This window comes from Trachurus japonicus, chromosome 10 (genome assembly GCF_045865225.1).
Source record: "Trachurus japonicus isolate A0001 chromosome 10, Traja_1.0".
NCBI lineage: Eukaryota > Metazoa > Chordata > Actinopteri > Carangiformes > Carangidae > Trachurus > Trachurus japonicus.
Window position 1 is genome coordinate 8,385,416 of NC_140916.1, and position 130,214 is coordinate 8,515,629.

At 40.2% G+C, this 130,214-nt stretch overlaps 2 protein-coding genes and 1 long non-coding RNA gene across 10 annotated transcripts; all 3 read left to right on the forward strand.

Moving 5' to 3' along the window:
- Window positions 1-387: 387 nt before the first annotated feature.
- ldb2a (LIM domain binding 2a) lies at window positions 388-97,197 on the forward strand. Of its 7 annotated transcripts, none has more exons than XM_085789150.1 (9): window positions 388-681; window positions 25,957-26,059; window positions 62,346-62,518; window positions 73,009-73,131; window positions 78,571-78,654; window positions 83,940-84,063; window positions 86,188-86,241; window positions 87,091-87,227; window positions 95,085-97,197. In XM_085789150.1, the coding sequence occupies exons 1-9, from the start codon at window positions 550-552 to the stop codon at window positions 95,313-95,315; spliced, it is 1,161 nt and encodes a 386-aa protein (XP_085645276.1). In that variant the 5' UTR covers window positions 388-549; the 3' UTR covers window positions 95,316-97,197. The 7 variants fall into 7 exon arrangements, with proteins under 7 accessions (XP_085645276.1, XP_085645277.1, XP_085645272.1 ...); XM_085789151.1 differs by having other exon boundaries at window positions 87,091-87,221; XM_085789146.1 differs by having other exon boundaries at window positions 86,188-86,240; window positions 87,075-87,227.
- On the forward strand, window positions 92,425-93,692 carry LOC146979348 (uncharacterized). The gene is made up of 2 exons (XR_015036865.1): window positions 92,425-93,377; window positions 93,426-93,692. It is a non-coding gene; the product is annotated as an uncharacterized LOC146979348 (long non-coding RNA).
- Window positions 97,198-99,733: 2,536 nt separating the features above from the next.
- tapt1a (transmembrane anterior posterior transformation 1a) lies at window positions 99,734-124,755 on the forward strand. 2 transcript variants are annotated; one of them, XM_085789155.1, is made up of 15 exons: window positions 99,740-99,982; window positions 103,319-103,449; window positions 105,168-105,286; window positions 106,325-106,357; window positions 109,373-109,535; window positions 109,876-110,011; window positions 110,578-110,675; window positions 110,947-111,016; window positions 112,342-112,422; window positions 114,658-114,767; window positions 114,920-114,979; window positions 115,103-115,171; window positions 115,367-115,443; window positions 117,115-117,284; window positions 124,150-124,755. In XM_085789155.1, exons 1-15 carry the CDS (start codon window positions 99,775-99,777, stop codon window positions 124,509-124,511), a joined length of 1,887 nt encoding a protein of 628 aa, XP_085645281.1. In that variant the 5' UTR covers window positions 99,740-99,774; the 3' UTR covers window positions 124,512-124,755. The 2 variants fall into 2 exon arrangements, with proteins under 2 accessions (XP_085645282.1, XP_085645281.1); XM_085789156.1 differs by lacking the exon at window positions 106,325-106,357 and having other exon boundaries at window positions 99,734-99,982.
- The last annotated feature ends 5,459 nt before the right edge of the window (window positions 124,756-130,214 follow it).

Sequence of the window (130,214 nt, forward strand, 5' to 3'; positions counted from 1 at the left end):
TGTGAACAGATTCTTTCTTTCTTTTTTCCCCCCACATGTGATAAAATAGAAGTGAAAACTGAACATGAAAACAAATAAAGGGGTTCTTTGTGGTCACAGCATCAGTGCATGTAAATTAAAACAATGCATCACTTCAGACTGTATAGGAGACACGCAACGACACACACACGCACATGCACACAGAGATCTTACTTGAACTTTGCAAGAATGCAAAACTGAGTGTAGGTCTTGAGGGAACAGGAAACGACTTCCCTCCCTCCCCCCTCAATACCCCCCCCACCCCCCTCTTCATCTCCCCTCCTCCTCCCGTTCCTCCCTCCCTCCCTCCCTCCCCTCGCTTCCTCCCCCTCCCACCCTCCCTCCCTCCTCCTCCTCCTCCTCCAGCTCCACGCTATAGCAGCGAACTAGGCAGGCCAACTTGCAGAGTGCAGCTCAGCCTCGACAGCGGCTGCTTCCCACTGGGGGTCTTCGGAGAGCATCGCACTCCCATGTGCGCTGCTGTGCCCGCTGGATGTTGAAATCGCGCCGTGCGCCTCGCCAGGAGCCACCATGTCCAACCCAACCCACGACCCGTTCTACTCGTCTCCTTTCGGACCCTTCTACAGGAGACACTCGCCCTACATGGTCCAGCCCGAGTATCGGATCTACGAGATGAACAAGCGGCTGCAGGCGCGCACAGAGGTGAGGAGATAACCCGCCCGCACGGTCCCGTTTAGGTCGCGGTACCGGTAGAGCAGCAGGGGAACGCGCTGTATGGAGGTCCGGTCCGGTCCGGTCCGGTGCCGGGAAGGGAAGAGAAGAGAAGGGGAAGGGGAAGGGATGTAAGAGCCGGACAGAGAGAGGCAGACACGGGGATCGGGTCGGCGTGAAGGTCCGTCAGTCAGGAGATGTGGATGTGGATGCCAAAGTGCCAAACATTCCTGAGGTGAAAGTAAACAGGGCTTCGCTCCGGTGTGCGTGTGCGTGTGTGTGTAGACAACACGCCGCGAGACATCAAGCTCTGAAGTGACCTGTTGTAGAGACGACACTGAATTTCACTTTGAAATCTGGTGGTTTGTGGGTAAAGATGCGTTCACGTGGCCAATTAACTTGTTTGAAATTCAGGGAGCTAAGTGTCACCTACTCTGATTGGAGCTGAGTGATCCACCTGGAGTGGGCATCACTTCTCAATCAACTCAAACTGTGCTGGAAACAGTTAAAAAATAATCTGTTTACAGGTTTTAATGAAGTCAAATTTAGATTTAGACTATTTTTTCAGTGCAACATTTAAACATCACTAAGAAGAAGAGTGTTGAATTTAAAAAAAAAAAAAAAAAAGCTGCAGGAAAGTGTATGTAAGTCTGTTCGTGAGATTATATATTTTAAGTCCAGCCAGGCTGTGCAGACTGAGGCAAAGTGCATTTAATGTATTTGCATACATTTACATATTGCCTGGTTATTTTACATATTTGCATACCGGAGTCTGGTCGGTTGAAAACTGCTACAGCTCAAACCAAACGAGCTCAACAAGAATGTCCAGAGAGTTTGTCCTCAGTGCTGAAGAGTTTCATGTTTCACTGTGAAGGCTTCACATCCTGTGATCTCTGATTCATCATCTCTCTTTCCCTCTGTGTCTGGATGAAATTTTCTCAATGACAGTGAGAAAACTGCATATTAAGATGGTCATATAATAATTATAATACATGAGAAGGAGGGGGGGGGAATTAACTTCATGTCAGTTTCTCCTGATGCCTCAATGAGTTTGGCGCCAAACGAGCGTGGTGCACAGCGTCACTCAACTCAGTCTGAACCTTTGCTGATCCCACTGTGAATTATATAGCAAGCATCTGTTTTCAGCATCTGCTCTGTGATCTCGAAATGTGTAAATCTGCAGATAAAAAGTTCATTTGACATGTCAAGTTGTGAGGCATCCGCAGGAAGAGACGGTATCAACAACCAGAAACAAGCAGCTTTTTAACTAAAAATGCACTTGAGGAGTGTTTCTACTATTGATTAATCTGTCACGATTAATTGGTTAATCAATGGATCTATAGGATTCAGCAAATAGCCAGTTGCAAGCTCAGAGGGTTCACAGTGGCCTCTTAAAACGCCTTTATTTGTTGTAACCTACATTCACAGGACTAAAGATTCAGTTTATTGTCAGCTGAATAGGAAAAACAGGAAACACACATTATAGTGAAGCTGGAACCAGTATTTTTTTTTTCTTATTTTATAATAAAAAACAGTCACTGATGAATCTGGTGATTGTTTCAGCTCTAGTAAATAGCCAATATCTTAAGTAATCTTACCTCTGGTTGCTGTTGGAGGCTTTTAGGAATATGATTCCAGCTGAGACATTAAAAATTAAGAAGATTTGAATGAATATGTCCGTTAAATGACTTTAATGAGCAATTTTTGGAATCATTTTGGAAATCTTGTGTTGGTGCGAGGCTACCACCGGCTGTGTTACTGCAGCATCTTGCAGAATGCTGCTGACTTTCCCTAAAGAGGAACTTGCAACTTTAAGCAGACCACAGCAATGTTGCTGAGATGCAACGGCCCAGTGTGATGCATTATTCATGCGGAGTGGTCCAAGCCCCAGTGGACCTCAACTCCCGTACCACACATACCCAGACACCAAGTGCAATCACCACGCACACACTCTCTTACACACACACACACACATGCACACACCCAAATGCAGCAGCTACACGCATGCACAACACACAGGCATGTGCGTTAACTAACCCGGCCATATGTGTTTGTGTGTTTGCAGCACAGACAAAACCTACCATTTATAATGAGTTGCATGCTTCAAGCCCACAGACACGAAACATCAGTTTAAACCATTACCATCATCTCCTCAGACTAAATTATATAATTGCATAATAATATAATTAGTTTTTGTTCCTGTTGGTGTTCATATCTTCATCTTCCTCCTTGTCCTGCTTGTTCTGCCTTTCTCCGGCGTTAAGAGTGTAGAACATGTCGACTCTTTAGCGACGTGGTTACTGTTTGATTAAAATGCAGGTGGTGAATTATGACGAGGAAGAAAGTAGTGTCTTACGGAGGGTAAATAAATACCTCCAGTTTTGCTGTTTGTTTGCATCCAGATGTTCCATACAACAGCTCACATCAGGCTTTTAACAAAATTATATAGTAATTATACTCACGGATGCAAAAAAACCCAAAAAACTGTGGCCATTAATTCACACAGACCTACTGCATGGAAAAGAACATTTAGAGCAGCACAGGAAGAGAAATCTCCTTCATATGTAAAGTCTGTTGAGCTTCACTCAGACGTGCACACTCCTCATGAAGCTGTTTACTTCCTGTAAAGTGAGCTTAGCCGTTGGTCCCTTAATGATGATGTGTGCCTGAGGGGTCATTCTCCTGCTTAGCTGCTGCTAAGTCCATCTCCTGTTTTATACTGTGTGTCTGTAACAGTCAGCTCACAGACACTGCCTTTAATATTTCATCAAGGTTTTGCTGATTGCAGGAGCAGCAGGTCCAGGTCCTCTTTTTGTGTGTGTGTGTGTTTGTTAGCTTTATTTATATCCTTGAATGTTTGGGAGCCCAAACAATTGCATCTAAATTCAAATTTTATTTTCTGCAGCATCGAAACTTGAAATGTAGGTATTGAGCTAATTCTCTGCTGAAGGAAACAAAATATAGAAATTAAAAGATTTTGTAATGTTAAATTAGACATGAATGAAAATGTACTTCTACATGTACATTATGTCATCCTGCGTCATGATGTTAGTCTTGTTTGAGGTCAGTGAGACCCCAGAGACAACACAACTCTGTGTTACATCACTTAATAACAAATAAGAGACTCACCTGGGATTCAGGAGGGATTGTGCTGAACATTACTGTCAGCACCAGTTACAGATCTGGATCATATGAACATCTACTGTATTTGCAGCTGAGCTCTCCTAAAGGTCCTAAAGAGAAGTTATGTGTTAATTTCTGTATTTAAAATCACACTCATAAGAAGTTTTCATCCAGTTAGAAACTAAAGTACAGAGAGGATGACGAATCAAGATCCCCACTGTCTTATCCTTTTGATCTCATGCACTCAGAGGAGGAGACAGAAAGTGTGTTAAACAAATCCAGAGAACATATGGGCTAATGTGACTGTGACTGTGTTGGATGTCACTGTGAAGAGATACGCTGTATTAAAAGCCCGGTTTTGTCGCTATATTTTGTTGATCCAGTCAGAAAGATTTCAAGCTCACAAAAAACAGCCGTCTTGTCAGAATTATCACCCGGCTAAAGATGCTTAATATCGTGAAAGGGGGGCTGCCATTGTTGAGGATAAGAATAGCTCGGAGCTCGTACTTAACATGGTGCTCGCTGGCAGGCCATCGAAGCAAAAATGACTCACCATAGTTTGCATTCCCGTGGTTGTGAGTAGTTTTTTTTTTTTTTTTTTTTAAACGGGGGGAACTGACTAAGCCTCAGTATGACACCATCTTTGAGAAAAAGTGTTGAAGGAGTCGACTGAAGTCACTGCTCTGTTAGAAATTCTTCCATTTGTCTTATTCATGAGTGTGCTTTTGAATTTGCTTGGCTGGTGGTGCAACTGCCTCTCGCACTGGCAGGCACAGGACTCAAGGACCTGACACTTTGGAGGAGACTTACTTACCCCAGAGGAGAGTATAGTGCATGTGTGAGTGTAAGTGACGTCTATAGCATGAGCTGGATGCCTGCTAATCCTCTGGGAGTGAAATAACCAGTTGTCAGAATTAGAGCCACGTTCTGTTTTTTTTTTCACTCTTCGATTTAAAATCCTACGCACACGGCGGTTGTATCGACTGGAACCGTAAGTGCACGGCGTTTGCAACATCTCTCATCTCTTGAATCATTTCAAAAAGCCAGAGAAATTAACTTTACCAGGAAAAATACACCCTCAGATGCTTTTGTGCCATTATATATGGTTAAGAGTAAATTCTCGTGATGCTCGGTGCATTAGAGAGGCTGTTTTGTAATGTTTTGTAATTTACTTTTGGCTGCAGACGTTCTCTCATCTGTACGTCTGCTGGCAGCAGACCACCACCCGGAGAATCATGTGAAAAGCTCAGAGATGAACCTGTAGGACAGATCTGCAGTGTAGTATAGAGCTGCAATTAATGATTATTCTCATTATTGATTGAATTATTGGTTAATCTGTGAATAATTTTATCTGTAAAGTCACAGAAACAATGGAATTGTGCATCATGTGTCTTCAAAGGTCTTGTGTTTGTGCATCTGGTTTTTCACCAACAGTCTATGAATCAAATATTCAATTTATGATTAATTAAAAACAGAGAAAAGCTGCAGATGCTTACCTAAGCTAAGCTGCAACAAGAGAATGGTTGACTCAACGCTACTGGTAATCATTCATTTTCGTAATATTCCTTAATCTCTTTAATAAATCATTTAATCTGTGAAAAGAAAGACACAGTAAAAACATAATTTTTCACAATCACAACTTCCTGCAGCTTAATTTACGTTTCACAAATGTCTTGTTTTGTCTGACAAACAATCCAAAGGATTCAGTTCCCAATGATATAAACAGAAACACATTGAGTCCTCACTCAGAGGTTGTTGCTTTAAAAAAAAAAGACAAACAATGGATCAGTTATAAAAATAGTTGCTGATTTGTTAGGATGGATTAATCGTTTAATCCCTTCAATTGGACTGTGGAGTTGGTGAAATTATTTTCATTATCTGTTAATCTGCCTGTTATTTTGAATCAGTGAGTCGTTTGGTCCAAAAACATACAGTCTCCTAAAGCCCAATGTGACGTCTTACAATCAATAATACAACAACAATGAGTCCATTCAGTTCAGTCAGTACGGTATAAAATAAAGAAAAGTCACAAAACCTCACAGCTGAGGAGCAGGAAAAATGTTATGATCAGTTAATCGGTTATTAAAATTGCTGCCTGAAGATTGACTAACTGATTTCTATCAGCTCTACTACAGGAACAGAGCTTCTGTTGCTGATACTGATGATTATTTTCACCATCAATTATTAATCTGCAGATCATTTTTTAGGAATAACTGATGAATTTCCAACAATCACAGTTCTCCAAAAGTCTTTTTTTGTCTTTAAACCACTTGTTTCATCTGATTAAGATGTAAAATGCAAAGAAAATCAGTCAGAAAATGTCACAGTGGAGAGTTCTGATCAATTATCCAAATCGTATTTTTCTAATTGATCTCACTGATTAGTGTTACAGTGTAACCGGAGTGATTATGACACATTAGGAATGGAGTGCACTTTGATCGGAAATGTTCATATTGATGACTCGTTGCTTCACTTTTTCTTTGTAGATGGAAATATCTCAGTATGATCAGCTGTTGTCTGCATTCGGCCCGATAGCAAAAAGTACTTTTTGTTTTTAGGTGAGACTTTTTTCTTCTTCTTCTTCTTCTCTTTCAACCTCTGATGCTGAGGGAGTGTTTTTTTGTTTGCTCTCAGTAACAAGCCTCTCACCTGCCATGCCCCCTGAAGTACACATGGAAATAAGGAGGAATAAAAACGCAGCCACACAACAAGTCCTGTGTGTTTGTCTGGGATCAGCGCTCACCTTTGAACTGATAACTGTGCTGCAGCTTAAACAGCCCTGCTCCTGTGATGACTCGGGGTCTGTTTCTATCCCAACCTTATTACCTGCTCCATTCATACTTATTACCTGCGTGGCTGTATTTCTGCACCAGGCTGACTGCTATCCCATTACCTTCATTTTACACAACGTGAACCCGCTGTGACCTGGCAATCTAAACAGGCTTTGATGTGGATTTGATGCTATGCATACGGTGTGACCACATTGTTTCTGTGCTGTCGCTCGGGGGGGCACCGGCCTCGGCGTACAGAGGCAGCTGCGATGATTTGTGGGGGAATTTGACACTTAAGCGTATGCAAATGAGGCGGCGGATTAACATTCAGAGGAGGAGCTTGGTCGACCTCAGCCGGTGTAAGGCCATTAGCATAGAAGACATTAATATTCAGCGGCAGAGAGCGGGGGACACAGAATAACACTGTAAGTAAAACTACAACACAGAGGGTTGAAACAGAAGGAAAACAAAAGCATTTTAATGGAGGCACCATAATAATACCCACAGGGCTACATTCAAAAACCTCTCCTCTGCTGCTGCCACTGCTGACAGTGGGTCTAATGGTCACACTCTTCCTCCACAGATAGACATGCAGTCAGTAACGGTGATTGGCAGGCCATTCATTTTATTCTTGTGTCTATTGCACGTAGTTAGTCTCATTCTCATTATTCAAATGGGCCCACAGACCTGACTCATTGGCTCGACTGTGCAACTGGAGGAACTGGAGTGTTCATTATGGCAAATTCCCTTGTTCCTGTCAGGGGCAAAGTGGATCTGTTCCCATCAGCACTACATGTCAGATTGACATGAATAGGCTTATGATGTAGAGGTCAAGTTGGCACTGAGCTGTAAGGTTCACAGAGAGGGATTAAAGATGAGCCACCAAAGCACCAAGAACACACCAGGAGATTTCTTTTAGTTAGAATCTGTGTTTAACTTCACAGGCATGAAAATGGCAAATAACGAGTGTTTCATCATCAATTAAACTGAAGATTATATCTCATTTGTTTGGTCTGTAAATGGTCAGAAAATTGGGATAAACGTGTGCAATTTCTCACAGACTCAAATTGTTTCTTTTGTCCAACAACGGTGATGAAGAAAAGCAGCAAATCTTTGCGTTTTGGAGGCAACAACCAACCGTGTTTTATGTTTTAATGCCAGAGTTTAAATCAACGATTCATAAAAACTGCCGCCCGACTAATCGGCTAATCAACTTATTGTTCCAACTCTACAGGGCGTCCTTTTTTTTTTTCCAGCAAACTCAGGCCGTATTCAGTGTTTGAAATAACAAAAGCAGAGATTTCATGTAAAAACACACCTGTTTGTCAGATTAAATGACAAAGTGTGGCTGCAGGAGAGACGAGCGCCTTGTCCCCTCCATTTTAATGATGTCGTTTTGTGTGGAGAGTGATTTCCAAACTGGAGCTGAAAACATCAGCAGCTGATCGACAGAGAAATAATTGGCAACTGTTTTCGTAATCAATTAATTGTTTAAGTGTGAGATGTGTCGAGTTGCTCCGTGAGAAAGTAAACTGAATATCTCTGTGTTTTCCTCTGGGTCACATGATGAAACACACACACGTTGGGCTTTAGAAAACATTTATTGTCAAACCTTATGTAAAAACCAAGCAAGTATTCAATGAATCTGGAAAATAATTTGCAGCTTAATTGATAATCAAAGTAATTAACCATTAAAAGTTAATGTGCAGATGTGGTTAAGTCCAGCTGTGTGTGTAAGTGTGAGCATGCTGTGTGCAGATTACTGTATCTCCTCAAACACAACAATTTGACAGAGATTCATGTTTTCTGACAGTTCACCATTTCCTTGAAACACATAAAGCAGAACCTCTGTGAGGCGCATGTAGCATGGGCATTTCCGTGTGTGTGTATGTGTGTGCGTGTGTATGTGTGTGTGTGGCTGAGGGTAATTACCAGAAAGGTGTTGGACATCACGGTGCCCTTATCTGAACCATTACTGTTGGATTTATCTGCCATCAGGGAAAAACAGGCCACTGTAGGAATGGTAGGAAAGGCTTCGGATGATGTCACAACTGGGGTGTAATCACTTTTTTTTTTAATGAGGGCAACCGATCGAAAGGTTTTCAGATCAATTATCAGGAATATATTAAGCATACTGTGGTCACAGGGCAGTGTTTCTGCTTGTGTTGTTGTTGAGATGTTTTTTTTTTGCCATTAAAACCAGCCTCTTTAATGCTGGAGATTTTTGTACTTAATTTATTAATTAGTTGATATTAAAGTACTAGTTGATTGGAAAAGATGTGGGTTTTATTACTGCCCATTAAATGATCAAATATGTTTGAAATTACAGATCATTTTCAGTCATATAAACACCAGTTACAGTCCTCTGCATTTCTGCTCCCCTCCCACACATTACACAACAAAACAATGGAGAATAAGTCTTAAATAAGTCAACAACATTTGGTATTTACTTGGCTCACAGAGTAAACAGCATTATTATTTATTTCTCTAGTCTCTAATATGTGTTGTTATTATGATTCACAGCCTTATTGACAATGAAAAGACATCTGCTTTTGTGGACTCGTAAAACATTGCTCGGAGCTCTTACATTGAAAACAAAAACATTTTATATTTTCATAATGCTGCCAGTCAGTGAAAGGACTGAATCACATTAGCTTCTGCTTCCCTTAGTTAATTCCCTGCCAACCTCCCCCATGCTAAATTAAAGAATAATACAGCTAAAAGGTGAGCGGACAGGCTGATAGTTTTGAAAAGAAAAGGGAAAAGTAACCTTATCCCCAGAAAAGTGTAGTCAGAGCTTCTTTTTTTCACCTGTTTATCATTTCATTCCTTAGAAAGCAGCTCTTTGGTGTAAAAAGCACTGAATAGACTCGGGCATTAAACACACCTTTTTCTATTTGGAGGGAAATGGGGTTTCAGGAAACCTGCATGTGCACAAGTTAAGATACAACAGTGTCCTGTCTCACTGCAAGTTGCACAAGTGACAGTGATGGATATTGAGCGGAAAAAAAACTTTATTATAACACCACATGGGAAACTAATTAGGTCTTCCATCCATAGTTAGTGATGGAAGTCATTAAGGTCACAGGAAACAACATAGGAAAAGCACGCTGGGTGTACAACCATAGTAACACCGATATACTGTAGACACGTTCTAAGAGCACATTAGTGTTGCCAAGAGACTCACCAGGCTACTAAATAAAAAGGAAAAAACAAAACAATGTCTGTAAGGTGGTAAATTGATAATTTTAGGGAAACAATATATCAAATGACAGTGTGTCGGTTTGAGAGGGGCTGTTTGCAGTGATGAACCTACAGAGAATCATCATCTCAATCTGCGGCTCCACTCGGCTGCACACAGCTTTGCTGTATTGTTTCAGCTCGTTATCTGAGCCACTTCTTTATTTTATATTTTATTTTATTTTACTGCCTTCATCGAGCTGTTTTCAGATCCAGAGGCGACCGTGCACTGGAAAATCTCTCACTGTAACCCAACAACCTGAGAGCAGACAGACACTGTCAAAGACGAGCTTGTGAACAATCAGCAGCTAAATATCCAGATATTTTACTGGTGGAGACCAAAAACAGAGTTAAAAGAGGAGTGGGTGATAGAATAAATCTGTTAACGATTAAAAAACTGATCATTGGTGATACCTGGAAACAAGCCCAATTAGCCACAACCCATCTCTGCTCAATCGTTCATAACACAGTATAACAAAATTCAGGGGTCCTTCACAATAATGTGAACTTTTCCTCTGGTTCCTTTCCAGCTCCAATTAATCAAACCTACAGTAGAATCAATTAGAACCACAGATGATTATTGATCTATTTCAGATAAAACACTAAGCTGTGTCGGAACAAGAGATATGGTACATGTAGGTTAATATGCAAATCAGCGCTGCAGGATGCAATAATAATAATAATAATAATAAAAATAATGTGATAATACAGGCAGATATTTTGATTTCAGTTTGAATGCTTTTCAATTTCACATAAAGATATAAAGTTAATAGTGTTATTTTTGTTCTGTACCAAACAAACATGTCCTTATACAGTATGTCCCTATATATCCCTAGAATATGATGTTGTTCAGGGCATTTCACTTATGAAACAATTTTGTGACACATTTTTACCTTACCAAAAAGAAATATATATTGCACCTTGATATTTTGCTGTATTGCAATTTTGATTACAGTAATATTAATTGTGCTGCCCCACTATACTGTATGTATGTATATGTATAGGGCAAATTCTAGTTGAGATTTTTTTATTCCTATACACCCCTAGATTAAGATTTGATATGATAGACCTTGCTGACTGGCAGCTTTATAGTATTCACCTCTTAACGTAATAGACTGTTACTGTTCAGAAACGAAAAAAGTGCCTTCCCTGGAAATCATCTTTCTTTCATCATATCTGATCCATCATCTAAGATGGCATAGGTATCGAAGGTTTTGTCCTTCTCAAACGAAATCTGGTGTTTGTTTCGCGCGCTCACTTTTTTCACACTCCCTTGCTTGCCCTCGTATCGATCTGCTTAGACTTGACAAAAACAGACGCGCGAACACCCTGAAAATGAAACACTATAATTCCTGTGACAACTGGCCAAGGTAGTCCAGGTCAGTCCCACGTGTCAATCACAGGCTACAGAGGTTCAGGGAAACGTGTAGGCACGTGAATAACTGTAATATTATCATTGATGACGTAGCACACGCATTGCCAGGAAAGATCCGATCTGTCTGTTTAGACTGCAGACGTATTGGCAGATATCCTATTTGTATCTGATTTATTTCCACATATAACGGGGGCCTGAACCTGATCTGACAATTTCCGATTCCATGCGTATTTGTCCTGTTTACACGTTCATGTTACAGATCCGATCTGAGCCACTTGAGAGGAAGAAATCGGAATTGGGCCACTTGAATCGTGCATTGTAAAGACAGCCTTACTTGTGCCACTTCCAGCCTCAGTAGGACAGATTCAGGAGGCTGTGATATACAGGTGCTGCTCTGGCCTGTGATTGTTGGGGAGCCCTGCCATAAAGTTAAGTCTGTAGATATCTTGGAGACATTCTCTCCCACTGTGGCCTTTCCCCTTGCTCTCTCCCATTATGTTGCTGAACGGGTCATGGGTCCATCTTCCAGCAAAGTACCATGAAAAAACGTTGATGTGTGATGTCCAAAAAGAGTGTTAAATGACTTTTAATGTGTTATTGGCCGTCTGTGTTCTTTTTGGAATTAATGACAATCTGCCTACAGTATATGGGAAAACAACAAAATGCAAAAAAAAAATATATAAAAAGCTGCTCCTATGAAAAGGCTACCATATTTTAATTTACTTATATTGACCCTAAAAACAATTTAGTATAGGTAAGGTTTTGCCCACTCAAGTGATACCGGTATCTGGTCTGGCCCAAGGACTACAGGTCAGATTCAATCCTGGGTGACTGTGGTTAGGAGAAGGTCTTACTGGTGCATGCTGAACACCTAAAATCAAATATACTTTAACATGTTGCTTTCCAATAAAAATATCCAGGGACAATAGCTTAAACAAAAAAAATTATGTAGTATAAAAGCAATAATCACAGAATGACAATTATTCTACTGTACTGGAGCAACATTAAAAACACAGGTCTGGACATGATCTCCTGTTTATACACACACCAGGCTTGATGTCACTGTGTTGGTCCAGTAACGTGGTTCTGTACATGAGATGCTGTGAGAGGATGTTCCCAGAAAATCATATGAAAAAGAGAGAGAGAGAGAGAGAGAGAGAGAGAGAGAGAGAGAGAGAGAGAGAGAGAGAGAGAGAGAGAGAGAGAGAGAGAGAGAGAGAGAGAGAGAGAGAGAGAGAGAGAGAGAGAGAGAGAGAGAGAGAGACCTCTGGTCAAACAATGAGCGTCAGTCATATCCAGCAGGATGCTCGGACAATAGACCCACCTTTTTCCTGGCCCTTTCCCATGGTTCCTTCCAGGCTGCACTGTCGCTCAGATAACAGAGAAGACAGACGGGCCTGTATTCTGTCTGTGTCCTGTTGTTCTCCGTCCCTCATGTGGTAACCGACTTCTGTCCCGAAACACAGAGGTCACAGGTTGGGTTCTCGCATCCTAACAACTTTGTTAAGGTCTTAACAGTGGGACGACGCTGCCTGTGGGATTGCCTGCACTAATTCAATACTAGTTGTGTGTCTGTAGATATAAAACACTATACATAAAACTGCAGTTTAATAACAGCCACTACATTCCCGAAATTTTACTGCAGCCTTGTGTGGCAGAGCATTTTATTGTTCTCTTCTGCTTACAAGACCATTTCTAAGTGTTTTTTTTTTTTGTCTTTTTTTTAAGCATTCTTCTCTTCTGGCCCAGATTGGACATGATGAATCCATTTAGCTATTGTCAGCCATTCGTCATCTTCTTTGGGAAGTGTCTTTGGTTGGGTATATAATCCCAGTGTTTATACTTATGTTTTGGATCAGGCCATAAACAACACTAAGACTCTATGACCATGCTGCTTTGAGCTTTGAGGATGCTAACAGTTAACAGTGCTGACGTGTTCCTGTTTATCTGGTCTGACGTTTAGCCTTTAGCTACTAAATGCTAAGAGTTGTTAACTGGTCCCAAACAAAAGCCACGTCTGAGGCTAAATGTATTCATTTGGGAATGACATTGGTTTTGCAGTGTTTGGTCATAAATAAACGTATTTATCTGACAATAGCACAAGATTAAAAAAAAAGTTCAAAGATCAACATAATTCCTGCAACTCAGCCCAAAAGGGGACATGAAATTCTTCAATAAATTTCATTACAATCTTTTCTATATCTGTTGTGGATATTTTGCATAAAGCCTCACAACAATCCATTTAGTAATAGTTGTTTGGGCTAAAAGATAAACCACTAATGTATATTTATAGGTTTTCTTATGTATCAGACAAGAAGAGGTCGTTCTTTTCCCTACCTTGACATGTTTCTTCTTCAGAAGCATCACAAGGTGTTGGTGTGAGCTGATGATGTTATGTACTGTAGGCGTGATCACCCCGCCAAATTTCGACAGGATGACCACGCCTACTGCTGTCAGTTCGCTCCTTCAAGACGGTGCTCTCGGTGTGTGACAGCAAGTGTGCACCTTCGTCCCCGTTCATCGTCTTGTGGGCCCGCTTCTTAATTTCGATCACCTCCATGATCCGGCCTGTTGCTTTCCATACGGATGATTTTGGCCTTTACCCAGTCCATGATGTGGTTTTTCTCTACTGCAGCTGTCCTTGATGGCTGATTTTGAATTTTCTCTGTTGTGCCTTGTCTTTTGTTGCTTACTAACGGGCTTTTTTTTTGCTAGAAAATCATCGACTTTTCTACTTCCATTGCAGATTATACTGTAGAAAGCAGTGTCACCCTCACTGTAAACTTAACAGAAAAATATTCAGGCTTATAATATTTCATCATAAGGCAGACAAAAAAAAAAGGTTCAGCAGCATAACAGTGGATACGGCAGCAGCAGATACAGTGAATGAGGTGGTGGAGACACACTGTACTTGAGGTTGGAGCCTCTTCTCTGTGCTGGTTACCGGGTGTTTCGTCATCTTAGTGATCAGCTGTTTGACTGTAGTTTACTGTTTTTCCTGTGAGATGGACTTGAATTAACTATTCTGAAAAGAGTGGAGTGCAGGATGTCGGACTGTTTTCATTTATTTATTTCTAATGTAAATTCAGTCGTCACATACTTTCTGAGCAGTCACGCTCTATCCTGTGTGTTAGCATATATCCTGCAGGCATTAATATGCACTGACGATGCTGCAGTCACTCACAGGCTCTTCTCAGAAACATCCTACATGGAGCTAAGCATCCACCCTTCTGAAGTGCCATTGAGCAGGACACTGAATGATCCCAGCTCTGTGAGGCACAGTGTTGGCCCTGACCTCTGTGCTCCACCACTCTAACTCTGGCACATCGAGATGTGGATTTATAGTACAGTAGGTTTTTTTTTTTTTATAACAGATTGTGCTCCCATTCACTGAACGTCACACTAATTCATTGACTTCACACTCACAGCCACTCTCAGTTTGTACAGTAGTACAGTACAATATGACATGAGCTCAGTTTGACACATAAGGTTAGCTCTTTTTCCAGGAAAAAGCCCAGTGGGGAACAGTCCTTCAGCAATATAGACAGTCATAATGTCAATTTTCTAAAGATATTTAGTCGTTAGAAATATGTAATTTTAGTACAATTTTTGTACATTTTCATAAGCTCCTCAAACATTTTAACAATTAAAATGCAGTGACTGTAGAAATCTGAAGCCATCAGAAGATTATAAAAGGTTATCAGATGAGTCTAAAATATAATTTAATACATGATTCATGTGCACCGCTTGTGTCGGCGTGGCTGAATTCATCAGCCTATAACGAGCAACAGGTCGAGTTAACGCAGTCATGTAACGTTACGACAGGGCACATTCACTTACGCTGAACAATATCAGCGGATCTGATGAAATCCTGTATTGATCGAGCTTCTTGTTAAGCTGTGGGAGGAAGTGTGCCATGTGTTTATTGTTTATTGGTCTAATTAGCTCAGCGGTGGGGAATAGAGGCCACACTGGTGGAATATGTGTTAGTGTGTCCAAGTCGGAGCCTGAATCCTCAGTTTCCTTTTTGGTTGTAATTTCTCATGGGTGGAGTAAATAATTGTATTCCCTGCTTTGCCATTCATGCATTTTGTTGTTGCTTTAGTATTTTCCATCTTATTGATATTTGTTGACACTTAACATGGTGCCCTGGTCTTCTGTCTTCCATGGTGATATTGACTCATTTCCATTTGTTTCTATTGAGCTGAGACACTTTTTTGAGGCAGTTAAGGTGTTTACTGAACCTGTGCTCGTTTTTTTTTTTTCCCACCCCCATTTTTATTAATTATATTTATGATAACCTGACTCTCGGTGTGAGGTTGTGTGATATTTATTTGATAATTTGTTTAATCATTAAAACTAAAAACAAAAATGTCAGAGCAAGTTCCCAGATCTTAAAGTGGCATCTTCAAACAGACTTTTTCTGCTCCTAAACCCATAGATATTCAATATTTTATGACATTATTAATAGAGAAAAGCAGCAAAATCCTTATCATCGGCCAGGATCAAAGATAAATCTGATTGGTCGCAACAAATTGGAATATAACCACAACATATTTTCTGCATTATGAAATGTTATGAAATGTATGTTTGCTATCTTGTTATTTTTGGATAGTTTTGCCTCTCCAGGTCCAAAATTTAAAAAAAAGTCTTTCAAGTGCAGCTTAAAGCAGATAACAGCGGCACGGCCGTTTCGGCTAATGCTGCGTTCAAGGCAGGCTTTTGAAACCGTAAGTTACAGCTTCAAGTCACAACTACGACTTGGTAGCGTTCCAGGTAACCCGTAGCTCGTGTTTTTACCGTCCTGTTGTCTGTGAAAGTCACTATAACGGCCACTCGTAACTTCCGACCCGTGAACTCGTACCAGATCGAACTGGTATGACTTCACAGGAAGGAAAAACACAAAGTACGAGTTTCCTTGAACGCACCATGAGTTAGCAGCCCCCGCCCTTGTCAGGCATCAGTTGGTCCTCGTGCTACGTCACCACATTCACGCGCATCCCTTGGCTGCACACACAGCCCTTCATGCCGTTCTCTCCCCTCATTGGATAACACTTGTATCCCACAAGGAAAATTTTCTCCTCGGGTTACAGCAGAGCAGAGTGACGGAGAGACTCGTGTTTAGGCTGAAATACTTCATGTAAGTGATTGCTGACGGAAAATAGGACTATTTAGGACTTATATTAACAAAAACATTCCACTGATATCTGCTTTAAGTGTTCACATGTCATAGAAATAACTTTAAATTTCCAATGTGTTCATTTAGTTCAGGAGTTAAGGTGGAGAACCAGCACTTTAAACTTTGAAACAGGTTCACAGGTCGCTTGATAAATGACTTAATTTATCACGAGCTATAAAAATAGTCTTTGATTAATCCTCTGTTGATTAATATGTTTAATTATTTGAGTCTCACTTGTCAGTCAGTCGACGTGTTTCTTGATCAAGGGCACTTCAGCAGCACAGTGGTGTTGAGATCAGTCCTTCAGAGACCTTCAGTCACTGACACAGCTTCTTTCTTCTTGCATGTTTGTCGCATTTAAACAGAAGACGACGAACGACTTCTGTGTATTAACCTTGACCCTAAGTCTATACTGTAGCACAAACAGTGGTCTCTGTTTGCTGCTTGTGACCTTTGACACTGAGAGAAAAGAGAGAGAGAGAGAGAGAGGGGGAGAGAGAATGGGAGGAGTGCCTAAGTAAACTGGCAGACATGTAATCTAATGTGGGAACTTCTTCACAGACTTCATTTATAGGGAGAAAGTTAATTCCTGGTGAATGTGCAGTGGCTGCTGAAGGGCAATGACTTTCTTTTTTTTTTCACCCGCTGCATTCATTTCTCTTCATTTGCATAATGCTTGGCTGGTGGATGTAAGGTGGCCAAATACAGCAACATGTTCAAGTCTGCATTATATAAAAACACTTAAGACCCAGGAGGATAAAGCTGCGCTGCTACCAAACATTAGTGTGCACTGACTCTGACATGATTAAAGTGGTGTTGTCTGTGTAGTCTAAAGGAGTGGTTCTTGTACTTTGTCATCCTAAGGACCCTTTAATAGATACAGTAGCTACCTGTGTGGTAAAGTTTGACCTTAGCGAGCACATTTTATTTATTTTGAAAGAATTCACCTTAAAATCCACAAGAAGTCGTGTTTTTTCACATTCTGCTCTTTTATGGAGCTGTAACAATTATGATAATTATTGTTTTATCTAGTGATTATTTTGTAACATAACTTGTTTATTTGTTTGATTTGTTAATTAAGTAAAAAAAAAATAAATAAAAATGACCCTGGAAACTCATAGAGCTTAAAATTATCATCATAAAATTGCTTGTTTTGTTAAATCAAGTATCCAAAGACCAAAGATATTCAACTGGTAGCAAGTGATCTCATGAAAAACTGAACCTGCAACTGATTTTTTTTTAATCTGCTAAATAACTGATATGATTGATATTCAATCATATCATTGCACTGAATTGTTTATTTGAACAACAGCCTAATATTTTAGCCCTAATCTAATGACTTAAAAAGCAAAACATGTCTCAATATTCTTTCATATTAAATACATGTGTTGGTTGAAGCGTGTCCTCTGTTCAACTGCTGCCACAGAGCCACTTTAATAATCTAGCTAATTGAAATGTTTCTGTTTTTTGTTTTTATCAGTGGCCTTCAATATTCAGCCACCTTGCTAAAGATCCTTCCCAAACATCTAGAGAGTCTTTTCTTCTGTTAAGTTGTTATGCTCCCCAATAACCTGAAGCTGTTTGAATCTTTGACAACAGTCAAACTTCCTTGGCCCACCAGTCAGCCGGGCTACGTGCTATTCAGGAGCTGAATGGGGTTTCAGACATTGGTAATTCTCCAAGGTCAGGCCCCAGACACGCCTACACTCTTGGAGGCTTTTCTCCCACAAGAGGCTGGAAGCAACGGCAAAAAAAATACAGGCTAACAAAAGCTTTGCTGGGAAAATGGTTCATGTTAAACATGGAGACATTAGTGGTTTATGGACTGTTAGAAAGATGAGGCTAGGAAGGGGAGGCTGTGTGGACTTCTTTTATGTGGCCGTGTTGTGTGTGAATGCGCACAGTTTCTAAACAGCGAATAAATGGTTGCACTCGCACATAAAGCACGATTGTTAACGTGCAGTGTACAGCGGTGTTTTGTGTGCAGTTTTATACACAGTAAAACTTCTTCTCTTTGTGTTTCTGTTCCCACACTGTGTCATCTGCCCATCCATCCTGTATGGACATTTCTATATGCAAGGATTTAACCCTCAGCTCTGTTGCTATTTACTGAGGATCCTCCCTATGCTGTCCCTCCAATCCTCTGGATTTCCTGTAAATCCCTGGGGCCTGGCCAGCGCTGGTGATTTGTGGTTGGCTAGTGGGCAATTGACACATTGATAAATCCCCCTCAGATGGGGTGCGATCCGTTTGAATCAATAGAGCCTTATCAGCTGACGGCCGTCACGGCTGCGACCATGTCGGTTCACCTCGGGTCCCTCAGACTCGGCCTGATTTGTAGCTTTTGACAACAAACATCGTCACGCCACGTGATTCGTCAGAGACTCCGCTGGGCGTAATTGAAGGCAGGACGTTGTCTGTCAGTGAACAGCAATGAGAGAGAATAGGGGAGACAGACAGAGACAGAGGGGAGGTGGATGTAAAGGGAGACAGGCAGAGATAAAACAAAGAAAGGATATTAGACCGCGGGCCAGTGCTGGCTTTCTTTTTTCTTTATAGTAAATATGTGTCATTTGCAATGTTATAACCTGATATCAATGACAGCATAAAAGTAAAGCTCCCAACATTTCCTGCTGTAGTTGAGGGATTGAAATTGAAGACAACATTTATAGCTCCATGAGCCTCCAGTGTACTGTATGTGTATGTGTGTGTGTGCGTGTGTGTAGGGGGGGGTAGAGGGGGTTCAACTCCAGCCAGAGGATTCATATGGCTTGTATCCACTGGCCAGGCTTTAGCAGTTCTGCAGCCCGCCTGGCTCTGATCCAGCTTCTCCTCTGTCTTTAGATCCGAGCCAAACCTGGTCTGGTCTGTCCGTGGCTCAACCAGCCGCGTTTCACAACTTGGCGCGGCGCTTGCCCGAATGCTCCAGTTTGGAGGATTAATGGTTACTGACTCTGAATGGAACTTTCCCTGGTTATAATGGAAAAGTTTTGAGCAACATATATATATCGTGTTATTAGTTAGTGCCCCTAAATGTGCATTAAAATTTACAAAATAAGTGATTTGGAGGAGCGCAATGAAACTGCCATGTGCCGTTTGTTTTATTGTTGTGCATGCCGAAACTAAATGCTTTTTCATGTCGCATGAAATGTGCTTGTTATTTTCAGATTCCTCTGTTGTCTGGGTGGGAGGCTTTTCAGCAGAGACAGAAACTAAACCATATCATCTATGGTTGAACCCTGCTGGGCTGAGCAGAGCTAATGGAGACAAGACAATAGACACACCGCTGTCAGCTCTGCTCTTTGTGAAATACTCTTTATTGTTTTGGGTGGTTTTAGGCCTGAGCCAAATATCAGTAAAATGCCAAAATTAACTATATTGAGTAAGAGTAGAAATATTATTTTGTAAAAAAAAAATAAAAAATTGCTCAGTTTAAGGGAAATGCTTGAACATCAGTTGGGAAGGGCACAGAGCGAAATAATTTGAATGTAATAGTAAAAGTGAGTATAACAAAGATGCCATGGTGGAAAGCAGAAGCGAAGTCAATGTGAGTGAAACAGTGTTTAAATCAGACTGAGAGGGAGGTTAACTAACCCTCTTCTGTTAAAAGTGAATAAGGGGGATTTTAAGGAAGACAGTATTCTGTAAAACAGAGGAGTGGGGGGCTTAAGTAAAACACTTTTCATTAAAACAGTAAGAGGAAGCTTAATGAATACCGGAGTCTATAAAACAGAGTGATGGGAGCCCTCAGGATGACAGCACTCGAAAAATTTATCTCCAGCACTAAATCCAGGCAGTTTGTGTCAAAATGGGGATCACACTTATTCATGAAATCCTCCAACTTGTTTTAGCAGCAGGGAAAGTTCAACAGAGTCGTTCTGGTGAAGTAGTGCTTTGTCTTTGCCACCACCAAACGTGTAGCCTGTTGCTGAAATTAAAGAATAAGGCTTGGTGATATTTTGTGCTTTGTCAATGGCAACAAATCCCATAAGAACCCAAAATCAATAACTAACTTGTATTGCCTGTGTTGTCATTGCCGGATAAAGCTTATAGACAACTTAAAGTAGAAATACTGATCAAATACGTAAGTAGAGGTGAAAAAATAGTAGATGCATAATGTAGTAAAACTAATATAGAGTCTTCATGAGTCAGTGGGTGACTCATACGTAGGCTACAAAGTATGCGTCAGTGGTTCCTGTCAGACTGTAGCCTAATAGTATAATTTTTGATTGTTAATACTGATGCATTGCTATGTAAACTAGATTTTAATGTTGTAGCTACTGGGACTGAATGCAATTTAAATATTAATTTTTACCATATTGAAGAGTTTAGGCCTAATCTGTAACAATGCATCATAGTTGAGAAGCTGATCTTATTGTGTGAAGTATAAAAAGTGAAATGTCTTCTGCTGCTGATCATCAGGAGCCCCAAAACAGCCCCATATATTGGAAAATTGCACCACTTATGTCCAGCAGGTCTACTAACATTTTCTCATCATCTGTCCTCTTATGAAAACCATTAAAAGCATATCGTGCTATATTTGTCCATCATATTGAGAGAATTGGTTATTTTTATACTGATTCATAGATATTTTTTTCTTAAAGGGAAACTATGCAAGTCTGGTCGCTTTTCCACTGTTTTGCTAACCCTCCTCCTGGCCATGTGCATTTGTTTTTAATGCAGCTGATGAGAATGCGATCCATGAAGCATGTGTTGACATGTTTATTTGTGTAGTTTTATCTGTTCTAAACAAAAAAATTAGGGGTTACGGGGTGTGTTTGTGTCACCAACAAGAGCTGGGACACCAGGTCAGAGGCGCTGATCTTCGGCCAAGAGACGATAGGTGGAAGGCAGAGAGCCTCCATTCTCCCTCAAGTTACAAGTCATTTATTCATCACAATTACTCCTCCCTAAACCCTTTAATTAAAGGTATAAAAAAAAAAAAAGAGCATAGGTAAAAATCCTGCATAGTTCCTTCTCTAAGTTTCTTTTATGGTGTGTTATTTGATCAATATGTTGAAATTTCTTTATTTGGATAAACCCATAGACTGTAAAAAGAAGGATAAACCCCTTGAGATGTAGGCTATCATCATGTTTTCGAGGGGGGAAGTTTTGCAGTTGGGCTTTTATTTTGAAAGCGTAATGGCAGAAAGAGACTTGAACGGCAGGTGAGCAGCAGGAGACTGTGAAGGAAAATATGTCCGGTTTTGTGTTTAAAAATACCATGTTTTGGATTTGTTTGGCTCCTGGATGATAGGAGCACAAGGTTAGTCGGCAACTCATCTTTTAATATCAACGGAATTAAGTGATGTGATAGTGTTTTTCGTAGTTTTAATGCATTTGTAAGCTAACGTTACATAGCAAGATGGCTGTGTTAGCTTCTTGGTGCATCGCGATTTCTGTTGTGTGTAAGGTTGGATCTAGTATCCATGGTAACGCGGTCAGTTAACGGTTCCCTGGTCAAACTAGCTTTACTAATGATGCTGTACATCGTAATGTAGTAAATATCACTCATTTTACTGTTTCACTTGGAGTTAATGCAATGCAATTTGAATGGTTGATATGACTTTTAAACAGAAAAAGTACCAGCTAATACGCTAATTTGATGAGGCTGATTGAACATCAAAGATATGATTCCTACTTTTCTAAAGTTGCGTTTGCGTTTCCCCAAGTTTTCTCAAAACCATAAGCTGTTTTTATCTTTTGACAAACAATTCAATTAATTGTTAATTGCAAATAAAGTGTATGGGAATAGGCTACTGAAACGCAGCACAGCTTTTTGATAATAAAAGCATCAAAATGTCACATTTTACAAGCCAGATCCCATGAATATTTGGCATTTTGATTATCAAATTAGCTGAAAACCTACTGACAACTCGACTAATCTCTTTGTCTCAGGAATTATACTGATCTCCAAATTATATAATTTTCTGTTTCATTCAAAAATAGTTTTAGCATAGAAACTGTGTACAACAGGTTACACAGCGAGAGAGCTGCTGCTGCTGTGTGTGTGTGTGTGTGTGTGTGTGTGTGTGTGTGTGTGTGTGTGTGTGTGAAGAGTGTCTTGTTCACCCTTCACTTGACTGTCAATCCCCAGAGTCCCCGCCCCTGAATGGTACTGGATTATGGCTTGAACTGAATCTGAATGCTGAGTAGGACCCGAGTCAGTCTCTTTCTCTCTCTCCCTCTCTCTCTCTGTTTTGTCCTGGTGTGTCACTCGTCTCCGTCTTTCTGAAATAGATGTATTCACATGAAACAGACACCACACACATGCTGGCTGTTCACACCTGCTGATTCTCACAGTATGACACAGTCAGTCAAACACACACACACACACACACACATACACTCACGACACGCTAGCTTATGCAGTTCATTCCCAGTGGACAGCTGGTCAGTAGTGTGTGTTTGACTGTCATATTTCTGTTTCAAATAAAGATTTTGAGCCAAGGATTGTTCTGTTTCGATACGATACTACCACCTTGGCTGGCAGCTCGTTCTCGCCATGTCTGGCATGAACATGTAAAACACACAGACATACACACACAAACACACACGTGCATAGCCTACTCTTATATCCATCACCGTATACCCCAGAGATGTACACATACACAGAAAGTCATCTGACAAATGTCCATATATCTATATTTTACAGTTAGGCTGGCTGAGTGATGTGGTTTAGCACTGGTCTGGGATTTAAAGTTATAAACTGACAGACCTAATGGGAGCGCTTTAATTATAAGTCAGCATTTTTAAGTCAAACGTGATGTTTCTGACACATTTGGTCCAAAACTTCCATTGCTTCAGTGCTGAGGTTGTGAAAATTTGGTTTAAAAAAAAACGATGGTTGTTGGTTGTTGGTTGTTGGAGTTGTTGCTGCTTCGGTCTGTTTTACATCATTGTAATATTTGCTGTTGTACAGAAATACATTTGGACTGTTGGTCGGACAAAACAAGCAATTTGTAGATGACTTGGACTCGGACAAATTTGCGATTGCCAATCAAAAAGATAATCAAACATGGGGCTCCAACTAACCTTTGTTTCCCCTCTATCAGTGAATCTGCTAATTATTTTCTCAGTAAATCGATTAATGATTTAAAATGTAAGAAAATATCGATAAAGTCTATAGTCCCAGTTTCTCATAGTCCAAGGTCTTTTGTATTGTCCCGCCCTTTAAACACAAAAATATCTATGATAAAGGAACAGACAGCGAAAAGTAGGTGTTGTAGCCTAAAAAATGACTTACATGTAACTTGCCAATTTTTTTTTTTATAATGAGTTAATCAATTAATCAACTTATCATTGTGGCTCTAATTGAGGGGTTAATTGATAATCAGTCACAGCCTGTCTTGCAAGAAAGATGTGTCATATTACAGTTTGTATTACCATCTGCGGGAGGCTGACGTTTATTTGAGTGAAGTGGATGCTTTTCTTTTTTTTTTTTTGAGGAAAATACTGAATGATTAAAATTACGTACTTATGTGTTTTCCAACAGAGACACAGTTAGTGGTGTAAAATCTGAATCTTTTAGTTTTGGGAGTCAAAAAGATTAGATTTGGATGAAAATTTAAAAATGCGGTCTGAAAAATTCAACCTCAGTTGATCTTTCCTCAAGCAGCTGAACCTCAGCCTGCTAAAGTGTTTTAGTACAAAGAACAGAACATTTAAAAAAAAATGAAAGCCTGGCTTCAGTGTGTAGCCCATAGTTCAGCTGACTGGTGGCCAGCCAAAAGACCTCCTCTCTAACTCATGATCACCTATTGATTGGCCGACCGGGTGAAGGACCGGGTTCAGGTCCTCGTCCTCCACCACATCTTTTCCTTCTTGCTTCGCACTCATTGTGTTGGAGACACGTTGACCTGTGGGGCGCCCCAGTCGCTGCTCATTGGGCTTTGACACTGCTTGATGGTGACAACGCTAATTGTCAACATCTGGGAAGTGCTTGCCATCCCTCAGCCCGGCGCAGACTGAAACGTGGTGGTATGTCATAACGTGTCAGAGGAAATTAGCATCAGTTGAACATTGTTAGGTGGAGGGGGGAGGGCAGGGAGAGGGCAGGGGGGAGCAGCCCGACATTATCAGGGGTTCGAGTGAGGTGGGGGAGGAGGGTGAACGGCTGTTAAAGGAATCATTTCAGGGTACAGAGGTGTAAATGAATGTGTTTCCTCATAGAGTTGTTTCTGATACTCCTGCTTTTATTAAAACTACTGCTATTACTACTCAAAATACTACTACTAATGATAATGTACGACCTTTACTGTACTGCTCATTTTAAAACAAATACTGCCACTATTACCTCGGCTATTGTTATTCTTACCACCTACCTATATTTTAGCTGTTAGCCTACTGCTAGTGTTACAATCTGAATTTATCCCACTACTATATCTGATATTTACCAATATTGCTATAACTTAAACTGCTGCAGCTATTGTTAATGTGATTGTACTATTAGTCAATATCAATATCAGTTGCTGATAATACAGCTATCCGCTGTTATAGTGAGTATTCCTATTGTTGGTATTGCTGATTAAACAGCTATTAGACTTGTTGAAGAAAATCAGTCTAAAAACAAAACAAAGGAAAAAAACATGACTTTAACTGCGAGTGCAAATAACATTAAAGATAATAAAGATAACAATAGCAGTGTTAAGGGTACAAGCTAAAGGTATCGTGACCTGCAGCAGCAGAGAACTGTAAAGCTGTCGGACCTCAGCTTGTGTTTCAGACTTGTAGGAGCCTCAGGCAGGGCTCTCCCAAAGCTAAGCTTAAGAAAAGTAAAGGGTGTTACCAGGCTTTGGCTTTAAAATCGACCTGTATTGGAAGCTTTTAGGCCAGCAGCCAGCATCCACTCTGAGATCGCTTTTTAAAACCTGATTTATAGACTCATTTTCATATGCTCGTTATTTATTTGTGTAGCTGTTAGCCCTTTGTTCTTATCCCCCCAGTCTCTGATGTCTTTTTATGGCACTGTTATAATTTGTTTTAAACATATAATGCATCTGGCTGTTTCACTGTTCGTACTTGATTGTGATTGTTGAAGCACTTTGTAAACTCAAATGTAAACACTGCGATTTAAATAAAGCTCATGAAATTCATTTTTAATGAAAAGGAACAAAACAAACCAATCTACAATAAAGAGAATACTTGCCCTGCACTGCTGACTTCATATATCACAAAAAACAATGCTGTTTTTTATCTCGTCTCATACAGAAAGCCTGCATAGCCACAATATCTTTGTCTTATCACGGTATTAAATTTATGTAGAAAAAAAAAGAAAAAGAAAAAGAGCAGCAGAAGAGCAACAACCTGGATGAAGGAAATTCACTGGGTTATTAAATAATAGAAGAAAATGAAGAGTTTCATATCAAACTGAAACAACCCATGGTCCTTTCAGAGACCTGGAGGGTAACTGAAGTGACATGCTTTCTTTCACACGGTGCATATTTTAGAGAAGCCGGTGAACTGAAGCCGGCTGTTCTTAACAAAAACAGACAAATAGAAGTGTTTGGTGAAGAGGAAGCCCCTGCTCCTGTGTACCGTGTGTTAATGACCCTTCGTTCTGCTTGTCGTCTGAACAGGAAAGCGACAGTTTGTGGTGGGACGCCTTCGCTACAGAGTTTTTTGAGGAGGACGCCACTCTAACGCTCTCCTTCTGCCTCGAAGATGGACCAAAGAGATACAGTAAGTCTCCTGGCCCTGTATTTACTTTTAAACACATTAGTGTTCAAACTAATTACTCTTTAGCCGAGTCTGTAGGCGATTGTTCTGCATTTATTTATGCCATTTTCTTAACACAAGCATGCACACCTGTTGCACATCCAGGTGTGCAGAGATTTTCTTCTAATGCCCCCTCTTTCACTTACTCACTTCTCCCTGCTTCTGTGGACAACGCTCAGTATGTTACTGCTTTATATTGTGGGTTTTCCAGCAGAAACTACAGTATGGCACCTGCCAGGAATTTTTCCAGCCACTATTTGCTCTATGACTTTCACACTCAAAAGTTAGTTTATCAGTGTCTGTGAAGGACAAACCAACAACATAATGTTTCATCCTGAGATTCTCAGATATCTCAGTCTGTGCTTTTAGTTATTTGTCAGTTATTTGGCATTTCCACTTTACTTCAAGCTGCTATTTCCACTTATTTGGCTTATTAGTAACAAAAAACAAATCCAAGATTCCCTTTTAACATCAATTAGAATCAATGTGTCAAGTTTCTTTGTAAGAAACTGAGACTTTTCCAGTGAATATTTGTCCTGTTGAGTCAAACATGTCGGCATTTTACTCTACTGAGCCTGTGTCAGTGAGAAAATTGGTATCTCTCCCTCTTCCAACAATAGTTTTCTCTGCGTTTGTGATTGTGGAGTATTGGTGCAACATCACACGCAACCGCTAGTAACCTCTTTATGAAAATTGCATCACAGACCCCTGCAGTGGCCTGTGCTTTCTAAATAAAGATATCATTGTAAACAACACTCCTGAAAATAGGTAAGTTATTGGGTGTATCTGTGCACAAAGCACTGCTTTAGCAAAAGATGATGATGGTGACAGTGTGCTGCTGTTGTGGCACTTTTTCTTTTCTTTTTTTTTTACAAAGAATAATGCAGAAGAATCTGATGCCATACCTCCGTCTTTTTAGTACGTACAGTACGTGTCTTTATTTTTTTAAGCTTCCAGAGCTGTAGATGTAAAAGTCGTGTTCATGTTCCATATTCTCTGTATCTGCTGAGTGCTAATGTAGGTGACTGACAGTTTTAGCACTTCAAAGCTCAGATGGACATGGATGTTTCCTTTTTGAAACATCAGGAAAAAAATGTGCAGGTGTCTTACAAAATATCAGGGTCGGTCTAAAATGTCAAAGTTACTTATATTAACAATTTAAGGAAAGCAGTCAGCTGCTAATCTCAGGGAGCCTTTCTGGTACAACATTAGGTAACCAAGCTTTATGTTCATTCTTGTACAAAACAAGTTGAAGCTACAGATTTATTCTGCACAGAAACATAATGAAACATTTAGTGACTTTCATCTGTCCGCCTTCAAATTCTTTGTCACTTCAGATGAATTTGGGAAGTATTGTGTTTTGTTCTCAGATTGTGTCCATGATAAAAACCTACAACATGTTGAGATTATCCAGAAGACACTAATGTTTCCAAGTTGTCAATATAATTGAAATTTAATATAGCAGTGGGAAAATACTTTTAGAGCCAGTAGCCACTTCACAACTTTATACAACAATACAGTTGTACTGCATGGATGCTCATTGAGCTGATTCTCCGTTAGACCTGTAAGGCAAATCGTGTTTTCATTGCACAAGGGATGCCCTAATTGATCACCCATTATTGGCTGATTTCCATTAAAAATTGTAATCAACAGATCAGAATTGATGCTTGTAGTCACCGATCACCTGTGGTTAATAGAGTACTCTGGTGTCTGCAATGGAGAGACGCACTAGTCACAACAGACCACCAAAACAAAACTACATGTCGGCCATGTGGATCGACCAGTCGCACCCAAAGGTGACTGGTATGGGAATCAGTTTCAGGTATTGAGTATTGCAGAGAAAGGAAAAGGCCCCTTAATGTTTTATTTTAGATTAAATTACCAAGTAGTTTCCTCTTGGCTCCTGCTAAGTGCTGTTTTTTTTTTTTTTAGAAAGGTTTCGAAGGTCTGAGGTTCAAGAAATGTTCTCCCCACCTGATAGTTTATGCTTTGAACTCAACACAAAACTGCAGCTACAGTATGAGGTCGTCAGCAGCCAACGGCAGAGCAGTGGCTGTTATTGAGTTTGTAATGTTGTCCCCTTCATCTCATCTGCATAGGTTCATGTTTTGATATCTGAAACATATTGAATATCACACAGACAAAGATAAGGAGGAGGTGCTCTGAAATGAGCAGATGTGTGTGTGTGTGATTCAGCTCAGTCATGGAGGAGGAAGGGAGAGAGAAAGAGAGCAGAGAGAGAGAGAGAGGGAGTGGAGGATTGTTGTGAGCCGAGCCCCGGTTTGCTTTTCAAATGTAAAAATAAAAATCCCCAGTGGTGTAGAGACGGTAACCCCGTTCCCCCGGGAACGGGAGGCTTAACACCATGGCGATGATGACTCACCGTCAGTTGCAAGCCTTCCTCGATTCACATTCAGGTGCTCAAAGTTACACACATACACACACACACAAATACAAACACATCCAGGAAAAAATCCACTACCCTCATAGGTCCCCAGCAACAGATTTGACTCAGAAACAAAAGCTAAGACTGACACCTAATGAAAGTTATGTAGGTTTATTGGAGGCATTATGTTAAAATGTGAATGTCACAAATAGAGGTAGGCTATTGATTAAGTTCAAATTGACTATTTAGGCTGTCACTCAGTACTGTTGTTACAGTACAAGTGAACAATACTTCAGTGTCTCACCCAAAGCTACTTAAAAGTTTTTGTGGAGAACTTCCTGTTGCAGATACAGTAATGATGTTTTAAGCTAAATGCCAATACTAGGCATAACTTAATAGTAACTTGCTTCTACACCAAATTAGAATAAAAATGATTTGAATACTATGTGTAAAAATGTCTATATATCAACTAATGGGTTTAATCTTATTCGTATTGCCCATTTTGTTTGAATTTTTATATTGTTTGGTGAAATACTAAATAACGTTTGTGCTTAATGAGGAGGAGAGATTGAAAAATAGGAAAACTTCAGCTCACAGCAGCTTTAAAACAACCACTGGAAGTAAATCTAACGTGGATTGTACATAGACTGGGCAAACGTACAGTAGAATTATATAACGATTATGCACAGATATAAACTGCCAGGGACATTTTTCAGTGTTACTGTGGAATGTAAATGTGGAATAAAGAATAATGTATGTAAATGTAAATATAGTAATATATGGCTCAGCAAGTATCTTTATAGTGTTAGACAGTGTTAGACATCATTTGAATATGTGAAAGCTTTTTTTTCAGGGAGGGAAAACAACAAGAATCTCTCTACCTCGTGTCCCCGGAGCATATTTCTTCACCTTTTCTATTATACTGAATCATTCTTGTGGCACAGGAGTTTCTGTGCTGTCTGTTATCAGGAGGCTTTGGACTCTTGCATCCTTTGTTTTTTTTCCCCCACTGTTGGCCATCCAGAAATTTAAGCTTACTCCGCTGTTGTGCTCATTGTTAGTCACTGTGTGAGAGCCTCATCTAAATGCCTAAAATATAAAAATATAAAATGTAAATGTGACCAGCAGTGGCCTTATTCTGAAGTCATCTTCTGCTTCCAGACTTAGGAAAGCTCCTTATATACAGAATGTGTATATCTATATCAGTGTACAGGTCAGACGAATGGAGATGTGAGGGTGAAGGAGGTGGAGAGTAGTTACCACTGGTTAAAAAGACCGTGCATGTCAGTGGAGTTACAACAAAACTAAAGGTCAGAGCATTTTGCAGGGAAACAAAGTCTCTTTATGCTGTACGTATAGTATCGTATACTGTAGGAAAAAATAATGTTTTCACATCAAGTTCTCAGCAGTATGGATTTTAGATATGAATCCTAAGGCTATAGAGTGGCGACTTGTGATCATTATTATTATTATTATGGATCTTATTGTAGCTCCACAATATCAAACATTTGTCATAACCTGTAGAAACTGAAGGGAGAGTTAGTTTGTGTGTCTTTCAGGATCAAACACACTGAATCCTGCTTCCTAATGCAGCTGTTGCATGTGAACGCATATGGTTATAGTTAAGATAATTTCAGGTTTAACGTTGAATTAACAGTGGATATGTATATTGTTCAACTGAGGCTTTTCCTGTATAATATACGAGGATATAAGTGTAAGAACTCCAGTCCTTGTTGAAACTGAATAATATCTTTTGAGTCATTCGGTAGCTTATAGGATAATTACAAAGAAACAATCATTTCCCTCCATTCTGAGGTGCTCTAATTTTATAACCTTCAGCGGGAAAAAAAATTAGAAAAGCCAATTTACTTAATCTGTTTTTTTTTTCTTTTTCTTTTTCTTTTTTTCCCCCCTTTAATTGCAGGGACCTGTGTTAAGGTATTTTGTTGTAACTCGTCTCCAGCTGGCGTTCATTGTGGCTTCTCAGAGGAAATATATCATATTGGAAATGCCTGTGTCTTAATTGTTGAGGGATGAACACTAATACATTTATGAGCTCTCTCCTCCTCTGTCTGTCTATCGTTATTCTGAGATCAGTCCTAAGCTATTACCACAACTGAAACTGTGGAAGAAGTAGTCGACTGACAGAAAATCAGTCATCAACTCTTTTATTTTTGATAATTGATTAATGTTTGAAATAATTTCTTCTCAATCAAAAATATTCAAAATGTGATCTTTCAGGCTTTTCAAAATGGTAAGACTTGCTCCTTTTTTTGTTTTATGGCTTTGTAATGTGAATGTCTTTCGGGTTTTGGACACTTGAGGAGCAAAACAAGTTATCTGAAGACTTAATTGTATGCTTGAGGAAATCATAACGGGCATTTTCACCATTTCTTTTCTTTTATCATATTAGACCAAACTGATCAAGTTAATCTATGATGAAAAATAAATGTAAGGCTTTAAGGGAGAAAGTAGTTTTAATCCCTATTACAGTAGGTGTTTTGCTATTCAAAGATATTCTCACACTAAAATGACTTGGTTGGTCAGTCAAGCTTTTAAATGTTATGATTTTTGAACTATTGTCAGAAAACAACTGACACTAACCAAACAGTGATGCATACCACTGAATGAGAATTTGGTGAACAATTATTTGATTCACCAGCAAGTAATCAAACAGATCAAAAATGATAATGAGCTGCTACTTTTTTATTGGCTGCTCTGTCCAGTAAATCTCCAAAATTTACCAACTAATCCCACACTTGTAGTGTCCAACTAGAATGACAGTTTATTTCCCGGTGAAATGGCCAAAATCTGACAGTCTGAAGAGGCGAAGCATGTGGCTGCTGTCTGAATAATTTTCCGGCCTGTGTCATTAATGAAAAACAAACTTCGCCACATCGTCTGTTATGTCTAATTGTAATCTACATTTATCAGTAACAATAACCATGTCAAAGGATGACATAAGCAGCTTATCACAGACACATTACCTTATTTCTGGTCTTGCCATGTTTGTTGCAAAGATCTGAAGTGCACTAAAATGTGAGCTGTGAGAATTTGTATTCTCAAACATGTCATATTTTTTTATAGCATCTTTGGAAATAAAACTTATTAAAGCCCCGTACTGCTATGACGGTATATTGCTTCGCTTTGCTTTAATGTGCACTTGTTGGAATCGTGTTTCGTCTTTGGAGCACGAGTGTTTTGGTGCATATTTGTGTACCGCTATATATGTGTGAGAAACAATTCTCCATCAGTGCAGGCCAATTATTGTTTTCTACACCGAATTTTCAGAAACTCTGTCTAATTATACGCCCAATTGCCATGGCCTTAACATTCGCCCCAGTACCTTGTCTGGCACTGCAATCTATGAGGCATCTGATGAAAGCTGCACTCCATGATGCAATCAAAGAGCAAGGCTCATTTTAGAAGTAGTTCAAACAAGAGAGGGAAAACTCTGCATGTTTAGTGGGCTGGTTCAGGGCAAACTGTGAAAGTGATTCACAACACATTTACAATTCATCTAGTTATTCTTGCATTGCAGCACGCAATAATTGCAGCGATAAAATGACCACAGCTAATAATCTTTAAGCAAGCATGAAGACATAATGAGGAGGAAGAAAACAGGGGAAACAGCTTTAATACGTGTGAAGGAATGAACTGAACTGCCTCGGCCCTAAAGTAAGCCTAACTACAAACTCGCTCGCTGTTGTGAATTAAAAGTAGCAATTTTTATTAATCAATAACCACATTATGACCACTTGTAGGTGTGTTGATGTTTACACCATATCTTAACGCCATTCCCGCATATACCAACGTCATAATGAGCAGTTTTAGCATTCGTCTCATTGGCAGAAAGAAGAGTAGTTACAGTAAAAAACAGTTCTCGAGCAGATTTCAGTCCAGTGATGCACACGAAACTCTTTGAACTGGCAGCTTAATTTATGCTTCAGTCTTTTATTTAACAAAAGTCGCACTGTGCTGTTTCATATCAGTGGTTTACTCTGCAGTAATGACCAGCTCATTATACATAGTCCCATTTATTAAAGCGTCTTTTGAAAGGCATTAATCACTTTACTTAGCATATCGATTCAAATGGTTTTATTCCAAACAAAAGGAATTTGCAAGTTGCAGACATAAAACTGTGTGACTGTAACCACAGACATGTAGTCTATTTAGCATCTGACTACTCGGCAGCAGACTCAAAGGAAACATGTTAAGCTCGCCATTAAACCTCCATCTAGCTTGCAAAAATGTTATGCTCTTTTATTCAAATTCAAAGTGGTTGAGCACTGGAAAATTTGTCATCTTTGCCCTCAGTTCGGTGAGTGCAATACAAAAGGGTATGTCTTTTTTTTCTTTCTTTCTGTCAGACTGTCATTAAAGCCGCTTATATCAATTTTTTGGCCACCAGGGTGCAGAAATGGAGATAAGCTAACAAACAGCCCAGTCGTATTAGCGCCTTTTATAAAGTTGTTTTAACTAAATGTGCAAGCAGAGATTGTACTTATACACTCTGGAGTCATGTTTCTGGACACCTGAGGAAAATTAAGTCTAATGTTAAATCTCCTTTTTAGCTATTTTTTGGCTGTTTCCTGACTCCTGTGAAATAAAAGTAGCAAACCTGCAGCTCAGGTCAGATACAGTGGGTTTATCACAGCTTATACTGGAAACAGCTGCTTACCACCGCTGGAGAGAAAAAAGTCGGTCAGAGCAGAGGACTTTTACAGTAAATGTGCTGTTGTAAAATGAAAACATTGCTGCATGGTGCTACAGAGTTGTTCATTAGTGCAAACTCCCTTCATATTTCATTAATTTGAAAAAAAAAAGAAAGAAAGAAAACAAAACAGCTTTAATTTATTTGATTACAAGTCCCCGCTGTTCAGAAATGTGATACACTGCAGAGCCTTCACTGGCCAATCATAAACATGTCTTCAGCAAACCCATGTAATAAAGTTTATTTCCAGCTTAAGCCCATTCCTACAGTCATCATTAGGTTATTGATACCCAATGTGTCCTCGTATATTATTTTATTATGGTGTTAATGGCCGGTCTGAGTCAAGACCCCCTGTCTGTTTCTGTGATGTTTACAGCCTATCCAGTCTGTAGTGTTAAGTGTTAAATACATTATGTGTCGGTCACATAATCAGAGTGATGTTTACTGACAGAGTTTTCTTACAGTATCTGTGTGAAAGAAGCTGAATGGAGGTCTGAGATGGGAAGGATAAGTCTGGTGCTGTGATCTGACTCCCTTCTGTTGAATAAAAGATTGACAACGCCGGGTTGTGAAGGGCTCGTCGGAGGGGGGGGGGCTGTATTATTGAATGTGGTGGTGGTGGTGGTGGTGGGATGAAGAGAAGGGGGGAGGCGGAGTCCCAAATGAAGGTATATGGGAGTGGTGCAGTGTAGGACTGCCTGTCTGAATGTGTGTGTTCATGTGCGTGTGTATCTGTGCCTCCGTATCTGTATCGTCTTGCGTGAGTGTGTTGTTGTCTCTGCGTTCGAGAGACGAGCAGCGTTTTGTGTGTGAATGTGCACGTCTTAGTGAATGTGTGTGTGGATGCCGGGCTGAGAGTTAAAGGGGTATCTCAGCGCTTCTGTGGAGGGGGTTGTTTTGAAAGGAGGAGGGGGGAGAGAGGGAGTGGGATGGGGGGAGCAGGCGGTGTGCGAAGCTGCTTTACAGAGAGATGGATAGGATGGTTTGAAGGTGTAGAGCGGTGATTGGCAGGCAGGATGATGCGGCCCTGGCTCAGCTGCAGCGCTGAGATGTAGGCTGCTCCTGATTGACAGTCGAGCCGAGGCTAGGAACCACAGCGCTGGATTGGCCACAAAGAGAGACGGAGGGAGAAAGAGAGAAGGGAGAGCAGAAAAAAAAAAAAAATTATAGATATAGACCAAAAAATATGTAGCTTTAACTTTTTTTTTTACTGTGTATTCTCCTCCTGGATAGTTCGACACTGCCATCTATTGTAAACTATGCTGGTGGCACTTTTATGGTATTCCTCCCAGCTGACAGCGTGCTAATCAAGCTTCTGTTTGACTGAATTGAGCGTCGGGGGAGTGACGAGGAGAGAAAACGCAGAAAGTTGGAGGGAGACAATCAATAAGTTGTAAGGGAAAGCATCGGGAAGATGTATATATGAGCAGGTACAATAATGAAAGTGCCCTGCAATACCTGAATATAAATCATCCAACACAGAGTAGAGCTTCTTTTGTCCTTCACAAAAGCTTTAGCCCAAGGCAGACACTACTACTGTATTTTCATTGTTGAATATTTTTGATAATTTTTCCATTAATTGTTTTTATTTTTTTAATTGGGAGAAAATAGTGGAAAATGCATCCCCAGAGCCAAACATGGTAACTTTAAAATGCTTATTTGACTTGATTTAAGCAAAAGCCCCAAATATTCAAAAACTGAGAAATACTCAAATCCTCAAATTTGAAAGGCAAGAACCAATAAAGGTTTTGCATTTGGACTTGATAAATGATTGATCAGTCAGCTGTCAGTCAGGTAACTGATGGATCAGTTCTGATATCACTTATGGGAGGCGAGTTACAGTAAATCTCAACAGTAATGTGGCAAAATATTGAATCTTTCTTTTATTTATGTGGTGGCTAGAAATGATATAAAAGTGTAAAGAATTGTTTAGAGATGCCAATCTGTGCTGTACAATGTGCCGACTTCCTCTTGGGACTTGCTTTTAAGTAAATTGCTTTTAAGTAAATCTATGTTTTGTGGGTCTAACCCTTATATTTACAACTTTGGGCCCAGGTGGTGATGAATGACAGGCCCCATTGTAAATAGCAGCTTTGTGATAGTCAGAGCACACACACACGTTTTGATGAGGCTGTATGACAGTCTTAGGTGCTCATTCATTCTTTGGTTACACACAAAAAAGTCTTTGTCTGTCTCTGTCAGTAAGTTTTGACCTGGAGGTCCACGTGTTTGGTAGGATTTCGGACCATTACCGCCTGCTCCTGCAGCTCCGCCATCCCACTCCTGCCTGCTCCTGCAGAGACCCTGAATGCTCCTGCTTGCAGCAATGCTTTCTTCTAAAAATCTGTGCGCCCCGTCCCACAGGGAAAAGAAGACACATGGGATTTTCATTTATTTATTTATTTTTTAATATGAAGAAATGGTAAAACGGTTGCTCAGCTATGTAATATGCCTTGTTTAGACATCTCTACTCAAAATAAGCCTTAATATATGCCCTTAAATGTATATACCGGTGTATATATAAAGCACACAAAAAAGCAAATAGCTTCAATTTCAGGCATTAAAAAATTATGAATCATCTCCCTTTTTTTCTTGATCTTTTATATTGCTTTAAATAGCAACAGATGTAGCACTATCTGACATCAGAGCAGCAATATTACTGTTACTATTTACAGATCAGATTTGGATTAGACTAGAATCGATTAGCCAAGTATATTTACTGTTACTTACGTTGGAAGAAAAAGTATTTGAATGTGAGAGCACAAGATAGGAGCTGAAACTTTATTTGGTTTTATATTTTGAGGCAGAGGGAAGACTGTTTTTAAAAATAAATGTTTTATAATATTATGTCCAGCATAAAAGTATGTTATGCTGGGTGTGGCTGAAGTCACAGGACACAAGTTAATATAAACCAGAAGTATAAAGCAGCTGTCACATTTTCAAACGGTCTTCCAAAATTTGTGAAAAATTAAAAAAGACTGATTCACAAAACTTTCCTCAGTGACATAAAAAAAAACATAACCATAAAAAGTAAGAATAATTCAATAGGTGGCCTTGCCTTCTTTTCTGAGAAATACAGTAGGTAGTCAGTTGAAAGACATGGGAATTAAACAATCATCCTCATTTTTACTGGGTGAACTGGACGAGAGAGCACAGAACCAAACATCCTCTTTTTGTTACAGTCCCTTCACTCAGTCTGAAAAAACTGAGTGTGGGAGCACATAGAGGGAATTTTAGACTAAGAAAACTAACTTTGAGAAAATATTCACTTGATTTGACTCACTCGGTCTCCTCCTGAAGCTTCGGTATTAGCTTTAGAGAAACTCACGGACATTTCCACATAACTAGTATGAAGGGTTTTTTTTTCTCTCTCCCCATCACTGACATTGGATCCACAGTGGGAAGGTCTCTTTTCAATCTCCAGTATGAAGAGAATGAATGCATGAATACAAAAAAGTTTCCGTGATCTTATGGCCTGTCATTTAAAAATCCCCAGTGATGACACAAACCACCAGCACAACAGTGAGAAACATCCTGTAATGTTTGTGCTGGCTGCAGCATGCAGGACCTGCAGGATCCCATTCCTGCTGCAACGCTCTACTTGTTGTGACCACTGTTTGTCTTCACTGATGCAGTTTGTCTTTCTTTGCATTTTTTACCCAGCTTGGCCATCAAAACAAATATAAAAGTACAAATTTAATCCCGTTAAATTATTGTTAAAAGCGATCAATTTCGATTGTTGCTCGTGCTTTTCCATTGTTTTTGTCCACGGTCTCTCTTCTGCAACGTCTGCCTGATGGAAATTAAGACATTGACGTGGGCAAGTTGATTGTTTAGTCAGTGCCAGAACAGAGGGAGGCTGTTTACTATTTCTGTCTATTTCTCACCCAGCGATAAGCCTGTTATCGTTGCCTCTGCAACTGGCCCCTTCTCCTCTCACTGTGTGTGGTTCGTGCAACCAATCAGATTGTATGCCACCGCCAGTCTGAGTTTGAGTTGAGTTAGGTGAACATGGTGGTGGCTACTTCACATCATCAAGCAAAAAAGTAAAAAATAAATACTTTTTTTTTTTTAAAAAGAGGGGGGATGTTTATTTCAGCCTGTGCCCAAAATGATTAATCAATCTCGCACACTGTCATGGTGATTTTCTGTGCCAGGCAGATTGAGGCGGGTCATTTTTAAGGGACCAACAATTATTTGAAACAGTCATTCGATTCCCATGACAAGAGGCAGCAGCACCTTGTCTGTATGTAGCTGACAACCTCCTATCAGGCCCCATTAATGTTTTTGGTAAAAACAAAGGGAGACAGACGTGTTCCTGTCATTTATATTTTCCTGTTGCACTTTTTTCTGGTTACTGCTCATTACATTAGAAAATTGTAGATCATTATGACATGTCATGCTTTTGCAGTGTACTAAATGTACATTTTTGAGTGCATCTATTATCAACAATTTGATGATAGATGCACTTATTTTTTTCTCCAGTATATGAAACGTTTTATGATATAAATATTTAGGATGAGTCACTTCCTTTGATCCTTTAATGAAAACATATTAGCTGCTGCAGATATGGCTCTGGCTCTCTGCTATAACATGATATAATGTAGCTTTTCTAGCCTTGAATTAGCCGTATAACAGAGAAACCGATGCAGTTAAAGTGAAGGAGAAATCACCATTAAAGTGAACTCAGAAGGCGCATGAGACAAAGAATGGATGATGCGGGAGTGAAGCTCTGAATCCGTTATTCTCCTCTCTCCTGATCAGCCTGGTTGCAATCATGCCAGTCAATAATAGATGCTGAAATAGATGTGAATCCAGTTGGATTTCTGTTGTTCTCCTGATGATTTTTTCATGCTGTATATGTGTGAATCCGTGGGTGTTTGCACAGTGAACATTTTATCTGAGACAGCAGCACACGTGAGCAGCGGTTCTGTTGCACTGTTTGACCAGAGAAGAAAGAGATAGGCCTTTTTTTTTTTCTTTTTAAAGACGTAACGTGGTTCTTCTGAGGCTGTCGGGAATCGCTGCCTTTTTTCGCTCTAAAACAATATCCAATATCTATAATAATTGACGCCCACGCACAAAAAGCCTGCTGGCATGAAAGTAAAGCACATTAGCAGCTATTCATTTTTAACAACAACACAGACTACTCTGCTTAAAAATACTATTGTGTGCCATTACTCTTTTTCTTGTGTGCCATCACTTCGCTTGAACCAAGTCCGTTTTGTTTATTGAGTGCTTTCAACAAACTGCAGACAACAAAGGGTGGAAAACAAAACAACAAAGCAAGGAGAAATTAAAAGAACATAGATCATTTTTAAATAAAAAAAACAAACGAACAATGAAACCAGAGTTTATTTGTTTGTTTGCAGAAATAAATGTGGGAATAAGTAAAATACTAAGAGTTATTTTGGAAAACAGTATATTATGTTTCCTCACTTGTACATTTATCTGAAAAGGATGTGAACCCGACCTAGTTTCTATAGCAATAATATCCGAGAGGACCTTTCCTTATTTGGATTATGGGCATGACAGTGAGGCAGTGAGCTATGATGTTTAGCCGCTGGCAGGAGGGCCCATAATTTACCATAAAAAATGTCCTATTAAGTGTTCTGGACTTTTCTTTCTTTTTTTTTTAACAATACATGACTAATGGCTAAAACTTTTCTTTGCAGTACTTCTCATAGTTCAGAAGCACAACCAAATTAGCCCCACAAAAAATGAATAAATAAACAAAGTCTTCAAATACAAGTAGAAATGTTTCTTTTTACTGGGTTTTCCTGTCCGAATGTGTCAAACCCAAAACTGACACTTATGTCTAAAGCCGGCCAGGTGGATTAAGGAAATGCTTTTATTTTGAAGGGTACATGTTAGAAGTCGTGCACATTCTTATAAAAAGAAGAGCTTAGTGTTTAAAAAAAGAAGTGTTGTGCTCATTTTATTCAACAAATGTGTTGCACTTTTTCCATTTTTACTTGCCTTTTGTGTTAATGACTTTTTCTAGGAAAGCACACTTTTTCCTTATTAATATTTTCACATTTTTGAACCAGTGTTTTTTAATTTAATTTCAGCATGAATCTGCTAATTAGAGGAGATGTTGGTTGGAGCAGGTGTGTAGCAGCACTGCTGCTGTGTAGTGTGCAGTGCTGGAGTGTGCTGTGTGGAGACCATGCTGACTAGTGCGGGTCATTCTCTGACTCTGTTCATTGTATTACAGAAGCACAGAGAGCAATTGTGCAGCAGAAACCCTGTGAATTCTGCCTTTCTCCACAGATGCAAAGAAGTTATACTCTGACGTGTGAAACCAGGCTGAAAGACAGACTTGAAGATGAATGTAGTGCCGTTTTTTTTGTTTGTTTCCCACTTGGAGCTAGGCCTACACGATAAAGTTGCAATATTGTGGTGACAATATGACTTGTGATAAATAAAGTGTGCATACAGAGAGAACCTGAATAGAGAACACAGATGAAGGTCCTTTTCTACTTCAGTCTATAAGTTTACAAAAGCTTGTGACAAATGAAGCTGCAGTCTACATACACTACAGAAACTTTCCTTTAAGCTTGTTCATAACACTTGATTCACTATTAACATTAACGCACTGTGCTTGTGTAAAACAAACTGTTGGATGAGAGAGAGGTTCGACACGCTTTGCTACCGCGTGTTGAACAGGTGTGATGAAGGACACTAATTGCTTTTTCACTCTGAAAGGTTGTGATTTCAGCACTACGACCGTGGTTGTTGCACCGCGCTCTGGCTCTGGCTGTGTGTGTGTGTGTGTTTTAGTGTGTTAGAGGGGAGAGGCTGCAGCCTGACACCAAAATGTGGAAGTTTCTTTTCCCTGTTTATTTTTGCTCAAGCGCTGCGCCTCAAAAACCCTGTGACCGCATGGCATGTGTGAATGAAACAGTTTTCTATATTTCATTGTTTTTCAGTAAGTGTTTATTACACGTGTTCAAACCGGAATGACATTGAAAATACAATATATCCATCAGCACAACTTGAAGGTGGTTTAAAAGGGAACTATGCAAGCTTTTCCACTGCGTTGCTAACCTTCCTCCTGGCCATGTGCATTTGTTTACAACAAAGCTGGCAAGAAAACAATCAATACAGTGTTTCCCACAGGTTTGCACGGAGACTGTGGCGGGAGATGGACCATCGGCGTTTGGGCCATTCAGACCCTTTACCGCGCACTACTGTCATGCATGTGCACTCGTCTGTGTGCGGAGAAAGAGTGCTATGTGGAGATGAATGAACGGAACAATATTGCATTGGTTGAGCCAAAAGCAGAAAAATCTATTCGTGGCAGACATAATTTATTTGTGGTGGGCCGCCACAAATAAATGAATGTATGGGAAACACTGCAATAGAGCGGTAGCCTACATATATTATATATTATATACGATGTTACCATGTGTATATTTGTGTAGTCTTATAAACAAGAGATTACGGGTTACGGATTTTTGTCGCGGTGCCACCAAGACGAGAACTGGGACGCCGAGCCTCCATTCTCCCTGTAACAAGTTACATGTCATTTATTAAATCATCACAATTACTCCAAAGCTGTTTAATTAAGGTAGAAATGTAGCATAGTTAAGCTTAAAATCCTGCATAGTTCCTCTTATGGTGTTTTAGGATTAGATGTATCGAAGTGGACCTTTCAGCAGACTGTGAGAACCCCTAACAACAGAAGACCAGTTCAAGGGCCCGCGGCTCCTCCGGTATCATTTAATCTGTATTATCAGTAGATTTCTGATGTCATTTCAAAGCTTGTACAATATAAAAGCGTATACGTAGCGACTGGTCAGTTGGGTTGGTTTCCAGGTGGTCTGGATCAGGGTGGGAACCATTGTGTGTAGCTAACAGGAAAAGGGGAACAGCTATCGCAGGGCACCAGCTGTTCGCGAGGATGGGCAGGTCCCCTGGCTTCCTGTTTCTCAACACTCTTTGTGCCCCGGAGCAAAACAAAACCAGCTTCCCATTCCAGCTTGAGACACAATAGATGTCGCAAACAGTCCTCTCCTCTGCTTCTCTCCTCTCGTCCTCTCACCCTCTACCCCTTCTTCATTGTGTTTCCTCTCTCTCTCTTTCTCTGCTGCTTCCCGCTCATCATCTTCCCTGTCCTCTCTCCTTTTTCTTCTTGCTCTTCATCCACTTAACACTTTCATCTCTCTCCTTCAGCTACCCCCCCCCCCCCCCCCTTTGCTGCTTCCTCCAATTTTCTTTCTTCATCACCTCTTTTACCATCCTCCTCCTCTTCACCATTAGTGTCTTCTTTCTTTACCATAACCTCTTTCTTTCCCCCCAATCATCCTTTGTCTTTTGCTGGTCTCGCACCTTTTCTGTTTTTTTTTATTTCTGTGTATGCAAAGCAAGTGAGTATGACATTTTGTTGTGAGCAAGGATTTTATTGACAGAATAAAAGTTACACCTATTCGCGTTCTGAAAAGTACAGTACATTATTTGCTGCATGTGATTCACCTACTCTTCCTGCATTTCGTGTCTCTCTCCACTGGAAATATCTCAAAACTTTATCTATAAATTGAATATTAACCTGTTAACTATAATCTTAATTTTGTTGAGAATGTTTTCTAATTGATAATGTAAACTTTGGTTCTTTTTAAAGTGAAACAAACACTGCAGAAACCTCTAAATCTGAGCTTTTTGCCGTTCACTATCACTGCTCGGGTTAAGTTTCCAAATCACAGTCTCCTTACATTTTGTAATATATGAAATAAACATGAAATTGCATTTAAAAAGCGTGTTGGGAAAGTCTTCCCATGAGGTCTCTTACTCTACACCTCCGCGATTTGTTTTTGCCAAAGTGGGATTTGTGAATGTTTGCTACAAGTCTTGATGACAAACACGCAGTTCATGAAAAAATGAAGAGTGAAGTGCAACATGAGCTTTTAACAGCAGAACATCCCAGAAAGGTCAACAAGATGGCTCTGAGAGAGAGAGAGAGGAAGTTTTATTAATAATGAATTGAATTTTCATCCACACACTAGAGAGAAGAAGAACAATTCCACCTGGAAAACGCTGGCATATATGCACACACACGCACACACTCATATACTGTACATACACACAGTGGAACTGAGAGTAAACTCGTGCCGGTACACAACATGCAACCGAGGCCGTAAAAGAGGGACACACATACATTCATCGGCACAAACACACACACACACAGAGGGAGAATACACCTGGCCTGAAAATACAACGCAGTCGTAGAAAAAAAAAAAGTGTTGGCACATGAACAAAACCCTCTCACATTTCTAAGAAACACACAGTTGTGCACGTTCATAATGCAGAGTTATTGACACATGGAGAAATCCATATTTATATATAATACAGTGTGGTAGAGGCCCATCAGTCTCCATAGTCTATGAAAGGGCCTGCACCGCTTTACTTAAGGTATTAAATGTTTATGTGGCTCTTTTTCATCCCTCAGTAACCCATATTTTCCACACACACACATAAACTCGTAGACACAGAGACACACATACAATAGCTGTAACAGCTTCCCAAATCAGATGAGAAATTCACAGTCAAGATGATATGAAAAATGACTTTTTCATCTTGTTGCTTCATTCTTTTGTGTGTGTCCTCTTTGAGATGACATGGCACAGGGCATTTTTGCTTGTATTACCAATTTTTCTTTTGCGATATGTGTCTTTAACGAGTGCCTCGTGCCATATATTTAGACTATAAATACCGTAGCAGTGAGGGGAAACTAACAGGGTGGCTGTGGCTCAGTAGGGACAGTGAGTTCACTGAAGGCAGCTGGTTGATGGTTCGATCCCCAGCTCAGTCTTTCATCCACCAAGGAGCTGAACTGTTGAAGGCCGGCACCTTACTGTACAGTACATTGGTGGCTTATACTGCATGGATTGTATATGTGAATGGGTGAATGCGAGGCCAATAAAAGCTACAGTATGGATATGTAGTAGTAGTCCATGACTAAGGAGCAACTTACCTGCACTGGCAATGGTTTAGTGCCAATACAAGAGGTGCTGTGAGGTTCAGTGCAGTGGCTTCCAACCTTTTTGGCTTGTGACCCTGTAAAATGAGGTAATGTCTACTTACTGACTGCTCATAGCAAGTAGATGAAGTCATTTTTACTTCTCAGATTGTTTTATTGGAATCATTTTTAAATGCTCTGAGAGGTAATACAAAAGTGGAGAGAAAACTGAAGAAACAGTTGTATAGTTTTGTTTAAAGGCATAGTTCAACATTTTGGCAAATTGGCCCATTGCCATAATCCCTGTAGTCATAGCAGTAGGTTCGTTACCTGTAATTGTCGGTGCAAGCTATTTTTAGAACGGCGGAGCAGAGCGGCGAGCTGCTCAGAGCTTTGCTACAGAGGCTAATGGGATTTCTTGGTTTCCCTCATAAAACAAAAAACACAAAAAACATCAAATACACAATCAAACAACTCCTAAAGGCTGTTGTGGACAAGTTGTGACCTGCACATTCACCACACTATGAGATAATAACAGAACGTTACGAGACAGAGTTGTTTTAGAGGTAAATGCAGAGACTGCTTGCTGAAAAACCGCCCCTGAAGGCAATGCGCATCAGTGGTTTTGCATGAATTTATCTCTAAAACAACTCTGTCTCGTAATGTTCTGTTATTATCTCATAGCGTGGTGAATGTGCAGCTCACAACTTGTCCACCAGAGCGTTTTGGAGTTGTTGGATTGTGTATTTGATGAGATTAATGAGGGAAACCAAGAAATCCCATAGCCTCCGTAGCGTAGCTCTGAGCAGCTCGCCACTCGGTTCGGCCGTTCTAGAAATAGCTTGCACTGACAATTTGCCAAAATGTTGAACTATCCCTTTAATAATGACTATGACTACTATTTTTCTTTTCATTTTTTAGATTTATCTTCATTGTCAGGATTTCTTCCAGGTGTCCTGACCTGTATGTTGGAGAAGTTATGGCTTAATGAATAGTTTCAGAGGATGGCGGTGATGACGGACAGATGTGCTGAACCTTTTCATCAGTGACTGAGGTTCATGTCTTGTGTAATACATCAACTCAATATATGAGGATATGATCTTTATCTATACTTGCAGGATATCAGGTGTTTCAGTTGCCCTAAAGTGGATCTTTATCAGGTTTAAGTCTGGGATGTGAACGTTTGGGTCGGGTTATCTGTGAAACATAATTATTGGTTGTTTGGAAATTAGTGACCAATTCCCTATGTTGCCCTGTTTAATTTGTAAGACCGTAATTGCATCCTGGGTGGTTAAATGACTCATTTCAAAATGGTTTCAAAACAGTTCTGCTTTAAGATTATTTATTGAGAGGGTGGGGGGGGGGGGTGGGGGGGTATTGCTTCACCAGCTACTCTTGAATAACATCCAGTTCTTCTTCTGAACGTTTGGTTCAGACGTGGAAACATTAATCTCTTTGCTTTACATCCCACTCCCATATAGTCACTTGGATATGTGTCAAACAATGATGCACAGAATTATTATACAACTAAATGCTACAGTACTAAAACTCACCAGGCCACACTGCTGAAGCACAAATTCATCCTGTGTGCCACTGCCACCCCTGTTTTTGCCACCTTGACTTTCAGTGACCCCCCCCCCCCCCCCCCGCCCCCACCCTCCCAAACACACAACCATACAGTAACCCCTCCCCCAAGGTGAGCTGCGGAGAGCCGAGCAGGTATTGCTGTCTCCCTCAGATCAGAGCTCGATTATCAGAGGCCAAACGGTGCAAAGTGATGCTCATTAGCATTAATTCGGGCTCAACGGGAGTCTAAGTCACACACACACGCAATGCCGGCTGTGTGTGTGTGTGTGTGTGTGTGTATCTGTGTTTATTTGAGTGAGCTGTGATTCACCCTGTGAGGATTCCCTCATCAAGTGTGTGTGTGTGTGTTTCTAATGTGTGTGACTGGAGTTTGACTGAACTCATGGGGGGAAATGATGCGACTCTGTCCTGGCATTTTTTTTTTCTGTTTGCGTTGTGTGTGGTGGTTGTGGTGATGGTTATGGTGCTGTGTGCGTATATGTGTGTGTGTGTGTGTGTGTGTGTGTTGGGGGGGGGTGTCTTTGTCTCTTCCTCCTCTGCGTGGCGAGTCCTCCCTGCGGAGCTGTGCCCTGGGGGTCGGTGAGGCCGGGGGGGGGGGGTGAGCTATTGAATTATGGATGGAGGTGAAGAGGGGATGAGGGCTGGCCTCGGAGGGACGTTACCCCCCATCCCCCCTCACCCCCCTCACCCCCCCACCCCTCTATCCCCAACACTTCCGACTCGCAACTACCCCCCTCTCCTCTCCTCCTCCCACCGATTTCTCTTTCTCTCCGGCTTCCCTCTCTGCCCAAACAGTCGCCATCCACGCGTGGCGTGAGGTTGGATGAGGGTGACTGGAGATGTGTCTCTCTCTCTCTCTGTCTGACTTTCTGCTTTGCAGTTTTTCTTTCTCTCTTGTTACACTTTCGTCCTTATCTTCTTCTTCCTCTCCCTCCCCCCCACCGATCTCAGTTGGGAAAGTCAAAATGATAGAGGTCCATTCAGGTGAAACTGGTCTGCAGATGTGGGGGGAAACGAGACAAAGACATACAGTACTACAGTACCTTGATTTTCTTCTTCCACTGTGAACGACCACTAGTAATCAGCTGCTGGTGGTAAAACTGCTTCTCATGGCTGCTGTCTCTGTCTTTCTCCCCCTCTACCTCTAGTGTTACAGTTAAATATGCTTTTATCTTCATCAAAATAATATAAGAATTTATGTTTCTTTTTAGCATAAACTTAACCAAACTACCACACACCATCGTGGTGGAAAACATATTAGCTCCATCTTGGCAGTGGTGACTGTGGAGCTGAAGCCACATAATAATGTATGTGACATTTTGCAGCGTTGTTGGGTGCACACACAGAGAAGACTGTTCAGTGTTTACTGCTGATTTTTTTTTTTTTTTTCCAGTGGTGCACTCAGCCCTGTGCTTGTTAGCCGTTCTAAGACCAGGGAGGAGAGGCTGCTCCAACTTGTTCCAGCTGAATTGCATTTCTCAGTGCAAAAAGTCACATAGTTTTACTGTGGTTTTTAGCCAGTGAATTCATAAATAAGGTTTGTCCAGTAACCACATGGATGTCTAAAGGTTCTGAGACTGTTGTATGTCAGTTACATCCCTGAATAATACAAAGCTGCTGTTTTCTTGCTCTTTGCATCCATGTATCTGTGAATAGAAGAACTGCTGAGAAATTTGACTTAAAAAACAAAACAAAAACAAAACAACCAGTGATGGTAAATAATAATTAAAAGACTGCCAAGATTAGGTTTCTCATCAACATTTATCCCAAGTCTCAAAATGGTCATTCTGATATGACAAAGTCTGACGACCGTTTAGTGCTCCTGCTCAAACACTCACAAGGTTAAAGACGGTCATGGTTAAAGATTTAAAGAGCCAACACTGACGTGAAGCACATGTCAAGAATGTGTTTACTCTTTCAATAATTAACTTGAGCCACCTAAAAAAAAAAGGAGCTTCAATAAGAATAATAAAAATAAAAAAAATACCAAAAGAAAATCATATTGCTGACCAGAAGGTGCGGCAAAGAATTTTTTTAAATAATTTCTTAAAGGGATAGTTCAACATTTTGGCAAATTGGCCCATTGCCATAATCGCTATAGTCATAGCAGTAGGTTCATTACCTTTAATTGTAGGTGTAAGCTATTTTCAGTACGGCGGAGCGCAGCAGCTGGCTGCTCAGAGCTACGCTATGGAGGCTAAGGGAATTTCTTGGTTTCCCTCATTAAACTCATCAAATTCAACATCCCAAAACTCCACAGCGCTTTTGTAGACAAGTTGTGACCTGCACAACCACCACGCTATGAGATAATGACGGAACGATACGAAACGGAGCCGTTTTCGAGGTAAATACAGGGTAAATACGGAGACTGCTTGCTGAAAAACTGTCCCTGAACGCAACGCGCATCAGCGGTTTTGTATGAATTTACCTCGAAAACGGCTTGTTTCGTATCGTTCCGTCATTATCTCATAGCGTGGTGGTTGTGCAGCTCACAACTTGTCTACAAAAGCGCTGTGGAGTTTTGGGATTTTGTATTTGATGAGTTTAATGAGGGAAACCAAGAAATTCCCTTAGCCTCCATAGCGTAGCTCTGAGCAGCCTGCTGCTGCGCTCCGCTGTACTAAAAATAGCTTACACCTACAATTAAAGGTAACGAACCTACTGCTATGACTATAGCAATTATGGCAATGGGCCAATTTGCCAAAATGTTGAACTATCCCTTTAAATGTAATCAATCAAAATAAACTGCTGGCTATTCAAATGACTTTTAGGCTAATTTTAAGATCTGTTCAGACCTGGCTCGTGTGGGCAGATGTGAACACAGCAAGACCGAGATCACCAAGAAGAGGTGGTCTCGACTCGGGCCAGCCTGATCTGACACGTTGGTTGAGGGTTCAAGCCAAAAATATATAGGATGGATGACTTGAGTCGGGTCGGGACCCCGGATTTTCAGGCCCGTTGACACCTCTACTCCATGGTTTTTGTTTTTCCCAGGCAACCTCCTCCTCCTCCTCCTCCTTTCGGATAAGATATCTGACCAATGAGAGAACAGTTGGTTCGTACATGGTGTTTGGACCTCTTGCTGCTTGAGTTGATTGGTTGGCTCAGTGTTTGTGCTCGTCTCCTCCATGTCGGCAGAGTCGGCTTCGCTCGTGGCGTTGCTTTGAGTGAACGCAGACTGGATGGAGGGGGAGTCACGTGACTTACACGGCATAGTTTTTTTTCCAAGCGGAAAGCACAGGGAAAGTAATAACCAAAATAACCGACATGAGTAAGATTACGTCGGTTAGAGGGTCTAAATGTTGGTTTTAGTATATTTTCAGTTAATTGCCCAGCCCTACTTGGGACTGTTACCTTGGGAACACAAATGATCCAAAAGAAAAATGCAGCATTTGTAAATCGGGACACACCTAACAAGCCACATGTCTGAACACACCCATAGTCTCACTGACTGTCGTGCTTAGCTTTTAAAGTATGGGATGTATTTAAAAGATGGTCACAAGGTTTATTTTTTGACTCAGCAAACAATTCCTCCATCATATATAAGTTAGTAGTTATTAAACCTGCCGTTGGTGGAGCTGTGACCCGTTGGTTGCTGGTTGTTAGAGTGATGATGGTCTTGAGATTCAACCCAAACCCGTTGCTGGCTGCTGTGCGATAATACACCACGCTACTGTATTTTTTTATTATTATTATTTGTTTCATAAACTCTGCCGAGGCATTGGTATGATTATGCTTCTCCTTGTCTGTGTTTGGATACCATGCTTTGAGTGACAATAACTTTGATAACAGGGGACCTCTAAAATTCAGTGTCACAGTATTAAACGAGGACCGCTCCCTGCTTTGCCACCCAGCAGCTTTTCCTTTTTGAAATGTAATTTTGAACTAATTTTGAACGCTGAAACGTCGCAGCGTCTTAATGATGTGCTTTGGCTCATGCGCTTTGGACAATTGTGAAAAAGGGGGTTTTAATGAAATCTATTATTGTTTTTTTGGTTGCAGGGGCAGTGGGGGGAAGTGTTTACCTCGCCTAAATAGAAAACAGCAGCCCCCCAAAATGACAGGAAATACAGAGAGAGAGAAAGAGAGAGAAAGAGAGAGAGAGAGATTGAATTAAAGTTTTATGACTGATGAATATTTCATGTTCTGGGCAGTGATTCCCACATTCTGGTGTGTGTTTGTGCGAGTATATGTATGTGTATGTGTGTGTGTGTGTGTGTGTGTGTGTGTACTCATATATGCACAGCCTCCACTATGTGTATGTGTAAGTGTTCTGCTAGAATATATGCTGGGTGTTTTTAACCCTTCCTCTGCTGCATTAGGACTGGAGCTTGGCTGTAAAGTCTGTTGTCATGTTGTCATGCTGTCAGCAGCAGCTACTTTCACACAGGCTCCAGACTTGCCATGAGGACGTTTTTTTTGGTTTTTGTGGACATATTTCTCCTCCCCACACTGTCCCTATGGCTCCAGTGTGAATAAATCTTCAGTCCCCCTTAAGTTCAGTAAGAACGACTGTTAAGTATGTAAAGTGGTTGTTGCGTAGGTTTATTGTGGGTTTTTTTCCCAACATAAACCATATGTGCATCCACAAATGTGTAAGGAAATAAAAAACAGAAAAGGAATCTTGTTTAAAAACACATGTAACTTTGGAAGATAACCACTTAATTTTATATACTTGACATAAAGGGTGAGCAATAATCCAACCATAGATGAACAGTATGAACAGAGCGATACTGTAGATAATCAGGTAGACGTGCAGTTGTTTTGACTAATTGATTACTCTGCCACTTTACGGTTTCTTTAGTCTTTACAATAAGCAAATCATTTTTCCAACTATTAGCTACAGATGAAGCAACTTATTTAAAGAGTTGAGAAATTACAATCTCCATTTTTTACCATTTCCCAAATGATAAATCATTGAATTGAAAATAACCACTGATTTATTGATAAAAGAAATAGGGATGAAGTTGCAGCTTTATGGAGATACTGTTCCTTGGTACAGAAGTATGATGGTTTACCTACTGTTGCCACACATTCCCTGTCTCATTGATCATTGTGATCAGAAGGTTTTCTTAGTTGGGTGTGTGTGTGTGTGTGTGTGTCTGTGTCTGTGTGTGTGTGTGTGTGTTATTGAGAAGGATGTGCTTACTAAGTCTTTTTTCAGTTTACTTCGTCTAAGTAAGGAGATGTAAACATCATGTGCAATGCTCAGTCTGCAAATGATGGGCAAGATCAATCATTGTGTTCCTCGACTGCTGCTGTAAAACCCAGAAAGGGGGGGAGAAAAAAAAACCTTTTTTCGGATAAAATAAAGTTTTGAAACAGAACTTTTTAAACAAAACTGGGGCTCATCTGGAATATTATTCATAATATCTTGGCAGTACAAGGACTACTGATCAGCATGCTCTTGGATCTAAATCCTAGAAGCCTTGGAAAAGGTAGTCCTGACATGGTGTTAGATTTTTGGTGAGCTGCTTGTGAGCTCGAGCATCGTTATATCAGCAACGTGTGAAGTCTCTGCAGCTACACCATACTCCTTAACAGGAGAACTTCAAATCCCCCCCCTAACTTGCTAAAGCCTTAGTTTGATCTTAACTTTCTACATGGAGTAATGACATGTAGTAAAAAACACACTAGTATGAACAGGTAGAATGATTAATATTTGTATATCAGTGGACAGAGTATTGAAGATGAGCTATCCTTGTTGTCACTTCTTCTCTTGCATGCGTGTCTACTCATTTCCTCCGTGAGGCACTTTGTAACAACGCTGTTTGTCACGGGCATGATAAACAGTTAACTCGAGTTGACTTAATTAGTTTGCCAATGATGTAATACCCCTCCCAGTTGACCCAGTAATGGTAGCTCATGATGGGTATTTAGATAGAGATATGAGCTGATGAAGACAGACATTTGTTTGCCAAGCAGCGCAGGCTATCATCAACCATCGATTAGACTCACAGATCAATACGTCAGCTCAGTTTTCATCCATGCGTCTCTCCCTTCACCGATCGTCAACAGTAGCTCGGACCAAGGGCTAATAATCGATTTTAATAGTATTTTTAGCTTAGCTTATTGATTACAGTGTGCATAGGTCCAAACAAGCACTGGCTTGTACAGAAGTCACAGGTTGGGAGAAAAAAAAAATCAATATCACCTATCTGAGTCTGTTGATCTACTCCCTTTTTTGCAGGTCCCATAATCTGTTTGCTTTAGCCTTACCCCTATGTATAGGTTATGAGGTGATGTCCAACCGGCGCCTGAGTTTACACAGAACATTCAGTCACTGAGGAAGTCAGAGATTATCCTCAAGAGAGACGCTAAATCTCTGCTCCGTCGTTTTTAAACACTCAGGACCGGGGTCACTGTGGAGAGAGAGGTGAATGCCTCCAAATGTTAAAAAAAAAAAAATGCAGAGCACAAGTTTTACAAAACAAGAAAGTCCACTGGGGGAAAAACTCATGATTCAAACCAATACATCAGAGTGTTTACGCACCTGTCTGCCCTGCATGTGACATCATGTGATTTTTCAACATAATACTGTACATAGAGTACATCACAGCAAAATGACAAAGTAGCATTGGGGAACACTTGTTGTAACCAAGTTTAATTATTCATTGTAATCACCTTTTTATCTCGCGTTTTACCCCCTGAGGTGATCAACTGAATGTGAAGTGATTTGTGTTGTGTTGTGTTGTGTTGTGTTGTGTTGTGTTGTTCGTTCTGAGTCAGTCACTCAGTCAGTCACTCAGTTTGTTCCAGTCCAGTATTATGATCGACTTGTCATGTTGTTATTGTACAAACTCCCTTAATCATATTGTAACACAGCATTGTTGTAATTTTTTTCTGGTTAATCACTTGCATATGGTACCAAACCCCACATTAAAACACAAAAAATGAGGAAATCTGGGAGAAAACAAAACTTGCTATGTTATGATATATAGACAATTTCCTATTCAAGTCAATTGGAAAGCCCATAGAGTATTGATACGCAAATTAATATAAGTACTGTATATGTAGTAGTAACATGAAGAAGAACTACTGCTCCTCCCTTTGCAACATTAGTACTTTGATTTTTCCATGAAGCCACACAGGAAATTGAATCTCTCACATGGTAAATGTTTGCGTCCTCCTCTGTACGCTGAGCCGCACGGGGAATTGAACCTTTAACCTCATAAGTGCCCATGCTCTACCCATTGAACTCCACCTGTCCATTGAAACAAGGGAAGCGGACCGTCTGATGAATATTTTGCAGGGAGCAGACATCATGGATCATCCACAATTTCTTCTTGCTCCCCCCTTCTCGTTTTCATCCCTTTTCTCTTCTGCACTGCGGAGAACTGCATTTGCTGCATAATCGCCCACTGAGTATCTCCCGACTTTCTCGCCTCTTTATTTATTTATTTATTACAAACCCCCCCGCTTTTTAATTTGGCTTCATTCTGCGAGCCGTATTCCACCAGTATGTGGTTTAATCATCAACTAGCTGGACGGTTCGGACGGGCAATACTGACAAGTCTGAGTGGTCTGGGTTTGACTAGTCTAATTCCAAAGTGAGATAATGCCATTCACACACAAAAAAAGACGATATCTTTTTGTGCAAAAATGATTGATAGCACAAAATTAGACACAAATGGTGGTACTTTTCAAAGGATAGAAGTAGCTTTAATCTGTGGCTCACAAAATGATTACCCCTTCTACACAGTAGATTGTCTATATTTTCCAGATATTGAATGATGAACTTAAAGTAATGACTTCCAGGTAATGGCTTACTTTTAGAGCAGAACTCCTCCTTTGTGTTCACTGCCACGTTGGTGGAGGGTGTTTAGTGACAGCCTGCCACACTCTCTGTTATAGTTATTACTGTCTCAACCAGCCGTATTTCCAACCTTTTACTCTCAACCTCATGAAAAATGGGATTGATACTTGGTGATCGGTTCAGCATGAAATTTTTTGGGGGCTGCTCCGTGTGAAGAACCACAGTACAGTATTTGCTCTTTCCAGTCTAACACATCGACCTTTAACTGGTGGCTTAAAGCACACTTGGTTGAGTATTTGAGATATTAAACATCAAGCTAATGCGTGTGAGCTGCTGGATTGTACAGGCTTTATTTATGGGTTCTCCCTTGACTTTTGGCATTGATTTTATAGTATTAAATGATAATGACGTATTATAAGATGCTCTTTATTATAATAACAATTAAACTTTATTGAAAAGCAACACAGCTCACATCTTTAAAAATGGATGTAATATTTACTCAGGAGGGAGGGAAGAGCTGAAGCGGAAGCTGTAGTTGATTAATGTATATTTCCTGGCACATGTCCACATGTATTACATGTTTTTATTTTGGTTGATGCATGTGGGTGTGCCTATTCTTTACCCTACTGCCTCTGTATTCCCTAAGAGCATCATTATAGTACTGTGCATTTGTATGTGTGACTAGTGGACAGTACAGATCATGTATAGCTCCACTGCTCTCTGGTGCACCATGGATATCAACTTACATGCACAGAATCACTTAGACATACAGTATGCACTGCAGCCTACATGTTAACTCTACAGACCCCTCCACCTTTTTTCACACTTTATGTTGAATGATTTTCCCTGAGCAGTCCACACTCAACACGACATATGACAACAAAGAAAACAGAATTTTAGAAATTCTGCAGCACTGAAGGTTCCCATGAGCAAAGTGTCCTCCATAACTATTCAGTCGAAGAAGTGTGGAGTAACCAGGACTCCTGCTTGTGCTGGCTGACCATGCAGCTAAACTCAACGGATGAGGGAGAAAGGTTTTGGTATGAGAGGCGATCAAGAACCTGAAGTCTCATCAATCTGTTTAGAGATCAGAGAAACCTTCAGCGCATGGATTACTTAAAAGGATAGTTCAACATTTTGGCAAATGTTCCTATTGCCATAATCCGTATAGTCATAGCAGTAGGTTCATTATTACTTTTAATTATCGGTGCATGTTCTTTTGAGATCCGCGGGGTAGAGATGCAAACTACACAACGAACACGATGGAGGTGAACGGTACAGGTGTGGTACTCAAGAAGTACACAATCCAACAACTCCAAAACGCTCTCGTAGAGAAGTTGTGACCTGCACATTCACCACACTATGAAATAATCATGTAACATTACGAGACAGAGTTGTTTTCAAGGCAAATGCGTAGCCGGAACTACATTCCAGACACGGCTGCTGGGCGGAGTGATTTCAAAAGCGCAAAGCTCATAGTTCTGAGTATTTGCTTCGTGTGCCCTAATTTTACATAATTATACATGATTATTTCATAGCGTGGTGAATGAGCAGGTCACAACTTGTCCACACGAGCATTTTCAAGTTGTTGGATTGTGTTTTTGATGAGTTGAGGGACAGGGGACCTTGTACTGTTCACCTCCATTGTGAGCAGCTTGCATCTCTGCCTTGCAGATCTCAAAACAACATGCACCGATAATTAAATGTAGCCTACTGAACGAACGTACTCCCCCTATGACTATAAGGATTATGGCAATAGGTGAATTTGCCAAAATGTTGAACTACCCCTTTATCAATGAGACTATAGAGCAGCCTCCACCTTACTATTTCAATGATTATCTTTTGTTTTTAATTTATTTCTGTCAAAATTATCGCATAGATCTGGGGGTTGGTGGGTGAATACTACTCTTGAATCTTTGCTTGAACATGTGTGTGCGCCTGTATGAACTGTGCTTGTGTGTGTGTGTGTGTGTGTGTGTGTGTGTGCGTGTTTGTGTGTGCGTGCGCATGCTCACCAGCCAGCAGACCTTCTTTTATTCTGGTGCCCCGCTCTCGAGTCGGAGCAGGAAAATCACTCTCGCCGTCTCGCTGGCTGACGTTGCTGGCAGGAGTCCTGGGGACCAACGGGGGGAAACAATCCTAACAAAGTGGCATGAATTAATGTGACTAATTAATACCACGTTAATTATTTGTAAATTGCATGTTTGGGTACACATTACTTGAGAGGCATATGCTCCTTGTCGTGTTCGCCCGAAATAAGTGCCAGCTAATCTGTATCTCTGGAGTGCCCTGCGACTGAAGACGGGCCAATCAGCACGGTGCAGGAAAAAGGAGAACACAAGAAGAAGACGAGAGAAAGAGAAAGAGAGAGAGAGAGAGAGGTGTGGAGGAAAGAAAAATAAGATTCCCAAGAAATATTTTTCATCTCATATAGGCTCCATGTGAGTTTTTTTCCCCCTCTGCAGTTAATTGTGTGAAGTTTTGTTTGGCTTGTGCTCTGTTGGTGAGTGTGAAATCTGGCTGCCCATTAACAGATAAATAATAGTGTTTTCAGCATGGGCCTACAACATGGGGCTGCTGAGCCTCCTTTTTATAGCACCGAAGTGAATTATCGTGTTCATAATTTTCTCACTGTGGAGCTTTCCCTGTCCACACTTCAAACGCCTTCCATGTCCTTTTTTTTTTTTTTTCTTCCCCCAACCACATTTTCATTTTTTCTTAATGTGGCTGCTTTTGTGTCCTCACCGGCTGAGTGTTGGCAACAGTTTCTCCCACTCCAGACTGTACTGTAGTTCTTGTTTTGTTTCTTTTTTGACGTAACTCTGCAACCCGATCAGTCAATTAGTTCATCAACAGAAGATGAATCAGAGTCTATTAATAATTTATCCAAACACTCAACAGTTCAGGCTTCTCACATGCTTTTCTCTGATTTACTTAATGTCGAACTGAAAGTGTTTTTGGACTGCTTACAAAATCTAACGATATGAAGATTGAGACTTTCACTCACAGTAGATGAACTTGATGATAATTGTGTTGATAATTGTATTTACCATTAGATCTGAAAGCTCATGGTGACGTCTTCACTTATTTTGTTCAAGTCAACTTGAAAAATTACAAAGATAAAACCATTTAAACTGCTAATTGAGAACCTAGTGGACTTCTCCAATTGGTCTTACTGTATAATTGGTATTTGTTGGCAAATTTCTTCACAGTCTAACCAATTACTGTGTGGATGGATATTTGACAGGTTACTGACTATTGTGACCTAAATGGACAGACTGTATTTTATCCATGATCGAACATGATATGATAAAGATGCCTTAGCTAGTGGCACACATTATACATTCACATATAATCCTATTTGGTTTTCATAAGAAGTTCCTTTTTGTTTACTTCTTTCCTACATTTTTGTCCTCATGGTTATAACTTTGCTTGGTGAACTCACCCCCCTCATGTCTGCTATAGGGCGCTTGGTTATTATTATAGACCTGATCAATAGACTTAAGCTTGTTGAAGGCCTTTACATTGTATTGTATTATGTATATTTTTCTTGGATTTATGCCACCCCTGTGTCTGATCAGCGCAACAGCAACAGCACCAGTGTCCTTAGACGTGCCCTTGAGCAAGACATGGAGGCCTGCTGCTGACGCAAAGCTAGCGAGCCAAAGTGTTTGCTTACAATATAAATAAGGTGAAGGGGTTGGGTTTATGAGGGGGGAGGGGGGGGGGGGGGGGGGTGGGGGGCTTGGAAAATATTTGAACCTCAGCCCCTAGAAACTATCTAAGGGGAGAAACACAAGACTACTGTGCTTGAAATGATCCAAGACCTGCTAGCATGGCTACCATTACATGCTTATCTATCACTCTGTCACCCCGGGCTACGCACACTGGGTTTTATTAGGACAGTTTTGGTTGAGGAGACGCAACCAAAACTCCTGCATGGCTTGGTGAGGTGGGCAAGAAGCAGATCTGCGTATCACCTGAGTACCCCCCCCCTCCTCCTCCCCCTCCTCCTCCTCTACCCCTCTTCTCCCCCTCCTCCCTCTATCTCTCCTCCCTGCCGTCTCACCCTCTCTTGCTGTCTCTCGCCCCTATTACCCCTCAGTGAGTCCTCGTTCCCTCATTGACAAGCTTATTTTTTCATCTTCCCTCCTAGTTTCTTCTTTCTCTCTCTCTCTCTTTCTCTTTCATCCCTCATTTTTTTTCTGTCCCAGTCCCTCTACCCCTCACCACCACCACCACCACCACCCCCCACCTCCCCCTACCCTCCCCCTCGTCTCCTCAGAGCTTCTCCGCATTAGCAGTCAGCTCCACTCCTAGACGTACTTTGTTTTTCAACCGTGGTGGAGACCGAGCGAGGGAGGGAGCGAGATACAGAGAGGAGGAGAGGGAGAGGGAGAGAGAGAGAGAGTGTGCAGTGCAAGTAATAGAGAGAGAGAGAGAGAGAGAGAGAGAGAGCATCATTTACACAGTCATCCACAGCAAGCGGACCCTGCAGCTCACCCTCCCTCCTCCCTCTCTTCCCTCAGCCACTGCTCACGATGCCAAACATTTTATGTGTTATTTAGTCATGCCTGACTTTATCGAATTTGAAAAACATGCCAGTCACGGGTACGCCCCCCCCCAACCACCCCCCACCCCCTCTTCTCCCCCCCTCCACACCCGACCACCAACATCATCCTCATCTCCCTCTCTTCTTCTTTCTTTCTCTCTCTTGATTCAGACTCTAACCATCTAGGTCTGACCTCAAGAGCCTCTCGAGCCGCTGTCTTTGGGGACATTTCACTTCTAAATGAAGTTTTATTCCCAGGCCTCATCCACCCGCACCCCCACCCACACCCACACTCACGAAACACACACACACATATATGCACACATACGCACACACCTCCTGACCACCCACCCACCCTGGGGGAAGGGGAGAAAGAGCATAAATTCTAGCCAACAGAGTGTTGACTCTAAGATGGATTATTTCTGCTAGAAATCAGAGGCCATGTGCTGCTGGATAATGTGGCTGTCCCGATTTTTTTTTTTTTTCCTGATTTTTTTTTTTTTTTCCACCACTGTTCTAATGATGGAGATTTGACGGGCAGGAAAATGCAGAGGAACAGAGAGACTTGTTCCACTAGGCGAGGAACGAGAGGCTAAAGGAAATCCCAACATGCTCGCCTTCATAATCCCAACGTCAGGATTTGTGGTTGTTTTGTTTTTGCTCTTATTTAACAGTCCGGCGTAGCTCAGTGGGTAGACCAGGTCACTAACACTTGGCGGGATTAGAGGTTTGATTCCCAGTTGAACCAATGATGCTAAAAAGAAAGAAAACAAAGGAAAAACAGTATTTACTCACTGTTAAATAATTACCACACTACAAATGCTACTGTGGTCTCTGCCAGCAGCACATAGTACAACAGAGACAGGCTGGTGGGACTGAAGCAGCTTCCAAGTGGTAGTTTATTGGTTGTTCTTATAATACATTTACAAAAAATTAACCTGACTGAGTCCTCCTTTATCAACCTGAACACAAATGTGTGGATGCCCCCTTTTTTTTTAAAACTCAAATCATAATCCTTTTTGTCAAATTAGCCAAGCTCCTCCACAGTCTTTCTGTGTACCCCCTGGTAACTGCAAAAGTGCTCCCATGTGTACAAGTACCTCTGGCTGGGAATCACTGATTTAGGCAGCACTCAGACTGACATCCAGCCTTGCATAAAACAACGCAGCCCCATCATTTATTTGAATGGGGCTATTCTGATGATGCAGCGGGATGCAAATGCAGGAAAAGAAAAGAAAGAAGAAAAAAAATCACAGGTTCATACAACAAATAAGTTGAATCTGGCTTAAATTTGCCAGAATAAAACATGACAATATCCAGCAGGATGCTGTGTTGGCAGCACATGCCTGGTACAGTAGTTTATAACAGTGGATGTTGTATTTTTTAGGGGGTTACCATGCGATCGTTATGACAAATATTAAGATAGTTGTGCCCATGATAACTTTGCAGTGTTATTAAGTCCTGTCTCTTTGTATTACAAGTGATTGTGCAGTTTTTTGGCAGCTTATATTCCTGCAAACTCTGGACCTCCTGCATTTGTCTCACTGGTATACGTGAAGCAGGAAGTCCCCACCTACCTATTCATTTAGGGCAGGGCTGTGTTTTTGAACGCTCACTTAAAATACTGTAAAAGGGACTTTTACTGTACTGTGTTTGTAATTTCATTGTAGCCTTAAGATGTCGTGATAAGAAATCAATGATATACAAGAAGAAAACTCAGACGGGATACCAATAGTGAGGGGAAAAAAGGGGACATTAGAAGTTTGTAGCCAGCAGTGAAAATGTCAGTTAAAGACCAGACAGTTGCTGGTTCAGATCCCCTGTGCATTTGAGTGAATGAGTAGCACTTTCCCCTCCAGTAACCTCTGGCCCTGCCCTTGAGCAAGTCAAATCGCTCAGGTGGAACTGCTCAGTGGTGTTTGGATGATGCCTGTGGTTACACTGCAGATCACAGGTGTGTGTGTGTATGTGTGTGTGCGTGGAAGTGTGATGTAGGGTGGTGCTGGAAATGAGTGTATTTTCCGCAGAAATCCAATAGCTGGAAAAATAAAGGCTGGAAAAAACAACAGGCTCTTTAAGGAAGGATGTCCCACTAAGATGCGGTTTTGGAGATGGTTCAGCAGATTGGGTCTGCACAGCTGCTCAACAAGTAACACAAACTGCAATATTCAGCTCTGCAGTTACCAGAAGAGGTAAATGAGAGCAGTTTGATGCAGCTGTTCTCTGTTGGTGCTGCATGCGCACCATCCCTGATCTACATATTAAGTTGTGCATTGAAGAAATTGCTTCTTTTTATTCTGAGTAAATCCTTTGCATTAACAACTCAGTTTTTCACTTTGAACTCGCAGTGTTTTTTCCAAGCTCTGATATGAAGCCATGCACACACACACTGCAAAATGTCACACTTCTCTTCACAGCAGATAATAATAATTAGTTGATTATTTGATCGGTTTTGATAGTTGTTCAATACTATTAGTTCATATGTTCAGTGTTTCGTCATCTCAAATGTAAATGCTTTCACATTTTTTATGGTTTTATGAATCAATTTCTATGAAAGTAAATTACATTCCCTTGTGGTTTGAAAGTGTCACATTGGACTATGGGGATTATAATGAGCATTTTTCACAGGCCAGACAATTGATCAATTAATTAAGAAAAATCTATCGGCTCACATAGAGAATAATACTCAACAGCAGTCGTGGTTTATTCAAAACAAAAGACACAATCATTTTGTTGAACATGGTGACGGTATCCTAGTGTAGTCGATAGAACTGGCTGCATCATACATCTCCAATGAGAGAAGCAGCTCCAGTATGTAAAGAAGTGAACTTCCTCCACTCCTGTTGCAGGATTTCAGGTTCTCAGTTGGGGGTGAGGGGTAGAGGGGGAGTTTTCACCGATGCTGCAGAGATAAAGAAGCTTTAAGACAAAATAGCATGGATGCTGTAGCCTACAGTACAGGTGAAGTTTAGGGACGATGGTTGTGTCACATGAAGAGTTTCAAAACCCCTGATGAAGAAGCTCCTGTGGGGAATTTTACTTTTATTTCACCCAAACACCAACAGTTGACTCTCAACAAAACATACTGTCAATATTTTCACAATCGAAGGCTGAGGAGGAACGGCGGCGGCAGTCTTGAACGTTTCATACCGTAAAACGCATGCACATTTTCAGGAATCCGTATCTTGCGTGCCATCACAGTGCATCTATAATGTAATGGGAAATGTTAGCCTCTCCTTGTGTATCATCCATTCGTCTCCTTGAAGCCAGCTAACACAGAGGAGATGGAAACCAGACAAAAGCCTGAGGGCTATAAAACACTGAAGACGATTTCTCCCTCCCTGACTCCTCCTCCGGTTTTCATCATGCAGGCTGTTCATTGTCTCTTTAGGCTTCTCCAGAAAGTTTGCACTGCAGAAGTTGTCCATCTTAATAATTCAGTTTAATACTAAACTCGGTCATATTATTCTGAAAAATATGTGAAAATACTCTCCTTCTCCCTGCACTGTCTCACTCATTTGAGGAATATTCAGAAGTGAGTGTTATGCGAGGTGTCACATCGTGGAGGAAGTGGATTGAGAGGCTGAAACTCATGATACTGTCAGTTGTTTCAAACAAATCTTTAATCTTCAGACATGTTGGAAAGAGCTGAATCTACCCCTCTGCACTGGAAGATTTATTTGACACTTGTTTCAAGGAAAAATCAGACTCAGTCGGAGAATAAAGGATTTGGGTATTTTCTTGGACTGTGAGCAGCTTTCCTGAAGGCAGCCCAGTGTTCAGCACTCAGTGAATCAATAGGTTTTAGGACGGTCCAATACTACTTTCTCTAAATCTGTAATGTGCCTGTTGCATTGAGAATTTTCATTCATAAATTGGGAACAATCAGCGGGATGGCTGCTGCTCGATAGCATATATTTAGCAGTTCATTCAGATTTCTTATGATTACTACAGCACGGCTAAAAACACTGTGTATGATTTGTGTGGGATTATTGCTTTTGAAGTGACTGGAGCAGAGAAGAATATAAATGAATGCCTGCCCCATATTCTGAATTTGGACAATTTTACATGTATGTTTTAAGAATATTTAGACATTTTCATCCAGAAAATAGGTTGTAGAGTCAAACCAATAAACAGCTGATTTAATCGTCCCTGTGTCAAACAGGAGAAACAACAACAACTTTTCCCGTCAACTATTTCCACATGTGATCCATTTCTAACTCTCAAACATCTCGACTCAGAGCTTTTAACAGCTAATAAAATGTTTATCTTGACTAATGAATCTGAAGCAGTTGTCCTTGTCAAGCACTTTATTTTGGTGTTGAGCTTTTCTTAGCACATATACTATCACTTCTTTTTATTCAGGATCATGGTTGCTTTACATTTTTAACTTTTATTGGCTTGAGTGAAACATATTTCTGCTTTTTTCTTTCATAATTGTGTTTAATCAATAAATTAGACTCTTTATGTAACAATACAACAACATTGCTTTGTAAAACTAATTTTAATGCACAGGAAATACAATTACTATTATGATATAATGGTGGTAGAGTGTGTAATTATAGTTGGTCTAAGTATTAAAATGCAAACCTGTCAGCTGATTTTGTATTTAAATCATAGTATTGTTTGTTTAATTTAAGCTTGTGTGTGTTTTGATCGCATTTATCATCTGAGACATTTGACTCTATTTACTGGATGAAAAAAAGGTCCAGTACAACTCTAATGTGACTATCTTACTGTAGGTTAACAAAAAGACTAAACACCTAGCAGCATCTGTGAAGCCCCATTATTAACTAATTTAATGTATTCTGTTTCCAATCTATATAAAAGCATAAAGCCTGACTGTAAACACTCATTAATTGGTAGGAAAAGAGTTTAGATGTAAGTTTAACAGAGCCAGGCTAACAGTTTCCATAGTAAGCTACTGTATGTTCACTGCTCAGACATGAGAGTGGCATTAATCTGCTCATCCAACTCTTGGCGAGAAAACAAACAGCAAACAACATATTTCCCAAAATGTCAAACTATTCCTTCAAAGGTTGGAAAAATCTTTTTGGTCTCGGTGCCGGAGTTCAAACAGTAGTAAATCACAGCAGCAGCAGTATATGCCTGCAGTTATATACAGTAGCACTCCTCTAGTCTCTTATTGGCACCATAGCAGTGGCAGTATTTTATGCTGTCACCCTTTTCTCTCCCATCTGTTGGCCATTAAGCTCAGTATCTTCTCTCCATATAAAGTCACACTTGGTCCCCTGCTGTATTTAGCAGCTCTGTCCTTTTCTTTTGTCTCCCTGCAGCGATCGGCCGGACGTTGATTCCTCGTTATTTCAGCACGGTGTTCGAGGGGGGGGTCACCGAGCTCCACTACATCCTCAAACACTCCAAGGAGTCGTTCCACAACTCCTGTATCACCCTGGACTGTGATCAGTGCACCATGGTCACCCAGCACGGGAAGCCAATGTTTACAAAGGTAACACCTGACCCCAGAGCATCTCCCACCATGAATAATTGATCACAAGCTATGATAATGGACTAGCCGAGGTGTTTAACTGGTTAAAGATCAAATCCATTTACAACCTTTGATTCTTTTCTTTTTTTACCATACCTGGTGGTGCGGCTTGTCAGCTGTGGGAAGGTCTTTATTCGCCAAATGAATTGTAAAATGATGTATTATCTCCTCAGCTTGCATGCATATTAACTATCTGTCCCTGATTTCTGAGGGAGAGGATCTTTCTGTGGCACATTCTGCGCAAGATTGCAAAATAACACAACACTAAATGCACATTTCCCAGGAAAAAACTGAGTATTTCTGCCCTCTAGACTCCAAAAGATTTTTTTGTGTGTGAGGCTAGCTTTGTATATTCATTAGCGGGTTGTGTTCAAGCTGAAATAGGGTTTAGTTGTTCTATAAGGTGGTTAAAACATAGAGATACGAACCCTAAATTGTGTTTTCATGTAGAATTTAATGTTCAATGATAACATCGCAGAGAAAAAACTCAGAGGAATCATTTTGACTGTCACATTGAATTCCAACCAGGAAATATCTTGGCTTAAAAATGCGGTTGCCAAGACTGAGTAACCACTGTTTAGACTGTAGGATTCATGCAGGGAAATGTCACTCATAACTCATATTTACCCTCTTCACTTCTCAGCATTTTGGCCCTGCTCCCTAGACCCCGAAATCCACAGGCATTTCTCTGTTAAAGATGTCGACTGATTCTTAAGCCCTCAAAGGCAGCGCAGGAGGACATGAATAAGATCTTTGAAGAGTATGGTTTAGTTTGCAGTATAAGTGAAGCACAGACAGAAGCGGGGGGGAAAGCAGAGGAAACACAAATTGCGCAGGTGAGATAATCCAAACCTGACACCGGGGTCTTCTGAAAGCACTAAAGCTGAGCTCATCTGCTTTTGTCTTTGGGGAGAGAATCCCCCTGTGAGCTAGAGTGAATATCTGCTTCACCACAGTCTGATCCAGATGGCTAGCTGACTCTTAGTGTTCTTCTTCTGCTGACTCTCTAAATGAATCTGAGGCCAGATACCTTGTCAGCGCCGAGCAGCCAAGCTAAAGGGATTCCATGTTCCCTGTACCATGAACCCCGAGCTGCAGCACCGGACCAGATTGTTCTGACATTAAACAGCTATACACCCTCTTGTTTTCAGGACTTGACAGTATGCACTCACTCTTGGGTGTGTGTGTAAGTGTGTGTAGTGTGCAGAGTCTGAAATTAACTTTTTTGGCTGACCTGCCAAAGGCTATCGGACTAAAGAGAGAATGGGAAAAAAAAATACATAATTGTAGACAAAAAAAATCTGCATTTTACCAACTAAGTTTGTTTTTTATTGAGATTCAAAATCTTATTTTCTGTAAAGAAATGAACAAAATCTGCCGTGGGGTTGTGTCGTTACTAGTTTCGAATACAAATGAACTTAATTCAGGAATTTCTAGATATCAAGTGTAATTTTTCCCAATAACAAGGCTGTGATACGTTTCCTCCCTTCTTGCTTTTGGATATTGAATCTCAATATGAGAAAATTCTTCATAGAAAGAAAACAGCACCAACAAAATATTGTGCCAATCTGTCAGATTTTTGTTCTCTACATTCAATCATAGAAATTAAAACTGAATCATTATACCTAAAGCAAAACCTTTGGAAACTTTTCGTCCAATCAACACCACCCAAGCTAACAGCCGTTAATAAATAGCTTTATGTTGAGATAACAGTGCAGAATTTTAAATTTTACACATTTCTTTAATGTTAGTATGTCTTTAATGTTGAATCCTGTTTCTTATTTGCCTGCATGTGTGGGGTCCGAGTTTATAAAAGCTTTTCAATTTTTAAATGAATTCCTGCGATCATTAACATATGAAAAACTTTATTTAGCAGCCGAGCAGCGCAGGACCTTTTTTTTTAATCTAGCATTCATAAAAGTCAAATCTTGCCATGGTTGCAGTTATGGCAGGTGTCTGTGGGTGTTTACGTGTTAGTGTATATTTACATGCATGACTGCCGACATGTGAGTTTGGATCGAGGGGGGGGATCCTGAGGTCATGTCACCGTTCCTGTACATTTTATATTCATGTTGTGGTTCGGTTGGTTGAGGTGGGGGTTGGGCATGTGTATGTGTATGTGTATGTGTATGTGTGTGTAAATGGGTGTAGGCGGAAAAGGGGATGGGGGGGTGGAGGAGGAGAAGGTGGTGGTGGGAGAGGGGTGTTGGGGGGGGGGGGCTCTTTGTGTTATAATATTAGTGAGTATGAAACAACCACAATAACGCGCGCAGGAAACGTCTCGTGATCTCGCTGTTGTTTGGTTTGTGTAAACAAGGCTCCCTAAAAAAAGAAGAAGAAGAAGGAGAAGAAAGAAAAAAAAAAAAACATAATATATTACGAGTGTCTGATATTAACTGAACAGAAACAGAAACAGAATGGCCCAGGCCCCGGTCAACAAAAAGCTAAATTTGATGCTCGCAGCGCTGCTCTCTTTTCATCTTCACCTAAATTGGATGAGAAGAATTAATTCATTAGAAAAAAAAAAAAAAAGGGAAAAAAAAAAAAAGAATTCCAATAACTGAGCGTGTTCTCCCTGAGCTCCCAGCAGCAGCGAGCCTGCAGCTCTGGAGGCCCGAATCTCAATCAGCTCTGCCTCGCCTCGCTTTCCTCAACCACCACCACCCTCCTCACCCCCCCCCCACTACCCCCCTCCATCCCCCCGCCGCTCCCCCTTCCTCCTCCTCCTCCTCCTCCTCCTCCTCTCTCTCTCATTCCCCTGCCTGACTCGCTCATTCTCCCCTCGCTCTCTACTCCACCGCTCTCTCATCCTCCCCTCTTCTTCTTCTCTACTCCCCCCCCCCCCTCCACCCACCCCCTGCACACACGCACACACACACACACGCACACACACGCTCGCATCCTTCATCCCTAGAGAAATCATCCCCAGCTCCCAACTCGCTCTCTTGCTCTCCCACTCCCTCTCTCTCTCTCTCTCTCTGCCTGTATCTGTCTCTTTCTTTGCTCGTCTCACTCTCTCTCTTTCTCTCTCTCTCTCTTTCTCTCTCTCTCTTTCTTTTCCAAAATTCCTAATTCCAATTTGTCTTATTGGCGCTAGCACATTTAAAGAATAAATCTTGTTTTTTAAAACTTATTTATAACATATTTTTTTCATACGGTAGTTTTAGCTCTTAGTAATAACGATAAAAACAACTGTAGTTATTTGCTGAGATGCGGGGACACTAAGAAGATGTCATTACACACACACACACACACACAGGTAGTCAGATGATCTTTGTTTTGTTTGTTTGACTTCATGAGATGAAAGATAAAAAAAAAAAAATCACAAGCAGCAACATTAAGGTCAAGGATAAAACAGTAAAAATCCAGAGTTAATATCTATGTGATCCTTGATGTAAACACAGCAGCACTGCAGGAGTCTGGGTGACAGTCTGGTATGATCCCACAAGCAGTCAAAGAAAAAAAAATCTCACATGAAAAAAAACCCAAAAAACTATGCACAGTAATTTCAACTGGGATGGTAAAGCTGCACTTCCCCGTTCCCCGTACTGTAAGCCTTACAGTAATTTGACCTTCTTTTTCGAGGCACCCAAACTAATTTGGAGGAGAGATTGAAGGGGAACGGTAAAACTATTACTCAAACTGTGATCATTTCAGTTCACAGCTTGGTTTAACAATAACCTGCTGTTCGTGCCACACTTGTGCACCCGCACAATTTTCCTATGCAATGAAGGATTATCAGTGTCATTTCAGGTGCGCTCAGTTTCAGTCTTACTTCCAAATAAGGTGTCTAAAAAAAAAAAAAATCCTGGCACCTGCTCATACTGTAGAGATCCTTCAACGCGTATCGACATTTCTTCTCTTGAACTGTATTTACGTTACATTTCATTGCATTTACTCATTTACCAGGCGCTTTTATCCAAACTGACTTGCAAATGAAGGACACCAGTTGGCTTCAGTTCAGTCAGAAACCTTGGTTTGGGTATTAACTATTTCATCTATTTAATAAGTGCAAGGAGATCTTATAAGGAAGTGTATAGTAAGTGTGAGTTAGACGTGTAAAAGGGATAGTTCAACATTTTGGCAAATTGGCCCATTGCCATAATCCCTATAGCTTTAGGAGTAGGTTCGTTACCTTTATTTGTCGGTGCGAGCTACTGTATTTTTAGAACGGTGGAGCAGAGCCGCGAGCTGCTCAGAGCTACGCTATGGAGGCTAATGGGATTTCTTGGTTTCCCTCATCAAACTCATCAAATACACAATCCAACAACTCTAAAACGCTCTCGTGGACAAGTTGTGACCTGCACATTCACCATGCTATGAGATAATAACGTAACGTTACGAGACAGAGTTGTTTTCGAGGCAAATGCAGAGACTGCTTGCCGGAAAACTGCCCCTGACAGAAACGCGCATCAGCTGTTTTGCATGAATTTGCTTCGAAATCGAAATCCCATTAGCCTCTGTAGCGTAGCTCTGAGCAGCTCACGGCTCTGCTCCGCCATTCTAAAAATAGCTTGCACCAACAATTAAAGGTAACGAACCTACTCCTAAAACTATAGGGATTATGACAATGGGCCAATTTGCCAAAATGTTGAACTATCCCTTTAAGGTTTTTCGTTTGCTTCTTCCACTGTTTGGGAACCACAGATATTTATAGTGACAAAGACACTTGATGAGACACATCTCTCACTGCCTTGCATCTGGAAAAACCCAGGTTTTCAGGGAGTGTGAAGTGTTAGTATTGTTGCATAATGAGACTGAGGAAGTCCAGGAATGACTCCAGTCCACTTGGTGGCAGTAACACACGCATGAGCCCTAAAGTTTACCTCCTCTATCTCCTGAAGTTTCATTTCCTTTATGTCGCTGGATTACACACAGCTTGTCAAACACTAGAGGCTTTGTTAGCAAACACAATGTGTTAATCACATCGTCATATCTGATATTGATATTTCAATACATGTAGGTGATTTGAGTTGGACTATTGGTATAACTCGTTACTATGTTACCATGCATTACTATGGACATCCATTAAATACAACTGTAACAACACATAGACACTCAGGAGGTAGGAAATATTAACCAGCAACCATAAGCTTTCATGTAACCAATCTCATACTTTTTAATATGGTTTTTAGTGTCAATATGTTCTTTTGTTATTGTCTCATCCAATTTGATTAGGTAGAAAGGGAAAACATAAACTTGCGGTTAATTGAAATGTGAAACAAAACAAAAGGACACAAGTGAAGCCTGTCCTCAAGGCACCCCGGTGCACTGCAGAGCCACTTTTGGGAACCACAGGTAGTTAATCTGCCCAAAGTGTTGCTTTGTTCTTAGCTTAGTGTTTGTGATCATCACTGTCTGTGTCTCTTGTCCTGTTGAACTTAATTATAATGATGTTGCCATGTTCCCAGATCCCAGCAACAGACGTGGTGATTACAGTTTTACTAACTAACTGATGGAAACAATGGCTAAAACTACAAAAAATATAAAACTTAACTTGTTGTAGGTACAGTATAGGACTGTCAAACCAGGTTGTACAAAGTCTCCAAAACAAAGGCAAGTCAAATGACGATTGCAACACACGACGACAGGGAAAGAAAAACAAATGAGTGATGTGAGGTAGTATATACAAGGACGAAGAGATGTGGTTTGAAAAATTGAGGTAATGGGGATGAAAAACCATTACAGAAGTACAAAGAGGTGTCAGATTGTAAAGGAGCCCCACACAGTTTCATGTGGAGTGTTCATGCACTTTCTCCATCTCCATGTCACCGCGCTGCGCCGGGGTGCTGCACGCTAATGAACGGGTGGAGGGGGCAGCAGCGGGCGCTGAGAGTGGGCGGAGTTCTCCAGGTGCCGGTAGACAACGTGTGTGCAGGTTGGCGGGGCGGCGAGGTGTTGACAAGGTGTCACAGGGTGCCAATTTGACCAAAAAGCCCCCCAACCTCACAGCCGCCCCTGGCATCCCAGCACTTCTGCTCGCTACCCAGCAGGCCTTGCTTTCCTCCCCCGACTCATGTGTATTAGCTCCGAGGGCACGGCCCTTGTTACCGGTGCCCAGCTGGGGGGGTTTGTGCATGCTGGGAGGTGAACAGAGAGCAAAAGACGAGTTCGTGACACAGTGATCGCAGCTGAAGTGAATTTAATTCCCTGAGTGGATTGTTGTTGTGGTTTTTTTTTGGTTTTTTGAGAAATTGACAAGTGGTTGTGTTACCAACCAACACTGTGTGTTTCTCTGGTTTTTGCTTGTAGTCAGTAGTTTTCTTCAAATTCCTGGCATGTTTGAATCCTCACTCCACCATACTTTCCTATAATTCTTGGTATTCTCTCATAGCAGTCGAATATCAGTGTGAATTCTTACTCTTTTTGTGTTTATTTTGTATTGCCTGCTCCACTTTATGAGGGTTTTAATTGCACTTAACGATTCATGTAGGCTGTTTAGAATATGGATTTGATTACTTCCTGCATCTCTATTCTTCTCAGGTATTTACCCCATTCGTCTGACAGTTTGATTGGCTGTGGCAGCCTGTGGTTGGTATTGTACTGTTTGTTAATTGCCCAAACAATAAACAAACACTCCAATAACCAAGGCCTTTCCAAGGACTGAAATGTAGCTGCTCCTTTGACACAGTTGTTGTTGTTGTTGTTGTTGTTGTTGTTGTGTGTTCACCCCTTGCTCCACAGGCGTCTGTTTCACAGGTGTGCATCAGTTCTGAATTTGAAAATATTTTTGCTGTGTTCTTGGTAAATTATTAAATGAGCTCTTTGGCTGGGAGTTAATTGGTACCGGATGATACTGTAGTACAGTAGCTGCTTCTGGTTTTTTTGGGGTTTTTTTTTACACATTTACACAAATAAAAGTATTGATTAGCACTGGTTAACTATGAGATGCTGACATTTCTTGTTACTTTTTGTGCGACACATACACAACACTGCTACTGTGTATCTGCAGTAAGCTAATATTGGCCCATATATCAGCCTGGCTGGTTTATCGGCTCAGCTCTAAGTTGTCAACTCAACACATTTGCTGTAAATAAACATATTTTCCGTAGCACGCCTCACTTATTTATACGTACAGTAACCATAAATAACAATAAATGCTGTGATGTTAATGCTTTACTGTCAGGCTTCTCTGTCTGTGCCCGACACAGAGGATCTTCTTGAGCATCAGTATTATAAGGCATGTTGGCACCTTGTTGCCATAATTGAGAATATTTAGTCAACTTTGAACCTATTTATATTCACCAGAGGCAGTCATGAATGCTCATAATAATCGATTTAATGACCTTCAGCTCCTCTGCTGTTAATTGATTGTCATGTTAGGGTATAGTATTGAATAGTGTCTCAGCAGCAGGACGCTGTTATTCTTTCTTGCTCTTTTGAGCCGGAGATCCCCTGATCTCAGCCCTGTTGTGTGGAAGATTTATGACCCTGCTCTTAAATCAATGAGGACTCTCTGTGAGGGGCTGTACCATTTAATGGACCACTTTTTAATTCAAGGGGATTTTCCTCCTTTTAGTTTTCATAAGGGAGCACCATTTAGGTTTTAAAAAATTGTACCAGCCATTGTTAAAAAATATTATATTCTAACCAACTGGCTTCCACTGTGGAGAAATAAATTGCTTTGTATGATTGAATCTACACTGGGATCTGTGGAAAAGGCTGCCTTGGTTGCATATGTGGGTAATATATCTCTGCACCAGTGCAGCTAAGACAAATTCCTGCACATTTATTGCACTTGGCAATTAAAGTGATTCTTACTCTGGTTCTGATTTAGGCTGTTTGCCAATTTATTTATTGGTTACAGAAAAGCAGAAAGCTTGCAGAGAGAAGTAGAAGAGCAACAGTGGAGGCAATGCTAAAGACACAGTTGGCACTATGGAAAAAGAAATCAATAGTTCAGCGTTGTTTCACTGTAGGCTACAGCACCTGGAAAGCATCAGAAGACACTGGCTCACTAGTAAACACAATTCAAGTTATTTCACTGCCGCCGGGTAAATACCATAAATCTGCAAAAAGCACCCGCTCACAAATGATGTAAAGAATAACTTATTTCCATATACATGCTTAAGTATTTTGTCTTTTAATAGGTTTTGGTGGCCCAGGGGACACAATAGTCATCCACTGCATAATGACCATGATACATTTAATTTCATGGAGGAAAAAACAAAAGTTGCAGTTGTTCGTTTTTTTCTCTCTTTTTTTTTTCCACAATTCAACAACAGTTTGAGTCCTAGTCGATCCGTCACAACATTCCTATTTATAACATGGTCTGAAAAACCCTGGGGGGGGGTTGGTGATGTTTATTTTAGAGTTACAATATAAAGTGTATGAAACATCCCCAAATGAAAATGTGGTTTTGTGTTTTTAGTCTTATGAATGAATATTTGTGGTTTTAGAGCTTTCTTCAATGAACTCTGCAACTCATAAACATCATGCCACTGTGAAAACCATTTATCTTCAAAGTGTCAAATTTTCATGAGCTAAGAAAATTGTTCTTCTTTTCATTTTAATAGACAAACCAGCGGGTTTTGACTGGTTTATTTATTTTAAGACACATTAAGCAACATTGCATCCTTCTTCTACAGTATTTATCTGAAAAATTAACAACCAAACTTGGAGATTTGTGTTTTCTACTTACAGTAGTTTTCGCATTCACAGTTGTAGTTCTTGGGCGGACGTGGTTTTGATTTTGGTGCTTTGCAAGTCGTCACTCTCGGTCTTAACTCTGAGGTCAGCTGTTTGACAACTGCTGGAATTAGAATAAAATAAAAAATGAAATGAAGACCATTAATTGTCCATTAAACACCAAGGATTATTTCCAAATATTGCTTTAGTCTAATCCACACTTATCAAGCTCAGACAAGCCCAGTATCAGACCATGCAGCAGATCCCACATGTGTTTGCATGTAAAACCACTGTAGTATCATCATCGCTGAGTTATGTCAGTCATTGGATGGAAGTGTTAATTTCCAGAACAATATGTATCTATTTTCAGAAGAAGTCAAATTAGAACCAGACGTCGCTCATTCAGTATTTAAAAGCTAAAGCCTTATTGATCTTGAGTGGAAATTCACAGCAGCACAAGAATAGGCCACGAGGTAAGAAAGCATAGACAGACTTAATTGGATAACATGAATAGCTGAGAGAAATTAAATGAAAAAAACTATAAATATTATGCACTTTTTAACCTTAACAATACTTAATGTTGGATAAAAAATAAATAATATTTATGGGAAGGATCTGTTTGTGCAGTACTGATATATATAGTATATAATAAATATAAAATAAAAAAATATATACACAATAAAATTCAACATCCTCCACAATGATCATACAGTTGAGTCAACACTTAAACACCTAAACTGATTCAACAAAAGCTGAACATTTGAACCTTCATGAAGGGAAGACATTTAGAAGAACTGTTGAACTGCATTAGTTTTAGCAAAGTGTTCCTAATAAACTGACCACTGAGTGCATGCTATAACGTATTGCTATTCGTATGTGCAGTATGCATACTATAAACATATTATAGTAGTAATACAAAATAGTAGTATATATATATATATACGTATATAGTAGTAATACAAAACTATATATAAATATATATAAAGAAATTGAAAAGCATTGTAGGGGGAAGGGATGGGGGGCGGGGGATGAGGTGGGGGTTGGAGGGGGGGCAGTATGGCTGCTAGCCTCTTTCTTGTTGATCCTCAGGAGACCATCTGCGCTGGGGGCATTGATTAGAGTGTGTCTGGTGGGATTACATCTTTGCCGTTGCCATGCCAACTAATCAGCTGATTTTTTTTCCCCTCTCTGTCTGTCTCTCCATTTCTCTCTCTCTCTCCTCTCTCTCCTCTCTCTCCCCGGTTGTCACAGCAACGAAATACGGGAGAAGCGCAAGGTCCCCGGCAAGCGCTGAATTCAGCTAAAGGGGCGAAAAAATGTTTTTTTTTTTCCTTCCTTACTGTTTCTGTCTCGGTCTTCCTCCCTCCCTCCCTCTCTCCCTCTCTCTCTCCCTCCTGCTCTCTCCCTCTCTCTCTTTCCTCCTAATTGGCAACTCTCTCTGACCTGAAGTTCTTTTGTCTCTGGCGTAAACACACCCCTCTCTAGATTACATTTATTTTCACATTTTAGAAATAGCTGGATGTTCGAGAGGCCCAAGGACAGATGCTCTGAATGAGGAAAGTGAGCAGAGTAAATATTGGGAGCATAATAGCTCGCTCCATGCTACAAAGTCCTTGAACAAATTCCAAAACGGAGACGAAACCCTTCCAGCGTTTTTTTTTTTTTATATCAAAAATCACGCCTGGCCAATAAACACTGATTTCTTTTTTTGTCTGTGTCCAAATCAGCTGACGGATGGCTGCCAGCCGCTTAAAGATTAGTGAAAGAGATATCAGGCCGAGGAGAAACGTAAAAATAACACTAACTTTGTGATCTTTGTCCAGGTTTGCACAGAGGGTCGCTTGATACTGGAGTTTGCCTTTGATGATCTGATGAGGATCAAGACGTGGCACTTTACCATCCGGCAATACAGAGAGCTCATCCCCCGCAGCATCCTGGCCATGCACGTGAGTGTGACATCATTAACACGCGACAACAAAAGCATGCTACCTAGATCTGCCTGGTTCTTCTGGTGTCACTTTTTGAATCCTAACCAGGGTCTCCGCTCTCTGCCAAGACACTTTTTTTGAAGCTATTCATGAGCATATGAAATTTAAACGCCAACAAAGCAGTTTGGAGGGATTTTTGCAAACCAATTTATTTGCAGACATCAAAGGCCACTGAGGATAAAAAAAGGGCCCTTGTCTGAAAAAAGGAGAGAGGGAGAGAAAGAGAGAGAGAGAGAGAGAGGAAAAAAAAACAAGGTCGAATGAATAATCTGCTTAATTCCACTAAGTGTAACACACATTTAGTCACTGGAGCTGTGCAGTGTAGCTAGAGCTAGCAGAAGGTTTCCTGTTTTCTAATGATTTTTAACCGAAACTGTGATATAACACTGCTGTTGGGGAAAGAAAAACATTTTCTCATAAATAAAGGAAGCCAGATTATGCATACGCTCACACTGGCCTTGGGTCTATACAATTGTGCTTTTTATATGTATCAAGGGCCCATGGGTTATAAAACTCTGCTCACCCCCTTCGCAGACACTTCTTTACGTAAATGTGATGGCAGCTTTTACAAGTCGCTCTCATAACGGAGTAAGAGCCCAAATCACTTCTGCATAAAAGTCACAATGGCAATCTTCTTAGTTTTTGGACCCATTAACATTTCTCTAACACTTCACACAGCACAGGTCTGATTTGATTCTGATGGGGAATTAAATGAGCGTCTTGTTCACTTGATTAAGATCCTATGCTCAATTAAATAAATAGTTTGCTAAACTTTAATGAACTATAAACCACTTTGAATGCACTTAATGTTGGAAGGAGATTCCCCTCATGTCAGAAAAGTCTTCATCTATATATGTTTCTCTTTCACTGTGAATAGTAGTGTACATAAAAAAAAAAAACGTAAACTAATAGCATACAGCTCGCGAAATTTGTAACAGTCTGTCACTCTGTAGTTGTGCACTGCTGGACTTGTGCACTGGACTATGATGGACTAATAAATGATGAGATTCATGAGAAAATTTATTAGGAGATTAACGAGAAGAGAAGTGGGAGCAAGCGTCCATTGCACTCGCGATGATCATTAATTAAAGCTTTAGTGACAAAATCCATCAGTGATGCAGCCGGTGAGAGACCAGAAAACATTTTTCCTCCTTATCATCATTTAAATTTGTCAACTCACCGCACTTGCGCACCAGGTGCAGGCACACGCGCCGCTCTTTCCCCAAATGTGCTGTCACGTTTGAAAAAAAAAAAAAGAAAGCTGTGATGAAACCTTATGTTTAAAAAAAAAAATGATGAAAGCCATTACTTAAACAGATAAATGAAGTCAGCAGTGTTATGTATTACAATGTCTGAAAGGGGTTTTGGTAAGACAGCAAAACAACAATAATGAAAGTGCTCTCACAGGGGTTTTTCTCCTCAGCAGTCATATTCCACCCATTTGCTTTATAAATAAAATGACTTTTTTTTCCTCTCTCCACATCTTCTCTTTACCCCCATGGAGCTAAAGGTGTGTTAGAAGCAGCTTTGCCTCTATAGCCCCGCTTCTTTTTTAACCAAAAAAATCTTCATATGAATTTCACTCACCAATAAATTGGCCCCTTTGGGTATTCACACTAATTCCTAGAGAGTGGGATATTGTGGGGTATTGTGGGTCCTCCTGACCAAGATCTTCAGTGATTTGTGTGCGAGTGTGAGTTCACTCTTTTGATCGCTGCCTGGACTAATGAAAGCAGATACAGACACACGGGAGTCAGAATAGGAGAGTTGAAAACTGCAGATGCCAGTGCAGATGTAGCAGTACACGGCGGTGGGCCCACTTTCTGAAGTGAGCTGAACTACTGCTGTGCTTTTTTTCCACTGTCACTCAGGAGGAGCTGTGTGGAAAAGAAAGTAAGTTTGGTCTTATTTGAGTTTATAGAAGTTTATAAAAAGAAGAAGTCTGTAAGTGGTATTAGTCATTACTGAGTGACGCATTACATCATTTTGGTCCTGGGTGGCAAAAAGTATAAAAGTGTAAAGGAAAGAAACCACAACATGGTGTAAAAAAAAAAAATCAAGTGGGTTTTAACTCAAAGTACAGTGCAAAAAAGTTGAAACTCACTGACAAACCTACATAAGAATCTAGGAGCCATACTACATAAAACAAGTGTGGAAACAATAGGTTTCAATGTGTAACTAGATGTTAGAAATGATTATGGCAACACTTTACTTTAAATCACCCTAATTAGTCTTTATACGGTTATTAAATTATGTATTGTGCACTGTAATGACATTGTAAGTAAGCAAAGTTTAAGTGTTTACTAAATGTAATGTTTTTATTATCTGTTAATTCATCAGCTTGAACCTGTGGGTACTCAGAGAAGACGTTATAGTTATAACCAAATATATTACTAAACACTTAACACTATAGTGTGTTATTATAATCCATACAATATACGTACAGTATGTTTATATACTGCCTATAAATGCTAAATATGGATACCTATGTGAAGGTGGTATAGCATCATTATACATTATTGAAAAGCTTAGATTTCTCCTCCATTGGCTGTTTCACATTAGTCTCTGTTCTGAGTTTACAACAGCACTGGTGAAATGAAAAGTAGTTTACCATAACCTCATACAGTAGATAGAGTCTCCAGAACCCAGACAACAGCTGTGTCCCATGTTGTGCATTTACAGCTCATTGATGCTATGCTACTTAAGCGCCACAAATTTCAAGCCCCATAACAGAAGTAATTTCACATGTCAGTTCAGTTCTCACATAAATACAGTATATACAAAGTCATCACCAGTTCAGTGTTGAAGCCAGAGTCCTGCAGTTCCTGCAATGCCCACTAGATGCTGACTTCAAAAATTCCCCTGTATTGAAGACAAACCATCCCATTTTTTTCCCCCACAGAATATCATTTTCAGTCATTTTAATGGTGATATTTGATAGTTATTGCTTCATTGCAGAGAAATTAAAAGCCTAAACAGAAGTATGTCTTAGAGTTGATTGCCAGGTATTTCAGCTTATCATCTCATTCAGGTTTTTAAAGCTTCATGATGACAGCCAGCAGTAAAACTTAATCTTCAATGCATCGCCTCAGAATCCTATTAGTAGTATCACAGGTTTTATACAAGTAAAAATAGCAAGTCCCACAAAACAGTAGGTGACAGAATAACGAAATGATTAAAAATGAAAGTACTTATCATGTGGTTCCTGTACTGTACCTCAAAATTCAACTTGTATACTGCAAAAAGATGAGTTTACTTGGTCGAGGGTGCCACAAATACACAAAGACAATGAAAAGTACACAAAGCTGTGCAAAGAATAAACACCATCCTGAGGATGCACATCATCTGTAGTGATGTATCCTATGTGTCTCCCCCTCCCCAACATCTGCTGCCCCCCCCTCCTCCCCCCTCCCTCCCAACAGCCACCCACACACACAGATACATACACATCCCTTGTACACTCTCACATAAGGTAGAGCAGTTGTGTTCAACTCAAACAGTTATGCAAATATACATTAAAATTTATGACAGTGAATCACAAGACAAACAGTTACAAATAATGCAGAGTGGTACAGATGCAACAGCTGTTATAGTAAACACATTAATACTAGCAGGAATACCATCTACAAAGAGACATACAGACAGTATAATGCAGTGTAATAGTTGAAATAATACATATTTCACTTGTAAATGTAGTAATACAACAGTGTAAAAAATACTCTATTACATATACAGTATCAAAAATAAGAGTATTTATTATGAGAAACTAATGTATAATATGACTGATGCATTAAGGTAGAAGTACTATTTTTACAGTACTGTTTGCATGGTAACTCTAAGACATTGTAACTTAAATCCATATAAAAAAGTGATGTTTTATAATGTGAAATATGTCTAATATTACAAATTCTCATTAAATGAGGCTTCAAATAGTATAAAAGTATCTCTGAGTTGTACTAGGGTCCAGTATCTCTGCAGGAGACTCTGCAGCACTGCTGAGCATCACTCCTCTTACATTAGGTCTGATACCAACACTGTCAATGTTGGCTGACATCGTCTTCACTGCTGTTTAAACTTCTCGTTCGGACCACTGCCGTGCATCTTGAATTCAGTGTGCGTTTTCCTGCAGTTTGTACTCCGTTGTTTGTCTGTCTGTCTTTGGCCTCTCGAAATCGAGTGTCTTTGTTGTCCCTGCGCCATATGTGCCAGTGTTTACTCGCATTTCCACAAATTGTTGATACAACTCTGCACCAGTGCTGTCAGGACACATTTCTGTACAGTATGTTTAGCCTAATTCTACTTGATGAGTAAAGTAATTCAGATTCTGATCTTGCCCGTCGCCAATAATGCACACTTGGTTCAATTCTCCTGTCACTCATGTTGGTCTGCTGACGGTACAGAAGGACTCTCTTGCCTCCCTCTTGACTTTCTCCACACAGAGATGCGACTGGAGATAGAATTATGCATATTTCATGAGGCAGTGAATGCAAGTGTGCTCACTGCTTCTGCTCAGTCTGGGCTATGTTTTGCTCTGTCAATACCTACAGCTTTTTATAATTTGACTGCTTATTCTTGGAGCAGCAAACAGGCTTAGTGAATAATCACGTGTCCTCATGAGATTTTTTTTTTTTTTTTTTTTTTTCAATCAGATGCCTTCCTATAATTGCTATCTTGGCTTTTCTTTTTGGCTTTCTTCTTATTTAAGATGTATTCTTTACTCCTACACACGCGGTATAATCACACGGTTTCTATGCATCTTTATATTACAGTCAGTTGGTGCAGTGCTAATTTTTTTGAATGCATCTGAAAATGCTGGTCAGTCCATATTTTTTTGTGTGTGCGTCTGACTAATGCAACTGTCAGCTGGATCTCATCGCTCTCAAGCTATTTATGCTTCACACAAACATAAAGCACAACACATACAAAGGAAGGGTGGGCTGCAATCTGCAGGTTTTTCCCCACTAATTTAACATTATTAAATTGTTTTTTTTCCCTGCAGCCCAGACCGTGTATATGCACTCACCAACATCATCAAGTTCAGTCAAGATAATAAATTGAAAATGTGTGGAATTTTAAATGTGATGACAAAGTAATATTGATTAATTAGCCTACAGTTTGACAATTGCGTGAAATGAAGGGCAGAAATGCTCCCATTCAGACTGATAGCAAATTCAATAACTATGTTAAGTAGTTGCATTTATGACTTGAGGGTGTGAATGTGTCAATTGTGCATATCCGATGAACGCCAATTAGCCTAATTGTCCATAGATAATTTGTTTAGTCGTAGTCAGTTGAATGCAAACATATATACATATACCTATATACACGTATATATTATATAGTATCTGTGTGTGCTAAACTTTTTCTTCTATTTTATTTCTCTGCTGCTGACTCCAGGCACAAGACCCTCAGGTGCTGGAACAACTGTCCAAAAACATCACTCGCATGGGTTTGACCAACTTCACCCTCAACTACCTCAGGGTAAACACTCAGTGTGTGTGTGTGTGTGTGTGTTGTCTGTGTGTGTGTGTGTGTGTGTCGATGTGTGTCTTCAATGTCTATGACTGTCATTCTGCCTTTGTTTTTGCTCTCATCTCCTCACACTTAATGCACACGGAGGACCGATTCTTGTCCATTTTTAAACATAGTAATTCATGTTACTCATGTTTTCTAACCAAAATCTCTTACGCTTGTGTGTCTAGACCACATAAAGTTGTTTTTATTATGAAGAATATATTTTATTTTTTCTGTCATAGTTAACATGCTTCTTGCAATGAAACTGATGTTTTATTCAGCATTTTAAATTTACAGGTATGATCAGTGTTTGAATATTCAAGTTTTCCTTGAGTTTCATTTTTTACGTAAGATGTGTTTTTATACTTTCTCATACCCACTCTTTTGTTTATTTAAGGTCATATCGCAACTTTTTTTTTCTCTGTCTTACAGGAATTGAAAGCCAGTTCTGTTATTTATGTGCAGAACACGTTTTTATGACTCTTGGGCGTTTGAAACCTGAGTGTATAATTTCAAAAGTGCGTGGCATCAAAACAAAAAATAAGCACTTTATTTCTTCTTTACTCTCTGCATATACATGTTTTTCTACCTGACCGAAGCAATATAATTTACGGAAATAGGAACTATAAGCTGGCTGAATACATTAGTGATTATTTCACAGGGTTTTATTTGTGTTTTTCGACGCCACAGTTGACTGACAGCTACGCTTTCCAAATGGGAGAACAAGAGTGAGCGGGAGAGAGATGGGGAGAGAGAAGAATTAATTGGATACAGAAAATTAGCATAACATTAATGAACGCTCCCTGTTGAGACTCATAATTGTGAAATGGCGCGCGAATCGGGGAACGGCACCGCCGCTGCTTATAATAACTGAGTGAAGAAAGGCACACAGAGTGGGAGAGAGGGAGAGGGAGAGAGAGGGAGCAGGGAGGCTGTTTTTGTTTTCCTATAACAATGATTTTCAATGCAGAAAAGCAACTGTAAAGCCACTGAAAGAGAAAAACACATAATTCAAGTATCTGTAATTACACACTAAAGATTTAGCCTATGTTCATTCTTTATTTTAGTGATTCAGATGGTCAGTGCTCTGCAAATAAAACTATGAAACGGAGATCATGCCTTGTTTTCCATTTGCTGACAGCGCAAATTTTATGGAAGAGGTCGAGTTGTGTCGCCTTTGAAGAGTTTGTTGAAAATTATTTGCGTTGCCTCACTGGTCTAAACCTGAAATATTTCACATAAATCCTCATGTCTCTGCTAAATTAGCACTGGTCGACTCTCCCAGAAGAATGTGGTTTTTTATTTTAAATGCTGCAGAAAATATTCCTTCTAATGAGGGATTTAACCTTGTTCTGAGGTTTCTTTGCATTTCAGTAATAATGAAAACATCATAAACTAGTGGTTGTGCTGGTTAGTTTTTGGAATCAATGTTTTAATTGTGAGTTTTGCCAAATTTGCTGTTTCATGGGAAGAATTGGGAGCTTGTTTAAATCTTCAGTGTTTAGTATAGATTGTCACTGTGACCTGTACAGCATTGGTTTCCAGCCATTTTTATATAATAACACGCTTTTGATCATTAATATGAAGCGGCATCTTTGATTGTATTGTTCACAGTTTAGTTAACCTGTGTGCAGCAGTGTGATTTAGAAACTATTTTAAGGCTTAAGCATAAAGGCTTCAACATAAAACTATTTTTATTCCACAGAGGGCAAAGCAAAGATCACAAGAAAGTCTGCAAATCATACTTTGTGTGGGAGAATTCAGATTTTCTTATTTCCCAACCCCAGTAATCATCTTTGCTGCCCCATCTGGAGATCCCAATCCCCCTAGTTTTGGGAACGGCTGCTGTGTAGTCACTGTTATTCAACATGTCCCACAATTTGCAAATGATATTTTCCCCTGCTGTTATCATAGGGTGTCAAGGTAAAATACACCCTTTCCTCACATTAAATTGGCAGTAATGTGTCTCTGGAAAGGCCTTTCCCGGCGTTTATCAGTCCTTCCAAAAGAGAGTGACAGTTTCCTGGCTAAGGGGTTACAACCGGCCTTTCTCTCACTCACACCAACACACGCACACACACACACTCTTTCTCTTTTTTTTTTTCAGTTGGAGTATTTAAGCCTTTCCATGTATTGGAGCTGCCGGCTTCCTACTATTCAGCCTGAAAATAGCCCTTGTTTTCAGGCTGAGAGCCAGGGCTTGTTGGCTGAGCTGGGGAGGGATATTACTGTGTCAGGAGGGAACTATCAGAGGAGAACACAGGATTAGTCTGTTACAGGGATGTTCACTTTACCTCGAGCTGCATGGCATCAAAACACTGCCGTCCTAACAGAGGGAATACAGGCTGACATTACTTATGTTTATGTAGGATGATTTGGTGTAAGCGGCTGAGCCTATGGTTGTTAGAGTAACTAGTTTAAAAAAAAAAAAATTAAAAAACCCTGACTGACTGGTGAACATCCCTGGTTTGAATCCCCATCACGCTAAAACATTTTTTGCAGCGATTCTTCTATCTAGGTGTTAGGAGGTGATGAGCATGCTGATTAAACCTGACATCAGAAAACGTAGAGGTTGTGAGTTTGCTGAAGGTCACATGAGATCATTTGAGCATGCAGTGAATGATTAACAGTCTCCTTTCTCGCAGTAACGACTGTCAGAGTGCCCTTGAGCAAGTTAACAGTTTTGACCTTACAGCACGCTCTGTAACTACAATGACTTGCTCACCTGGTTAGTTGCAAAACATAGCTACAGTTATGTTGTATGTTTCCACACAGTGGCCAAGACCTCAATCTTGCATCAGATGACATTTACTGAATGTGCAACCAATATGTTCTTTTGTGTTGGCAAATCACTGCAGGAATTCTTGGTGTGTACAACCTGTGTCATGGAACAAGACTGTCCTCTGCAGAAACAGCATCAGGCCCCGTGTTTACATTCAGGCAACAAAGCCCTGGGGAGGCTGCGCTGTAGCAACGATGGCTCCTGTTTGATGGAGGCAAAGGAGGAAATATTGTGACATGTTGTAGGGCTGCAACTTAGTGACTATTTTCATTATTAATTAATCTGCAGATTCATAATTCAATTATTTGATTAATAATTTACTCTAAAAAAATGCCAGTACTGTATATAGTGAGAAATGCTTTTACAGTTTTTCACAGACCAGGATAAATGTCTAATGAGTCTGTTGAGTGACAGTTCAGAGACGTTTAATTCACTCGCATGATAAAGAAAGGCAACAGTTTTCTCATAAGGGAGTGGATATTTGACATATTTACTTAAAAAGATCACTAAAACAATTGTTTTGCAGAGAAATCATTGACTAATCAGTTAATGATCAGTTTAGCTCTAGTGATTAGTTCTTACTGCTCATCTCCTGTTTTCTTACCATAGTCATTCTTGTTTGACCATGGTGCTTCTCTTAATCAAATCAATTTTGTGTCCAAATCTTAACCATAGTGGTGCCAGATAAGAAAACATGTTAATATGATGAGATTTCATATATATACAGTATATAATAGAGAAAAAAAGAAAAAAATGTTTTGTCTTGGAACAGCAGGACTGAGTTAGTTTTAAACTGGGTAGATATTTAAGTTCAGAAATTTTTGTTTAAGTTCAAAAGGACCATTAAAGAAATCTGATCTGTGTTCAGCTCCATACAATGTGTCGGAGGAACATCTGTTTCTCTTTGCATGACACTACTTCTTACAAGCGACGCGCTCTGCAGAAGCAACAACAATAAACCCCGTTCCACAGCAAACCTGATATGCATTTATGACCGCCAAGGGATCAACAAGTCCCCTTACCTATACAACAACACTGGTTGTTGTTTTTTGTGTGTGTGTGTGTGTGTGCACCCAGAATTATCCATGTGTCTGTTTTACTCATCTGGAGACTCACTTTGTAGGAGAAAAGATCCACAGCAGAGCTTGGAAGCGTGTAGTCATGGTTAAGGTTAGAAAGGATTGTTGTCATCATTAAATGAAACCAATAGTGACTGATGGGGAAAGAAAGCATGTGAATCCCAGTCTCCTACACACATCCATTCACCTTCATCTCCGCCTCGTGACTTTGTGCAGCTGCTGCAGTGTCTCTTCATACGCAGCGTTATTACCTGCCAACAACAACAAAAAAACATAGAGGCCTGCTCTGCTTTTTTTTTTGTAGTTTATTCACTTTTCAAGTTTTCATACATTACATTTTCTTATATTTTATTTGTAAGGCGACAGCAGAGATGATGCAAAATGAGGGGGAAGGAGAAGGGCAATGGCATGCAGAAGGGTCCAACTGGGACTGATGCAATCATAGAGTATGGTATGCATATTACACCAGAAGGACACCAGGATGCCCTTTATGTTCATAGTTCCTGGATTTGCTTATAAAAAAAACCATATTAACCGTTGATACATTCATTGTCCCAGAAGAGTGTAACGGTCAAGTTTGTCTCAACACAGAGGAACGTTTGGGAAAAAGTTACACAAGTGTATCCAGTCAGAGGATATGAACAGGGCAGGTTGCCTGGAGTTTGATCCCAGTGTTGTTGTCTTGTTATTGGTCTGTCGGCGTAGACGAGACAGCGACGGTCCAATCGCTGTCCTTTCGCCGCGCTGACAAGCATCTGGATGGTTGCCGCTGTCGAAGAAGGCGGGCTGACTGGTTTGTAATGTTATCCAGATGTGATCTGGATAAGCTAAGCCTGATGTATTAAAGATGACAGGCTGACCCCTGCTTCCTCTCACTGCAGATCACCAGAGATTTACAGTTTTCTCCAGACTGAATATCGTACTTAAGGTCTTTTAACTGGAGAATATTGTTGGAGCGCAGTGTGGGAATGGGGGGACCGCTTTGTGCGTTTGTTGTGTTTAAAGAGAGAATAGCTGCACAAATGTGTGTCCGAGTATGCATGGATGAATGTGTGTGTCAGTCACATTTTTGCTGTGAGTTGTAAACAGCTCAACAAAAGCTCCTCATATTAAAATGCATCATCGTGCGCATCCCTTGCTCTCTACCTCCCCTCTTGTCCTTCTTTATGAAGCACTCGACAATAAACCTGTTTTTTTTTAAAGGTACTTTATTAATGATGTCTATAAAAAACTAGATTTACAGCACAATTAATCACTTGAAAGTCAGTCTGTGGTGATTAATTAAGCAACAAACTCCTGGTTTTATGGCCGTTGTTTTCTGTTCTCTCATCAAAAGTTAAATGAATCAGCCTCAAGTGAACGTGTTTTTTTGTCCCTGTTGTTGCCTGCAGTTGTGTGTCATCCTGGAGCCCATGCAGGAGCTCATGTCAAGGCACAAGACCTACAACCTCAGCCCCCGGGACTGTCTGAAGACATGCCTATTCCAGAAATGGCAGAGAATGGTAGCCCCACCAGGTAACTACCCACATCTTTACTTAAGTCATAAGTTAAACGCCTGACCAGAGAAGCAGATTTGGATAAAGTAAAACCCTGAAGCTGGTGTGGAACACTGATCCTGAAACTGGACAAATGTGAAAATACATTTTCTCTTAACAGTTTCTCTCAACAAAGATTTTCAGATATTAACTCTCCATAAACCTGCTTCTCTGAAATTAAAAATGAAAGAAAGTGCATTAAATACAGTTTGAGTGACATCAGATTTAAAAATGTTGTGGATCCAGTGGTGATCCATGTGTTAACCATTTCCCCTTGCCAGAAACTGAAGTCGCTTCCTTCAAAATGCAGATTTTTTTAAATTCTGTGGCATCACTCACTTTGAAGGAACAGGAATATTTTTCTCCGACTGTGTTTTTATTGCATCATTTATGTTTCCAAATTTGCTATTATATGTCTTAATTTCTTAAATCTGTTTTGCCTGTCAGGTATGTGAAATTAATCAGAATTCAGGGTTGCCTCTTGAATCCCAACCTTGCCAATCTTAACAGGCCTCTCAGCTTTCTATGATTGATGTTTTAAGGGCGGTTTCTGAAAAATACCAGGCTTAAATTGGCTGTGTGGTCTTAAGCTGGAGAGAGAAAGAGTAAGCCGAGTTTTTTTGGACACATCGGAGTGGCTGCAAATTACTGCAATGCTTAGCGAGCCGTGACGAGATGTCTTTAAAAACCAACACCAGTCAAAAAGCCTTTGACTCAGACCTGTGTAACTTTAATTAAGAGTGCCGGGTGTAATCAAACTAGTAGATCCAGCTCCCCGGCCAGCAGCTCCCCAGCGTCAGCGACGTTCTTCAAAGAAAAGAAAAAAACAGAGAAAAAAACATGGAAAGCGTTTTATGAATATAAAGTCTGAGGGAAAAAAAAAAAAAAAAAAAACGAGTCTTGTATTGATGGTTAATTTTGCACATGGAAAGAGAACACAGCTTAATATAAAATCCTTTATGGGTGATGCAGTTTTATATCATATCCAGATTTAAGTGTGGAATATTCTGATTTATTATGCAGCAGTACTGTGGTATCTTGAATGTCTGCTTTGTATCACCAAGTTGTACTCAGTGGCCAATACTCAGTTGTTGCATTACATGAAATGTCCTTTAATTCAGGCCTCTTCAGTTTGTTCAGCCATTTATAACGAGTGTTTTTCAGGGTCATGTCATCTGTCCATACTTTGACATGCAGTTTGCCTGATCTCTGCAGTTTAGCTGCAATTGCGGTTTTTTCGACATCGGTAGCGTGTTATTCCCCTTTTCCTGCAATTCTTCTTCTCCAGCCTGGAAACTGGTTGGGATTCAGCCAGGAAGGAAGCCACAGGCGCATTTATGCTCTGATAAGTCCTTTTGGTGGAAATGGAAGTAATTTTAGTGCGTCACCGGTTCAGCATCGAAGGAAACCGGTTGGATAACAGAAATGATTGTCTCTGACAATGGGCTCGCTTTTTTTTTTTCTCTCGCTCACACGTCTGTCAAAGTCAGGAATCAAAAGAGGAAAGATGCTGATGAAAAAGCCCCTTATTGTTTTGGCTCTGATTTATAGTTTCAGTTTTGTTTGTATCATGAGTCGCTGGTTGTTCTAACTGAATATGAAAGCATCTCCCTTGGTGTGATTAGTAAGAACCTCGAAAAATGTATTTCATTTTCAGACATCTGTTTGAAGATCACAGCAGTGTTTTCTTGTCTCTCTTGAGATTAAAAGGCATAATGTTTCCTAACAAATCCTGGCAGAATTTGCAAAATCATGTATTTTATAAATTATGCACTACATAAATTGCTTCATAGATACCAGAAACTCCAAGATCTCTATTAACCTGTGTCATCACTTTATATGTTTTTAATAATAATGATTTCACATGTGATTTAATTGCACCTTTAGGAATTATGTTTAGCTCGTAATTGGAAAAACAGCTTTCGTTGGAGACACCAGTTTCCCAGTGGTGTTAAATAGCATCTGTATGGCACTGAATGTACAAATTATTTCTTTTCCTTCTCTTTGTTGTCATCTCTGGTCTCTTGTTCTGTCTTAAAAAAATGTTTAAGAAATTATTCAACAACCTGAGTAAAAATGAAACTGATTTTGGCTCCGGTTTCAGCTGGACACCCACAGAACTTCAAAACGGAAATATTTCCCACAAATCACAAAAAAGGTATTACTCTCATACAATGTTAATTGTCTGATTGTCTGTAGTCTTATGCAAAAAGTGGCACCATAGTTGCGCATTGAAATGCCATGAAATAAGTTTTTGTGTGCAACTTTATCATGGATGCTCAACTGCATGTTTGCAAATAGTACTAACACCTGTAATGAATAAGAAATAGATGTGAGATTTCATATAACAGCTCCATGCATGTTAAACTGGTGGTAAAACAAAATGATTAAAACTATAACACGGTCATGCTCAGCAAATCGCATCAGTGGAAATGCAACGAATGTGCAAGAATGGACACAGTGTAAAAGCATGTTCAGTAATACAAACATGAATGTGCTGTCTGCCGAGGCAGAGCAGTTTTAATCTGGCTCGTGCTGGCGAGGAACATGGCAATTGGTGCAGCACTGAAATCATTAGCAAATTTACATTATGTTGAACATCAGGGTCCATTGTTGAGCATTTATGCAAATGAAACAGGGGTTCTTTCTTACTAGTGCATGTCTTGGGAGATGTTAACACTCGTGTGGTTTCACCTGTGAAGAAAACAAAGCATGGATCATTGTCGACTAGTCGCTCTTGTTTGTGTTGCGTGTCTTTGTGTTTGTGCGCTCTCTCTCTCTCTCTCTCTCTCGTGTGGGCATTTCATATACGTTTGTTTGCACACCTTTGTGTCTCTACATCTGATGTTGCCTGTCCTAGACTCTACTGTATGACCTCTAACATACACACCAACAAACACACACAATACTCCACACTGCACACACACACTGCCCTACACCCTGTCTCCGTCAGTATGCGTTATGTTCTTGGCATTGCCTCTGTTTCTCTTTGCTGGTCGCGCCAAAGCTGAGCCTGCCCGACAGACAACCACGAAGAGGAGGAAACGGAAGAACTCGGCCAGCAGCGCCAACAGCAGCGTGGGCACCACTGCCAGCAAGAAACGCAGCCCCGCCACCAACTTCAGCCTCTCCAGTCAGGTACCTGTAAGCATCAGCTCCACTCGGTTTGCCTCCTCTTTTTCCTTTTTTTTTTTTTTCCATGTATCTCCGCAATTGCATGTTTGCAGTGTTACACAAAAGCACGAGAAATTCCTAATGGTATTGCAGCTATTAGGTTTAATTTCTTTGCACAAATGAGAGAAAAACACCAAGAGGAGCAGGTAGAAAAGAATCTCAAACCTGTGCAGTGAGACAAAGAAGCCCCGAGGGACTTAAATGAAAACATCTCGCCCCAAAAGGCAAAGCAAGAACTCATCAAATATCATAAGGAGTGACACAAATGACATTAAAAATCATCAAAGCAAAAAATAGTACAAGAGCAGCTAAATTTATAAATAACAAGTAAAGAAGGTGAATAAAAGTGTTCCTTTTGCTGCTTTGCTGCACATTGTGTCAAATCACTTTAAATCCTGACATGTAGTTACTTCCTTAATTTTCCACAGTGTCTCTGAGAGTACACTGCATGTTTCTCAGTATGTGTACGTCTACAGTACAAAGACCCCGCTGACCCCGTTGCTCAACCAAGTAGCCATAGCCTAGAGGTTTTTAAAAAAGAAAAAAAAAGGTTTGAATCTCAGGACCAAATGGGAGAATGTGGGAGGGAAAAGTGACACTCTGCCCTCTGTCAGCCACCACACTTGAAATGCCCTTGAGCAAAGCACTGAACTCGCAACTGCCCAGAGGACTGGTAGTTTGTACTGTACGAGTGTGAAGCGGGGCGTTTGCTTTGAAAGAAACAGCTCAGATATAAAAAGTAAATAAATCAAGTAAAAAGTAGAAAATAAGAAGCTTCTTACTGAATGTAGTTCTTATACAGTCACTAACTAACGAACCTCTGGACTGTTACAGTATCAGCAACAGTACTTGTCTTCCTTAATTAATTAAGTAGATTGATTGTGACTAATTAATATCTATGATTTAAAGGGGAACTATGCAAATGTGGTCGCTTTTTTACGCTGTTTTGCTAACCCTCCTCCTGGCCATGTGCATTTGTTTGCAACAAAGCCGGCGAGAAATCAATCAATAGGGCGGTACATAATGTTATTTATCATATACAATATTACAATGTATATATTTGTGTAGTCTTATGTGTCATAAACAAGAGATTACGGGTTATGGCGCATTTGTGTTGCAGTGCCGCAGAGACGAGAGCTGGATCTTGTTGTTTTTCAGCCAAGAGACGTTATGTTAAAGGCAGAGAGCCTCCATTCTCCTGACAATATTTATTAAACCATTAATTACTCCAAAGCTGTTTAATTGAAGTACAAATGTAGCATAGTTAAGCTAAAACCCCTGCATATTTCCTCTTAAACAAACTAATAACCAAAAACAAAGAACAAAACAATTTCCATCTTTTGGCTCTACCACTATTCCTTTCAGGGCTGTTGTAGGAGAAGCCGATCCCAGCTGACATTGGGGCGGGAGGCGGGGTTACACCCTGGACAGGTCGCCAATCCATCACAGAGCTGACACACAGAGACAAACAACCAGCTCACACTCACATTCACAGTTGTGTAATTAACCCAACCTGCATGTGTTTTGGACTGTGTGAAACAAGCAGGATTACCGTGCTAACTCTGAACAAACTGACTGGGATTTAAACCCACAACCTTCTTGCTGTGAGGTCACTGCACCACTGGGCCAATCGGATTGCATCTTCTAGAACATAATTATCTCCGTGTTTATCCGTATTGTATCTCAGGGTATGAATGTCTGATTTGGCTCTGTGTCTCCGTGACAGTTGCCACTTGACACAGTTAGAGGTTAAATAGCCTCTTAAACAACTCAGTATTACACCACACGCCCGACTCTCCCCCTCCAGGAGTCAGCGCTGTGCTGTGGCATCGTCTGCAGAGAGTCTATAATTTTATTCTGCACACTCATGATACACATGTTGTATTATTTTTTAACCGCTGCATCCAATTTACTATTCTGTACCCATGCCAGTGCAGCACTCTTGTTTTGTTTTTTGTTTTTTTTTAACACATCATTCCAGTGCAGCTAAATGTGCGCTTATACCAAACATAACTGGGATTTGTGGACGTTAAAGTGTCGCTGCTTGGCATTAATGTGTGTTCATCTTCAACACAGGACTAGTTCTGCTTAATTGGATATTTAAGGGTCGCTAATGCTTTTCTTCATTCACAGCGTGTTTGGTATAGCAACTGTGTCTCCCGGAAAAGATGTGCGTGTACTGCTAATATGTCTTGCCCTGTTATATTTTGAAAGAAACGTAGAAAAGACTACAGCACTTGATTAAGTTTCAGCAGTCTTCTCTTCACCTTTTAAGTTGTATCTAACAACGAAGAAGAAGAAGAAAGCACACCTAACTAGCATGTGTTTTCACTTTTCAGACAATAAGCTTACGCTGATTGTAACTTTAACAGATACTGAAACTTAATATTGTTACTACTTTATTAGGCTATACAGCAGATATAATATATTATGCAGATGCTTGATAAAAAAAAAAGCAGTACGATCTTAGTAAACATTACTTGGGATTTGGCAAAGATGTTGATTTACAACATTTACTCCACAGCATGTTGACTGAAAATGTAATGCGAGTGTTAATTTACTTATTTCTAAACCTTATTTATTGTTCTAGATTACTCATATATAACGAGTATGTGTTAATATAATTTCTGGGACACACAGTTTGGTACAGACAGAGAAACTGTTGTGCTATAAAAACTCTGAGCGCCACGTGGATGTGTATACTTTTATTACTGGATGGACTTGTGTCTCCAGCCAGGTAGGGTCTGCTTGTTCGTCTGCTTGTTAAAACATAATTTTCGTGGCATTTTTGGCAGTGTTTCCAAATAAGGAACACACACTCTCTCCCACCTACCCACACACACAGACGCACACACTGTACTGTCCCTCTATATTCTGCCCCGTGGTTAGCTGTCTCATCATCTTTGGAGATTTGTTGCCCTCACTCTCTTCTTTTGCCTCCTCCTCTCCATGTCACACATACATAATGTACATCACACACACACACACACACACACAAACAGGCACACACTTGCATACACACAGCATGTGCAATTGTTTTCTCTCTAGAAGGCAGTTTGGCTCTATTCCAGCTCTCATTATCACCGATATCTGTATACACCCTCCACCCCCAGCCCTCCTTCACATGCACACGCTCTACTCCATCCCAACCCCCCCCCACCCCCCTCCCCTCCCCACCACCATCTTCCCACCCACACACAGATACACATACACACACCAGTCGTACCACTCATGCCTTGCATTCACACGCCTCTTAAAGACTGGCAGCGTGGCTGGTAACATGCTGGTTACATATGTTGCGCGCCTGCTGTCTTTGTCTGAGAAGTTGTTCGTTTGTGGCTGAGCACAAGCCTACGTGAGCCCAATGACAATAAGGAGTGGACCCTCGCAAGGGGAAGGGGGGGGGCGGGGGGGATTGGTGGAGAGTGGGGTGGGGTGGGATGGGGGGGTAGTTACCAGTGGCTGGAGGAGAGGAGATGTGGGGTGGGAGTGGGGAGGTGTGTGTGTGGGTGGCGGCCATAGAATGAGCAACACTGACCTCTAGTGGCCTGATTTAAGTGTTGACCGTGTCGTTTGTGTTGCCAAGCGGCCCGTAGCCATGCTGTAAGTCACTGTCACTCAGGGTATTTATAGGAAACAAGTACAAGATATATTGTAGCGGCCCACCCTTAATGAACCGTCCATCCACTGTGTGTAGGCAGCAGCAGTGAGGGAAAACTGACTCTGATTGTGTACCTAAGTGAAAGTATTAATAGCTTTAAGTAAAGGTACTCATTATAAATACAAAGACCTGCACTCTGATTCTGCTTCAGTAAAAGCAAGGAAGAAGTCAGGGCCATAGCCAGGGTTGTGAAATTGGTGAGTTTTCATTATTGACAAAAAAAATATGCTTCACTTTGGACCCCTCTATAGCTAGTAGTTAGCAAGTACCTGTACTGTACATCATTACATCAAAATGACCCACAATTATATAAAGTAGACTGGGGGGGTTACAGGATAGTTGAGAGAGGCAGGAAATGGGAGGGAGAGAGGAGGGAATGACACGTAGGATAGGGCCAATCAGCGCGGGATTTGAACCGGGGTCGCCTGCAGTGAGGACTACAGTATTAGTCTGAACACATGGGGCAGGTGCTCTACCAACTGAGCTAAACACCACCCCAACTTTATTATTATTATTATTATTATTATAGACCCATTTGATATGAAAGGAGGCTGATTGAGCTTTATACCGCTGACTAGCAGGAAATGTCCTGTGGTTTTCAGCCTTTTATTAACCTACTGTTTACAGCTGACAACATCAGGTATTGTCTCTCTCTCCATTAAATAAAGTTTTCAGAATAATGTGTAGTTTGTTATATTACAGTAGAGTGGTACAGTTGGTAAAGGTGGAGCTGGTTTTAAACTAGTTTATACTGTATGTTGCTGGACAGCATGATCTGAGTTCCTCTGCAGGGATCAGTTTTGATTGAACCTATCATGATTTAACAGAATTTATTTGCTATTAAAATTTCACTTATCACCACTCTGAAAATGTAAGCAATTCAAATCTATAGAACCAACATGTTGCAGATTTAAAAAGTTAATCAGTTTATTTTCACCACTGAACAGTACATCTTACATAAACAATGATTTGATGATATTCATGGAGTCAAACACCACCTAAACACCTGAGCTGGTGTGACTCTAGCATGGATAGCTAATGAAACTGGTGTAAAATACTAAAATAATATTACAGATACAACACTTATTTTTAGAAATGTTATTCCTGTGGCAGCAGAATTAGACTGCAAACAGAATATTTATTAGACTTGAAGGATAATGCTGGCCAACAAATATCATTAAAGAGACTAAATCAGGCCATGAATTCGCCCCCCTAACACATATTCTGTGTGTATCCAAAGCCTGATGTATCTTATTCCTCTGTGCCACAGAGCTGCTTTGTTGTATACAAGCTATTCACAACACATCAGTGAGCCACGCTGTAGCACTCGGTGACATGTTTCCTCATTACTATGAACACACATGCACACACTGTAGTTTATTTTGACATTCGGATCGGACATTCACCATCCTGCTGCTGTTCATACACTGCTTACTCCTGTTAATAAGTAAACAGCTGTAAGTGAGTGAGTGGTTGGTAAACTTTAAGGACTGGGAGTGTTGGTGCTGACTAAACCTTGTTAATCCCCATAATTTTTTTTTTTTAATCATCTATCATCTGAAGTTTTTTGTTCCTGCTCAGGGACGGTGAATGTTTTCCATCCTCTTTTGTTGTTAGCACAGTCCTGCCACATTCCCTTTTAAATTCCCACTTGTTGCCTTGGAGGCCTAGGGGGACCAAATATGTCCTCCAAGCTACTCACTGCTAATCTCTGTAAAATATGCTAATGACACTGTTCAGTGAATGAAGGGAACAGGGAGGCGTTCGTCGCTGCGTCTGCCCATTCAAAGCCCCGCCGCTTAGCTAGCGCGAAGGCTAACTCTTAACGAGATGAGTAGACGAGTAGACAGTATTAATTAGCTCACAATTAGCACTCCCCAGTCTCAGACTAGTCACCAGCTGTGATTGTTGGAGGGTTTTTTTTTTTTTTTTTTTGGACCCAAAATTGGCCAGAGGTAGGTTGACAGGCCTCCTCACAGGAACAGATGGTGAATGCAAGGCTTGTTGGCAATCAGCACGTTTTTAGCTAATGACTTAATTAGCTATGCAAATTGACAAATCAGTGTGGATATTGTCATTTAGTTGAAAAGCTCACCTAAATTAATTAGCCTGATTAAGGCATAGTGGGGTGTAGAAGTGGTCGCTAGGGGGGTTTTGGGGATGGCTTGAATAAATAAAACTGCCTCTCCCCCATTGGTGCTCCTCGTCGAAGTGTGTGCGTTGTCTGAGTTTTTGGGGTGTGGGAGCGTTGGAGTTTGCGAAGTTGTCGAGATTTGTTTGTTTGTGTGTTTACACCAATGCTTGCTGGATGTGATCATGTGCGTGTGTTTGTTCTGTGCGGTGTAGTGTGGTTTGTTTGTGTGTTTGTTGTGTACAATACATAGCTTTAATCTGAGTATGTATTCAAGTGCTTTTGTCTGTGTTTGTGTTCAGGTGTGTGTGTGTGTGTGTGTGTGTGTGTGTGTGTGTGTGTGTGTGTGTGTGTGTGTGAGAGATTGTGTGCGAAGGTGTGATTGTACAGTAAGCCTATCTGGGGGTGTGAGTGCCTGCGTACTGTTTGTGTGTGTTTGTGTGTGTGTGTAGAGGAGAGGAGAAGGCTGAGGCGAGCAAGATCTCCCAAGCCAGGCAGCATTGACACACATGACCAGTGAAGCGTGCGCTCCATTTAACTGTACAGCTTCTTCCCAGGTTACGGTGGGTGGCGCTGGGTCTCGCCAGCAGGGAGATGCTTAGTCAGTCATAGGAAGATGAGATTCAAACACTCAGTACACACACGCACACACACACACACACAGATCTACAGCCGTGATTCTCATCCTTATTGATCAGTATTTGAATTCACAAATTACACTTCAGTGATTATTTGTCAACAGAATCACTTTGTGCGTGAAATGCAGTGGAATTCGTCTTGATAACTCAGAGTCAAACAAAGCTCATGCTGTTTGTGTGTCCCCCTCCCACCCCCCTGCCCCCCCTTGCAAAGAATTATCTGGATTCCTTCACATCACAAGAATCACAGATAGCGGTGGATAATGGATAAATCTCTCCCCTTCCCTTCCTTGACCCGCGCTGCGAGACGACCATCTCTGTGAAATATGTCTTACATGATGAGTATTGATTGGGGGTGGCTACAGAGCGCTGGGGGAATCCGTTTTCTGTACGGAGAGGTTTCATTTGCACAGAGTGCTTCGAGAGGGGTCGACCGTACGGATGGGTTCACTGGATACACCAACATCTGTCCTAAACACACACACATACCGCCACTGTTATTTCACTGCAAGCAGGGGGTCTGTGTTGATGCAGGTTTTGGGCACTCCTCATACAGCTGGGAAACAAAATATCCTGAACACATACACAAATATATCTAAAACTATCAAGAGTCAGGAATTTGTAAATGTCTTTATGACCTTGTTGTGATTTTCAGCCCGTTGATTAAACTCTCATTTTTCTGCAAAGGATGAAGATTTGACAATGCGCATGTTAATTTATTTGAAGTATCAAGTCTTTTTTGGGGTGATTGTGCATTCACTTGATATTCAGATGGTGCTTTGGTCTGAGAATTAGATGAAACAGATATGCATTAATTTCTTCTCTTGTGATTTCTCACTCACTTTAGCATATTAATTTTGAATCACCCCAAGGCTAAGTATGGATGGTCCTGCACAGAAACAAAAACGTGTCACGGCTGCCTGTGTTCAAATTGATTATATTTGTATACTAGTTTTAAACCTTGTTTTAAAGAATACTCAACTGGTGAACAAACATTAGGTGAATATAAATGTGTTTATGTTCTCTGGATAATACATCACTTGTATTTCATTTCTTTATTACGCCATATATGCCGGTATTTTGGGCTACACATACTGAAAACGTAGCTTAGCTGGGACAAAAATAAAACTTCCACCTATCCTGTAGCTTTAGATCGTATCCCACAGAAAGGAAAACAGAACTTACATCACATCACACTTTTATATGTGAGAAAACCCACTGAAAAATCCCTTTGATCAACTAAAAATGTGTTGCTTCAATGCTGTTTTCCTCCATCACTGAAAAACTGACACATCAGAGCAGCGATATGACCTTTTAAAAACATTTGTACCCACAAACAAGGGCATTTGTTTGCTCCCATTTCCAGTTTTGTAACCGAGTTCTCTGCCTCTCTGCAGGACGTGATGGTGGTGGGCGAGCCGACCCTGATGGGCGGCGAGTTCGGGGACGAGGATGAGCGTCTGATCACCCGTCTGGAGAACACGCAGTACGACGCCACCAACGGCCTCGACGACGAGGACGACTTCAACAGCTCCCCGGCTCTGGGCAACAACGCCCCGTGGAACAGCAAACCCCCCGCCGCCCAGGACAGCAAGCCTGAGAGCACAGCCCCCCAGCCCTCGCAGTAAAACAAAGGAGGAAGAAAACAACACATCCTTGACTCCATGTGGACTGGACTTTTTAACCTCTCCCCTTCCCCCCGAGGGCAGTGCTTCTACGCCTCATAACATTGTACTGAATCAGAACCCCCCCCCTTTTTCCTCTCCCCCCGACCCCCCACCCCCCCACCCCCTCTGTCTGCAAACTCTTTGCTGGCACGTCCAGCCAAAATATGTCCGTCCTGGATATTTTCTTCTTCTTCTATGAATCACTGTAACATCTTGGAGAACACTGAGAACTGGCAGCATTGCACAGCAGTATCCACAAACAAGAAATGCATACAAGTCGTATGCAACTGAAATGTAGAAAACAGAAAGGCGTGGGCTTTTTTTTTTTTTTTTTTTTGATCTTTTCCAAGAATGCAGTGGAAAAATTCTGGATCAAATTCTCCTCCTTCCTTCCTTGGACCTTCAGTCACAAACCTCTTGTCTGGTGGAATACCACAGCTATGATTGGTTGACCTGCAGGTCACAAGTCATCACGCTGGCAAAAGACAATGGAAAGAAAAGAAGAATAAAAACAACAACACACGTTACGTCTCCAAAAAAAAAAAAAAAAAAAAAATAGCAAGCTCAGTGTGAAGAAGGCAAGGTGTTTTTTTTAAACAGCCAACAGAGCCACTGGAAGCATCTCACCACATTGGACACAAATGAAACATTGTTTGAGGCAATTGCATTTTCAATTGAAAATTCAGTCGGCTGTTGGGTTTGTTTCTGCTGTTGCTGTTTATTTCCATTTCCAATTAAGAGGAAATAAAAGTTCTCTACCACTATGGACTCCTTTCAAATGAGGGAAAATCGGGTCCTAGGATTGTTTTTTTCCACACTACTGCGGTCGTCACAGATTGTGATTTCATGCAAACCAGTTTGATTGTGTTCGTAGTCTATTGGTATTTTGCTTCTCTCAGAATCCTTTGCAATCACATTGTAATTTTGCCGATCAGTATGTGAACTTTGCCGACACACGTTGATGCATTAATGTTGATTTTTCTTTTTCTTTTTCCCTCCCCCTTCTCCTTGCAAATTGGACTTCTTTCCCTTTAACGACCTACTCCCAAACTGATACTAAAGCCTTTTCCTGCATGATTTTATAGGATTTTTATTTTGTTTGATACATGTACTTTTTAAAAGGCATTGGTCTGATTTTCCTTTTTTGGTTCATCAGTTTGGGAACACTGTTACAAGGTTTGTAGCTCTGTAAATAAAGGTGGAATATATTTTGTCCACTGTAAAAATCAGCCACTGAAAACCAGTTTGGATATGGCAGCTGTTTCGTTTTGTACAGGAGGTTCATATTTCTGTAGGGTGGTTTGGATGGACGCTGGTTTGCCTCTGTTGAAACCAAACTCTAAATGTTCCCTGTCCTCTTTTAGCTAGTGCAGAACCAAAGCCACAAATTTAATAAACAACCATTCAGTCACACAATCATATTTCTTGTATATTCTGTGACATAAGAAGAATTCAATTTTACATTTAAAAAAAAACAACAAAAAAACTACGCTCAGATAAAATCCCATCCACCCCACAGAAATTTGTTTGAGATCCCTGTATTTGTGTTCACAATTGTTCTTTAATCTTTAATTGAATTGATAACTATATCCCTGATCTCTTTTGTTGGACTTTTGTTTGAAAAATAGGCAAGAAGACAACAGCGGATGTCTTTATACAATTGGATCTTATGGGTATTTATTTGTGCATTTGTAAGGAAGCTAACACATTTCTAAATATGTTTGAGCCTAGTATTATTAGACACCATTTGTACATTATATAGCAGAGGTGTTCAGTGTCATATCTGATGTCTGGTATGTATGCTTTACCATTATGTGTGCCAATAAACCGTGCTTACAAAGGAGTTTTCATTTGGTTTGGTTGCAATGCATCGTGTGTGCATATGGCTGCCGGCTCTTTTTTTTTTTCTGTCTGTTTACCACTGATCTGTTCACTCTGAATAGTTGTGATACGTCAGTGGAAAGTTCATTCGTAACCTTGGAAACAGAAGTTGACAAAAAAACAATCCCACCACAAGGTCTACAGTAGCTACTACATAATGGCTTTCGATCAGATCACACAACCTTCCTCAACAGATGGAGCCGCCCTGTTGTCATGAAAAATCATCCACTATTTCTGCCTCATCTACCTGTAAACTGAAAAAGTCCTTGCTCAGAAAAATCTACCATCTACATCTCCATGACAACTAGATGTCTACATGTGATGAGGAAGATCATGCAATATGACTGAGACCTCTAGGACAGCTAGAAACTGGACTTTCCATCCATTTTAATATGTTATTCTGCAAAAAATTGTTCGTTTAACTGATCTCTGTGGGATAAAGCACAGTTTCAATCCCCCCTTCATTTTTTAAAGAAATCTACAATATACTAACAACCTGCATGTGTGGACTGAAATTGTTGTTTGCTGCTATATTTTTTATTTTCCAACAAAATTATTGGAAATGATGTCCAAATACTCCCTGCATCTGTAATGAGGTTTAATAGAAAAATGATCCAATGATCCAATCTAAACATCACATCGCAATTTGGTGTGAATGAGATGGGAAATAATTAAATAATAGCTGATAATTGAATGATAAAGCAAATACTTCTTAGCTTCCATTTTTTTTGCTGCTATTTAGAGATCAAATTTAAAGACATCCATTGCACATGAATCAGAAATAAATCAGAGGGTAAGCACCCTCAATAGACCAGAATGCAATGCAGTCACAAGACACAGTTGTGTGCTTTGAATACGACGGAGGGGCCACATGCAGAATATTCAAATGCTGGTTTCATCTATACACACTGACATTCACTTTTGATTGAAACAGCTAGATTTCATGTTCATGTTCCTTCCTCTCTACACCTTGGAGGTTAATAAAAGCATTCTGGGAAATGCAGGAAGTCACTACACGTAAAGTACGTTAAAAAATTGCCTCTCAAATTATATTTAGGATTGTATCAATCATTTTCTGCTATAAGTGCAGGAGGATCTCAGTGTTGATTTAACCTTTAATGTGTTGCCCATATAAATTTTCCTGACGCTGACACTGTTTACCAGCTGGTTAAGCAGCTAAATGTCAGTGTTGGATAACACTGCCTACAATTTCAGGCTCTTGAATAATAAAGGCCCTCTCACGTTCTGTAACATCAAGCCTTGGTATGTTCACTGTTTTCATCCATTCACCTGTAGGAGCCTATTTCAACCAGAAAGTAAGATGAATTACTGGTAAAAGAAAAAGAAAAACTGAGACATGAACATATGCATGAGCTCTGTGTGCTCCTCAGCAAAGTTCTCCACACAAGTCAGTAGAAAAGTGTTGTTGTTGGGTAGACTTCAAATCCAGGATAGTTTGATGGACCTTTGGCGACACCAAGTGGAAGACATGGTACTACAACAACATTCAGAAAGTACATGGTATGCTTTTCTTTTTTTCTCTCACTCTTCTCCACCATGCTACAAAAAAGCACAAAAGAAATACATAATAATACATAATAATACTTTATAATAATACTTTCATTAAAAAAAAGCTTAATTAATGTAGTTTTTCAACAGCATTAATGACAGTATAGACATATTGGAAATTTATGAGCATTAAATGAAAACAATACATAGTGTACATTGATGATATAATTATACATTGAAAAGAAGCTCATTGGTGAATGATTTTTTTCTCTTCTTTATTGAAATGAGAAGTAGAAAAAGTATTACTCACATGGTGTCCCAGTGTTAGGTTTGAGTAGATTTACCTTGACTTAATCAAGTCTATTTAATTATGTTCATTGGAAAATGTGTTTATTTAGTATAGGACTCCAGTTAGGCTATTGCCAGTCCATTGTTGATTGTTACATAACAAAATGTGTGTTTGGAAACCTGAAATTTAGCCTGAAACATAAACTACCGGTAACTCCATTTGTTAATGAATGTTTATGGTGTCAACGGGTGTAGCTTTTAAAGTAATGTTTTCACTTTTGATTAAAACCTTTATAGATATGTCCACATTTTGACTTTTAGAAAAAAGAAATAGCCTTAATTTTTTTTAATTTCATGTTTTTTTTTTCCTGTTTTGTTTTTTATATAACCTGCTCAATCTTTGTTTATCTTATTTTTGAAATAGTTTACTCCTAATAATCACTAAATTAAAATTGAAACTTTTATATATTTTTCAATAATTACGATTGTTTACTTTTAATAAATGGTTGAAACACAGTATCTATTTTTTCAATAAATAGAACATATATTGGTTTATCTTTCACATCACATTTTAATAAACCGCTGTATTTTTACTTTTTTATTTCTAATCAATCGAGCTGAATCTACCTGGCAACGACTGTTGTTATGAGGTTATGACGTTACTTTTTTTTCCTCTTTTTTTCTACCTACACTGTGATGACGTCGCACAGGGCGACGCGGCGCCGCGGCCAAAGTAATAAAGATGGCGGACTTGTCGGGGACCGAGCTGTCAGAAGAGAAAGAAGAAGCAGAAGGAATTGAGCTGAGGAAAAGACAGAAACGACCATGGGAGGATTTACACAGGTCCGGTAGTAAAATCGGTTTAACGCCGACGGGACTGCCCGAGACGCTGGGAGTTTACGACATTAGCGCTGTGAGGAGGGAGCAGCAGCAGCGCGAGCTTTCAGCAGGTAAACCGTTGGCTGGTTGGAACCTCCGTTCTTCTGCCGTTAATGACGTTTCCTACTGTTAACAGCTGTTGGGCGACGAACCGTCTCGTGCTGTTTCTGTTACTGCTGTTACTTCCGTTGTTACTATAACAACGTAATTCACAGAGGCGTAAGTTGAATCAGGAAACCTTCACAGTTTGCTGTCAAGTGTGGTGGGTGAGCTGTCACAGCTTGTTTGCGGTCAGTGTTGTTGTTGTTGTTAGCTTGATTAACTACTAACGATCTGTATCTTGGTCTCCAAACCTCCCTGTAAAAACAAAACAGCTAAGATACTGATACCAAAGACCAGCAGAGCCTTTAAACTAACCCTGAGTTTTAACTTACCTCTGACTTTCTTTGTTTACATACTTCAGCACAGATAGATACTCAGGTATAACTTACTCAGTATACCCACTACAACAAAACTATCTAAGTAACAGTGAACCCACCTGAAAAGCAGTTACTAGCACCCACTACACCAAATTAGACTACACTACTGCTTGAGTAAGTTAGTATAATGGTTAAAGTTTTGCTGCTTACTTAACTTAGCAGCTCCAAAGTCTCCAACTAGGCTAAACACCTGTCACCTAGTGTATTTTTTCTCAAGACCACAGCTGCAGTGACATCTTTTTTTTTCTTATCAGCAAATGTCTGTCACTCGTTCACTTTGGCTTACGCAGTGTAATTCACAACTTTAAGATAATTGAAATTGTTTTACAAAAGTATGTGCTTGTGTATCATCTCTTTAACTCCAGTGTCAGAAGTGGGAGTGTTACTCTGTTCATTAACCCCCATATTAGCTGAGGTATAATGTAAATATCAAGCCACATGATTTATTATGTCCTGGTACTGTAATGGTCTTGAAAATGGTCTTGCGTTGGTTTGGTCTCGGTCTTGGACGTGGTCTCACCCCGCCTTGGTCTTGTCTTGATCTTGACTACAACACTACTTTCACTAAGTCCTGACTATAGGTGTCTATAAATCATACCTTTTTAGGATATTACTTTAAAGTTTGCAACCTGAGCAGGAGCTTTAGCCTAAATTCTATTGCTATAGTGAGAAAATTTAACTTTTGAAGTTTTCAGAGGAGGTTTCTTTGCATGTGATGGAAGAAGTCATCCCCACGTTCATAAATCAATACAGCATGTTGTGATATTTTGTGTGGCAATACTGTACAAATACACAGATGCCAAGTATCAATATCATGTAAATTGTCAATCCAGAAAGAAGTTTCTTGTACTAGAGTACTTTTTATGACTGTGTTGTTGAGTCTGTCTCCTTGACAATCACATTTTGACATTTACATTAGATAAACAGACTGAGAACTTGGACAAATTGGACAGATGTTGACAAAGTTTGCCTTTCAGGACATAATTGGCAAAAAAGTAATAATTGTAATGTATCACAACATGCAAAATGTTTAAATATTGCAATAATGTCAGTTCATAACTTGAGTATCTTTGTGGTATTGTTTCATGAGGACTAGTTCCCAGCCGTAGTATCGCTACTGTAATAGTTTTATTTTGTTCGTTTACTTGTTCTAGTACATGGATGTAGCACAACTACAAATCATCTAGATTGATGCCTCTGTTGTATTTGACAAGGTTTAATTAATCTCTAATAAACAATTCCAATTATATGACATTTTACAGATAAATCACATCGAAACCCCACAGATATTGACACACCTGTCGATTTCTGGCTGACCCTTTAGGTTTTTGCATTTAATTAAGTTAATTGTGCCTCTTTATTATTCAGCCGTGGTCCAAAGTTTTCATAGTTTTGAAGAAGAAGAAGAAGAAGAAGAAGAAGAAGAAGAAGAAGAAAAAAAATACGATATTTGGAAATATTTATTTGATAATTTATCAGTTGATCTGAATAATTTTTTTTATAATCTGTTATTTGACATACTGTAGACATTTAAAACAGATGACCTGAGCCGTGGAATATTATAATGGCTGTTGACAAAATGATTAATTGAGAATCAATAAAGAAAACAATGCTCTGTTGCAGCCACATTGTAATGAGCTCTCACCTGCTGTCAATATGTGGTTGATCCTTTGGCCTCGTGGGTGCAGTCACAGAGCCTGATTGGTCACAGATTACAGTACACTGAAATCTCAAACTAAACGTCCAAGTCAAAGGACTCTGTGTGGTAACAGCTATTCAAATAAAATGTATAATAAAGTATGATAAACAGGTTTGCAGACAGTAGTTCACAGAGTTGAAATATGCATGGGTCATAATGGGTATAATCTATGTGACCTTCACACTCCTGTGATCCTTATTTGACTCTCCACATTGTGACTTTTATCTAATCAAGACCAGTCAAGGGGCACATGTCATGTTAGGCAAACGCTACATTGGAGGACACTTTAACGTACAATTAAACACACTTGTTAGATAAGACTTAAATTTGCCCAAGAGCGAAAAAGTGCGGTTGAACTGAAAACAGGTTTTATGAGAGTGGTGACTAACTGACTTTCTAATCCAGACATGCCTATGTGTGCTAAATTTAACCTATGGGATTTTTTTTGTTGCTTTGACCCTGTTAAAACCCAGCGTGTTTCAGCTCTATATGACTTAGACTTTAACAGCAAAACTGTTCAAGTTGAACCAACATTGTACTGCCAGGTCAGGAGATGTTTCATGTAGAGTGAGCTCATCTTTGTCTCCAGTTTATGAGGCATGACTTATCTGTCAGGTTCTCATGGGTCAAGTCAAGTGGAAACAATGAAGAGACAGTATGGGGGCACTTGGGGCAAACTCACGCTGAGACAGTTCAACATATTCATCTACTACAGCTACAAACATGATTCATGTTTCCCTCTATTTTTTTGTCCAGAAAATCATGGTTATTGTATTTTCACTACAGGTTAATCTGCTGAATATGTCCTCAGTTAATGGGTTAGTTGGTTTGTTTATAACATGTCCAAAAAGCTACATCAAATTTCTGTATTTTTAAAATAAATCTGTATTTCAGGTTCTCTTTAATAATTCAGCAATATTTTTTTCTTTGTCACTTAACTTCTTCTCATTACAAAGGGTCTTTTTTTAACAATGGGGAAAAACTCACTATATTTCAAAAGAACTTGATTTAGCATCATCAGCTTTTACAAGGTGTATTCACGTTACGCTAAATCAGTGTAAATGCTGTTAAACCCCTCAGTTTTCATAACTCAGGGAAGTTTCCCCCTCTTTCATTTTGCGGTGTGACTCTCCAAAAGGTTGGCGCTGTCATTGTGATGATAGCTGTCGTTGTAATTGTTGCAGACAATGGGCCCTTGTGCTAACACCGTTGCTCTCGTGTTGTTCCAGATCCGTCGTTGGCGCGATTCATTTGCACGGAGCTCACCAGAGGATACTTCCTGGAGCACAATGAGGCAAAGTACACGGAGCGCAGAGAGAGAGTTTACACATGCATGCGTATTCCCAAGGAACTGGAGAAGGTAGGGTATAAAGTCCTGACCCCAGCTGACCCCTCTCTCCCTTCAGCTGCCTCCACCAGTCCGCTGAGCTTTAGAGCCTCCCTGCATGGTCTGCACCAGCGCTGAATCAATGACCTGATTACTGGTTTATTCATTCATGAAACACCCTGCAGTTAAAACTTTCAGAAGTGCAGAAATACATGTTTTTTTCCATTTAATGAACCAGATAGATACATTGATTAATTCAGAAACACAATGCCACATATGCAATGTGTTTATGTCTAGAAAACAGTGTGTAAGATTTGACAAGTGAATCTAAAACTACATTCAAAAGTTGTCCAGTGTTCCTGTTTACTGTCGTTGTAATGTGATACTTAAAAGCTTGTATATTAAGTATATTATGAAGACTTAGGGTGTAATTTTAAAACATGTACAGAACCAAGTGATTATATTTTAAATAGAAAAACAGAAAGCTCAGTCAGCTGTGAAGCAATTATTATTTACAACCTCAACTGCACACACAAGACATTTTTAGGCACACACTTGAACAAAAACATACCAAAAAAGTATTTATGTAAAACAGCATTCATTATTAAATTGAGTATAGTGAGTAGTTCAGCATATATTGTTGTTGTTCCTCTTTTCAGTCAGCAGGTGGCACTGTTGGTTCATAAGATGTGGCTCAATCTGAACTGTGTGCTCTTTCTAGGAATTGGTCAGATATTACACAGAAAGAGTCAAACCAAGTGAATTTATACTTTATAGTGTCAATGCATAACAGAAATATTCAGAGACCCATCAAGAGCAAGACATTGTGATGAGGAAAAACTATACTACAGTACACTTAAATATAATTACTTAACTTAATATAATTATGTACAACACTTAAAGTCTCCATATCTGAGAAACTGGAAACACTACATTTAAGTAAATTAAGATTATCCCAAGTTATTTAAACACAAAATGCATTCAGATATACAATTAGTCTGTCATTAGGCCATGTGCATGCAGACATACATACCATGTGTGTTAGGTCTTTGTACATTGTCCTCAGAGCTGAGTGGACCTTCTCTCAGGAGAAACAAGTCCTAACAAGCGAGCCCAGACTAACACAGCTCCTACTGGTTTGGTTTTTCCTCGGGGGGCAGGGGAGGAATGTGTGTAAACATGAAAGACCTCAGTGACTTTACTATGTTAAGCAGACTTGACCAACTTCATGCGTATCTGACAAGGCCCCAAGAAAAAGTCACACAGAATAACCCTCCAATGAGAGACAAACCCTCCCACCAGCCTCCACCAGCACTCGCCTCAGTCCCTTCATATCGTATGAGTTAGGAGACATTAGATGACTTAAATGTGTTTCCTGTAAAACAGCAAAAAAGGCAAGGCAATGCCCCCTCCTTTATGGCAGACTATCAAGGTACAGTATTCTGCTATCTAATTAGATTTAGTGTTTAGCTCTTAGTTGGTTGGAGAGGAAACAGAAGCTGCATGGCAAGTTACTTTTTCATCTCTCCACCTTTTCTTCATTTTCATGTTTTATTTATATGCCTCGTCCTTGTCACAGAGAAATACCCTCAAGATGATGAGTAAATGGCACTAGAGGCAAAACTGTCATTTTGCAACTCATGACTGTTGTTTAACTTGGAGGTTTTTGCTCTGTGCATGTTCACACTGCCAAAAAAACACAAAAAGAAACCTTGTTTGACTTGGAGCTGTCGCTGTGTGACTCTTTCCAGCTGATGATCTTTGGCTTCTTCCTGTGTGTGGACGCCTTCTTGTATGTCTTCACCCTGCTGCCACTCAGGGTGCTGCTGGCCCTGCTCCGACTCCTCACTCTGCCATGCTGCGGCTTCAGGTCAGAGCCTCAACACACACACACACACACACACACACACACACACAGGAGAGAGAAGACCATGAAATTACATCCACAGATTTAGATACAGATTTAAAGAAGCCTATTCGTTGTCCTGTGTATGATTCAACCACATAGCTGCAAACAAGCTGCAGTTATAAATACACATCTGTACAAACCTGCAGATGTGCTTGGTGCACAATTACAGCAACTGAATTGCTCATTGTTTTATCATCTTTGTTTGGGAACAAAACAAAAAAAAAGCTTTACTCCATTAGAAACATTCTGACACAATGCTTACAAAACTTTGAATTGCAATCATACTCCAAATGCAGATTCCTGGGGGTCTGTTAAATTGCTGTCAGATGCAGCTGCTGCGTCCGTGTTTGGACAAGAAGACAATAGTTAACTTGTGGCCACACCAGCATTTCCAGATTTAAGTGAAGAATCTGACTTTGTTGACCTTAAACAGAGTCCAGGGTGGCTCAACTTTGACCTACAAAAGTGGCAAAGGAATGAGGATATGGGTTGGTATTTTGATTTCTTGATACGTGCACATATAGCCTATCCATATCTATGAAAGGAAAGCACACTTGTTACATAGACCAGATGGTTTTGTTTTAACTATCTGGAAAATATAGAAAATATGAGTCTGAAAACCAAAACATTGGTTGTTAATCCCAATACTCTCTCTCTCTGGTACTGTGAAATATTTATGTTTTTCTATACAGTGTATCGTAACACAAGTTTTCGCTTCCAATAGACACTGACACTGGCACTGGGAGGTATTTTCATAAGCCTTTTTTGGCTTCTACCTCTCCTGCATAATATTTAATTTCATTATTTTCATTGTTTTTATGTAGGTTGTATAATGTGCAGCTAAACTAAACTAAATATTGAATTTAAAAAGCAGTGCAGTACAGCTACAAGGCCTCTCTACTGAAACCCTTCTGATGGCCACTGCCTCTCCTCCTCCTCACCTCATCCATCTCTGAATCTGTCTGATTCTCCCCCTTGCCTTCCTCCCCCCTCTTGCAGGGCACGCACATGCCCCTACTGCAGAAGAAGCAGGTACGCTCCCTCCAGCCAGCCAGGGCTTCATAAATGTTCTTCTCACTGTCCTCAACCAAGCCTCCACATTTATTCACCGGCCTCTCCTCATCTCCATTGTGTCTGTTAATATACAGCTTGGCACCGCACATCATGTCCCGTTCTCCAAGGCAAAGCAGCCAGTGTTAGTTCATCAAAAGTCCTGTTTTTGTTTGTTGTTTTCGAAACTCATCCAGGGAAGGTTTGCTGCTGAGAGTGCATGCTCATGCTCATTCTCATCACTGTGTTGCTTGTCAGTGATACGACTGCACATGCTGAAACTGGAGGGCTGCCTAAGAAATTCACATCCACTGCTGCTGGTCACCGTCTGAGCAGTTTTATTGCAGCAGTTTAGAGCTCATTTGCCTTGCTTAAGAACATCTCTCTGCAGTGGTGTTGGAGGGAAGGCAAAAGTGAAATCCCCAGCTCCTCCACGGAAGCATTCACCCGCTTCTCTAACAAGGTTTTATATCTGAAATGAAGCTTTCTCCTCTGTTTCTGGACCTGACTTTTAATCCTGTGTATCAGGGCTAATACAGTATGAAAAGCACATAGTGGTGGCTACTTGTAATGCAGCACAGAGCCGACTGCACTCAAACATAATGTTCATGTGTGTTACGGAGATAATGCTCACAGAACAGAGATTGTGAGAAAGTGCTTTGTGACAACAGCAGCAGCAGCTTTGTATCCACATAGCCGATGTGTGTTCAGAATTAGCTGCTGTGTGAAGGAGGCTTATTATTATGTGTGTGATAGCACCTCAACCACCTGAATACCAAAGCTCATGTTTATCAATACACACGTTGATGATGTGAAAGAAAGTGAGATATGGTTGACTGGAACCGCAGCAATGAGTACGTTATTTGTTTGTTCGGTGAACAGAAAACAATCTGCAGCAACTTTCCTGATCACACGTCTCCAAATTTGTCTTCCAACTCACGTTTATTGTTTCATATCACTGTGAATCTGATGTTTGTTTTTTGGGTGTTTTTGACTGTTGGTCATGCCTGACCAGGGGTTGACATAGACACATTTTTAAACGACTATACCCCAATAATGACAATAATCATTAGTTGTTGTTTTTTTTCCATATAGTTTTTTCTGTTTCATGCTCTCCTCCATCTCACTTCTCTGTTGTCTTTGACTTATCTTTAACTTGGCATTATTTATTTGTTTATTATGGATTGTACATTCAGCGTTGAACAGAAATCATCACGTGGAGGAAACTAAATTCACTTTAGTAGAAGCTTTTGTTGTCATGTAGAAGCAGCTGCTCATGTACATGAATGTCTTCAGATGTGACCACTGGATGGAGCCATAATAAGGGAAACAAATTATAAGAATTTTTAAATATCATAGGAGCATTTTCCTCATATGGGATTTTCAGTCTATTTTTTTTAATCTGTATCATATCCTTTATTGTTATGAGAGAGGAAACAATCATGGTCCTTAATGAATTGTTCTGTATGTTCAGCGTGCCAATGTGTATTCACAGCCACATTTATGTGGTTATGAAGGCAATCATTGTGTTTTTTTGTTTTTTATGGTTTGGACAAAAAGGCGCAGATGTTCCTCTCATCTGGTTCTCTTCACAGCTCTGTGCTTAGCTGCACAGTCATTCAGAAGAGTGACACTTGATTAAGCTAATTTACACATTTTTCTAAACTCGGGGCCATTTAACTTCACCACACCCACATGATATTTTTGCCTTTGCATGTTTTTAAAAGAGAGGAGGAGAAACCGTGTTGATCTGATGCCAGATTAAACAACAAAGGTAATGACGGCTGTTAGATTAGTTCACTGTTGTCCTGCCAAGTCTTGTGCATTAATATCTTAGTTCGGAGCTAGTTGTCTATGTAGTTTATTGTGATGTAGTTGTAGTTCAGCTGTGGCATTTACAGTGTGTGTAAAAGTAAACAGCCAATAGAAAACCTGTAGTGTAATTATAGTGGGGACCTATAAAACCTATATGAGACCTGCTTTTACTGCTGTGCTGTGGTGGTTGTAGACGTATAGACCAGTCACACAGCTGATGTGGAATATATGCAGCCGGATGTGTTGGCATTAAGCTCTCTGGCTCTTCCCAGTTATCCCTGTCATAGTAAATAACTGGTCCTATGGATTTGTCAGCCCTCCTCTTAACATGCTCCCAAGCTGCCACTGCCATTAATTATGAAAGCTGCTCATGTTTGAAACACATTATTGCCCCCATTAAAAGTCGCGTTTCTGCTCTCCCTGCAGTATGTCACAGCTTTAGCCTGTGTGTGTTGTTTCCTCCCACTTATTTGATCACTCAATGCTATATGAAACATTTCTGTCCAAAATGCTGTGCCTTCTCTCTTTTTTCTTTTTTTTTTACGGAGATAACCCTGAAACAGCGATGACGTTTTGTTGTGCTGCCCGGGTCGATAAGAACAACACAGATATAATCTTATAGGAGCAGAAGCAATGAACAAAACAGAAACATATTAAAGGAGATACATCTGGTAGAATAAAGGAGATACTAACTTTAATATTTCATATTATGTTTTTTTCTTATCACTACTTGTTTCCTTTTTCCTTTATGCTGGTTATCTCATTTTGAACAGAAATGAATTATTTATCCCAATATGTTTTGACCTACTCTTTATTCGCATGGGATGAATATCAGAGATCAGTCAAAGCCTTAATAACAAGCAGTAAACAGTAGACTCAAGTGTTAATGATGCCAAGTTGAAATAATGTGTCTGTCAGTGATGTAAATATATGTACATGATCATGCATACACTGTCATACTTAAGCTTGGTAAAAAATATGTTATTTAATTTTGGGTAAACACATGTAAGTGTTCATTCAGACAGTATAAAGACAGGCTTTAATTGTTTGCACGTTATCTATGGATATATAGCACTGTGTATGTCAGCATGCAAGTCTGCATTCAAATGTCCTTTAAATGTCTCTCAGTCTCAGCATAGACACCACCATTTGACATTTTTTTGTGTGGTTTTGTGTCGTCAGTGGGTCGAGGCTGCTGCAGCCAGCACAGGTGTGTGACGTGCTGAAGGGTCTGATCCTGGTGCTGTGCTTCTCCATGATGCATTACGTCGACTACTCCATGATGTACCACCTGATCAGAGGACAGTCTGTCATCAAACTCTACATCATCTACAACATGTTGGAGGTACCTCGCTCGCACGCAGCTTTAACACTCATATGTGACATTTACACAGAAGCACACTGATGCATTTTCAGTGTAATTGTACTTAATTGCTGTGCATAATAATACAGTGATAATTTAGTGTTCATTTAGAGGCTAGACAAGGCTGCAGTGATAGGTCTCATCTCAAAACAGAACAAAGGGATGGGAAAATGAATCAGTAGTTTTTATCTGGTGTGAGTGTGATGACAAGAATAAGAGCTATCAGAGAACGTAATGAGAGGATGTAGGTGAGATAAAAGAGAGAATGAACTAATCTACATGGTATTACTAACGTACTATGAACTCATCTGTGCTTCCTCAGGTGGCCGACCGGCTCTTCTCCTCCTTTGGCCAAGACATCCTGGATGCTCTGTACTGGACGGCCACAGAACCCAAAGAACGGAAAAGAGACAGTATAGGAGTCATTCCTCACTTCTTCATGGCCGTCTTTTATGTCTGTATCCTTCTGGTTCAAATCAGTGGCAACTTATTTTGGTGATCTGAATTTTAAGTGATGCGATTTGGAGGTTTTGGGAAATTAGGTCCATTTTTCAGCTTTCATTTTGTACAGATGAAGGCTTTTTTAAAATAATATTTGAATTGTTTTTGATACAGAAAATATACAGTCACAGGGACAATAACATTGTGAACACCCCCCACCACCACCACCACCACCACCACCCTCAACGGTATACACATTCAGGGAAAGAAAGAAAAACTAACAAACCAAAACAAGTAGAAATGAAAATGAAATAAAATACACAATCAATAGTGGTCCTGTTTATTGATGAAAGGCATGTCAGTTTCCACAAGTGCTGCCAATCAAATTTACTCATTAATTTCAGTCTGATCGCTTTCCAGGAACTGCATAAAGGCATGTTTAACTTGAGGAATCCAACTTGTGGTTTTGGTCAGGATGTTGTCTGTTGTATAAGTTGCACCGCTTATAACAGGTTTTATTGATTGGGGTTCAGTTCTAAGGTGTTCTGTAGATTAGTTGCTTTCCTGAGTGGCTGTCTCTCAGTCCTCCATGCCATCCTCATCATGGTCCAAGCCTCCACCCTCAATGTCGCCTTCAATTCCCACAACAAGTCCCTGCTCACCATCATGATGTCCAACAATGTGAGTACACGTGCAGACAGACATGGATATATCTATGCAACCTAACATATCATGGCACACAACAAGCTACTCTCTGGTACAAGCAAAATGTATGCATGTGACTTGCCCACAAACTAAATTATGCTTGAGTTATTTGTATGCACTTCAGTTCCAGAGAGATGAAACTTGTCAGGCTGGTGATGAAATGTATCTGCTGCACTATAGTTTCTATTGTCAGTACCATAAATCCTGCTAAGTGCATTTCTTTCTTTGTGTCTCTGCTCTCAAACAGTTTGTGGAGATTAAAGGAAGCGTGTTCAAGAAATTTGAGAAGAACAACTTATTCCAAATGTCCAACAGTGGTAAGATAGTCAAAACAATTTTACAGTTTTTTTTTTTTTTTTTTTTCCTTAAATGATGGATGGAGTAGAGATGCACAACAGACAGTTCTTAATTCTGGATAAAATGTTTAGCACAGAAACTGAGAAGAGGGAACTATAAAAGGCTTAATGCTTCATCCTTAAATAGAAAGAAACCTTATGTGAATCCATCCACTTGGCTTTGAAATAAGAGTGCCGACTTTGCTATATGAATAAATAAATAAATAGTGTGTCTCTCCTCTTATAGCCCCCGAGGCAGAATGTTTTCATTTCAGTCACTCTAATTGTATTTTAATGACAGCAGAAGACAACAAGGCTTAATCAGCTGCCATTTCTCTCTCAGTGTTCACTCACAGCTTTTATCATTGCCTGTTTGTGGAGCTGAGTCCTTACCAGAGTGGTATTATCAATGCTCATAATGGCAGGCTGAACATTCACAGCTGTGTCTTTATGTTACCCGAGATGGATCTTTATAGCTTGCTATACTGACAAATATTAAGTGCTTTTAATGTCTGAGTTATTTCCTTGCATTTTTAAGCAAAGTGCTGCACAAAGAAACTGACAGATCTGAAAATCAAAATGTTCTTTCAGACCTTTTAGAGCCACTCGTTTTAAAACACATTCAGTTCACAGCATTAGCAAACCAAGCACATTTCATACACAAGGGTAGTTCAAAGTACTCTTGCACGATGCATAAACAAACAAAAAAGAAAGAACAGCAGCAATATGAATGGGAATTAAAAGAATATAAACCTAAAAAAATTAAAATTTAAAAACAGAACAGTTATTACAGGAAAGAACGACAAGAGGGTTCATGAATAACTGAACTGAAAGGCCTTCGAGAAAATTAAAAAGTCTTTTGTCAGCTGATTTTAGCAAAAACGGTTATATAAACTAAACTTCCCCTTTTTAAGTGATTAATTTAGCCCTTTTCTATCAACTTTCTGACACTTGTCTGGGTCCAGATCATGTCATTTTCAGTAATTACGTATATCATTAGTAGTTATTGTTAATAATAAATAATTCTAAGCCATGATTTCCCTTTTGTTTTTCATCATGCTTTCATACTGGACAGTCTAAGTGTAAACAGGTATTAGATTTCATCCAGTGGCATTAAAAAATTCTTTAAAGTTATCACAGCCAAACCTGCAGAAAACCTGATTAGGAGGAGCAGTGTGAGTAAATACAGTTCAGGTGCAGCCGTGTCTGGAATAAGGATGTAGTCTTTAATAATCAAATTTATAAACTTAGCGAGGTTGTTCCAAAGTTGAGAGACTGTAATTAAATTTGATTATTTTATCCTGCAGATATCAAGGAGCGATTCACCAGCTACGTTCTCCTGCTCATCGTCTGTCTCAGGAATATGGAGCAGTTCTCCTGGAACCCTGGTAATTATTTGTTTCCTACTGCAGATTTCAGGCTGCCCCAGGTGTGTTCACCTCAGTTTTAAATCCTGACACAAGGGTCAGTGCTTGTCATGGGTAAAAAAAAAAAAATCCTTGCTCAGCAGCTCCTTTCCTGCTATTTCAACCATCTTACTGCAACACCTTGGAGAGTTTTAACCTCTGGCAAACCTGAGTGAATGAGCCTGAGCAGAGTGAGGGATGAGAGGGATGAGTGTGTTTCAATGTGACAGCTTTCTTAAAACCAGTCCGCTCCTCCTGACAGTCTCAAAGCCAGAAACACAGGAGATGACAGACACCGCCTGTTAGCTGAAATCATAACACACAACATACCCGTACCCCCCCAAATATCATATCATAATGATGATGAATGAAAAATATTAACTCTTATAAAACATGAAACAAATTAAAGTCAATACTTAAGACTAATGCTAACAGAGCCACGGCTGTCTGTTGCTAAAGAGGTATACAAATCACAAGACCTCAGTAATTAACTTATCTTCCATGCTGTATTCTTGGTGCCTGCACTTATACAGCAGAAACAAATCACCTGCTCTCAGCTAATTACCTACTGAACACATTCTGATAGTAAAAAAGAAAATGGATTAAATAAAAGCCAAAGCTGTCTTGCTCATTAAGTATTTAAGAGATTTATATAATTATGGCAGCATTTTGTAAAATATTTCTTTTAATCTCAGTGTTTTCTTTTCCATATTAACATTGCACTTTGCCTTTGTTTAGACAGGATAGTGGAGATAGAAAGTCATATAATGATTGATTATTATGCTGTATTATTACACTCTCATTATTGTTCATATGGACTTCTCTTTGTGGCCATATCATAAATGTAGGTCTAATATTCACCCTCCTTTTACCTTTGGTTTTGTTCTGCACCAACTCCTGAGGGAAATATCTGGCTCTAAACTTTCTCCTCTGTTCACCTGCTTGTTGCTAACTGTGTCTGTCTGCTGCTTGATGGTGTGAGTAGGAAGCACACAGTGGGTTTTTAGAGCAAACAGCCGTCTGTCTGTCTGCTGTGGCTGAAAATAACACAATGAGAGCAGAGAGAGAGAGAGTGAACCAATACTGGAACTCACTGTAAAGCTCAGTAAAGTGTAAATCCCAAGAGAACTGCAGATTCAGGTGATAATTATCTGACTAGACCTTCTCACATTGCCACACTTTACACTTTGTCATCTGATACATGTTACATAAATATCAATCAGAGCTGCACTTGTTAATATGTTGGTAATGACAGTGAGTCACAGGACTTGCCTCATGTCAGCAGGTGACGGTGATGACGTGAGAGAGAGCTCATCAAACATTTAATCGGTTCTCAGCTCATTGTTGTGGTTTTTCAACCTTAACCTGTTTGGAGCAGGAGCTTTTGTTTGGTGGATAAAAACTAAAAAATAAATAGAATTTAAAACAAAACGCAAAACTGGGTAACAACATTACGTAATCATACACAGCTTAGCATCACATGGTTAGGTATCAACAGTTAGGGACAAATCACCTTCAAGTTACCAGAGTCTCCAGATCTCTTTGAATTTAGCTGATTTCTTTTTCACTGTGTATGTTAACGTTTCAAGGACAAGGCATGCTGATAGTTGACGTCTTTCCAGCAAAGAGAAATCAAGCACCCAGCTTGTAATAAACATAAGTCAGTCATTTTCTTCTCTTTGCTGGTAAGCATACACTCCTTTGGATACAAATTAAGAATACAAAATGTAGGACAGTCAGGTACTGGATTCAAGGTCATCTCAGAAATGCTGTGATGCTTTTTGATCTGTATGTCTAAATTAGCAGCATTTTGTGTGTTATACTGTAACTTCACAAAGAGGTAATATGTCTGTCATTTTTCAGCTTTTTCCACTTCCCCAGGTGACATAAATGCATACATGCATGGTATATTTCATGTCTGAACTTGATAATTAACCAAACATGAAGACTGTAAATGAAGTGCCATCAGACTGAATACTGTCTTGGAAAAATCTCAGTATGCAGGAGTGAATACAACACTTAAAAACTCGGTTCAAAGATGGTGTTAGTGGAGTATTTAAGTGTTATTATTTATTATTTACCTGCCATGACCTGACAGACTGGTTGTATCTGGGGTCTCTTGCATCTTCTGGGCAGAGTGTGAGCAGTATCGAGGGGCGACTCACTCTCCCAGGAGAAACTCAGCCTTGTTTCATCTCAGTGTCTCTCCTTCTTCAGACCATCTGTGGGTGTTGTTCCCTGATGTCTTCATGGTCGTCACCTCTGAAGTTGCTGTTGACATAATTAAACACGCTTTCATCACAAAGTTCAACGACATCACTGCAGATGTAAGGACTAAAGCTGATGTTCATTATGTCTAAAACAGTCTCATCCATTAACAGCTTGTCACATGAAGTACATGTAAAGTACTGTGTGGCCTTTTTTTTTTTTTTTTTTGCTTTTCCCAGTCTCTAATTATATTTTTTTCCTTCCCCTGTAGGTGTACAGCGAATACAGAGCCAGTCTGGCCTTCGACCTCGTCAGCAGTCGACAGAAAAATGTAAGCACGGGTCTATTTTTCACACCACCGTTATTATACTTGCATAAACAGCTCTGAGCCTACGCAGCTAATCAATGCAGTTTTGTTGAGTGCTGTAATCTGTGTTCATCTGTCACCGTGTAGGCTTGTACTGACTACAGTGACTCAGTGGCCAGGAGGATGGGCTTCATCCCTCTGCCTTTGGCTGTCCTGGTAAGAGAGACTGCAGTCTGTTGCTGTTCAGAAGCTAAATACCAGAGGAGTTAGTCGCTGGCACAAACATTTGCCAGAACTTCCTCCAACCTTAAAACTTTAATACTTCTATCTGAAAATAGCTGCTTCATGGTTCTAGCTATCATTCAAATTAGTCAGAATTTCAATATGTTCTGCTTTGTAATGTTTTATCAGCTTATCCGAGTGGTGATGAGTTCGGTGAAGGTGCAGGGAGCACTGTCATACACTTGTGTGTTCCTCTTTTATCTCGGGTAAGTCTCTAGTTTTGTATTACTAATGTTAGATTAGGATATATTTGTAGATTGCCCCGCCCAACATCCAGAACTGAACGACCTTTTAAGCTTCATATTACTGTCGTTGTTGTACTGAACATGACATTTTTTCATCTCACATTTGCTCCATATATTTTAATCAGACTGCATAAAATAAGCTCAAGAGGAGATTTAAAGGCTAAAACTGAATTTGGTTGTCTAACGTGGCTCGTGCACATTTCATATGGTGCAGTTATTAACTCCCTTCCCTATTATACTGCAGGCTGAAATGCAGGCCAAACTCTATATTTCCATATGTTACAATCTTGACATTTAATTCATTCAGTCATAAATAAATGAATATTTAAATATGAAAATGTTTTTGTCAAATATGCACAGAGACTCTCAGACAAACATAGACACTACAGTCTTTGCAGACATGCTTATAGAGTCTCTTGAATGCACACCAACACATGCAAGTGCTGTCATAAACACACATCCAGATTCAGAGACGCACAGTTACATAAGCATCAACACTGTGGCCTCACATTCTCCCTGCGCTGAGCTGCTGATAGCCTCGCTCACTCTCATTTGCCGGATCCCATCGGGCTCGTACCATTAAAGAGTTTCCCTCAGGGTGAAGAATACAATGTTGTCATCTCTAGTGCCATCTCTGGCCTTCCCCACCCCCTGATTTAAAAATAGCTTGACCAGAACGTTGCTGCGGCTTGGCAAAGATTCAGCCGCGCTGACACGCATCTCGGTCCGAAGCGCCCTGTCACAGCGAGCGAGCGGTGCTCCACAGACCCAAATGTGTCCGTCTTTCTCTCATCACAGCGTCAGAGTTTGAGCCTCATAGCGAAGCCCAGAAACACAGAAGGATGGTGCACATCAACATCCTGGTGTCAGTGGTGCGATGTGAGCAGAGGCGACTGAAACCAGATGGTAGAGGAGATTCATTAAAGCTGTGGCCCAGCTCGAGACAACACTGTAACAACTCTGCTGCATCTCAGCACTGAATAAAAGCTCCGCACCTATGAATAAGTGATAATGATAATCCTTGTTATTTTATTTAAGTATATATTTTAATCCAAATGTACCAATATTTGCAGCTTGGCACTGAATAGATCCACAAATTCTCAACACGGTTGTAAAGGGGAACTAGTCCAGTTGCTTTTCCACTGTTTTGCTAACCCTCCTCTCGGCCATGTGCATTTATTTACAACAAAGCTGGCGAGAAAGCAAGTGGTACATAAGGTTATATACTGTATCATATACGATGTTATGACGTGTATTTGCATAGCATTATTTGTCATAAACAAGAGATTAGGGGTTGTGGGGCGCGTTGCGCTGCCGCTGAGACGAGAGCTGGGACACCGGGTCGGAGGCTCTGATCTTGCAAAGTTGTTTCTCAGCCAAGAGATGCTAGGTGGAAGGCAGACAGCCTCCAGTCTTCCTCTAACAAGTTACATGTCATTTATTAAACCATCACAGTAACTCCAAAGTTGTTTAATTAAGGTAAAAATGTGGCATAGTTAAGGAAACAATCTTGCATAGTTCCTCTTCTGTAGACTGCTGCAACACTCATAGTTTTCTAAGAAGGGGAGAGAGAGTTGTTGATTGTGCTAGTCAGAAATGCAACCCACTGACTGCAGCCTTCTCCCTCTGTAGGCTGGTCACACTCAAAGTGTTGAACAGTATCGTGCTCCTGGGGAAGTCCTGTGTTTATGTGAAGCGGGCCAACATGGAAGACAAACTGTTCGAGAAGCCCCCGACCACCTCATCCTCCTCTGCAATGAGCCCCAACAAAGCTGACCAGCCAAGCTGTCCCACTCCTTCAGGTAAACCACACACACCTTCAGCATCAGTTCTTTGTGCCGTTCACTATAATGCAATGGAACAAGGGTTTTATTATGTTTAACTGCTCTGTATGTGTTTCCTTAAAGTTTGCATCTTTACACAGTAGTAAGTAGTAGTAAACCTTTATTTAACCAGGCAAGAATTGCTAAGAATACATTCTTATTAGGGCACAGATACTCTGATATAATGGTGTGGTGCATCATGTATATAATACAGTACATTAATGTAGATTGCGTGCCAACAAAATACAAAATCTGTCCTACAAAAAAAAACTATCATACACAGTTGTCAGTGTTAGAACCAGTCAAAGATTAAAGTACCTCAGTGTGTTTATAGAGCCACTGCATTTTAACTAGTTTCAAACTCTAGTTTGCTTATATATTTTTCATGTTTTGATCACGCTCTGCTTTGGCTGGCTTTGATGCTGGAATAAAAATGAAGTGTTTTCTTTAAACTCTCAATAGAATTAAAATCATTCAGGAGCATTCACACAGCCATGTCAGATTGAATAATATTTAAACCAGCTATAATCAACAACATGAAGCCCACTGCTCATATTTTGGAATCTACAGAGAATTACCTCCTGAATCTGCAGCTCCTCTCAGCCCGCAACTCTTAAAACCTGAGGAGCTACCTCAGGAGTTATTATTAATGACCAAAAACAAAGATAAAAACCAGTGAACAGTGGTTCAACATTTGTCATCTGGACAAAGACACGACTCAAAGTGAACGATAATGACCCTCTGTAACCACTGGATGCATTAATAGGTGTTGACAGCTTGCTTCCGTTGCCCCCCAAGTAGCCAAAAAGAAATGACTTATTAGGTTAATGTGGACAGTGTTGCTGTATTTAAAATCAGTTCATTACTACAGTCAGAGTAAAATATCATCCAGTCAGATTTTTTAGTAATAGGAGCGCACGGGTTGACCCAGTTATAAGGGGATTGTTCCCAATCACTTCACATAAATATTCAAATATCTCAGCTTGATAACACTCTGTCCCTCTCACTGATTACTAGCTATCAGGCTTCCTACAATCAAGTACAGGAGCATTTAACTTTTCACACCTCTGTATATTTAGATTAATTACCACCTCCCTCTTGATTCCAATCAGCAATCTAATGATATCCACTTTTAATAATAAAACAAGCGCCCAGAGAGCGATTTATTAATTTTGAACTACAGGGTAACAGGTTTTTGATCACAAAATAAAGACTTAAAATATTTTACATATGTACATTTGAGTTATAGTTTGTTTGGAGATGTGAAAAGTGTTCACAGCTTAAAACTGCATCATCCAGTTTGTCAGGAATAGATCTCCAGTAAATGAGACGTCCTGGGATTCAGACTTACTCATAAATAATGTTGCACATTGATCTTAGCCTCCTACTCACTCACTCGCTGGTTCCTCTTGTTTCTCGGCACTGTGACGCACTGTATTTCAGAAATCAGTATTGTCTTATAGTGAGCTTCAAAAACAAATGCACAAAAGGAACAAAGCATTGTTGGTATTTACAACAATAACATTGTTGGTGATGATTTACACACTTTTTGAATGCTGCTTTTCAAAACCAATGTTTACTCATCGCTTGCACTGTTGTTTGTAAAGCAATGCGTGGTTTACCTCACCCTGCCTGAGAGGAGAGTCGTGTTTATATTAACATTTTTAGGCGTTTAGCTGACACTTTAATTTACATTTGAAGCATTTAGCTGACACTTGCCTCCAGACAGATTTGTCAGCAGGTAGAAGCTCAGTGTCCAGCTTCAGGCAGCTCAAACATCCTGAGTGTGTCGGAGCAGAGATCAGACCTGTGACCCTTCTGGATGTCGACAAGTCTCTAAATATCACGTTGCATTTGATCCAGTCGAAGTAGCTGCAGGTGAAAACAAATCTGTGTTCATCGAGTAACTGCTCTCCAAAGGTAATTTACTAATTGAGTCTTTAAAGTAGCCGATCTTATGTACGTTATTTGCACAATGCTTGTATCACAGTGTAATGACATTGTCCTGTGGGCAGGATGGCTGCTAATGGCAAAATGTTTTCTCAGCTAATCAGCGTGTAGTTATCACAGCTGACGGTATGTGGTAAATACAATAAATAAATAATTTTGACATAGAAAGTATGGCATTTTACAGTACATTTTGAGGTTTTGATTGTAGCATTTCCATTAGGCTGATGGCTTACATTTGTCAGGACTCTCCAGAATTGGGGATTATTTCATTCTTTAACTTGTTTTTATTTATTTAAGATTATTTAATCAAGTAATGTTTTCATTTAAGAAGCTGTTGGACAGAAAACAGTAGCCAGAGTGCCGGTAGAAATAGTTATCTATCTTATTTATGGACATAGAAACAGATATTTGAATGGTTTAAACCTAAAGAATAGTCATGTCACATTTTTGGGGCAGTTTTGTCAGCGTTATTAGCTTCAGTTCTAAACTAATGTTGTGTGGGTTGAAGCCTTTTGGTGACTAAAAAACAAAATGAGAACAAAAACAAACCCTCTTTGCTACTCTCAGATATTTACATATGAATTTCCTCATTAAGAATGATGCTAATATCTTGACAAACAGGCCTTGTACCTAAAGTCACAGACACACACTCAATCAGACACACAGATTTGGAGGTGGCAGTATTTCCCTGTCATCCACAGCCAAAATCCCTGCAGATCTTTTCCTCCCGTGTGTGCCACAGATCCGCCTGCCGCGCTGATGCCAGGAGCTTTAATACGACAAAGATCCTGATGGTGCATCATGTCATATCAAACATCAAAGCTCCTGCCACCGCCTGTGTTACAAATGAATCTGGTTTCTCAGAAAGCTTAAGGTGTCGGGCTGCATCATATAGAGTATAATGATAATAATGATAATAATAATAATAATAATAACGTCTTTAACTCTCTGCTTCTGCCTCCTACACATTTTTATAGTTTCTGGTATTTGAACCAGTGACCTCACATCCCGTTGCCCACTTTTCTAACACTAATGGTCTGTGCCTCGAGCTTCACCTGCTGCTCCAGTGGATCCACTGCACAATTATCTTCATCTGCATGTCTTAGACTGTACAGTGATCTGGATTCACATAAAAACTAAGATATGCCATCTGTCTATACTGCATGTTTTTGTCCAGAGGGCAGAAATGTGTAATGAGCACTTCCGAATCAGCCATTTTCAAGCCATATGGTGTTTAACTTTTATTAAAGCTCACATATCTTCCAGAGAAGAAGTAGGAGAACTCATTTGCGTGTGTGTTCACTGTGTGACTCAACAGTACATATATATACAAATATTCTGTAATGTAAACGCTGCAGGACTCTATACCGCATTTAAGTAAATCTCAATTTCCCCTCTGGCATAAATTAAGTAAATGACATATCTATCTAAATATTAAACACAATGGGGGGAATGACTATAAAAGAGAGATATGGACAAATAGAGAGAAAACATTGTTAAAGAAATCTCAACTTCTGATGATGAATGCACTGCTATATAGAGAGGTTTAAATGTGAATTAATAGATTTCCTTTCATTAGTCACAGCAGAATAAGCACAAAAAGGAGAAGAAAACAAACAAAAACAGTATTGTCACCATATTAATCTATTAAATTGGTATGGTAAACATGGTACTGAACAATTACCTCCTGCCTCCAGCAGAACGGTGAAATGTCACAATTTATTTGGAGTTCAATATTTCCTCTCTTAGTTCTGCTTCAGCCTCCGCCAACTCCCGAGAAAATATACCTGCTCCCTCTTTGTCAGTGAAAACAGCTGCAGCTGGAAAAAAGAGTCTTGAAACCAAAGCAGAGCAATAAAGTTACACAGCATCAAACCAGAACAATGAGCTGAGAGGAACTACAGTCAAGGTTACTTTTATTAACATTACACAAAGTGATTTAATATAAAAAAAATATTACTTAGAGCCACCTCACTGACAATATAATGTAGAAATAAGTCCAGATTTCTTCACCCTGATAACGGACCAACCCCTGGGCTACTTCCAAAATGTGTCAAAATGCAAAAAATTTAGCTTAAGAACGCATCAGAAAACTTCAGCAAAACGTGATCAAGAAAAATTGCGGTTTGGAAAGTTCGGGAATATAAATTGCAAACATTAAAGCAGAAGTAAGTGGTCCGGTCGTTTTCGCTAATGCTGCGTTCCAGGCAGGCTTTTGAAATCGTAAATTACAGCTTCAAGTCACAACTTACGACGTTGTAGCGTTCCAGGCAACCCACTCGTGTTTTTCCGACCTGTTTTACCGGTGAAAGTCACTATAACGGCCACTCGTAACTTCCGACCGGTGAACTCGTACCAGATCAAACTGGCACCACTTCACGGTCGGAAAAATACGAGTTTCCTTGAACGCACCATAACAGTCCTCGTCCCTACGTCGCCACATTCACGGCGTTCCTTGGCTGCACACACAGCCCTGCATGCCGTTCTCTCTCCTCATTGGATAAAAACTGTAGGATACGATAAATGTTTTCTCCTCGGCTCAGAGCAGAGCAGAGTGACTGACAGACCCGTGTTTCAGACCAAACACTCTATAGAAGTGATTGCTGTCGGAAGATATAACTATTTAAGACTTATATTAACACAAATATATCACTTACTTCTGCTTTAACATGATAGTGAAAAGTTAGTTGTATGGACACAACAACTTCAGATGAAATGTATTCACAGGTTTCACTACAGTGACACTAATGGGTAACTACGATTTATGTTACTAAATTTAAATTATAGCAAATGGAAAGAGGCGTGAATTCGTTTTTCAGTACATTCAAAACATAAAATCTGTCTAATCTTATTGAAACTGCAGAGAGCATGAGACGTGTATGTACAAAATCACACTAGAAACAAAAGTCACACCTAAGTTTGTGTTGTTGATGACAAATGAGTTTGTTGAATAGAAAAGAAAGAGTTTGCCTCTGTGAAACACCATCATTAAAAAAAAGTAATTGTACAACAAATGCTTTAAATTTGTCCACAATAATTTGAAAACTATCTATACAGCTTCATCATTAAATATAAATACACATTCATCCTTAGTATCTCAAATAAACTACTGCTCAATAAATAAATAAATAAATCATAGAGGAAGTGAGATGTGCGTATGCTGCAGCAACACGTTCACTGTATTATGAATTCCTGGTTGATACACTGAATTATTTAGGCAGAATAGAACATAATACTGTTATCACACCAAAAACCTCACATTTTCTAATATTCTGTCGGCCTCCAGCATCAGTCCTCCTCACGGCCACAATCCTATCTGAAATCCTTTTTAATGCCGTACTCAAACACACATGTATACACACTCCCTGTATGCCTGTGTTGCTGTGTTGCTCTGTCTGCAGTAAGAATTGGACGTTTGTTGTAGCCAGATAGCCCAGGGCCAGGCGGTGGTCTCCGTGGGCGCGCTCGTTAATATCCAACGCTGCTTCGCTCAATTCTCTCTGATATGATGAATTATTCTGTTTGGTTGATTTTCCTAATGCAACACACTCTGTGTGCTCAAAGTTAAAAAGGCTTTGCAGTGTTTTCTCTTAACATAATGCAGTGGATTGTGAAAGAAGCCAACTGCACTTCTGTCTGTCGAGTGTTCGTTTCCTTTTCTGGATGAATCTCATAGTTTTTCCCCTCCGTGCCTCAGTGAGCAGTCAGGTGGGTGTAGGGTCACGCTGTCTGACTTGTGAACTCAGCAGGTTGAGTCACTGTCTGTCAGTTTACACAGAGCATCGTTTTCAGTCTGTGGCAGATGTAGTGAAGTTGCTCTAACACACAACATCCCCGCCCCGGTCCCCCTTCCTCCGCTCACATGATCGAAAACAAAACTCGTCACTCTGATTGCGAGATGACTCTGAGATCTTCATCAGTTTGTAAGCCGTAAACATATTGTATGCAGCAAAATGTGTGGAGGAGAACTAGTTCACTTTTTATTGGTTTGTTGAAAACTGAAGGCCTATCCAGTTTAGTGCTAAAACCAGTCAACTCATCAATTATTGATTGAAAATTGATTCAGTGTCCCTGGTTCTTGTCATCTAAACTAATTCTCTGCAAGAACGCAGTCTCCCACAAACGTTGAAATGTTCCATTAATCTATATTGAACTTTACTCATAGAAATATCTATTGAATGTAATGATGACCTGCACATGTGCATCCTCATTATCTTCATATTCATCATCTGTCTGTCTGTCTGTCTATCTCTCTATCTATCTGTCTGTCTGTCTGTCTGTCTGTCTGTCTGTCTGTCTGTCTGTCTGTCTGTCTGTCTGTCTATCTATCTATCTATCTATCTATCTGTCTGTCTGTCTGTCTGTCTGTCTATCTCTGTCTATCTATCTGTCTCTGTCTATCTATCTATCTATCTATCTATCTATGTCTGTCTGTCTGTCTGTCTGTCTGTCTGTCTGTCTGTCTGTCTGTCTGTCTGTCTGTCTGTCTGTCTATCTATCTATCTATCTATCTGTCTGTCTGTCTGTCTGTCTGTCTGTCTATCTCTGTCTATCTATCTGTCTCTGTCTATCTATCTATCTATCTATCTATCTATGTCTGTCTGTCTGTCTGTCTGTCTGTCTGTCTGTCTGTCTATCTCTGTCTATCTATCTGTCTGTCTGTCTATCTCTGTCTATCTATCTGTCTGTCTGTCTATCTCTGTCTATCTATCTGTCTGTCTGTCTATCTCTGTCTATCTGTCTGTCTGTCTATCTCTGTCTATCTGTCTGTCTGTCTATCTCTGTCTATCTGTCTGTCTGTCTGTCTGTCTGTCTGTCTGTCTGTCTGTCTGTCTGTCTGTCTATCTACCTATCTAAGCTGTCATTTAATTATTTTTCCCACTGCTCTTTCCAGGTGAACCGAATGTGGAGCAGATCCCTGTCACCCCCTGCAGACCACCCACCACCACCACCACCACCACCACCACCACCTCCTCCACCTCCTCCTCCTCCTCTCCCTCCTCCTCCTCTGTGACCAGCCAGCCAGCTCCCAGGACTGAGCTGTTTCCTCCCCCGCCCGCCGACACCTCTCCTGCTGCACCAGCGAGCCGTCCTCCTACCCCAGCGCCCGAACCCGAGCAGCCTGCAGCCCCGCTGTCCAAAGAGGAGGAGGGGGACGCACAGGCGGCGGCGGCGTCCGAACTGAAGCACAGGACTCCTAATAAAGACCTGCTGGAGATCGACCGTTTCACAATCTGTGGTAACCGCATTGACTGACCAGCAGCCGCCGCTGATGTAGCGATTAACCACTCAGGAAGGAGGGAGAGAGGAGGCGTCTCAGCCCGGCTCTCCTGGCCAACAGCAGCAGAAAGCTGAGTATTTATTACAAGTCAGTGGCGACACAGTAAGTTATTGTGAACATGGACACAGTGGGAGACGATCCTGCTGCTGCTGCTGCTGCTGCTGCTGCTGCCGCCTGAAGCCCAGAAGTTTGACAAAGAAAACTTCAGCAGGAGTTTACAGCAGGAGAGAGACGGTGTGAGTGTGGCAGCCCAGTCGGTATGATGAACGGGTATGTGCCCGTATGTGTGTGTGTGTGTGTGTGTGTGTGTGTGTGTGTGGAGGCGTCAGGATGGTTTACTATTTAGAGCACGAGTGTGTGATGCAGCGTATGTATGTGTGAGCACACAAGCACTTCCTGTACGAGCACTGGGACCAGAAGGAGAAAAAAAAAAGTTTCTCAGTTCGCTCAGCAGCAGAAAGCAAACTTCCAAACTCTTGTGTAAGAGGCAACAACTGAGTCACTTCGCTCTGCATCAGCTGTTCCCTTTTCCCTCAGACGAGACTCAACACAAGTCGGGTTCTCCTTTAACATACTGGTTCTCTGTCCAACATCAAGCCAATTTTAAAATGTGGAAGAGGCTCCTTCAGCAAGGAGCTTCCAGCCAGTGGTTCCCAACCTGAGGCGAGATACATTTACTAGATGACAAGGTGATTGTGTTTCTAAAAAGAATATTTAACTGGAAAATTCAGGCTGAATTGGTCGCAACCAGTTCACGCACAACAAATGATGTTGATCTGCAAACTGACACTGGTTTGTTTTGAAATGGTCTCGAGTCAAAAAGGTTGGGAATCACTTTCACTGACACACTGTTCATTTTCAGAGTTGACGCACCGCTGCTCGTTCCATTAAACGCTCAGTTCAAATGAAGATTCAAGTTTATACCTCAGTGGGACGAGTTGGCATCTTTTCATATCTCGGCATCACGTGACGCTGTGACGAATCGCGCCTCACAACAGTGACTTTTTAGAAGAACGGCTTTAAGTGGAGCTTTTTGGTTCACACAGCCAGCAGATAAAGTCATTTGCAGCCCACACACAGTCGCCCTCAGCAGCTCAGAGACCTTTCATTACAGGACCGAGCAAGCGAACGACATTAAACAGAAGCTGCCGGTCAAATGTTGGAGAATTCAGCTGCACTCACTCAAACTGCTGCTGCTGCTGCTGCTGCTTTAAAGCAACAAAGATAAACATCTGCAGTTGGCTCCTAAAGTCCTAAAACATTAAGATGCTGAAGATAATCTTATTTTCCTTTTGGCTTAGAGTACATTATTTAAATCAATTGTTAAAGATAAATATATATATATACACATTACATACAGTATATATTTGGTGGCAAATGATTATTCAGTAATCAATAACAATGCAGAGAATCTTTAGAAAAAAGTTTATCTTTAAATGACACATCCTTTTGAGCGATAACAAGTGTGATTATGTTTGATAAATTATATTTTATTTTATTTTGTTCTGGAGAATGTTTGCACTGATGGACCGTTTTGTCTTAAATACGACAGGTCACGTTTCTCATTCGACTCAAGTCATGTTCTAATGTTTACATCTTAGAGGAGTAGAAGCAATATTTCCACAACTGAATGCCTTTTTATTTAATTTTTGCATGTGTGTTTTACATTTGGTTGACTGGCCTTGTGATTTAAACTTTTGTTTTATTGCAATAATAATAATAAATCTACAGAGACAATATATAATAGGCCAGTTATATATCATCAATCATCTATGTTTGTAATAGAGTGTAAACAACAATATATTATTCCTCACATTATATATCAAGAGTGTTAGAATCAGTCAGGCCATAAAGTTCCTGCAGCCAAATACTTCAACTTGTTAAAATCAATGAATAATAATATTAACAATAATAATTCATGTAGCATCTGGTACAATATAGAAATATTAGGGTTGAAAATTATTGCATTTTATTTTTCTGCTGCACTTTTCATGTCACTCTCAAATTATTTTGGGGATTTACAAAGGTCCTTTTGTGCCCTGTTAATAATAAGTCAAGCATATCATATAATTAAAGTCATCACTATGTAAAGTGGAGCCTCATAATTTACTTTACGCAGAGAAAAGATGTAAATAGTGTTTACACATATCAGCATTGATTTAATTAAAAAAAAATCTCTTTATAATGTTCATTACCGTTGTAATAAGGAAGATAGTTCTATTTTTGGAGCTGCCAGTTGTGATATGATGTTTTTTGAAGCGTGAAATCTGACTCCTCTCAGTTTTTCATGTGGGTTTTGTCAAAATGTCTCGTCTCCACTGATCTGAGCTTCAGCCTCGTTGTGGTTCAGCGTCTCCGCTCTCAGCCGGTCGAGCCCCCACCCACCCCACTGGTGCCGGTGTCTGTGCCGGACCGGACCACAACTGGACCCAGCTGAGCTTTAAACGAGCCAATGGAGATGTGGCAGGAAAAAAAAAAGTGTTCTTATGCGATGGTCCAGTACACTGCCTGCTTTGTTTCATCAGTTTGGTTTCCTTATTTAATTCCTACCTTGATAATAATGTATGAAAATGCTCTTTTGGATTAATAAAAAAGTTGGTTTCTTACGTGTGTGTTGTTTTAATTGAACTACGCACTCGTTTTTTTAGAAGCTCTATTTCTTTGGAAAACTTACTCATTTTGAGCCTTAGTTTTGGTGAAGTTTGAGTCACAAGGAGAAAAACCTCTTACAGATCGAAACTACAACTTCACTTTCACTCAGCTACAGCGTCAGTAAGTTTTATTCACTTCCCCCTGACACAGCGTCTGGCACTAGTTCATAAGTAACTCAGTCACTTGACCCGTCTGGATCCTCTACATTACACGGTTTTCACTTAAAAGTCTGGAAACCTGGAGACACTGAAAAACCTGCTAAAGACTTTACATCTCATAAAACTATAAAGTTTTGAAACTTCAGTCTGAGGAAACTATATAAAATGTTATGTTCAGGTGCACAAAGAAATGTCTGTTTCCAATGGTGTCTGTCTGAACACTCACTCCTCTGAAAGGGCAAAAAAACAACTGAAAAGCACATGTGAAACACTCTGATGACCTTTAATTAGGAACACCTATAGTCACACTGGTCAACACATCCTCATTATTATAAATGAGTCAGTGTAATAAAAACTGAACATTATAACCATCATGAACGGATTGTGTTAAACTGGTGTACAGTGTATCTATGTATTTCCTGTGAGACAAACCAAATCTGGACTGTGTTTTTCAGACGTTACATTTATGAGACGAACATGTGAAACTTGGACATGTTTTGTAAAGGTTAGCATACTGTAGATGTATCTCCACTATATGAATCATATACAATCACTGTAAGGTCTTTGTGATGAAGCTGAAAGCTCAGGGAAAGTGGCCGTTGAGTTGGGAACTGTTCTTCCCGTTAACGTCAACAATGAGCTTTGATGTTGATCTTTTAAAACCAGGCGTCTAAAAACGTCGGGAATGAAATCAGGGCAGCTCCCTGAGCTCGTAGGTCAACAGAGCAAACTCCCATCTGCTGATGAAACCATGTGGAGCGGCTGAAAGATCTGGAAAGATCAAATAGGCCTACCTACTGTATATACCTTGAGTTTTTACATTTGTTGTTTTTAGTCAGACTACTGTATATGAATCTGGTGTATATTCGCTGCTTTTGGAAACATATCAAACACAGGATTAAAGCTGTCCAGGTCTTTTTTACTGCCAGTAAGCCGAGGTTTTACAGCAGCAGTGACCTCACCTGTCCCGAGGCAGAGCTATACAGTATCTGCTGAGGAAGTGAGGTCAGGTAGAGTAAATCTGCAGCAGACATTCTTAGAGGGCTAATCTCCTTACGCTGCTGAGGACCGACTGAGACGACGAGCCTCGGCTCCGTCACCGCTACCGGGAAGTCGCCTCAAGACGACAGTCGTAGTAAGAGTCTAGAGAGAGTCAGGCTTTCAGATCATATGAGATGACATGATGTAATACAGGTGTGAGGAAACCAAGCATAGCATAAGAAAATGACGTAGAAGTGACAAGATATATCGGAAACATAGGTCTGATAGACAACTAGAGAAAGTAAATGAAGTTGTAGGTAACGCTTTAATTTACAGGCCGCTAATTACATAGTAGTGTCAAGAAATAACCTAGTCATGTTTTTCATAAAGGCAAAAGATTACACATAGGCCTACTTTGCAGGCTTTGAATTTTCTGGGAAAGGTTAGAATTCTTCTCAAATTATGAAGCCATTAAAGGAATAGTTCACCAAAAAATGAAATTCAGAGTGCATCTGGAGACCCAGGAGGGGGGTTCATAGTAGTAAAAAAGGTCCATAAATCTACACAAAAACCTTGTAATATTCCTCCACACTGCTCGTCCGCTACAATCCAAGTGTCCTGAAGGGATATAGTCCAGAGTTTACTCGAAACAACGCCATTTAGGACATTTTTACAGCCTGTATTGCGCTCTGACATTCACATGCATGAACACGAGAGCGCACCCCAGGCAAATTCAATACAGGACTTTTTGGGCTGTAAAAATGTGCTAAATGACGTTGTTTCGAGTAAACTAACTGGACTATATCCCTTCAGGACACTTGGATTGCAGTGGACAAGCAGTGTGGACGAATATTACAAGGTTTTTGTGTAGTATTATGGACTCTTTTGTGTCGGGCGCTATTGACTCTCATAAGGATTTCATTGGACTATGAACCGGCCTCCCGGGTCTCCAGATGCACTTTGAGGAATAAAAAGCTACTCCAGAGTATTCATCAGCATGAGGGTGAGTCGATAATGACTGAATTTCAACTATTCCTTTAATTGTAATTTCTTGACATCATCACATAATGAGCGGCCTGTAAATTAAAGGGTTACAAAGTAGTATTTTGAGTTTTCATTTGTGATTTTACTATATGTACACACTTTTACTTTGACATTATTTTCTTTTGACTCAACCAGTGCGGTTACTTGAGTGCGGCTGCACAGGTAAAAGTCCCATCTGCCCCTCTGCAGGTCTAAATGAGTGTGTGATCAGTGAACAGAGCTGATCAAAGGTTTTCCAACAGGAGGGCCCCTTGTCTCCAGGAGCCGGCAGCCAGGGGCCCCGTGTATTATAGCAGAGAGAGGACAAACGACGTCATTGTGCAGAGAAGACAGAAAGGAAAACCCCACCTGCTGTTCTTTTGCTTCCACCAATCACAAAGCACCTGTGGGTTGCACCTCAGGTTTCCTCTGTCTGCCCTCTGGGTGGAGAAGAGGTCAAAGGTCGGGGAGGAGAAACACAGCACCTGCAATAGGGAGAGATGAAGAGTGGGGTTTAGGGCATGTGGCAATTTTTATAATAACATTTTCTATCATCAAATAATCGACTAATTATTCATTATTTGGTCAGAGAACAGTGAATTTTCCAGAACATGATCATGAGATTTGAATGAAACTTTATCCTGTAACACAACGCCTATAGTACCGGAGGAAAGTCCACATTATTTCCCTCTGGCAGCACAGGTGGAAAGTAACTAAGTACATTTACACAAGTACACTTTTTAAGATTGTTTTCTTTATATGCTTCACCATGTTTCAGATGATTTTACTACATTTACTTGCAGCTAATATTTTGTTACAAAACAGTATTAAATTGTTAAAATCTGCTGCACATTATGTTAATGC

Excerpts from the sequence above, each read along its gene's own strand:
- tapt1a (XM_085789155.1), top strand. The coding sequence starts at position 99,775 with ATGGCGGACTTGTCGGGGACCGAGCTGTCAGAAGAGAAAGAAGAAGCA. Across the intron at positions 111,017-112,341 it reads ATTCCAAATGTCCAACAGTG|ATATCAAGGAGCGATTCACC; the intron begins GTAAGATAGTCA and ends TTTATCCTGCAG. Across the intron at positions 114,768-114,919 it reads TCAACGACATCACTGCAGAT|GTGTACAGCGAATACAGAGC; the intron begins GTAAGGACTAAA and ends CTTCCCCTGTAG.
- ldb2a (XM_085789146.1), top strand. The coding sequence starts at position 550 with ATGTCCAACCCAACCCACGACCCGTTCTACTCGTCTCCTTTCGGACCC. Across the intron at positions 86,241-87,074 it reads TTCCCACAAATCACAAAAAA|GCTGGTCGCGCCAAAGCTGA; the intron begins GGTATTACTCTC and ends CTGTTTCTCTTT. Across the intron at positions 87,228-95,084 it reads GCCTCTCCAGTCAGGTACCT|GACGTGATGGTGGTGGGCGA; the intron begins GTAAGCATCAGC and ends GCCTCTCTGCAG.